The 134,262-nt window shown below is 41.4% G+C and overlaps 2 protein-coding genes across 2 annotated transcripts in view; both read right to left on the bottom strand.

Moving 5' to 3' along the window:
* The window catches only part of FAM174A (family with sequence similarity 174 member A), a 9,202-nt gene extending 5,395 nt beyond the window's left edge, over window positions 1–3,807 (bottom strand). Inside the window, exon 1 of the mRNA XM_054004353.1 lies at window positions 3,324–3,807. Within this exon, the coding sequence (XP_053860328.1) occupies window positions 3,324–3,631 (308 nt within the window). The 5' untranslated portion in view covers window positions 3,632–3,807. The remainder of the gene's footprint in view (window positions 1–3,323) is intronic.
* Window positions 3,808–35,464: 31,657 nt separating this feature from the next.
* ST8SIA4 (ST8 alpha-N-acetyl-neuraminide alpha-2,8-sialyltransferase 4) lies at window positions 35,465–86,402 on the bottom strand. Its single transcript, XM_054003687.1, has 5 exons — window positions 85,969–86,402; window positions 82,196–82,327; window positions 71,703–71,960; window positions 59,519–59,812; window positions 35,465–37,072 (listed from the first exon to the last, which is right to left on the bottom strand). Exons 1-5 carry the CDS (start codon window positions 86,079–86,081, stop codon window positions 36,790–36,792), a joined length of 1,080 nt encoding a protein of 359 aa, XP_053859662.1. The 5' UTR covers window positions 86,082–86,402; the 3' UTR covers window positions 35,465–36,789.
* Window positions 86,403–134,262: the final 47,860 nt, after the last annotated feature.

Below are 134,262 nucleotides of genomic sequence, written 5' to 3' on the forward strand. Positions count from 1 at the left end.
ATGGGAAAGAGATGAAATACATACCATTATTCAAAGTTCTCCAATTTCTAATGTTATAATAATCAACATGGCCATTTCTTCCACTCTCAATTATGATGTGAAAATGCAGCAACTGTTATCCCAGACACATAAGTGCTTTACACCAGAACAAATACCCAGCTTTCTCATTAAAGCTAAGGCTAGTATCAAAACCAAAAATTTCACCTTTCAGTTCAAGACAAAGTCCCTTCCATGTTCTTAATTTATTTCATCTGTTCTTTATTCATCAACATGGAAAGAAATTGTACACTTCAAAGCACCATCAATAAAATTCTAAAACTTTTTTAAGATTACAGTAGGATGAAAAATGTGGTTGTTTCTTACATGTTATGCCTTTCGTTTTCACTAAAGAAGCTAAGCAATTGGGACTAGGACAAGCATTATGGATATCCTAGGAGATAAGAAACTTTTTTAAACACACACACACACAAAAAAGAAATTAAGAAGACCCAGTACATGCTACTCACACCATCAATATTTCTATCAATCTCACTTTACATTTTATCTTTTTCCCTTAATGGGTTAAAATGGAAAGTGAGTAGCTACTGTGATTTGAGAGTAACCTAAGACAGTCATAGCAAATGTCTAGATTGCAGAAAATGCAAATAAAACTTATCACAAACCTGGCACAGATTTTAGATTCAAGCAAATCCTGCTGAAAAAAGATACACTAATCACTTGTGACTCAAACCCTTCCCTATCTAAGAAGTAGTTAAAAAACTACAGCTACAGGAATACTGGAGATGCTTACGCAACATGCATGTATGATCACAGATATGACTCTAAAGCAGTGTCCTGAGTCTTAACAAAAATAACTTAAGATCTTTTACTCTGTGACTGACAACTGCTCAGTTGGAAGGGACCTACAACTACTATCAAGTCAACTGCCTGATCAATCCAAAATTTAAAGCATGGTACCATGGGTATTGTCCAAATGCTTCTTAACACTGATCCCCTTTCTAAGAAGCCTGTTCCAGTCATTGACCACCCTAGCAGTAAAAAAAATGCTTCCTAATGTCCAAGTTATACCTCTCTTGGTGCAACTCTGAATCATTCCCATGCATCCTATAGCTGGATCTCAGCAAGAAGGGATAAGCATCTCCTTCGTCAGGGACCAATGGGACCTCAGGGAGCAATGATATCACCCCTCAGGCCTCATCTTCTCCAAAGTAGACAAACTCAGTCCTCAGCTGCTCCTCAGAGGACAGGCCCTCCAGCTCTTTCTCCAGCTTGGTTCCTCAGTCTGGTTGTATTCATGTGCCTCAGTACGCTTCTTACTGTACACAGTTACTCACAAGAAGGCCATGACAATGCTGAATACAGCTGGACAATCTCCTCTCTTGACTGTTTGGCTGTGCTGTCTGAGATGCACCCAAGTGTGAAGTTGCCCTCTTGGCTGCCAGGGCACATGTTGGCTCACACTGAGCTTGCTGTCAACCAGCACCCTGAGATCTCTCTCTGCATGGCTGCTCTGCAGTCACTTCTCTCCCAAGTAAAACTAGTGTCCTGTTCAGCTGCAAAGCCCAGCATTTGTTCTTATTGCATGTCCTGCCACTGGTGATTGCCCAATGCGCCAATCTATCTAGATCCCTTGCAAGGCCTCTTGCACCTTGAGACAGCCAACTGCACCTCCCAGTTTGGTGTCATCAGCAAACCTGCTAATGGCCCATTCAACTCCTGTCTCCAGGTAAGAGTATTGAGCAAAGCTAGCCCTAGAACTGAGAGCCCTGAGGAGCAACACTGGTGACTGGGCACCAGCCTGATGCAACCCTCCTTACTACAACCCTATGAGCCCTGTCATTTAGTGGTCCCTTCTACCAGTGCACCACAAATTTGCTCACCCTACAGCTGCAGAGCTTGTCCAGAAGGGTACTGTGAAGAAAAGCACCAAAAGCCTTACTAAAATCCAGAGACACTACACTCACTTTCTTCCTTTCATACACCAGGCAGGCAACTTGTCAGAAAGTTTGAAAAAAGTTTTTATGTCTTACAATAAGATATGTCTTCATGCCAAGGAAACGTATCCAAAAACCAGGTCATTTGCACTTAATCCTTACATTTTGTATATAATTGCCAAGAACATTTCAGCTACAAGTTCGAATTCAAAAACATACACTTTACCTATTCCAAAATTCAGAAGCAAGATGCCACGGAATTACAAAATAATGTGAGGTGTAAAGCTTCCAGTTTACAGTAGCACCTAGAAGACAGCACTCCAGTTGCAAATGCAGAACAGCATCCTACTGCCAAAAGCAGAATATCAAGTAATTACCACTCATCCAGAAAATAATGGCAATAGATGATTATTTTTCTCTCCAGCTCCTGCAATGACAGACTTTTATTTACTTATTTATTTATTTGGCCTTTCCACAGTACTACTCACATCTCCAAATCCAACAGGCTCGTGTTACAAGACATACTAACACTGAGAAGTGCCCTCAAGGCTTCTCAAGAGTGATTTGTAAGATGTATGGAACAATCAAAATATCCTAGTTTACTTGGACTGTATTTCTTAGTACATGACATACACAAAACAGTCCTTCAACTGCCTTTCTAAACTAAATGATGCAGATATTAGACACAATGGGTATATCTAAATGTAATGAAAAGTAGATGGAGAACTTGCTCCATAATTGAGGTGCTTTATGCATAATCATACATTTGGGCCTTGCTCTGAAGAATTCAAGTTATTAAAGCATGAGAAAGAGAAGTAAAACTACCAGGACAAAAAAATACAGTGACAAACACTGTACTTGACTGCAAAAGCACATTGAGGTACATGGAGAATAGTTTCCATGAGAAACAGAAAGGCAGCTAAGTGGTAGCAAGCTTTTTAAGGGCCCTTTTCTTAAAAAGACACAAAATAGGTTAATTTTACCGTAAAAGAAAGCATAGAAGAAAGGTGTTTATTGACAAAGTCGGGGAGGACAACTTTGGTAGTTTAGCGACACAGAAGTTTGCCAACTGGCCAGAATTCACTGTAAGAACATACAAAATAAATTTACGTGGGCTGAGGGACGCCAGCAGTGACAAGCCCACCCAGAGGGCACAGGAGGGAGTTGGGAAAAACCCAACACTGATGTGAGATTCTCGGTGACGTGCCGTGACGTGAGCGGAGCAGACCGAGCTGCTCCCCGCCCACACCGGGGAGGAGGCACCGGGAGCTTCCCAGAGCAGTCGGGCGCTACTCGCCGACCCCTCAGGAGGCGCGGGGCCGACACGCTCCACAGCCCCTACCGCGCAGCTGCGGCCCCCGCGCCCACACGCCCGCTCCCCGCCCTCACCGCACGGTCCGGATCACGAAGTAGACGATGAGGGCGGCGCTGGACAGCACCAGCACGGACAGGGCGCGCTGGGTCATAGGCTGGCCCTGCTCGGGCGGCGCCGACACCTCGGCCAGGCGGCTGCTGCTGCTACTGTTGCTGCTGCTTCGTGTGGCGGCCCCGCCGGGCGCCTCCGTTGGGCGCGGGGAAGCGGTGGTGGCGTCCCGCGGGCGCGGGGCCGCAGCCTCCTTGCAGCGGGCGGCTTCCAGCAGCACCAGCAACATCAGCAGCGGCCCCACCAGCAGCCGCGGCAGCGCCGGCGACCGCATCTTCCCCTGCCTCCCGCCCAGCACGGCCGCGCAGTGCGGCCGTGCTCTGCCGCCGTCACTCGGCCGCCGGAAGCGGAAGCCCCTGCATTCCCATCTCCGTGTCGCTGCATCTCTTTCGAGGGCACCGCCCTTTTTCTGTGGGTGGTCAAGAGCGCTTGGGCGCGAGTGAGGGGCTACTTCGAATGTAACAAATTTAAAGCGGGGTAGGGTTTTGTTTTTTTTTTTGTTTTGTTTTTTTTTTTTTTTTTAACCAGTCCTCTGTTTTAGCCTGATTCTATGTACAAAAGAACGGGAATTTTATAACTGACTTTAGTGACAGCAGAAATGTTAAGGAAACTTCCCAGTGTGACCATTTATGAGACTCCCTGGCAGCCGCTTCCCCATGGCAGAGCTGCTACTGCTGACACCGAAGCCGCCTTCGCAGCGGCGGCTCTAGTGACCCGATGTGTTCCCGCTTATTTCCCCACACACCCCACTCACACAATCAGATCGGGTTTCCCACAGCAGTCTGTGATGTCCTGTTTGTTTGTTAACGGTGCAGGACCTGGTCCTCCGATGCTACCGAGCTACCTGCAGCAGACGTATTCCTCAACAATAAAACAAATAAAACAATAAAAACAATTCCTCAACAATAAAACAAAAGGATGGTTTGGAAAGTGGTAGGTCCTGAAAACTCTAATTTTTGCTTTAGCTGTGGTCCAGTGGTTGAAAGACCAGAAAAGGGCTGTGTCTAGACGGACCACAGCCGAAGGTGATGCAGCAGTCAGTGTATTACAAAGCCAGTGAACATGAATGACAAGACCCTGACTTAGGGTGATGCTATGGAGTAACTCTCCATAAATTTTATTGCTTTTGTGTCTCATTGTTCCTCAACTAAACACTGTCATGATAATTCTTTAGGATATCCTAAAGGATAATCCTTTAGTTGTTAGAATCCATTATAAGATTCTTTTTATTGGCTTGTTTGTTTACTTGGTTTGCTACAGTATACTTCAGCAAAGATTTCACGGATATAGTGTGCCTATAGAATGAGAAATCCATATTGGTGTGAGCTCTTTGACATTTGTCACTATGTTGAAGGGAATGAATAAAATACCAGAGTAGGAAAAAAGCCTTGTACAGGTATATATCTGCAGTAACAGGGGCAACAACCAGATTTTGTTCAGAAGCAGACTCATTATCCCAGAGGCCTTAAATTTAGCAGTGTATTAATCATATTGGATCATATAAAATCATATACAGATACTGTAAAAACAGTGATTAGTTAACTTACTAACAAGTTCACAAGTTTAGTGGTTTATTAACTGAGAAAATATATTCAAGGTCTTGTGTCACACAATTAGTCTGAATTTGGAAAGTGTAAAACTGATTTAAGTAGCATGTAAGACATTAAACTATCATGTGTCTCCCCCTTGAAAAATTGTGGGTCTTTAATGGGAATAATGTTTCAGATTATACAACAGATTTTGCTGAAGGTTCTGTAGGGATGTAGCATGTGAATAAGCTTCCATGATAGCTTTTTACAAGGTTTATGACTTCAACAGAGCTTGCCAGATTCAGGTCCTCCCACTGCCAGTATGTATCAACCTGCTTCTATCCTATGAATTACCATGAGATATATTTTCTCTTGACAAGTCCAAGCAACTTATGTGCAATACAGGGACATATGACAGAGGAAAGTGTTATATTCAAAAGTCAAGGAAGAATTTTCTTAGAAAGACAGTCACTGATGTTAAATTGTCCTATAGAAATATCCTTGATGCACAGACTGTGTAAAGTCTAACAGTGCTGGGTTGCTCACTTAGGATACTACAATGACATACAGTGTGGTAAACTGTATGTCAGATGCAAAGCATTAGGGGAAAAGAAAAGAGGATTGCCTTGGCCAGTAAAAACTACGGCAACACAATATTAGTATTCTAAAACACCCTCTTGGCAAAACTACCATCCTTAAAACCAAGGGTTCTAGTGCTGTGTGGGGAAAGTTGTTTTTTGAAGGTTTTTTCCCAAATCAGAAGCTAGTGCTCTTAATAATCAGCAGATTAATATAGTCTTTGAGTTTTCAGATAGAAACCGAAAAAGTAGAGCAATTTATGTTTATTTTGAAACAAAAAGAATTATTGAAGTCCTTAAATATTTGTTTGTTTCTTTGGTATGGGGGAGGGGTGGGGGTTGTTTAATCATTGAAATGCATAGATTTGTTCAATATTCAAGTCAGGTATAAATACAAAAAAATTGTATCAAAAAAAATTGAATACAAAAATTTGCTTCAAGAGAGCTATAGGACAATTTTTTAATGAAGTGTGATGTAACTTCAAACCTGTGTGTGGAAACTGGCAGTCATTTTTAGATTTTTTTTAAAGAATTCCTGACTGTTAATAATTGATGTCTAATTTATTGGTTAGAGACAAAGTCAGGAAACAGAATTTTTAAAAATTGTGATGTCCTGTGATCATTATGGTATACAGCAGCTTTTGAAAGATGTGTCTTAGAGTTCTATTTCCCCATTCTGAGTTAAAGTGTAGAACCTTTTTTACTTAAAGGAATATGGAACTTTCTTGTCTTATACCTAAAAGATAAGAATTTGAGTGCCAGTGAAAGACCCTGAGACAGGTACATTGCCCATTAAAAATAATGGAGCTTACTTGAGTTTTACCTTTGAGAAAAACAAAAATAGTCAGTTTTTTTTACTTCCATAAAACAGACCTTGCAGATTAATTGGAAGAGCACAGAAATTACTTTACACAATTATTTGGGTGTCAAGGATGTCTGAGGTCTTCTCATCAGAAAATGAAACTAATTTGGAGAAAGGCACTTAGGAGCTCTGTATATTCTCTATTTTTCTTGTTTAGCTAGTCAAACTAAAATGTCATTATCTGGTTCCTGATACTTGTAGCACCAAAGGGCAACACATCTATTTCCTTTTCCCTCACCACTATCAGTCTGTCTATATCATAGAATATTCTGTGTTGGAAAGGGCCTACAAGGATCATTAGGTCCAATTCTTAAGTGAAAGGTCCATACAAGCATCAAACCCACAACCTTGGTATTTGCTAACCTCACTCTCAATCTCAAGTTGTTTGTTTTCATCCTTTATGAAGTCCTTGTGGAATGACTTTCTGGTGATTTTGAGAAATGAAGACCTAAGAGGTGACCACACATTTCTGCTCTGATAGGTTATCAAGGAGAATGCTGCCTGCTGGCCCTATAAACTATATTAAGCTCTTAATCCCTGAAACTATCCAGTTCTTTAGGTCTCTAAATCATGTTCTAGTCTCTATTACTTATGCTATCTGAGGACTTCTTTGTCCAAATGTATCTATACTTCCCCTTGCATAGATCAGAAATCTTTTTGAGTAATCAATTAAAAAACCTCAGTTAAATCTCTTTTCTTTTAATGAATCTTCCCCGATGATATGCAAACTAACTACAGACTGTTGCAAATCATTGCACAATATGCTCTGCAAAGAATTTACAACTATATTTGTAAACTTTTCTAAGAAAAAGTGATTCATTTTATATTTATACATAATTGATACTTGAATGCTTTTTAGAATGCAGCTGAGTGCCTTTTTAGATAGGTGCCTTTAAAATCTAGCTATTTAGGTCTACATAATTGTTATTTGAAATGTCCATTAGCTGTCTATTTGAAATGTCCAATTTTGTCCATTAGCTCTGGACAAAACTAATTGAGCTATTTTATTTAAAGAAAACTTTGTAAAAAAGATGGTATAATTTCTTGAACATAAAAGTGGTATCTACAATGTGCAGGTAAGAATTTTGAAAGCTGAAAAATACTGCCTAAAACCAGGTTTTGAATGGAATTCTGATGCTGCACATAGATGTGCTCCAGAGGAGACATGGAATGGCACTTCCTATACCTGTGCAGTTACAGAGCCAGTGACTATCTGCTATTCTATTCTATTCTATTCTATTCTATTCTATTCTATTCTATTCTATTCTATTCTATTCTATTCTATTCTATTCTATTCCATTCCATTCCATTCCATTCCATTCCATTCCATTCCATTTCATGTAGCGCTCACTGCAGCCACGGAGTGTTAAGGCGCCGACTAGCAGTCTCCCTGTGTGGCCAGAGGGCACCACGAGAGGGGCCGCCCCGGGGTCTCTGCCGAGACTTTCAGGTGGCGGTGTATGCAGCAACGTGGATAGCTCTTGCACAAGAGCAGTACTAGGATCTGAGGCAAAGGAATGAAGGAGAGGACACTTATACGGGGTCCAAGGAAGTCTTATTCCAGGGACGGGTCAGGGACAAGTGCCAAAGAAATGGGGTCTGGCTAGGGTATATAAAGGGAGTGGGTGTGAGGGGTGGAAACATTACACAACCAATGGGAAGACACGGAGGGAGGAGTACAGAACTCAGTACATTCAGTGGGGATAACATGGGGGAGGGAAGAAGCCTCACAGACAAATCCTCTATCGAAGAAGGGGTGATTGTCATAGAACATTCTCAAAGAAAATGGGTGGAACTGGGTTGAGGGATAGGAGAAGGGAGCTGCGGCTGGCTCTCAGTGGCCACGGGATGGAGGTTCGCCGGCTCGCTGTCCCGCTTGTGGCCAGAGGGCAGACACTCGAGTGGCCGCCCCCAAGTCTTTGCTGAGACTGTTGAGGGTGGCGGTGATTGCTGTGGCGTGGGTAGCACAGCAGAGGCACAGAGCACGAGGAAACTGAGGCAGAGGAATAAGGGAAGGACACTTGTCTGTATCTCCAAGGATTTAATCTCGAAGTAGGGCAGAGCAAGTGACAAATCTGAACCTGAAGGGGCTACTTTTAAAGGATAGGGGGAACACGGGGAGGACACAACCTTTGACCGATAGGAAGACATTAGGGGAGGGGTGCAGGGTAAGGGCTCCCCAATAGAAGCCAACACAGGGAGGGAACAAATCTTACAATCCAATTCTGCTTCAAGGAAGGGGTGAAAGACAGGGAACACTCCAGAACCAAAGGAGTGTGCTATCTTTGACAGACGGGTAAGACAAGGGAACAAGAGAGGTATACAGGTGGATTGACAAGTAGATTGACATACATTTTGGTGGGGAAAACTGTGGTAAACAACTCAGGACTGAACCATTAGGGAAACCAAATGGGGTACAGAGAATGGGGATGGAACAGGGAGATTGACAACTTGAGGGACAGCCAAGTGATGGGAAAACTAAGGAGTAAACAACTTGGGACAAACCATTGTGAGGGGAAGGAATGGGGGGTTCGTTGGGCAAAACCACTGGAACTAACTAACATCAAATAACTAACTTTCATAATAAAACAACTGTAAAGCTATAAAAAACACACCACCACTATTCTATTCTATTCTATTCTATTCTATTCTATTCTATTCTATTCTATTCTATTCTATTCTATTCTATTCTTGTCCTTGTCATGGTATTCCTACACTAAATGCTTATCATAATTAAAATAATTGATTATATTTCTGTGTAAGTTTTTGCCAAAATGCCTTGAAGGAACTAAGAAATCCCATAATGTTTAGAATTATTTTTTCATGTTGCTTATTACCTCTTGGTCTTGTGGTACCAAAGGGCTCTGATAGTGCCAGGACTAATTACTTGTGCTCAAGAACATGAAGTAATTAAGAGGACAAAAAAAAAATGCTACTGAAAAAAAACCCTTATGCTTTTTATTTTAAATCATGAACATATACTAGGGTGATGTTATGATACTTGTATCCCCAGTCATCTGTTCTGTTTATGCTGGATATTATATTCTGTGCCTTCAAGACTGATTCTGAGAGCGAAGGAGGGGAGAAGACGAAGCACAGAGTTTGTTATCAGATCACACTCCTCCACATTCTGCTGGACTTGGGCACGGACGGAGCAGAACAGAGCGCTCCTTTGCTTTTTAGTTAGTTTAGCTAGCTGAGGCAGAGAAGTTTTTCCTTGGACTGTTTTCTTTTCTTTCTCTTTTCTTGGAAACATTCGAACCTGCTTCAGACCAGGACCTGGGGAGCACCAAGAGCTTGCACTTTGTGGCCTACTCTGGGCAGCTGCCTTTCCCAGTGCTGGAGGGACTGATAACAGAGCAAGCAGCCACAGGACAGACTTTCTGAATTTGTCATCTCTTCAGAGCAGCAAATGAGTTTTGTCATCTGGTATTGTTCATTTTTTTTGTGCGGGGCAATGCTTTGCCTGTTAAATAAACAGTTTTTTTCCACTTCTTTCTGAGGAAATTTTTCCCAAACCGGTTGCGGGGATGGAGCTGTGGGGGTTTTCTTTCTTGGGGGGGGGCCCTTTTGGAGGTTTTCTCCCAAATTTGCCCTAAACGTGTGGCGAGAGAGAGTGGGAAAAAACCCTGTTGTGATTGTATTTTGGTTGCAATTACTATGTATTGGGATAAAGCAGTTAGTAGCCATGTTGTTTGAATTCATGATGTCTCTTGGGGTGGAGGCTTGCATGTGTTTCTGGTCCCTGGGTTTTTTTGAGGTCTTAATACCTCTATGCTCTCTAGGTTTATTTTCTTATCTAGAAATAGCTTTGGTATTGTAGGAATGTGTCCTCTGTTGATGGAGTGACCAAATTATCTCCTTAAAAAGACAAAAAGCCTAGAAGTTTCTCTCCTCAATTTGGTAAAAAGACACCTCATAGGATCTCTGGGACTTCACCTCAAACATAGGGTTACCCAACTGGACAGAGGCCAAAAGATCCCGTGAAGGTAGTTCGCTAGAAAAAGAAGAGAACAAAGGAAATAATTGCTTTTGTGGGGTGGTTTAGCAGGAGCAAAAACCAAACCTGGCTTTGTTTTTCTCTGTAAGAGCTTTGTAGTTTTGCCTTTTATTAAAACTTTTCTGCTTCCAACACTACCTCAGAAGCCATCCTGCTAATTTTATGCCATTCAAGGTAGCTGAGCTGTCTTGGTTGTGATAGGTTCTCTGAGAGCTCATAAGACCTGACTTGAGGAGAAACCCATCACGGTATTGTCCCTAGTACATATTTTTTGCAGTAGTGGGGCATGGACTACAATAGCTCTTGGGCTGGGCTTGGTGGTAATGACTTGTAGGAAGTTTATAAAGGTGCTGGGGTCTGTTCCAGGTATGTATGGTTCATGGTTATGGTTATGCATCCAGTTTGTCAGAGGAGGAGCAGGGGATGAGGCTTTTCAGACTTTGCCTTCCTTCTTCTCCTCTGAATCTGTTAAATCACTATTGGAGAATGCTCAGTTTCCCTTGAATGTTAAAGAGACCATCTTTCTGATATTTAATCTGGCAAGCTTCCTCTATACAATCTGCAGCTTCTCTAGAATGAGGGTGGAGTTTTCTAGAGGGGCTGATGAGACCCCTGACCCAGGAGCAGACCCAGGTGTGAGAAATCCTGAGTGCTGTGGGAAATGGGAGGATATGGGCCAAATCCTGAAGGAATTTTCTGACCCTATAGTCTAGGACTTTCCATGTGAACAAATTCAGAACCCAGCCAAGGTGGAGGAATACCTGAGAGAAGTGCCATGATACCCCTAAGGAGAAAAAGATCATTGCAGTGAGCTGGGCCCTGGCATATGCTTATCACACACTGCTAGGTACTGTCAGGCAGCAGACAGAGCAAGGGGGGCAGGGAGATAAATCAGCAGCTATCCCAGTCACTCAGGCTGCAGCCAACAGCCCGGGCTCGAGGCCAGGAGCTAAACCAGACAGTGAGCCTCAACCAATGGCTGTTGCTACTAGCACGAGAAGCGGAAAGTGCACAGACAAGACCAGTTGATCAGTGGATGATGATGATGATGATGATGATGATGATGATGATGATGATGGTGCAGGAGAAGGACCCTCAATGCTTCCTGACATAAAATCAGGAGTCAAAGCAACAGGCACAAGATCAGAGGCCAATATTGAGTCCTTTTCCCTGAAGGACCTTCGTGGCTTAAGAAGGGATTACACTCGATGACCTGATGAGTCTATAATTAGTTGGTTAGTTCATCTTTGGGATGCTGCAGGTGAGGCTACAATCCCAGATGGCACTGAAGCCAGGTATTTGGGATCCCTGTCACATGATCCTGTCGTCAACCAAGGAATGATGAGGGGGGCTAACCCTCACAGCCTCTGGGCACGGGTCCTGGAAAGTGTAGCACAAAGATACCTGTGTGCAGACGATCTTTATATGCAGCAAACCCAGTGGAAGCAGTGGAAGACCACAGAACAAGGGATCCAATGCCTGAGAGAAATGGCAGTGGCAGAGATTATCTTCTCAAATGAAATAACAACTAGGAATCCAGACTTGGTACCATGTACATCTGTGATGTGGAGAAAACTTGTATGGCTTGGGCTGCATAAATGCGCTTCTGCTTTAGCAATAATGAAGCGGGATGACAGGGATGAGACCGTGCATGATATGGCAAAGAAGCTCTGAGCTCTGAAGTGTGCAAGGACAAGCCACCGCTTGTCAGAACCTGCTCGAAGCAGTGTTGTGTGAAAGCACAGCAAGCACAGCTGCAAACAGTCACTTGGCAAGCATCCACCTCGGCCAGGCCAGAACTCCTGTCGAGGGTCTTCAGGGTCCTACCGACGGTCGTGAGGCAAATGAAAGAAACTTTGGACCATCTCTTACAGGTATCCACGGCAGACATTCCCCAGACGGGGAGAGAAGGCACACCCCACGAGCTGAGCTGTGGTTCTTCCTGCGTGATTGCAGAGAAAACATGAGGAGATGGGATGGAAAATCTACTGCTGCTCTGGCACAACGGGTGCGTGAATTGAAGGAAGGCAAGACTCAGAGAGGAAGTTCCAGCAAAAGGGAAGCAGCTCCACTTGCCCGTAGCTGAACTTCCAGGTATGATGATGATGATGATGACATGACTGAAGGAACCTCTAAGACATATGCCCAAGGAAAGAAGGATAAACAGGATTAGAGGGGGCCTGCCTCTAGCCAGGTAGAGGCGAGGGAAAAACACATTTTCTGGACTGTGTGGATTCATTGGCCTGGCACATCAGAACCACAGAAATATAAGGCTTTGGTTGACACTGGTGCGCAATGCACATTGCTTCCATCAAGACATGTGGGGGCAGAATCTGTCTCCATCGCTGGCGTGACAGGGGGATCACAGGACTTTACCTTGGCAGAAGCTGATGTGAGCCTGATTGGGAATAAGTGGAAAAAACACCCTATTGTGACTGGCCCAGAGGCCCCATACATTTTGGGCATAGATTACCTCCAAAGGGAGTATTTGAAAGACCCAAAAGGACTTAGGTGGGCATTTGGGATAGCAGCTGCAGTGACAGAGGGCATCCAGCAACTGAACACCTTGCCTGGACTGTCTGAGAATCCAACTACAGTAGGACTTCTGAAGGGAGAAGGGCAAAAGGTACCAATTGCCACTTCAACAGTGCATCGCTGACAGTACAGAACAACTCAAGATGCTGTGGTTCCCATCCATAAGATGATCCGAGAGCTGGAGAGCCAAGGGGTGGTCAGCAAAACCCACTCATCCTTCAACAGCCCTATTTGGCCTGTGCGTAAATCTGAAGGAGAATGGAGATTGACAGTGGACTACCGTGCATTGAATGAAGTGACTCCACCATTGAGCGCTGCTGTCGGACATGCTGGAGCTCCAGTACGAGTTGGAGTCCAAGGCAGCAAAGTGGTACGCCACTATCGATATTGCCAATGCATTTTTCTCCATTCCTCTGGCAGCAGAATGCAGGCCTCAGTTTGCCTTTACGTGGAGAGGAGTGCAGTATACCAGGAACCAACTGCCCCAGGGGTGGAAGCACAACTCCTCCTGGGACTCCGACTACCAGTGCTGGGGTGGATGTTCAAAGGAAAGGTTCCCTTCACCCACCATGCCACCCGTGCTACATGGAGCAAGTGGATTGCTCTCATCATGCAGTGCATCCATATTGATAAACTGAATCACCCTGGGATTTTGGAAATACTTACAAATTGGCCCAAAGGTGAAAGTTTTGGTGTCACAGATGAAGAACAAGAACCAGTGACACAGTCTGAAGAAGCTCCATCAGCAGAGGAAACACGCTACGCTTTTTTCACTGATGGTTCCTTTTGCATCGTAGGGATGAATCGGAAGTGGAAAGCAGCTTTATGGAGCCCCACACAACGGGTCACAGAGGCCACTGAAGGAGAAGGTGGATCAAATCAGCTTGCTGAACTCAAAGCCGTTCAACTGGCCCTGGACATTGCAGAAAGGGAGAAGTAGCCAAAGCTCTACCTCTACACTGATTCATGGATGGTAGCCAATGCTCTGTGGGGATGGCTGGAGAGATGGAAAGAGGCTAACTGGCAGCATAGAGGAAAACCAATTTGGGCTGCTGAAGAGTGGAAAGACATTGCTACCCGGGTAGAGAAATTACCTGTGAAGGTTCGCCATGTAGATGGCCATATCCCCAAGAGTAGAGCTAATGAAGAGCAGCAAAACAATCAGCAGGTAGATCAGGCTGCAAAGGTAGGGGTGTCAAAGATAGATTTAGATTGGGAGCACAAGGGAGAGTTAATCCTAGCTCGATGGATCCATGATGCCTCAGGCCATCAGGGTAGAGATGCCACCTCTAAGTGGGCACTAGACCGAGGGGTGGATCTAACCATGGACAGTATTTCTCAGGTTATCCATGACTGTGAGACGTGTGCTGCCATCAAAGAGGCCAAGCGAGTGAAGCCCCTGTGCTATGGTGGGCGGTGGTCCAAGTACAGGTATGGGGAGGCCTGGCAGATTGACTACATCACACTGCCCCAGACACGCCAAGGCAAGCGCTACGTGCTCACAGTGGTAGAAGCCACGAGATGGTTGGAAACCTACCCTGTGTCTCATGCTACAGCCCGTAACACCATTCTGGGCCTTGAAAAGCAGGTCCTTTGGAGGCATGGTACCCCTGAGAGGACTGAGTCAGACAATGGAACTAATTTCAAGAACAGCCTTATCAACTCCTGGGCTAGGGAACATGGCATTGAGTGGGTGTACCATATCCCCTACCATGCACCAGCTGCAGGTAAAGTGGAGAGGTACAATGGACTTTTAAAAACCACCTTGAAAGCATTGGGTGGGGATCTTTCAAAAACTGGGAGCAGCATTTAGCAAAGGCCACCTGGTTAGTTAACACCTGAGGTTCCACCAATTGAGCAGGTCCTGCCCAGTCTGAGTCCTTGAATATAGTTGATGGGGATAAAGTCCCAGTGGCTTTATCAGAGGTTTGTTAGGGAAGACAGTGTGGATCAATTCTGCCTCGAGTACAGACAAACCCATTCGTGGGATTGTCTTTGCTCAGGGACCAGGTTGTACATGGTGGATAATGCAGAGAGATGGAACAACACAATGTGTACCTCAGGGAGATCTGATTGCAGGGTGAGACTCATACCATTGTCTGTACTTTAAACCACACAGACCTGAGACAGAAGGAAATGTGTAAGTGTTGAAGGTTTGAGCAAGTGAGATGGAAGGAAATGTGTCTGAGTAAGTGAAAGATGGAAGTTTTTACGTGAATAAAATGCATGATGCTTGGTAGTATGTTGACAATATGGAGATAATGGGTGGAATGTCCTAGGGTGACATTATGGTGCTTGTATCCCCAATCGTGTGTTCTGCTTATGCTTGATATTATGTTCTGTGCCTTCAGGACTGGCTCCGAAAAGTGAAAGTTTATTTTGTCTTGTTATCAGCCGGCTCACCTCCCTCCATGGTCTGTGTCTAGGAGAGGCTAGGGCTTTCTTGCTTGTTTTTGCTTTGCTCTCACTACTGCTTTTTTGCTTTTTACCTTTGCTTTTGCTTTTGCTTATTAGTTAGTTTAGCTAGGCAGTCTAGTTTTTTCCCCTGGACTGTTTTTCTTTCCCTTTCCTGAATACCATTCGAACCTGCTCCAGACTGGGACCTGGGAAACACCAAGAAACACCGAGAGCCTGCATTTTGTGATCTGCAGCAGCCATCCCCAGCACTGGAGACCAATAACTGGGTGACCATTCCAAGGAGAGACTTTCTGAATTTGTCATCTCTTCAGAACGGTGAAAGAGTTTTGTCATTGTTATTGGTATAGTTCATTTTTTGTGCTGGGGAGTGCTTTTCCTGTTAAATAAACAGGTTTTTTCCTCTCTGAGGAAATTCTTCCCGAACCAGGTTGGGGAGAGGCTGTGGGGGTTTGCTTTCTGGGGCCTCCTTCGGAGGTTTTCTCACGAATTTGCCCAAACCCAGGACAGCTCTGAGGCTCACAGGGATGAGGGTCTTGAAGGAATGGGAATCTGCCTGGAGAGGGGTCAAAGCGGTGGAGCACTAACCTGAACACCATCGCACTCAGCAGAAAGGTGAAAGAAGGAAGAAGTGAGGAGGCTTCCCTGCAGAGGTGCCTCACTGCATCCCCTGAAATTTGTCCTACATTTTCCCCAAGTCACTGTGTCCTACAGATTCCTTCTTCATACATCCCAAGTGGTCTCATGTCTTTATGGTCTTTTTGCCTTCACTCTGCAGTCCAAGTAGCCTCAATGTGGTGTCCTTGTGATGTCGTGTGGTCCCCACATGGTCTGTAACAGTCCACGGAGCTGAAATTTGTCTTATGTGATCTCTCTACAGTGCAAGAGATCTCCATATGGTCCCATGATCCATTAGATACAGCCCTTTGGCCCAGGACAGTTCAGGTGTTTCTGCAGGCCAGCCTGAGGCAGGAGACCAGACCCTGATGGCCCTGGGCCCACAACAGTGTCCCCACATATTCACATACTACATCCCTGTAGCCATATCCCCACAGATTCCCATACCACATCCCTGTAGGTATATCCCTACATATTTCCATATCCCTGTAGCCCTATACCCACATGTGGGAAATAGATTTGTAGAGAGTACTCAGGGACTGACAGAAGGCTCACATAGTGTGCATCCATATGCAAACTTTGAGATAAGAAATGCTGACCTAGAAATGCCATGGAATAGGACAGATATTGTTGAGAGAGAAATGGAGCTAGAAAAAGTTTCAAAAGATGGCCTTGTAAATAAGACTAGATACTTTAGAGAAATAGAACTATGAAAGATGCATTGTAGTGGGACCCACGAGGGGTCGTTTTAGATTATTTGCTTTACAGCATCTATAGCATGGTGGGACTACAGCTAATAGGCCAAGAAACACTTATAGTGCATTGTAATTAGGAAATAGTTGGCTTCTGATTGTGATGGTGTGAATTATAACATATGTATTGTCTCACCCTTCTCATGAGACTGAAAATGGGATAGAAGTTTTTAAAACATGTCTCAGTTACCCCATCTCTAAATCTAAAAAAATAATATCCAACACTTATGTATTCCCATACCCCATTCACGTATCCACATTCCCATATCCCTGCCCCATAGGCAAGTTCTGCCCCGGTCCTCCTCGCCGCCTTTCATGTCTCCTCATTCCCCGCCGCTATTTTTGAAAAAAAAAAAGGAAATAAGCACATTTCCCTGAATGAGTGTGTGCAACGGGGAATCGAAACTCTTGGTCCGGGAGGTGGCACCAGGAAGGCGGAGCAGGGGGCAGAGAGGAGCTCCGAGTGCCAGCAGCGCACAGCGGCACCACGCAGCAGCAGCAGCTCCAGCTCCAGCTACAGCTCCAGGAGTGGGCAGGGCTTCCCCACAGTGCCCACCATAGCCCTCAAGCAGTTGAAGGCGTGAGTGGGTCTGGGGGCGTCACTGGGGGTTTGTGGGGGGAGACAGGGCATGGCTGGAGTGTTCTGGGGGCTGTTGGTGGGGCAGGGGCTCAAGGGGTGCTGGGGAGAACTGATGGAGGGAGGTGGGGACTGCAGCAGCCAGGGCTCACAAGGGAGGGTTTTTCAGGGGCTGCTGGATGTCTTGGTTTTAACTGGGAGAGAGATAATTTTCTCCCCAGAAGCTGCTCCAGTGCTGTGTTTAGGATTCGAAGTGAGAACAACATTTGTAACATGCTGAGTTGGAGGCCCGTCGAGCTCACTCCAAGTCAAGGACTTTTCAGTGTCCCATGCTCTGTCAGCAAGGGGGAGCATGGCCAGGAGGCCCAACCCAAACTGGCCAGAGGGATATTCCGGACCACAGAATCTCTTGCCCAGTACAGAAATTTGGAGGGGGTTGGCCAGGAGCTGTTGGGGTCAGCTGGCAAGACCCCAACAGTGTGAAAGTCTGGCAGCCTGGCAGCCAAAAAAGAGGTCTGGAATGCATGAGGTTGAGTCTTCAAGGTTGTTTCTTTTTTCTTATCTACAATATTTTCTCTCTGACGTGCTGAGGTCCACCTCGTACAGAAGCCATGGCAGTCTGCCTCGTGTCTCGGACAGCTCCCACATTATATACTCAAAATTACGTGTTATATGTTAACAGATTTGTGTCAATGCCCAACACCTTTGTTAAATAGTGAATCTCTACTTTGAAACAATAGAAAAGTGTCACCATCACACCAAGACATGGAGGACAAGAAGAAGGGAAAGAAGGCTAAGACACGCCCAGATTCCTCCGTCTTGTACCCCTGAATTACATTCTAAAAAACCCCAAAATTCTACATATCCACCCTGTGTCAATTCACCCATTACACTACTCAAAACCTTTTGGCTTGTAATTCCTCATATAGAGTTGGCAGCCTCTCCCATGGGCTAAAATTGAAGCCAGAGGTGTTTTTGACTTCTTGCCAAGGTCCCTGAGCCCCCTGCCAGGGTTTCAAAACATCCAGGGCAGCCAGAGGGATGTCCTGGACTCCAACAAGGGGCCACCAATTGCTACTGGGGAACAGGCCGGGTATTGGTCAGTAGGTGATGAGCAACTACTGGGCACTGCTGGTTTCTCTCAGGTTTTATTCTGTTCTCTCTCCTTCCCATTACTATTCTTAATAGTAGTAGCAGCAGTAATGTCAATATATTTAGTCTTGTTTCAGTTATTTAACTATTCTTATCTCTACTCGTGGGTTTTACCTTTTCTGTATTCTCTCCCCCATCTCACCAGAGCAGCAAGCAGCTGCATGGGACTGAGTTCCTGGCTGGGGTTAAACCACGACAGTCCTTGGTGCTCAACTGGGGCACAAAGAGTTGAGATAACAACAGATCTGAGCAGAGTCTGTTAAAACAAAGTTGTTGTGAGCATCCCTCATATTTATTTAACATCTGTGGATCACAGTTTGCTCTCGGAGTTCCTGCCCGTGCACTCACAGGTGCATTTTATAAAACTCTTCCTGGTGTGTGTGATCCCGTGGGAATGTTCATCCTCCCTGGCTCTGGGCTAAGGTTGTCATTCTGCTGTGGTTGGTAACACGGGGCTGTGGTACAAGAGAACGGCTGGAGCTGAATTGAAGCTGCCGGCTGTGGTCAGCATTGCCGTCCCTGCTGGGCTTCAGGAGCCATCCAGTGGAAACTGTCAATAATTACACCTTAGGCTTTTCTCCTGCGAGAGCAAAGCCATGAGACAAATCTTCCAGCGTAGCCTTTCCTTTCGTCTTCCCCTTCCCTTTCCCCTTCCCCTTCCCCTTCCCCTTCCCTTTCCCCTCCCCTTCCCCTCCCTCCCCTTCCCTGTACTCTGTGGGTACCCAAACCCTCAGGACAGTTTAACCCCTGCCCACAGCTCATACCATAAAGCCACTTGCTGTTCCCAGTGGGGCAGAATCAAAAAGAAAAGGTAAAACCTCTGAACTGACACAAGAACAGTTTAATAATTGAAACAAAACTAAATATATTGATGTTACTGCTGCTACTAATAATAATGAAAAGGAGAGAGAATGGAATAAAACCCAAGAGAAACCAATAATGCCCAATAGTTGTTCATACCCCACTGACCAATGCCCCACCCATCCCACAGCAGTGATCGGTGGCTCCTGGCCAACCCCCTCCTAGTTTCTGTACTGGGCAGGAGGTTCTGTGGTCTGGAATATCCCTCTGGCCAGTTTGGGTCAGGTCTCCTGGCCATGCTCCCCCTTGCTGGCAGAGCATGGGACACTGAAAAATCCTTGACTGGGCTCCAACTCAAACATCAGTGTGCAACCAACACTGTTCTCATGCTAAATCCTGAATGTAGCCCTGGACACACTTGTAGGAAGAAAATTAACTCTATCCCAGCCAAAACCAGTGCACTGGAGCATCCCAGGAAGAGATAGGGGTCTGGGGAAGTGTAGTTGTTATCCTTGGAGGTGGTTGTTTCAGTGGGTCCTGGAAGGAGAAGGGGTCCTTGACCCCAAGGAGAGGCACATCCTGCGGGATCCAAGGAGAACATGGGCATCTTGGTTACAGAGTGTCCTCTGGGAGTACAGCGAGGAGGGCAACCTCTTCATAGAGATGGTCCAGAACGCAGAGGATGCCAGTGCTACTGTGTGCCGCTTCCTCCTGGACCTGCGGTGCCGCAGAAGGGCCACCTCTGGGCTGCTAGACCCAGGCATGGCTGCCTGCCATGGCCCAGCCCTCTGGGCCTACAACAATGCCCTCTTCACAGAGGTTGACCTCCAGAACATCACACGGATTGGGGCTGCCACAAAGGAGGGCCAGGCAGGCCAGATTGGGTGCTTTGGTCTGGGCTTCAGCTCTGTCTACCGTGTCACAGATGTGCCAGCAGTGCTGAGTGGGGAGACACTGCTCATCTTTGATCCCAGTGGCACCCATCTGGGCAAGCACATCCCCAGGGCCGGCTCCCCTGGCATCCACCTGGACTTCTCCAGCTGGCCACGCATCCTCCGTGTCTTTGCTGAGCAGTTCCAGACCTACCACGGTATCTTTGGGTGCTGCCTGCCTGAGCCAGGACCCTTTCCAGGGAGCCTTTTCCGCTTGCCTTTTTGCACTGAAGAGGAAGCTGTGACATCGCAGATTTGCTCTGAAGCCTTTGGTACAGAGCGCATCCAGTCCCTTGGGATTGCTCTCCTTGGCTCTAACAGGCTCCTGCTGCTCTTCCTGAAGAATGTGAGGGAGCTGTCCCTGGAGATGCTGCCAGACATGGCCACTTGTGCAGAGGATACCATGCCTCTACCACGCTGCAGCGAAAGGAGATCTGAGACTTGGGGGCCCCTGGAGATCCCCCAAGCTGGGCAGCCATTGAGCAGCTCTCAGCCTGTGAGGAGGAATCCAGGACAATGTGGCACTACCTGGTTTTGGTGTGTCAGGGTGATGGGGAATAGATGGAACTGTTTCACCAGAACACACAGGCAGGACTCCATCCTCCACTTCCCACGGCTGATGTGGCCCTTCCTCTTGCCCCTACCAAAGATAGCAAGTGGGTGCCACATCTGGATGCTGAGAAGGGGCAAGTTTTCTGCCACCTTCCCATGCCAGTCATCTCAGGGCTGCCAATCCACCTACATGGGGCCTTCAGCATCCTCTCAAATCACAAGGGGTTGTGGGACACGGCAGAGCAGGGCAAGTGGAACCGGGTGCTGCTCCACAATGCCGTGCCGATGGCCTGGCTCTGGGCACTGGACCATCTCTGTGCCATGCACGAGGCAGGCGAGTTGAAGAACTATGAGTATCATCTCTTCTGGCCAGACATTAGCACTGCCTGTTAACCCTTTACAGAGGCCATGACTGTTTTCTACCAGGCTGTGGCAGCCAGGAGTGGCCCAAGGCTCTTTTCTGATGGCCTCATCTGTCATGGTTTGACACTGGCGCAATGATAGCGCCCCCATGAAAATACACCTTTTAAAAAATTTCAAAGGTTTATAAAAAACCTGAACAAGATACAACCAAGTCTGAATATGGAAAAAGGACAGTGTGCGCTGGGAGTTGGTGACCCAGCAGCCACGAGCTTGTTTACAAAATGCCTGCTCCGCCTTTTATACACCTGGGGGTGGGGCTACATTAGGCAACCCTGGCCCCTCCCAAAGTCTGTCAGTCAACTCTTCTGTGCTGTTTATTGGTGGAGGCTACTTTCTTACAACCTGATCAGAGGTCAGGTGTTCTCATGCCGCACTTCCTAGTAACAAGCCTTCCCTCCTCCCAAATGCCCCATGCAAGGGGCACAGGTACATGCCCTCCTTCTACATGCCTTGACTACCAAGGCTGTCTCTTGGCAACCTTATGGGGGAGTGCGGCGGGGTGGAAGGGGACTATGGGGAGAACAGAGGATGTCCAAACAATAAATCACAATAACACAGCAGTACATCAATAAAACTTCTCTTAATACACATAATATTCATCCCTTGTGAGAGCAAATCATCACATTACTCATCTATAACATGTTTAGTTCTGTTAGCATGTCAATACTAAGTTAATGGATTCTCCAAAGAGGCAGAAGATACTGGTGTAGCAATGGATTTAAGCTGCAATAAAAGATGCAGTAAAATATGTATAGGCTCAAATTTGGCTTGGATTCTGGATACACAGAAAGTGGGCTGCAATTATGTCATTCCTCAAGTGTCCTATATTTCCAGCCTGTGTATTAGGGCAGTTCATTCTCATTGTGAACCTTTTCCATATTACAAATTTAATCCCTTTGGTACTAAAAGCTTTTAAGCACTGTAGAAAATCTCGTAAAATGTCAGTGCAGGGTACATTGTAGAAGTGAGACCTACCCATCATCATTATTTCATGGTATACAGGATCTGCTTAGAAAGTACCTAGGGGAGTAAGACTGATTTTCTATTTATTTATTTCCTATTACACTGCCACAGAAATACAAATTTTCCTCAAAAACAACAGCTTCTTTTCAGCTCAAAGCTCCTGTCTGTATTCTGGTAATATAAATAGCTTCAGAACATCATCTCCTGTTCTTCAAGTCAGTGTACAAAGATCCCACACAGATCCTGCCTGTGCTGGCAAGGGTGGGAGCAGTGCTGAAGGCGTACCCAGCTCTTTTGCAAACAATAATCTCCCAAAGTTAATTCTATCTTCATAATGCCTTATTCTCTAGACTCAGCTATCTAAGGCATCCCTTATATGCTCACACTTTCATACAGCACTCCAAGCAGAAACTTTTTACCTCTTTAAACTAAGGAAGTAGTGGACTAATTTCTGTAAATCAAAAAGTATAAAAAAGTTAAGGCAAAGGCTTTTGGGCTTTTACACTCTGCTTTCTTTTTTTCTTTCTACTATATTCAGGGGGGTACTTCCTCCAGAAAGGTTTTGTTTTCCCACCTACCACAATTATTAATTTCTAGTGTTTGTCAGACTACTTAAGTAGCCTTACAGCTAACATTGTATCACTCCTTTCCTGTTGACATTTGTCAGTCTTCAGTTCTGGACACTGGTTTCTTTCAAAAACTTTTTTGGCACCTTTAACTCCTGGCACTTTTCCCATGCATGTATGTATATGAGATGTTACCATATCTTGATTATTTCTGCATCCTGCTGGCTTTTCTTATTGGTAGAAAGCACCGTGGTGTTTTGCTGTTTAACCTACACAGCATCAGAACCCAACCTAACTATCAGCTGTCTCTAAATCCTAATTTTTGGCTTGCTTGCTGCTCTCTTGCCAGAAGAGAGTCTGACTGGCAATTAGCAGTGACCCAGAGGTGTCTGCTCAAGTACTCACTTAGTTTTAATTCCAGAGGTTGATTAAGCCTAAATGGTATATTATACTTTTAAAAAAAAAAAAAAAAAAAGTCTGACAACATGTGGAAATGTGTGAAATATATTAAATGAAGGCTTCAGAAGTGGGGAATCTCATTCCAACAGTTTAAGATTCAAACAGCCTGAGTGGCTCCAATGATGCTAATGGCTTTATTGTGCTGCTACACTGAAACAAACTCACCCAGATGGTATTTCCCTAGAACCGCTTAAAAAAGCCACTCCTCTTTCACTTTCCTCTGCCCCTCAAATCTAGTCAGACCAAAATTTACCACGAGCAGTTACAAAAGTGCCCCTTGTCTTATTGATGAAAGGAGATGTAAGCAATAACAATAGCACCTGTCCCAGATGATGGAAGGGGACATGGGCACAACTGGGTGCACTTTACTTATATGGCAAGAGCAGCAGGATCACACCACTAACATCAGCCCTCTATGAAACATAAACTTTAAGGGATTTAGAGATTTTAGAGGAGCTAAGATTTTAGTTAGAGATAAGCCTTACTAGAGTTAATTAAAATAAGTGAGTAGGCCTTGATGAAGTTAAGAGTTAGTAGTTAACTAATAATTGATTGCTTGTCAACACAATGTTTAGTTAGCTGGGTTTGTAATGAAGAATATAGAAACTGACAAATAGCTTTTAGGAACATAAAACAATTGTGGGCCTCCTCTGTTCTGAAACCAATTGAAGACAGGGAATGGGAGTTCTACCAAGGTTCATTTGTCATATTTGCATTGAAAAGGTAGAAAGGTCAGAATGAGGAAGACTTCATTTACTTCCTCATTTCGGGACCCCTCCCCATGAAAGGGACCACCGACCCATTTCAAGGAACAAACTACGCATGCTTAATAGCTTTTGAAATGATTAGCATATGAAGTGAGGAATGGGATGTACTAAATTATGAATATGTATTTGTATTTTGGGTATTCAATATTTGTGATTAAAAGGAGTCTGTAATCATTTGAAAGGCATGGTGTGTATTTGGGAGCTATCCCACACGCTGCCTGGCATTGCAATAAACATACACTTTCTAACTTTAAACTGTTAGAGAGTTTTTGTCTGTCACAGTTGGATATCGGTACTAGATCAATATCCATATTTCTTTAATAAATCATCTAAACTTTATCTTTCCCCTTTTGCTGTGTTTATGGTCCTTGTAATTTGTCCATCACCACATTACTACTCATCACTCTTCTGGACTAAGTTTCTCTTCATGTATTTCTTTCTACCAGTGGTTTTAGTCATTATTCCAGAATTCTTTTTCTAAGGAAACAAAGGCTTTATTCTTCTATTAAAAGTTTTGTAAAAATATATCACTACTCATGTCCCATGTCAAACATCACTGCTTGGTCACCATTCTGAGAAAGTAAGCTGGGCTCATGCACAGACAAAAACACACTTACCCAATGAGGTCTTTTCTCTGTTGTCTGTATAATACTCACCTATTTTCTATCTGGACTCCTTTTCACTTTAAAGTGTGTCTCCATCATAAGAGAATGAAAAGAAAAAGCATTCAGTAGAGTTTGTTGTCAGCTGCATCATCAGCCACAGCAGTGACATCAACCATAGGCAAGGGAAAAATCCTTTGTTCTGATATATACCCACTTAATTAATGAGCTTGGTCTGAAGTCATATGTATTATGGATCATTCCTGATTTGTAAATTATTCAACATTCAAAAATAAAGCTTTTGCCTTTGTCAAATTAGAAGCTTGCTTTAAAATCGTAATGATCAACTTTATTGCATGAAGTGTTTTAAGCTACTTTGGGTAGTCAGAAATATTATTATACTTACTAAATTAAGTAAATACCTATCTGTATGCTTTATTTGCTCTGTTTTGTAAAACATTTACTACTTTTTCAAGGCAGCTCAAGAAGAATTGGCTTAAATTAGAACCTTTATTCTTCTCTTCAAACTAAGGGTGTTTCTGCTTAATTTCAACTCCCCCCTCATCTTGTAGTTCAATCGTTTTGGTCCCTCGAAGTCTGGGTCTTCACGATAAGGAGGCAATAATTCTTCTCTTGAAATTTTGGTGTCTTGTTGCTGTTATCACTATACAAAGAATTTCTTGATTATCTTATCCATTCCTTGAGCTAGTTACAAAAAGTATCTTACATCACATAGTTTCTATTTTAATATTATGCTATAGCTAAAAACTGTATTTACCACACTACTTCAGAAAGATTAATACAGCACTACTTAAAAGATATTAATACAACACTACTTAAAAGAGATTAATACAGCATAACTTTTCAACATAATATATGTAGTATTATTTTAACATTTGTGAAGAGCCAATCATATAATATGCATCTATAACAATCCCCCCTCTTATTCTATATATTTGGCTTGAGCAGTATTTCTTCTCCACTTGCATTCTTTGGACTATGTTGGTAGTCAAATAAAATGGGGGATGGAAGAAGGAAGAAATATCAGAACAGTTGTAACACATAAAAGGAAGAATCCTAATTTCTTCCACCATCCTATCCCAAATACATTACCCCACCAACTACTTTTTTAACATTGTTTTCCAATTTTGTACCAGTACCTGGGTTATTTTTCTGATATATTTTGCTTTTTCCAGGATGACATCTCCGTTGTCATCTATTTTCAACAATCTGATATATTAAACTTCCCACAAACACCTGCTTCTTTAGCCAATAGTCTAAAGCCAACCTGTTCCGATAAATTACAGATTTTGTTTGGCTTTGGTGACTTGATATTGATTCCAATGCCTGAGCAGCTTTGTTTGTTATTATCTCTATAACTGCTTGAAGTCTTATAATATTATTCAGTATATAATTTGGGGCTGATATAGAGTTAGACTGCTGTGCTGGTTTTACCTTTTTGTTTACTAATTGTTCTTTTACCAGATCTTGGACTACATCCATAAGATCAAATATAAAACAAATCCATCTCTCTCCTTTTGGGCATTCAACTCCCCATCTATTACCCCTTTTTCCTAAGTTCTTGTAATCTAGTATTTTTCCCCATTTTGCCTGAAGGTATTTAATTTGGATGGGTCATAACAGTGGCTTTTGACATGGGTGTGTGTAATAGAAGAGGAACTTTGGTTTCTTTCCATGTAATGATTTCTGTAGCATTTGTGACACGATCTTGCCAATATCCTGAAAGGGAAAACACAACAAATGAGTGACAGAAACAGGAATAGCAGAGGTCTGGTATGGCTTATACCCCCAACCTTCCCTGTGTATGGGGTTGCAACCCATAGCAGGTGTAAATGATCTTCTCAGTGGCGAGTACAGTGGTCAACCCAGGCTTGCCCTCTTTTTCCCTTGTTACTTCCTTTTTACTAATTTCTAGGCAAATCGTTTTTGACACTCCTTAACTGTGGTTTTCCACTGTTCCTCAGATATCTCTCATTCAACAGGCACTAATCATTCGTATCCAGAAAACAAAGTTATTATTTCAGTTGTTTTGAGTTCTGTCTGGATTAGGGGATAGATTTAATACTTGACATTTCCTGCAATGAGAGCATAGATTTTGTGAACTACAATACCAATTATTCCTACAATTTAAACATTTACTTATAACCCAGCTAGCGTGTCCAGTATTGGGATGAATCAAACAGAGTATACAGTATGGCACTGATGGAAATTGTAATTTCCCTTCTTCTTTGTAGAAGTCACAGGCTAAGGCCAGAATATGAGAACTCTTTGACCACAACAGTCCTGATCCTCCTGTTTGAAGTGGCAGTATTCCTCCCTAAGGAGGTGTCGGAGGCGTCTCAGGGCTTATTCAGGCAGTGCTTAAAACCAGTGATGTAAGCTTTTTCTTATTTCCCAGTTAGGTGTGATTCTTTGTACATTCCTTGGATAATTTGGGTCTTCCCAAACCATTACCACCCAGTCCCCATTTGAAAGTCAATTTGGTATCACCCAGTTTAGATGTGATAGTCCATTCCTCAGGTTCCTTCACAAGTCCTTTGATTCTGCTGGCATGAATCCACCCTCTTTCCCTGGGTCGGATTGCTGCTTCAGTAGTAGCTGAAAAGGACTTCTTAATAGCACAGGGACAGTGACAAAAGAAAGACAATACTACATCAGCTTTTTCCAAAACTTCCTGGGTTTAGCAAAATGCTTTTTTCCACAGCCACCTCTTCTTCTTATATCCAGCTGTGCTAACAGCTGCAGAGGCAATTTTTTTTTTTTTTTCTGAGCCACAATTAGCTAAACAAGAAAGGCCAAGCCAATTTTAACATGAGATGAATCACATCTATTGATTTTTACCCTTTGGGCAACATTACAGACTCATTCCTCGGAACAAAAGCCCCCCTCTAACAGGAGAAAAAAAAAAAATCTTGCTTTAAAAATAAACAACTTTGTGAGGTTTAGAGAGCCAGAGAGAGATTAAGGCTACCTCTGCCTTGATCTTATCTCTAGTGCTGCACCGCAGTGGCCCCAGCCAGAGTGGACCCTGCCCGAGCGGGAGCAGGAGGGGAAACTCACAGACAGCCACCGGCGGAGGGACCCTGGGGGCATGCCTTGGCTCCCGTTTCGCTCCCTCTTTCTCTTTCTCTTTCTCTTTCTCTTTCTCTTTCTCTTTCTCTTTCTCTTTCTCTTTCTCTTTCTCTTTCTCTTTCTCTTTCTCTTTCTCTTTCTCTTTCTCTTTCTCTTTCTCTTTCTCTTTCTCTTTCTCCTTCTCCTTCTCCTTCTCTTTCTCTCCCTCTCTCTCTCCCCCTTGCCAGGGCCGAGGCTACCATCCTGGGCTTGGGACCCCGGCAGGCTGCGAGCCGCCCCTGGCAGCTCCGCCACAGAGCCAGTCCTCTCCTCAGCGGCAAACCCGCACAACCCACGCCCAGCACTGCTGCTGGGCTGCCACGTGCATCCAACCCGACACCTTCCGGGACCCTGGCACAACAAGCCAGCCCCCAACCCCAGCGGCGCCCCACGCAAACCACGCCCTGTGCTGCTTCCACTGGGTAGGAGAACACTGGGAGTTGCTGATTGCTTACTAATTTGAGGCAAGACCTACTACAAAAATCCTACATTTCTTAAAAGTATTTTTGGAGATACCTATCACATAAGGATGGTGACTATTTGGAAGGGTTTATTTAACATACAGAACATATTATCAGGCAGCCTTGGCTGACTGTCCATGCTCATTCTAACACTGGAACTAATAGCTTTTCTTGTTTTACGTAGGTCTGGGTCTTCATTCCTTGATAGCATCCTTGTGAGTCAACAAGGGGTTTTTTTTTGGCAAGGGCATTACAGGAATGTCTTTTATTGTCCCTTAGATGGAGACTGTGCTTAAAGGCAGGAGTTGAATTTTTACTTCAGAATACTCATGATTGTTCACTGTATGTTACTCACACATGAACATAATTGTCACAGTATGTTGTCAATGAGTGGTTTAGGTTGCTTAAGAATCACCTTCAAACTTATTAGCAAAAGCAGATTTGATGCAAATAGGCAGAAAAAGGAGTTGGATGGCAAGGCTCACTCTTGCTTACTACATGGATGAGACATACAGAAGAAAATCAAGTCAGAAGCACCGAAAGAAGAACCACTGCCTGCAATATCTGTGTTGGCTTCTGTTCTAGCAGCTGTTTGATCTAAAACAATAAAAGAGCACTGAGACTCAAGCAATCTCTCCTTTGTAGAGTGGATCCTTCTTGTTCATTTTTGTCATTTTATGTTTCTCATCGCACTTCCCTTGGAATACATTTTAGTTTCCAGGAAATAAGTATTCTTTTTCTTTGGGACCACAGCCTCTGCAAGGGGCAACAGAACAAACTGAAACACAAAAGTTCCATCTCAGTATGAGGAAAAGCTTTAACTTTGAGATTGATAGAGCATTGGAATGGGCTGCACAGAGAGGTTGCAGAGGATCCATCTCTGGAGATATTCTGAAGTGACCTGGTCACTGGGTGAACCTGTTCTGGCAATGGAATTGGACTAAAGGATCTTTAGAGGTCTCTTCCAACCAGTTGTTCAGTGCTACTCTGCTGACCAGCTACTTGACTAGCTTTGTTATCACCTGAGTGCCATAAAGGGACAACTTAACCAGAAGTGGAAAATACCTGCTTTTTGCATTACTCCTTTTGGGAGCACTCCTTTGAAAAGCAGTTTTTCATCTTGTCAATCAAGTTTCTTAAGGCAGCACTTGAATATCATCAAAAATCTTCAAAGTTTGGCAGTTAGAAAAGGGTGAAAACATCTTATTGATTTGTGCATTTATTTGGGGATATAAGGAATAAGCAGGAGATAAGGCATAAACTGAATACAGAAAGGAGAGGTTCATTAAGTCACCTGCAAAATTGGCAGGAGAAAGTACAGTGCCAGTGTGAGTAGGTCTTCATTACAGTGCAGTGATTTTTCATGAATGCAATTACTATCAATTATATGTGGGAGCCGGAGAACTGGCAAAGGGGAAGCCTCCTGTGTGTCCCTGGAGGGCCAACACCTGAGTTACAACCCTTTGGTTAGGGAGTGCAAGAAAATTGCCCCCAGAGCTCTTTGCAACTGTATGTTGATTTCTTCTACCCCATTGGCCCTTCCCCCTCACTCCATCCCTGTGCCCTCATCCCATTGGCCTGCCCCTCGAGATCCCTATATAAACTCCTACTTTCCCTGCCTGAGTGGCTCTTTTGTCACTGGACCCTTTGAGGAAGAAGCTCAATAAAGGCTCTCCTTGGGACCCCACACGAAGACCCCGTCTCTCCTTCTGCGTTGCCCAGATCACAGAAGAGCTGAAGTCACTTGGTGTGAGCACAGACGTGCCTGTGCCCCCAAGGTGTCTTTTCCAAGATCATTCTTTGGGAAGGTCGCAGCACTCTGGACAACCACCCGCAGCAACAGTTATATCCTTGTATTTTTGCTGTATTAAGCAGTCAAAAGACACCACTTTTCAATAAAAGTGGATATCAATTTAGAATTAGAATATTAGAATTTAGCAATTAGAGTATTAGAATAATCTAATTAATATTGCAGAGCCATAAGCAGAATTCAGCAAAATTTGCTGAATTTCCTTTTATACCTGTGTAATGAAAAAGAACACAGTCATAGGATTTTCAAAGACACATAAGCTCCAACAGTGTGTGAAGATTGAAACTGCAATTACAGCACAGAAATATCCAACTAATTATAGAAAAGGTTGGGGATATTTTCTAGTATCTATAATCAGAATGGAGGTGTGTATTTCCTTTTGCAACATGACTGGTAAAGGCTTAGAAATCTATTATTGTTTTAATCTATTATTGATAGTGATGGATTTAAAAGGCTTTAAATACACTGTATGGTACTTGCAGTATTATATATGATTTCTACATTCCTTCATACAATCACTGAGCACAATTTTTTTCCATTTTATGTAAAAATCTAAAGTGCATACAGAGTTTACATCTAGATCTCACTGAGTCGGTTTTGCTTCCTGTGAATTGCTTCCATCGTTTTATAATAGATTCTATTAATGGAGCCTTTGGGTCAGGACCTCTCCTGCCTGGCTGACATCCAGTGCTGGGGGCCCGGAGACTGTGCTCAGACTAAGGGCAGTGTTCTTTCATTTTCAAGCACACACAGAAGTGAAACTGAGCACATATGCTCATGACACACAGAGGACACTGACATAGCTGGTCACTGGCACTGGCATTGCACAGTAGTACCCCAAGGCTCCCTGCTCTTCCTCCTGGGCTGATAGGCAGAAGATCCCTGGTGCAACAGTCTGGGAACACTCCCCAGGTTCACGAGCATATGCATGTTCATGGAGCCCCCTCTACCTGCCTGCCGTCCCTGCCCCAATCCCAGACCCCCTCATCACACCCACGTGTCCTCTACCAGCTGATTGGTCCAGATCGAAGTTTGCTGGTGATGGCCACATGCACCCCATCTACACCAGGTTTAGGGAGAACACAGACACTTCATCTCAGCAGTTGGCACCACACAGATAGACTGTGACCTGTGGTTCTACTGCAGCAACCAGCACTGATCCCCTCATTTGCCTTACTCATGCAGAGACTGCCCAGCAGCTGGTTTTGTTAACACCCAGCTTCCCCCAACATTCCCTTCCCCCAACAGAGGTTAGTCAACACTATTTGCTACAGTGATGACACTGAATCACAGAATCATTAAGGTTGGAAAAGACCTCTTAAATCATTGAGTACAACTGTTAACCCAGCACTGCCAAATCCACCACTAGGGCAAGTCCCTCAGCTCTGACTCCATCATTTCCCTGGGCAGGCTGTTTAAATGCCTAACTACCCTTTCAGTGAAGAAATTTTCTCTAATATCCAATGCAAACCCCTCTGGCATAAAGCCCTTCATTCCAGTAGTTGTAAAGAGTGACTGAGACCCACACCACTCACTCCAGCAGCTAACACCACAGGCCAGGGGCATCCACATCCCTCATCAGCACTCCAGCAGCTGGCACCCAGTCCTCTCACAACAGTCCCCCACTAACTTGCACTGAGTCCTTCCAGCATGCACATGCATGGGACAGACAGTGAGATTGCACAGGTAAGGAGGTAAGAGAAGATTTAATGGACTTAAGATAGACTGGAGCAATCAGCCTCAGGAATCTGCCTGACAAGCACACTGACCCACCATGGTTTACAAGCCACCGGCCCCTTTTCTGTCTATTCCTCTTTTCTTCCTCCCCTTAACACTGCCCCATTTGCAAAGACCCTCTAATTCCCCTCCAACATCCTGGACCCCCAGGATTGCATTCTTATCAATTGCAAAGTACCATTTGCCCACAGTTTATTGATAGCTGTTCAGTGTGACTGATGAGGTTGGTTTCTTCTCCTTGTCTCCACTATGATTTGCCTGTCAGGTTTGGGTCTCCACATACTTTGCTTCCCCCTTCTCCTTAGTATCCCATTTGATAAAGTCCTTGATCACAAAATCATACTGGAATAAAAAATCCTGCACTTGACGTTTACCATTTTGTGTGACTCATCAGTTTTGGTTCTCATGTCTGCTTCCCTTGTTATTGGTCAGAAAGGTTTGTGTCTCTCTGTTCCTGTTTATGGCTTCCTCCTTTTCTTAATATCCCCCTTTGTGTTGAGAAAGTCCCTGATTAAACACCTTAAAGGAGCAGACATTCTTCTTCCACAGATTCTTACAAGTAGCACGATTAGCAAGATTGATTAAATTACCGTAACTGTGTTACAAAGAAATATGGAACAGAATGTAGCAGAAAACATGAAAGGAAATGTTTATTTTTCAGTTATACAAATAAAAAACTATCCCCATAGCTGTACTTGAAATAAGACTAACAGTGTCAAATGTGATAATTCTGAGAGAGTATGTATCAATACTTTAAACAACAGAAATTGTATGATATACACTCAGTAGCAACAGTACTTTCCTTTATCTACATTTACAACAATTGTGCTTTTCCTTACACAAAGTAACAGTGCTCTTAAAAATAAATAATGTGCAATTTCAGAGTTCCATCCTGAAATATGCTAATCTAGATCCCCATCTAAATCCTGGACATGTCTCTCCCAGGAAAGTCACTGCAAAGAGTGCTTAGCACTTTGCTAGATCAATCACTAAAAAAAGTACTGAACCTGCACCTGTTTATCTTCAAATTGCAATTAGAGAAAATGTATTGGCCTCAAACATGTTGCTTATATTGCCTAACAAAAGAATGATACAGTCGTTACTACACATCAGACTCAGATTTTAAAGGTTCAATAGATCTTATATCTGGAGAGTGGCTCAGAACTGTGGAAGAGAACTGTCCCAAAGCTGGAATGTTAACAATCAAACATTTATCTATTACTTGTATGAAATATGAAGGACTGTCACAGAAACATTAACATGTATCTTAATAAGCAATTTACAATCAATTTATCTGAATGAAGTCAAGTTGTTTAATGCAAAGCTGCCATAACCTTTGGAAAAATAGACACATTCTGCTGTCTTGATTTAGTTTCCAGTTCTTATTTTTAATGTACATTTAGGAACTACAGCAGGCAATTGATATAGCTGATGAGAGGATAAATTTGAGGAACACTCTGAACACAACTGATTGGCATTTCAGTTGCTCCTCACCAGGGCAGATAACATTATAACATTAGGGATCTTTCTTTTTATCCTACTACTTTGTATTAGTTGCTGATAGTGTTGGATTATAAAAGTGGTAATTATAATATAAACCGATTATCTGCTCTGTGCTGTTGGCAGCAGAGGTGTAAAGATAAACAACATAAATCATAAGGCAGTTATGAAGTCTTAAGCTGTTGACTGATAACCAGTAAAGGACCACAAAATGAAATCTGTTCCACCTCAAAGTCTCTAAACAGCAGTTAAAACTTTGCTGCAATGTCCTGGGTCACCTTTAGGGAAAAAGTCACACAGCGGAAGTAATCTGTTTTTCCATTTGGTTCTGGGGTGGCTTAACAGAAATGCTCCAAGAGCCCCAGGAAGTATAAGGGAAAGATAAGAAGGGTGTCTGCAATGAATCCATTGCTACAGCTTCCCAGCTGTAGAATGCAAACATCAAGGAAAGTCCTCGGCATGTGTCACCTCAGGTCACCTTAGACCAAGCAGTAACTGGTGGTCACAAACCATCTTAAAACAATTTGTAGCACAACAAACCCCACACCAAAGAGCCTCCCAGAATCTTTGGGCTCCACATGGACACAGGTCTTATACAAGAACAATAGCATAAAATTACCCTTAGTCCTTGTGAAAACCTACACAAAGACTACAACTGTCACTTGTCTCAGAGAATAGTTTGAGACCCATCCCCCACTACAACACACCTCAGCTCAGGATAAAGTGAGGCAGGTGAAAGAAGAGGTGTATTGGTGTGGAGTCCCATGGTTTTGGTAAGGAGGCACACACAGGTGCTGGTTTAAGGGGAGAGTGCTGTGAGAAGGATGAGTGTGGATGACAGTGGAGTGCCCTGAGCCTATGGCTCAGTGTCCAAGAGCGCAGTACTGAAGGTAGAAAGCCTGCAGAAGATGAGGTTAAGGCCCAGTTTTGAGGAGGTATGGGAAAACTCTGTTGTCTTTGAAGCAGGTGCTATTGTCACGTCTTGTGCCAAACCAAGTCAGAGAAATTTAGTGATAAGGTAAAAATCTGGACTCTACGGCTTTTGTACTGAAGTTAACTTCACTTGTAGAAAATCAAAAGTGAAGCACGCAAAACCAAGGCTTAGGCCAAGGTTTAATTTGTCTGCTGACTTTTAAAGGCAAATTCTCTCAGCTACCTATTTATATTATATTCTTTTCATGTATTTGTTTGCAAAAATATTTTTTTTACTGCTAAGGAATATGAGAATCCCCATTGACTTTTCTGTCAGATACATAATCAATTGGCATACTCAAACTTTCCACAGGTGAACAAAACCACCTGTCAGTTAATATTTTAGACTACTTGAGCATGAGGTTTATTGATGCCCTGACACTAGAGAGAAGAAAAGACACTCCCAGAAGATAAAGTTGAGCAGCTGTTTCTCTGAGCCTCTGAGAGACTGGCAATCTGTGAATTCTTTATTTAAACAGCAATTTTGTCAACGTATATGAAATATGCTTTAGAAGATCAACAGTAGCAAAACCCTAACAGCAAGAACAAGAATATGCTCACCCTTCACTGAAAAAAAAACCTTGTATTAAAATGAAGGTGTACATAGTAAACAAATAGCGTCCTCTGGTTTATCAACATCAAATTAAACGCATTCCGGTCTGCATGGCTGTTTAGTTCCTCATGATGCCTTGGTTTCAGCGAGTTTCATGTTAGGATCGCTTACTGCACATTAGCATGTGGTCAAAGTAAACTGTCCTAAGTACAAGGGTCTGGTGAATAAGGAAAGCTGTTACTGTGTCTTACATATAACAGAACTGACTCTCTACTTCCTGTAATATTTGACTGCAAGGCACTGATTTAGCTACCAAACTTGCATAATCCCAGATGTCCAATCATGCATGATGAAATACATGAACTTAAGAGAAGAAAATGGGTAATAATGAGCATTTTCCACTAGTAAATGTTTGTGAGAGTGGTAAAACATATGAAATTGCTCAAACTAATTAAAAATTCAGTAGATACACTGAATATCATATTTGGAGACCAGGACCTAATGTAGCTCTGAAAACATAACAAGAAAATATCCACACATTATACCTGCATGCCTACTCCTTAGCCAAGCATAACAGGAAAGATATGAAACCATGATGTTACCTATTCATGTGCTCCTTTAGCACTAAAATACATCACAGGATGACAAGTTTTGTTTCTTAATGTGCCCTGTATTGACACTCCACCCTCTCCTATGCTTGTGTAATTTCTTGTTTTCTTTTTTTGGAAAGAAGGAAGTGAAAGAACTCTTAGGGGGTTTTTTGGTTTTTTTTTTTTTTTTTGTTTTTTTTTTGTTTTTTTTTTTGTTTTTTGTTTTTTTTTTTTTTTTTTGTTTTTTTGTTTTTTTGTTTTTGTTTTGTTTTTTTTTTATGAACAAGACTGATGATCAAAAAACCAGCCGTGAGATAATGTGTTATTTCAGTCAGTTACATATCAGAACATCTAGATAATACAAGAGGTATATTAAATAAAGAGATAATTTAACAGCATTAGAAGTTTAAAAGAACTGTATGAGCTACATTTTTTTCCATTAATTGGCTAGGTATTTTCTTTCCCTTTAGTTCCACTGTCACCTGAGTTTCTTTAGACTTTTTCTTTCCACCAAGAATAAGACTTGTATATATATATATGTATATACTTGAATGCATGAAGTAATTTCTTTACTTGTGCAGATTTTTCTGAAGAATACTATATGTGAAGTCTGTAAAGAGGCTTTGATTTGAGATGCTTCAAAAATATAAATAACAAAGAATATGTTCCTTTAAGCAGCAAAGAAACATAAATCCACACCATTTTTCTCCAAGATAAGATAAAAATGTGTATAAAAGTAATCTTTGGCACTGAAAACAAGGGCACCCTCTTGCATTTCTTCAAATCTATATAGAAGAGAAAAACTTTTAAGTCAGATCAAAATGGTATCTGTGTGGTTTCATGTAATGGATACTGACAACAGTAGCTAGAAAAACAATTGGTATGTTAAGGACTGTGTGACAGCAGGATGCAAGACTATAACACTTGATAAAATATTTTGTTCCACTCCACTCTCCCATGCTTACAAATCTTTTTTTTCCTTAAGACAATTCCATAAGATAAAAAATTTAATTACTCATAATATCCTTGATATCTTGTCAGGGCTCCAAAACTTAAAAGCAACAAAACCCAACCAATGGCAATAAGAAAAACAGCAACAAAAGCTGAGGTTATAATACAATATCAGAAGCAGTTCTCTGACTGAAGGCATTTACTGATTTTTTTGATTTTACAGACTTCACTTTCTCTACTCAAGTCCATCGTGATATTTTCTGCCAAAGCCTGATTTATTTACTCATGTAAATATTCCATCTACTGAGTATTCTTATGTAGGCTGTCTGACCACAGCTGCGAATTGGCAGGCTCTTTTTCTTCTTCAATTCGTGATGAATGTGTCATTGCATCCTGTAGACACTACTGAGCATACATTCAAGCTCTGTTCTTAGTGAAAGTGGCACTTGAACCCTTGCAGTCAAGATAGCTTAGTTATATAGCACTTCACAGGTATAATAGCTGGTTATGTACTTCTGATGTAAAACGTTCCTCCAATGACTTAGTGGGTATTGAAACAAAGCCCCACTGTGGTCCCATTGCCATTTCACAACAACTTTATGATGAGGTCTGTATTCTGTGTTTATTGTACAATACTTGTGCTTTATTGCTGTATGCATTTCCCTGTTGTTAATTTAAGTGCTCCTCTATTATGTAATACATACAATGTTTTAAACTCTAATGGCATCCTATGAGGACTGGCATTAGAAAAGTACCGATACTTCAGATCATCATAATAGTGATACTTGACTGGTTTTCCATGTAAATCCTTTGGGAATGGCCAAAATCCGTACAGGTAAATTTCATCACAAAATCTGGTGGCAAGTGTATACATGAGAAGACCAGTGCTGGGTCGTTTAATGTGGACCTTGTTTGTCAGCCAATAGCTGCAAAGAAAGAAAAAGTGCATTAAGAAACTCATATAACTTCATGTGAATAAATCCTGTGAACTTATTTTACCTACTGTGCATTCATGTTACACTATAAAAAGGTGAAAGTCTAATTTTCTCTAAACTGAGATCATAATGACACTGTTCTAGTGCACCTTTATTCCTCCTAGAAGAGGTTAAGGAAGACCTTAGCACAGCGCTGGAAAAAAACTGGCCAACTGAGAGACTTAGTTCAGGCTTCAGTTCCAGCACAACATCATGTCTGCAGCAGCTAGAAGACTGCAGCTAACCTCCTCAGCCAGATCAGGGAAAATCTGACCTGTTGTGGTATCCAATTCATGTGATCAAGTGAATCCTATGCTGAATATTTGATTGGTCTGGTGGTTACTTCACAGATTGCTTGTCTAAATAGAAAGCAAATGGAAATGATAAATGTAAGTTAAGAATGTAACTTTCAGAAGTCAGTAGAAGAGAAGCTCGATTTACTTCCTTGTGATTAAACACATAAAACTGCCTGTTGTTAAAGGTAGTCTCCAGATAAGCAAAATCTTACACTACTGATTTTTAAAAGGTTTTGTTTTGTACTCAAACATTCACTGACTGAGGCTACAGGACAGTTTTCCTGAGCCAGTACCAAGAAGTCTGGTTATGGCTTTAAAAGCACTACAGTTTTCAACAACACAAATGGAAACTTAACTGGACTCCAGCATGTAGCTCATGTTGGTACCCTCAAAGTCTGTCACCAACATTGTTCTACATCTCTAATCTTTAAAATCAGAACGTCATTAAAACAGTGCTAGCTATTGCTGGTAAAACACTTCTCCCAAGTCTGATTCAATAGAAAGTACACTAGTACTTGATGAAAATAAAAAAGGTCACTTAGATTCTTAAACCTGGTCATTCTCTTGACTCAGACAAACAACAGCCATGCACACAGCTGTACTGATCGGACTGTGGAAATGTGTGACTGCAAGTAAGGGAAGTAAGTATGACTTAGCATTACCACACAAATATAAAACCATTGCAGTGTGCCACTGTACTCTTAGCTGTAGGCTGTGAATTGCTTCTACCGCAGTCTAGGAAGAAGGTCAAGTGAGGTAAGCTTCACCAGACCAGAGTTAGCCTTGCTTTAAATGGGTTTTCAATAAGGCTGAAACTTAAAATTATACATCCAGAGTTCTATAAAGGCATTAATGATGTAGCAGGAGGAATGTCCCACCCCCCAGTATGAGACAGGACAGCAAAACTATGCCTTTAATCAAAGCTTAAAGTATGTTAAAAGCATGAGATAATATGCAACAGTTAAATAACCATCCCACTGAAACTGGCCTTTTCAAGCTCATTCTTTGCCAAAACCATAGCTTTGAATTATAGACAGGTAAGCATGTAAAAGCTAGTTTGGTATTGTTGGTAGGTTCTTTGGCTTTCTTTGTTCGGCTAGTTTTTTTTGTTTTGTTTTTTTTTTTTTTGTTTTGTTTTTTTGTTTTTTTGTTTGTTTTTTTTATTTTTGTTTTTTTTGTTTGTTTGTTTTGTTTGTTTTTGTTTGTTTGTTTGTGGTTTTTGTATTTTTTTTAATTTTGTTTGTTTGCATTATACGTAAGTTTATTTTTTGAAAGCTGAAGGACCCTGCAAGCAGAAAACAGTTCTGAGCTGAGTAACTGCTTCTCCAAAGCCAGCATAGGGTATGACTCAGAATTTCACTTGGCTATAAAAACAGGATGTTAAAAAGCGTATTTAAGGAGTGAATGCAATTGTGAATGGGTACATCTACAAATGACACATGCATATATAATTTTTATTGTCTTCATAAACACAATTTTTTAGATATAACATGCTAAGCAGTTTTCACTCTGATAAACTGCAACTCTAAGATACAATATACCAAAGGAGGGACTCCATTCTAGAAAATATATGTTTATTTATGGAAAAGTTGCTGAAGAAAGAAATCTGAACACTTTTAGCATTTCATATCACAGATACAGCAGAACAGATTAAAAGCTAATTACTTAATTCTTGTAGAAACTGGTAGCTGTCTCATGAGAAGTTGGTGCTTTAATCTCATGGAGTCATCCATCTAACATGAGTGTTTCTAGCCATACAGCAGTCAAAACTGATGCATCTGGTACTACAGGGTGCAACTACTATCATTCCAGCTGAATTTCAACCTTCCAGGAATAGGATGCTTATGGCAGAAAATTAAATTAGTAAACAGCTAAATATTTGAAAAGGACACTACAGCTTACTAATGCATTTCTGACCAGAAATAAGTATGTAATGAAGAAATAAGATGCAATGAAGACCCTCTTACAATTTAAGAGTATAAAAGGATATATTATCTTCTGTCATATTCAGGTATTATACAAACCAGAAGTTTAACTATTTGTTATTTCTTAAAATCAAAAAGATACCCAAACTCTCTCTCTATATATAATGCAAATGTAGTACTTGAGGTAATTACTATAAAAAATTTGTAACTTGGGATCAATTATACTTCAGATTTAAAAAAAATAAAATAAAAACAACACATAAAACAGTTGGAGGCACTTGGTGATCTAGGCTGATGTTTCCTAAAGATAATTTATCTCTGCAAATTCCTGGCTCCCAATGTTTGCTTGAATTAATAGAATTGTCAAGTGGTGACACAAATCTCAAGCAGTCTTTGTGATTTTTGTTCAGAAAGATATGTGTAAACTTTTCAGTTGCTCAGGTACCTGTTCTAATCTCAAGCTTAGTTAAGGCTGATTAGGGGTGATTGATGTTCTAGATGCTTTAAGCAATATGCATCTTTATACCTGTTTTTAGTTTCTGGAGTTTTATTACAGCTTTAATTTAAAGCATAAAGATACTTTCCCAATATACTTTTCTGGGATGCACTCATTTTCTGTTTAACTAAGATTACATCATGAAAGAAGCAACTAACTATAGAACCAAATGAGAATCTCTCTTGTTTCTCATAACTAATCTCTAGATTTACACCCATGACCAAATCCTGATTTTCTAGCTGGATACAGCATCAGTCCTTAACTGACAGGACTTGGTGGATCTCACCATGTTAGAAAATAGTCATCACTATGAAGTCTGAAACTGGCCGTGCAGTGCACCACCACTTGTTTTCTTGATGTCTCAGTCCATTATCTTTCTCCAAGATGGGCTCCTCAGCCATTGCTGGCTGGCCCTGTGCTCCAGCCCAACCACCTTTGCAGCTCACTGTTTAGCTTGCTTCAGTTGGCAAACACTTTTTGTGCTTTAGGGGGCTCAGAAGTGCTTGAGTGGGAAACTCTGTCTACATAAACAAAAAAAACCAAAAAACCAAAAAAAAAAAAAAAAAAAAAAAAAAAAACCCCAAAAAAAACCAAAAAAAAAACCATGAAAAAAGTGAAAGTCTGTCTTGGTGAATATGAGATAAATAAATTGCCTTTAAAAATACTGAACCTGTTTCTACCAGATTAAAATATCACCTATTTTGACTATACAGTCAAATCCACCAGAATTTCACCTATATCTAGCAAGATATCCTCATATTTATAAAAATGGAATGTTCTACTATCAGCATGACTGCCGGAGGAATGTCAATTCAATAGCATGTTGCTACCTGATAATGACTTCTTGAGCTATTGACAAAAAATAAATTAAAATAAACACATAAAACCATAGACATCTGCTTTAAAAATAGTTAGTTAAAATGATCTTCTAAGGAAACTCTATTACAATGACTAATACATTCAACAATTTATGCCAATCATGATTACATTATATGGATGGAAATATATAGAATTCAAATTATAATTGTTTATCCTGCTACTGAGGAATAGATGACTTTTGACTAAATTAAAACATGAGATATGCTTTCTCATGGCTGTACTCAAAGAATGAAGTGTTGTCTCAGACAAAATCAGATATGATGGGTTACATTCAAATACCAGGTAATATAGTGTACTTAGCATCTTTATTTTCCTTATCTACAAATTCCCTAAGATGTCATAGCATGAAGAGATTCAGAATCTGGTTGCATATACTTCAATGGATTTTGAATTCCTTGTTCTGGACAGGGCTGAATCTGAGGAAACATATATGTTTGAACTCTGAATAGCTTAAAAGATTATATACCGAGTTCTGTTTCTTGAGATATTCAAGCTGCTCTCCAAGCAAACCTACTTCACATACCTGGCTGTCACTGAAATTCTGTTCCTTTTACAGACAGAGAATATTTTTAAAAAGAGCTTTCTGAAAAATCATATATGGTATTTGAGAAGTTAAAATATTAACATTAATAGGAAGGTAGGGAAAAAGGATTTTGAAAGATGATAAAACATCTCAGTGTTACTCAAGAGTGTCTGTGTGAGAAGCTAGAGGATGTATATTGTCTTGATTACACTTCCTCAAAAAATACTTCAGAACAGGACAACACAGAGTAAAGCAACATATGCTATTAGAAGAATAAAGTAACTTCTGTATGAGGAGAGAATAGCTTGAAAAAGAGACAACTAGATGGGAAGACATCAAAACAGTCCAAAATTATGAAATGGTAAAGGTGGCAAATAGGAATTTAATTACTACTTTAACAAAAGCATTGTAACATAATAAGTAACGGACTCAGTAAAGTAATTTATTAGTAGGTCTGAAATAAACAGATGTAAGTCCTTTTTACACACTATAACACTCAACTGGGAATTCAAGGCAATAGGATTTTTTGGATGCCATTGGCCAACTGACTAAAAAACCCACAACTTGTCAATGTTCATAAACCCAGTGGTGCTGATGAAACTCCTTCTCAAAGGTTTGCTAAGCTACTGGCGATGTATATATCACAGGGTAATCTTTCCTCTGTTTCCAACTTTTCTTCTACGTTTCTGTGTTGGCATGACACCTGGCACTGGTAAGACTACAGACTAGAAAGGGATCTCTTGAATAGCCACTTTTATGTCCTTGGACCCAACATCTGTTTTCTAAAGAAAGTGTTAGGGCACATATCTTCCTCAAATTCAAAAAAATAATCCTTTCCTTGTGCTTTCTTGTCTTCAGTGGGATTAATCACACCCGTGACAGGAACAACTCTTCAATTTACCCTCTCAATTTATGTGAATGTTTTAATTAAAATTGCACTATTTTTCCTTTTCTCACTGAGATATGCTTTTTGCAGAATGCTGCACAAGGAATCTAAAGCGTGAAATAATTAAGGTGTTAACAACAACAGAAAATGTGACAGCCAGCTCAAAAGCACTGCTGAGTGCACAAGATCTACATTAAAGTTTTCAGTGTACAATATTTTCAAAAAGCATACATTAAAAACCTCTTTCATTAAAAGGAATAATGCACTTTATGAAGAGCTGAAACTCCATCAGAGCTCTACCCAAAAAGTCAAGATTCTGTCCTGATCTGATCTGCCTCTTTAGTAGTTAGAAATGCTCTCTGTTTTGAGCTGAATACATCACACTACAGGACAACAAGGGAAAGTAAAGGCTATGTGCTTATATTTCTAAGAAACTTGCAAAGAATATCCATCAATGTATTTTAAAAATTATTTAAGCCCTCAGGAATCCATTTACATCAAAAAGAGACCTGAACCTTTGCCAGTAAATATGGTTAGTCTTCTACTGCATAGAGACTGAAATGTCTACCTTTGCTTCAGTCATGAAAGTCATCAATGACACTCTAGCATAGTACATGCCTCTGCTAAAAGGTGTTGCTCACTCAACTCACACACAAAACCATTTTCAAGAGTGAAACATAGCTTAATTTTAGAAGAAGTAATCTATAAATAATTTGGGATTACAGTTGCACTAGATGTGCACACAGACACATAGCAAAGGTGCAGAAAAACAGACCCAGAGTACATTCTACAGGCTTAGAAAGTAAAGAGAGAAACTTCTGGAGAAAAGGTTTTCCTTTCTGACAGATCAGCTCCTTACTGGAATATGATGGAAAGAGATAAGATCTTCCAGTGAGGTGTTCCATGGCTATCTTATTTCTGTGACATACTTGGAGAATAACATATGCCTACTGTGCAGATAATGGAGCAAAATATAGAATTCTATGAATTAGAGAATCACAGAATTGATTCAGTTGGGAGGAACCTTTAAAGGCCAGTTAATCGTCTCCCCTGGTTCTGGGCATGGACATACTTCACTAGACCAGGTTGCTCAAAGCTCCATCCAATCTGACCTTGAGCAATTCAAGTGATGGACCATCCACAGCCTCCCTGAACAACTTGTTTCAGTGTCTTAACACCCTCATGATAAAACTTTTCTGCATTCTGTCTAATCCAAACCTACTTTATTTCAGCTCAAAACCACTGTCCATTGTCCTGCCTTGGAGAGATCGATAAAAAGTCTCTCCCTCTCCAGTTTTCTTGTAGGCTCCCTTCAAGTACTGGAGGGCCACAATAAGGTGTCCCTGGAGTGTTCTATTCTCCAGGGTCAGCAAGCCCATCTCTCTCTGCCCTTCCTCAAAGGAGGGAATGCTCCAGTCCTCTGATAATTTCTGTGTCCCTGATCTGTACCCGCTGCAGCAGGTCCCTGTCTTTTTTCTGCTGAAGACTCCAGAGCCAGATGCAAGACTCCAGGTGGGGTCTCAGCAGAGCAAAATTGGGCAGAATGAACTCCCTCGACTTGCTGGCCAGGGTCCTTTTGATGCAGCCCAGGATACAACTGGCTTTCTGGGCTGTGAGCGTATATTTACAGCTCATATACATATGAAGACATGTTAATGTTTCCTTCAGGTTAAGAAATCCTAATCATTCAAAAAACATTTTCTAAAATCAATTTGTAAACTAGAATCCACGAGTGATAAACAGAAAGATTGCAACATTTTTTCTTTTACTCCACCCACAGACATTATAAATTAATGAACTGCATTCACAATTATAAAATGAAAATTAATGTGCCTTTGTGTGTAATTTCGAATCCATCTGGTTTTGATGAATACAAACTGAACCTGCATCAAGTAAACTATTTTTTGTTACACATTTGTTGAAAACTGCTAGCATTTCCATGCTTTTTAAAATTCCCTTCACAGTTCTAACAGCTATTATATTGTATATTTTTATTTTTATTTTTTACATGGAACCATTTAAAAATATAGAAATATTAAGGACTCAGATAAAATCTTAAAAATGTTAGAGAACATTTGAACAGTGTGACTGGTAGATGTTAAAATGGTGATAAAGAAGCACACATGACTTTACGAGGATTTGAAATGTCAGATAGGAGATGTTTTTCGATGGTACATAAACAGTCAAATCTAAGTGAAATACAATATCTGTAGCAACATATAGTAGCAATGATAAAACACAAAAAAGAAAGTATCTGATAAACTAGTAAGAAATAGAACCATCAGGTTGAATATCAACTCTAAGCAGCTATTTGCCATAATTTTATAGTCCTCCTTTCTCCTTTATTTCATTCTTTCCGTATAAAACCTCAGAATATAAACTATTTACCTATGTCTGTAATTATAAAGCACAGCTACAAAAGAAAAAACCTTGTCTGGAAAGTTGTGCGGGATTGCCATTCTAGAAAGCACACTGGACCCAATTCTAAGAAAACACTAATAAAATTTGGTAAAAAGAATGCAACTATATTTTAAATAAATAAGGCTACAAATGGTTTCAGAGGGAATCAGTGGCTTTTTTTCCTCTTGTATAGGTTGCAAATATTACTTCTTTTCTTCTCTAGAAAGGGTACTGGTATTAATTTGGATTAAACAGAAGCAATGAAGCAAAGGGATGATTCGTAATCAGATTGAAGATGGCACAACAGTATTCTTTTCGTTTTAAAAATCTAATTTTCAATTTTTTACTCAGTAAAATAAGATCACCTACCATTATTCCACACATGGAACTTATGGAAAGGTGGGAGAAATAAGCTTGAAAGTAGGAAAAAGTGTCAGACAAAATCCCCGTCCTAGATTGCAAGGCAAGATGTATTCTATTTGCCATCTGTTGGAGGTGTGGCAGTTATCTTCTGTTAATTGGGCAGTTTTCTTTATCTCTTCCACAGACCAATCCTCCCCCCGGGGAGACATCTGCTGTTAATGGCCTATTGAATGTCACTGCATGATTGATAAAAGTTACAGCATCCCATTGTGAGATGCTCTGGCACACCAGACTCAGCCTTTTCACTGGATTCCCGGAGGAACAGCTGGGTTTTTTTCCACTGGACCTTCAGAGGAAGACTACACCCTTCTGCAAGATCACTGCTCCAACAGAACCACATCTGGCACTCCAGGAGGACTGCAGCCCTTCCAATTTAGACTGCTACCAACACCCTAACCAAAAAGGTGTCAAGTTTTATTCTGACTCTGTGGGTGGCTTTTCTTTTGTATTATTACATGTGTTTTGTTTTGTTTTTTTTTCTCCTTTTCCTAATAAACTGTATTTCTGACTCTGAGTTTCTCACTGGTTTTGCTTTCAAACCAGAACACCCCCAAATATGTAGTGTACAGAAAAGCTTCGGCATTTCCTAACAGCAACATGAAAAGGCAGTTACAGGAAAGACATATTTTCAGGTTTTAGGACATTTATAGCCTAAGCTTATATTTTGGCTCATGTTCGTGCTGGGTCTGTTCTAAAAGTAGACACCTCCATTGAAGAAAAAGTTTGGCTGTGAGTGGTAACAACTGCTAGAAAGAATTCCTTTGCTCTCCACTCATTTTCTAGGGCTCCTTTTTCACCTATGGGTGGCACATGGCTGCTGTTCCCTACTACTGGAAAATTTTATGGACCTAGAGGTTGATCCAGACCAGCTATGACAGCTGGTGGATTTCCTTGAGAGGGATTTTGTCTATGGCATCAGGAAGGTTGTTATCAGTAGCCATCCTCAAGCTGAACGACAGCAACACAAGCCCACTCTGTGACCTCTTGTGTTTCTGGAGCTGAACTGAGAAATCTGAACCCAAGAGTATAACCCACCTGACCCACAGGGGCAACTCTAATAAGCAGAGATCAGGCAGGATGATAAATAAACAGCCTATTTTCTATCAGCCATATTCCCTTCCTGAAAGTGCCCTTATACTTCTCAGAGTAGCTATTCAAGCCTCAAAAAGACTATTGAAGAAGTCCCTTGACAGGAAACCTTGATAATGGCCTGAGTCAGCAAAGGTACCACAGCCAAGAAATTAATTTGACCCACGTTGTGCACAGTAAGTTGGTTCTACAGAACCAATGCCACTGGGTATGTAAAACCAATTGTTCATACTAATCTAGAACTTCCGTGTTTTTGTCAAAATGTGTCCTGGCATTCTGACTTTTTCTGGGAATTGGTAAGGGCATAACAAAAATTACATTATATTCCACTAAAAATTACCACAAAGAAAAAAAAAATCTGTCTCCCATGCCAAAGACAGACAAATTGAATGAAAGAGGAATTTCGTTTGTAAAAAGAGAGCAACTGATGGGATAAAATTCTTCAACTGGATTAGTGAAAGCTTGTCTGGGAAAGCCATGTCAAATTAAGAACATGGAAAAATCTTCAGTTGGAGCAAAAATATAACAAATTCAGTTTAAGGATAGTAGACTAAAAAAGAACTATGTAACATTAGTGCACAGTTGTAAAAGTTATGTGCACCAGAGTGACTGGGGATATTGCTAAGTGCTTTGAAACACACAAGTAACTTCAGATTAAATTAATAAAATACAGATTTCAGAAACTTACATTTATTTTTAATATTTTATGACACAAAATTCATAATAAAAAGTATTAATTCTTCATATTTTATGAAGGCATTACAACAGCTTATAATCAATTAGCATTTTTTCTATGAAAATTTGAACAGAATATTACAGGAGGGCTGTAATTAAAATTAGCAACTTTCCCTAATTCTAGCTTTCACTATTAGACCTAGTCTTTCCTACTGAGTGAATATCTGTTCTTAAGCTAATGGCCAATGAATATATTTCTGTAACAGAAAAAAATCCTATCTAACTAATTTTCTCTCTTTTCAAAATAATTCAAATACAGTCATGTTCCAAAGAAAAATCTAATATATGAAGAATAAGAATAAAATGCAGGGTCCCCTATGCATAGTAGGGAATCAGGAAAATTATAATGGAAGGGCCCACTCAAATTGTTAAATTCTGCCTTTGATCCCTTCAGAATAATTCATCTGTTGCCTAGAACATCACAGGTCTATATTCTTGAAAGACCATTTTCTGAAAAAAAAAAAAAAATCATCATTTATATCACATGTTAAATCTACCCTTAAAAAAGAAAAAGCTTGGTAGGAAAAGTTGTGTTGAATTTCCATTCTGGGTCCAATCCTAACAAAACAGTTATAAATGTAGGCAAAAGAAAACAACTCCATTTTAAGTAGGGCTACAAAAGAAAGATGATCCCAGGATGAGTACTCTGCCCTCATCTGAAAACATTTCATTAATGGCACTGATACTGAAAGTAATATTGATAAGTGCAGCCTACAAATTAAGAATATGTTCAGGATGCTCTTTACTCACTGGACTACAAACAGTTTTAAACTGCTTTCAGCTTGTATCCAACTGCCCTTTACAACTGAAGTTAATAATGCCTATCACCAGGTCTGGATACAGTAAAACATGTTCATTGCTATGCTACTTGTTAGACATTTTGAAGTTCTTGAAGTTCTATATATATATAAACATATATGAACTATATTGAAGCTCTATGTAACTTCATTTATATAGAAGAAAATCTGGTCTGCTTTGAAATAATAATAATAATAATAATAATAATAATAATAATAATAATAATTTAACTGAAGTCTCCTATTTAGATATTAGTACAGAAAATATGCATTACAGGACCTTAAATTTGATCAGTGAAATAAACCAGAGCAGATTATTCACTTATAAAAGCTATTGATTTTACTTTCTGTCTTGGAATGATTGATGATGATAGTCTATTCCATGACCCTCTGCTTTATGCCCAAAAATGCTTGCTGTATCTTTAAGGCCTGGGATTGGGTATGTGCAGGGCTGGGGAGGGGGAGCTTATGGGGGTTTTGATGGGCAATTTTGAGGACTCATTGCACAGATGTTCCATGGCTCTGTAAGGTTTGGTTCTCTCTCTGTGAGCTTGGCTACCTTGGTTTGTTGGTGCAGGCAAAAAGCTTTTCCCTTCCCTGGCTCGAAGAAGTTGCAGTAGAAATCTTTCATCTGCCTTGAAGTGAACTCAACAGCTGCAGGTCTGAGAATGGAGTAGGACTGGCAGGAGCAGGGCTGCCCTGTTCCAGCCCCAAGCCTTAGGGAGCCAAGGGAGAGAAAACACACCAAGAGGCTCCAGAACAGTTTTTTTGCCTGCCATGACTGCTGTGGAGAGGAGGTCAACAGCAGAGAGCTACCAGGTTTTTGCCTCCTGCTGGAACTCCTCCGTGGAAGCTCCACTTCCCTCAGAGTGAAAGCTGGTGCTACCTTGAACCATGTGTTGGAAAGAGGTATTCCTCCAATATTTCCTCCATTGTTCAGACATTTTTGGGTTTTCATTCCTCTGTGAGTGTGGGGCGGAACACGAGTTCTGATGGCTCAGTGTTGTTTTCCTTCCTTGCACTGTAGGCATTTTGTTGTTAATAAAGTGTTGTGTTTTTTTTTTTTTTTCTCCTCTATTAGTATTAATTTTATATTGGTGCAGGGGCATTGTTGAAACTCTTTAGAGGAGACAACTCTTTACAGTGTGTCCTCTCTTAAATTTGTCTCAGAAGTGAGACATCATCATAAACCCCATGGTTCTCATTGAATTAGCCAACTGATAGAGGCAGGCTTCGTACAAATAGAAGTATACTATTTCAGTAAATGGAGGAGGAAGAAGTTAGTCCTCTACCTCCAAAGGTTACACAAAACCTTTGACCAGTCAAAAACATTCACTGAAGCATGCACAAGCATGTGCTGAAGAATGTGTTTGAACCAAAACAATTTGCTGCATCACAACTTCCTGTGGAACTCAAAGTGGCAGATTGCCTTACAAAAACCATTAAATATGAAAAGCACACTTAAACAATACAGAGGAGTCCACACACTAAAAGACCAGTGTCTTTAAAGAAAGAATGAATGCTCATTGCTCACATCCTATTCCATTGTAGCTCATTGCAAACAATACCAACCAAAATGCCCGTTAAATGCAATGGGATGTGACTGGAGTTCTACCAAACCTATCAACTGGTTTCACAAGGACATGCAATACACGAAGGAAAAAATTGGTTTTAGTCACTTCTACAATCCATCAAAAACAAATATATGACACCTATGTGTAAGGCTTCAGACCCCATTACTGATTTTACAAGCAATAACTTCCCAAGAGAAATTTCAAAAGCAAGAAGATTAATGGATGTTTTTACTCCACAAAGATTTTCTGTCTTTAGCTTGCTTTCTGATGTGACAGCCTTCTGTATCATCTTCTCTTACAACTATATACAAGAGAAGTATAAAGGAAAATTACAAAAGACTTTGCCATTATGGGCTAGTATTAAAAAAAATTAAAACATGTCCTCTGCATTGGACAACTTGCTTAATTTTCTTTCTGTGGGTTTCACACACTTTAAATCTGCACTGCATCAATACAGGAATATAGTAGGTAGGTATCTACTATCTTTCACTTTATTACTGCTGTTATATATCAAATAAAGAGAAAAAGGAATCCTGAACCAAACCATATACCCACTGAAAGATTAAAACAATGCAAATTTAGAAAAGGAAAAAAGAAAGGTTGTGTAAATGCATTTAAAAGTATTTTAAAAGGAAAAAGTTATCACTTTATGAGTCAAAACCTTTAAACAAATTCTGAGCTGTCTTATGGCTACTTACAATATTATCTTTGTATATTGTCAGTGGCTTTACTAAGTTACCATCAACCATGCAACCAGCAGTCATTTGAAATGAGATCTTCAGTCTGAATTCAAGCTACTCAACTTTAAGTCATCAGTGCTATAGAAATAGAGTGTGTTTACATATTGGCACATTTCCCAGATATTTTGTGTCCAGAACTTGCTTTGCATATTATGAACAAGTGTCTTGGTTTGGAAAGACAGGTGTCTACTAAGGAAGGCAGAAGCCTCCCCTGAGATAGAAAAATGTAGACCCCTTCCCTCCGAATTGTTATAAATTTGAAATTAAGGGGGGGGCTCTCAGGCAAAAATATGGGAGCAGGAATAACAGTTCTTTATTAGGGAAGAAAATAAAAAGACAAAATAAACAATGCAATGAACCAAAAACAACACTGACAGTGTCAAAATACAACCTAACACCCTGCTGGACAAGGTGCTGGTAGCAGTCCAATTGGAATTGTGGCTGCAGTCCTCCTGGAATGTCAGGTGTGGTTCTGTTGGAGCAGTGATCCTGTAGAAAAAGGGTGTTGTCTTCCTCTGAAGAGGCAATGGAAGAGGCAGCTGTTCCTCTGGGAAAACCCAGCACAGAAAAAGCTTTGCTGGTGGACCAGAATCTCAAGACTATATGCAGGTAGGAATGCTTGGTTTCTCCCTCTGGGCAGAGCATCTCCCAGGGGGATGTTATAGCTCTTATCAGATATGCAGGACATTCAATGGCCCATTATCAGCAGGTATCTCTCCAGAGGGAGGACTGATTGTGGAAGAGATAAGGACTTAACACAAGACAACACAAGACAACTGCCATACAGATGGCAAATGTATTCTATTTGCTTTTTTCAATCTGGGACAACAAGTTTATAGAATTTGAAAACAAAACCAGAAAGACAGATTTCCTCTTCTCTTTCACCTCTACTTCAGAGAATGATCATCATACCAAAATAGCAGTAATGGCTTAGCAATTTCATGAGTTAACAAAAAGAGATCTGAGGCATAATTTTGTGCTCTTCACCAGTCTTTATGTATTATCCTTGCTTGTGAGAAGCCTAATGTTCTTTTAAGAGATTCATTTGGAAAAGATGTTTGCTACTAACATCTTCAGAGAGCTGACATTAACATATGCATGAACCAAATCTTCCTCTATCCATATCCTCTCAAACCTATTCTCTCTCTCCTGAATTCATGCAGTTCATTTTCTAATAGACTCCAGAGCCAGCAAGCATCATGCCTCTGGATCTGGAAATAAACAGAGCACAGGCAAATCCCACAGGATGTCCACACAACTGTTCCATACCCAGAAGATGGGAAGAAATCTAATGTGAAGTAAATTCAGTGATACTGCCACTGAGTGGCTAATAGTTCAAAATATCCAGTTTCCTACTGCCTCCAGTTGGAAGAGCAGCCAAGAAAACATTCTTACACATCAAGATGAGCGTGAGAACTTTGTTTTGTGGATTTAGGAGAGCAAATACAAGAAAAATCTTCACAGAAAACTAGAGTATTTTGAATCTGTATTATTTGTCAGGGCAAGGGGGTGGTGGTGTTCAGCCTCCTCAACAGACGTCTTCAAATATTCACCAGAAGAAGCACAGAAAAAAAAAAAACAACCAAGCTGTGCAAGGCTCTGGGAGTTAACTGACCTCTGCTTAATGCACCAACTACATGTTTAGGCCCAGGAATCCTCTCTAATCCCTCCACAGATCCATGAGGTGGGATCCATAGCAGATCATCCTGCTGATCCTACTTTTGAGTTTGGTTGTCTGCCACCAGTAGAAGTATGATCTGGACTCTAACCCCAGCAGGCTCAGTTCCTGTTTGCCCACTGTTTAATCCATATTCAGTGACAGCTCTGCTACTGAGACAAGCCTCTAGACAGACACTTTCCACACCTCAGAGAGTATCATTTCATTTGGAAAGTATTACTACAAATAATCCTAATTAAATAGTTCAGCATTAAATCTGTGAAACATCCCCAGGGGAAACCCACAAACTACGGCAAATAAACTCCTCTTTGGAAAGTCATGACAAGCCCCTTGTAAGCAGCAGAAATCCCAACTGCCCCCAGTGATCTACAGGTCAAGCCTGCATTTTGTTTCCAGTGCCAGCATGCAGGATTTCTCTTTAGTGATTTTTAAATGACTGCTAGCTCTGCAAAGAAAGATAACATTGAGATTATTTTCTGAAACCTTCTTGTCATTGAGAGCTATGTAAACCACCTTTTTCCTACGGTGTTTCAATGCTCTGTCCATTATAGACTAAAAGGTGAAAAAGGCAAGGCCTCACCTGTAGAGTTCATGCCACACATGAATCTTTCTATGGCCTTGTTAGCCCATCTGTATGTTATATTTCATCTGAGGCTAAATAATTTGATACAAGCATAAACTGTGTTGGTTTCAGTATGACTGTGACAACCCATTTACTTCCCCCTCTGCCAATTCTGCTAGTGGGTGTGCCCACACTTACACTAAAATGAAAAAAAAAAAAAAGGGAACAAAACCCCCCAACTTGTGAGCCTCCAAAATGTTCTGAAACCAGGGGCTGTACTTGTTTTCAGTATGGCCCTCTCTCAGATTCTTTTACCGGTCTTCCTTTCTTGCAAAAGAAAATGGTTACTCATTTGCTTTGGAAAGTCCCCTGTATCCCAGACGTAGACAATAAAGTACAAAAAAATGTGAAATGAAAAAGCAAGTTCTAACAAAAACTTTGCTAAGTCCATTTTCTTTGACTACTTCACTAAAGATATGATACAAAAATGCAAATTATGACACTTGCTTCCACTAAGTACAGACTAGAAAACATCAATAAGCTGTTTCTGCAGTGCTCATGAATTATAGGAACTATAATATTTCTATACAGAAATATTGCTTTAAAAAGTTAGAAATGAAAGTAATTCTCTTTTACACATTATAGAAGTAACTATTATTTTCCTAATTTTTCCTATGGCCTATTAATTCACTTGTTGAAGACAGAAGGACAGAGCTCAGAAAAGGACTTCAATACAGCAGTGTTATAGTACTGAATTCCTAATGTGAATCCAAACAGCACTAACCTCCCACACATGTATAAATAGGTCCTCATGGCTACATATGAGGATAAGGATAAAGATAAGCTTAACACCTAAGAACAGGATTCACAGAAGCAACTTCTGTTGAAAGAGACACAATGGAGACAGACAGAAGACTTCTGTCTAGAATAGGAAGGAAACGAGTACTGGTGAGAGACTTCAAATCTCATTCCATCCAAAACACAAGTACTACTAGCATCTACCTCAACTGTGGTGTGCCTTCCAACAGCAAAGGAGCACAGTCCAGATTTATCACCTAATGAATCAGTTGTTTTCTTTGAAAACATGTTCTGTTCTTAAAACATCACACCAGGCATGTCAGCACTGACCTAACCCTCACAAGGGTCTGAAACAGAGCAATGCTCACACTTTTTCTCATGTTCCAATTCTTTGATGTAAACTGAAACAGGCTAACAGGCTTCCCTTAGCCTCTGAAAAGCCGATACACAACTTGTGTATCAAATAAACAAATTCCTTCCCTCACATGGGGGCCTGACACAGACCAGATGCTCTCATTTTCCTCCCCACTCCTCAGTGGGGTGGGAAGAGAACAGGAAGAGCAAAACCGAGTAAAGCCCGGAGTCAAAATAAAGACAGCTTACTAGGTGGATGAAAGGACTGCCTCCCAACTTCTTCTTCTGCTACAACAGTTGCATTGCTTGCTGAGCATGATGCTGGATTGCATGGCATTTTCCTTTGGTAACAGGGAAGTTTTGAGGCTGTGTAAGTGCCATTCAGACGCATTCAAAACCCTGGTGTGTTATTGACAATGTTTTACCCACGAATAGAACACATAGCACCTACATTTTGGTACAAATGTTTGGGAAGAAAGTAGTAGCCATTAGCCTTAGTACTTGGTAACTCCAGACAAAACATCCCCACATATTTCTCAGTGCTTCTTATCTGAAACACTTAAAACTCTCCTTGTATACCATTAAGAATTCAGAGATTGAAACAAATCCATTTCAACATTCTTGAAGGAACTCATATGCATTAAAAAGCAAGGCTACAGAAGACACTAAACCAAACTGCTCCTTCCTATTCTGACACCACTGTTTACGTTGGTTCCAGCGTACTATTTCACTGAAGCACTATTCATCATGTTAACAGCCCAATGACTTGAACTGACAAAAGCAAAAGGCCAAATCATATAGTGCATATAGCTATAGCTTTGTTTGCTTACTTCCACATCACTGCAGTAGTTAACTAAGCATTTGAAGAAACCTGTTACTGGCTGGATGCTTAATACAACCTCTCATCATAGAAGATCAGTAAGATTAAAACTAAATGCACACATCTTTAAAAACTCTTGGAAGGCGTTAGAATCAAAATAAAAATAAGCAGAATTTTTATTATTGTCTTATCTTGGAAACACCACTTTTAAAAAAAGAAGGAAACCTAACAATTTTCTCATGCATACATATTCTAGCCAGAATCAACAGATAATTCATCTCATGTGTCAAAAAAAATCCCAAGAGAAGCTATTCTCAATTCTATTAATACTATATGGCCAACATCACTCTCTGTGGATTCCTGTCCTGTTACTGGTTCATCAAAAATAGACTACAAAAAATGTTTCTAGTTTGCTTCTCCATTGCACAGCTATAGTTTTTTTTTACAGGAGTATGAAATTATCAAATTGGAGTTACATTTTTTTATGGTTTTCAGAAACACAGGTTTATGTAAGGGAAAATAAATTTTAAAAACCAACCAAAAATCTAAAAATAATAAGTACCAAAATAGTTTTCAAACAAATATAAATTTGCAGATACACTGTATGAATAAACAATGTGTTACTCCCTGCTTAATTCCTAGGAGTCACTAGCATTAATTAGAGTGCTATTGCTCATGATAGATAAGCTGAACAACAAAACTTGGAAACGGAAAATTTCATTCCTGTTCTTTCTTATGACTAATTCTGTTGCTCTCCACTAGTTGAAACCTGAAATTCAATCTGGGAAGAGTAGGATTTATTGGTGTTAGATATACAAACATTGCTGATAAGGAACAAAGCAGTTGCCGCAGTAAGATATGAAACAATTCTCCCAAAACAAAAATTTACAGAACTGTATTGTCAAAAGGTAAATAAGAATAAAAAAAAATTGATAGAAATATCCCTATTATCATGATAAACTTATCTTGGTTTACCTGCCAAAATGGACCAGGGAGTGAAAAATATAAAAAAGCAGTTTAGTGCACTGTCAATTTTGCTTCATGTCCTCTACTTCAACTGTGCTTGCCTCCAATGAAAACTCTCAAAAAGTAAGATATCTCTTGACAGACCTTGCTAAATCTTTCAGAAATGTGATAAAATAGGAGAACTTGTGCAAAGGAAATGAAAGCTCATTCTGTGAAACTTTAAACCAGATCAGGGCATATCCAAAAGAGACACAGGGGTTATATTGCTACTCTGGAAAGCAGCTGCTAGACTGAAAAGTCAACCCTGGAATGTCACCACTTCAAGAACAGGAACATCGCTTCCCACATAGGACAGGATATTGGGATTAGACTAACAACTTTACACAATAGATTAGGTTCTTAAAATCCAAACTATGTGGTTTCCCATATATATATATGGGAATAATTTATATATATGGGTATAACTTAAACAAAGCAAGTTCCAAGGATACCTTAAGCTAGGGCACAAGGGTACTTTAATGTAAAACTCTTATTTTTAACATCCACATATATAAAAACCAGAATTGTACTCCACTGAAAAGTAGCTAGTGTGATTTTTTTTCCCAGTATTTTGAATATTTATATACATGATGCAAAAGACACAGTCATTTATTTTTAGAATTCTGGTTTTGGTGTAATGGTAACTTTTTTTTTTTCCAGGCGATTTATTCATCCATGTATTCCAAAACATCTTTTCTTAATAAATACATTTTAGCAGTTAACTGAAAAGGGAAGTCTGTTAGCAGGAAGAAAATAAACAGAAGTGTTGGCAATATAGATTACTCACAGTAGCTGTTTCGTGGTACAGAGTTGCTAGAAAACTACTTAATTTCAGCATGTTTCAGTTTCTGGAAGTATTTTCTCTGTAATTCCCAGAGTAAAGAACTCTGAAGATGTGGTAAAGTTACACAAAAGGTCACTACATCCAGAGAGTAGCTACTTGCTTTGACTAATAAAGAAAAAGAGACCCTGCACTGAGAAGTGACAATAAATAGGTACAGCATACTTCTTACGTAGACAAAATGCAGAGGTTTCAGTGGGAGTTCTGCCATGTTTAATGCAGGATAATAGTGCTCTTTCACAGGCAGGATCACAGAGGAAATAAACAGAGCACAGGCAAATCCCACAGGATGTCCACACAACTGTTCCATACCCAGAAGATGGGAAGGAATCTAATGTGAAGTAAATTCAGTGATACTGCCACTGAGTGACTAATAGTTCAAAATATCCAGTTTCCTACTGCCTCCAGTTGGAAGAGCAGCCAAGAAAACATTCATCAAGATGAGCGTGAGAACTTTGTTTTGTGGATTTAGGAGAGCAAATACAAGAAAAAACTTCACAGAAAACTAGAGTATTTTGAATCTGTATTGTTTGTCAGGGCAAGGGGGTGGTGGTGTTCAGCCTCCTCAACAGACGTCTTCAAATATTCACCAGAAGAAGCACAGAAAAAAAAAAAAAAAAACCCAAGCTGTGCAAGGCTCTGGGAGTTAACTGACCTCTGCTTAATGCACCAACTACATGTTTAGGCCCAGGAATCCTCTCTAATCCCTCCACAGATCCATGAGGTGGGATCCATAGCAGATCATCCTGCTGATCCTACTTTTGAGTTTGGTTGTCTGCCACCAGTAGAAGTATGATCTGGACTCTAACCCCAGCAGGCTCAGTTCCTGTTTGCCCACTGTTTAATCCATATTCAGTGACAGCTCTGCTACTGAGACAAGCCTCTAGACAGACACTTTCCACACCTCAGAGAGTATCATTTCATTTGGAAAGTATTACTACAAATAATCCTAATCAAATAGTTCAGCATTAAATCTCAACCTTCTTAATAAAGTTTCTGAAATCAGTAATTTAAGTCAATGAAAAGAAATTATGTGGTTTGTTCATTATAATTACTTTATAATTAAACTTCTTGGCAATGACATTAAAGAGCAAGTAGATGTTTTGAATCAGTTAAGATGTTAACTTAAAGATCTTAGCTCCATCTTGAACTCTGTCATGTATTGATTGCCTAATGTATTTTGTCAATATGTGCACAGTGACATTAAAAGTTCCATATATTAGCTTTTAGAGACACTTTGAGAAAAAAATCATGCAATGGCTCCCAAATCGCTCTCAAAATTTAATATTCAAAATTTACTGATCAAGAAGTGAAAAAGCAAAATAGAGAAAAATGATCACACGTAACCACTTGAACTAAATCTACTGAAGAAAAAAAAATCTGAATACAATGGCCATTTATGATACTACTCATTTAAAAAGTAGTTATCATGCTGGACTTTGTATGTATATAATCTGGTTTTAAAACCTAAAATCCTTCTGAGATTCTAGAGGAGCATCTATCACTCACAGCAGCTTGATAAATCATGATATCAGCAAAACAGCAGTTTCTTTTTCCAAGAACACATTACCTTCTTTTTAACCCAAAAAATGCATAATGGACAGAAGAAAAAGTTTTATAAATTATCTCAGAATGCAGTCAACTGATCAATAGAGACTACCTGATCAATAGCAGCTCTGGAACACTATGAAGCTCATAAAGTTTCTTTCATTAAAAGAGAAAGAAGAACAGGAGTGAGAATTTCAGTACAGTGCTGTGATTGTAGCCAAACTGATCTGTTACTAGATAAAAGTCTGATATAATTTTATACTGCATTAGAAATAAAGAATTTAGCCTCATTAGACCAGAAGTCTAAGAAAATTTATGTTCTGTCCTTAGAAAGTACCTAACACTATATGCTTTAAAGGTTAATGAAGGAAAAATTTGACAGTTTGATGCATATTAAAAGGCATACGGACAATACTTTTCAAACCTTGAGCCTGCACCCTTCAGCATAAGATGTTCTCTATTTGTATTTAATATGTGAGGTTGGAATCATGAACCTTATTCATTATTAGATATGAAATTACTTTGCCCAAAATTCACCATATCTCCATATTTTAATGAAATTTTAGGTTCATTAAATCAAAGAGCTCTCGACATCAATTTAAATTTACTGTGGAGTTTAAACTGCAGATTGAACAATTGTACAAATCTATGCAGTCATATTAGATGACACTGCTAGGTATAATCTAAAATACACTTAATCCAAATTTTCAACAATTCAGATGGCAGAGCTTTTGTTGCCTCATTCAGAGAGATAATGTAGGTACTAATACATTTTTAAGACAAATCCCCCTAAAGGACCATCAAATTGGCCAGTTAAAGACTGCACATTCTGAATTACCACTCACATTTGATAATTTTACCCAGATTTAGCAGATGGAAATTAAAACTGTTGTTTGTGAAGTGGAGGCAATCTCAGGTTTATATACACATACAAACGACTGTAACTACGTATGACAGACATTTTGAGTACTTGAAAATTCAACACACTCACGGCTCATAAATAACTAAAGTCTAAATGTCTAACAAAACACAGTAACTTAAGTAATAAAGGTTTTAAAAGTTAATCTATGACACATAGCAAAATATCCTGAAGAATAATTTATGCCTAAGATTTATTCTCATACTACTTTGGGATAACGGCTCAAACATCCCTTCTAAACTGATCTCTGCTGCTGTAACAATAAGAACAGCCACATAATCAGTAACTGTTGTTCAAGCCAATAGCAATAGTTTAAGGCATCTTCCTAAACCCCACAAACAGCATATTTCAAGGAACTCAAGCTGAATATTACCATACTATCATAATTTGATGTACAAACACATTGCATTACCACCGTCTTTTGAATGATTTTCAGGCACAGACCTATATAGTTTCAGGCATAGACCTATATATAGTAGTTACAAAGACATTGGAGACTTCATCTGACATTTTTGTTAAATTATGGGGTTAAAAAAAAAATACCTGCTTAAAGCATGGATGCAACTTTTTTCTAATAAGTGGTTTCATTAACATTTTCAGTGATTCTGATCAATGTTTTTGAATTGCCCAAGCATCTGGCCAAATTCAAAAGGAGAAAGATTGCTCCAAATCCTAGACATTTTATGAAGGAGCTCAGTACTTTTAGATCTGCTGGGCCTCATAATTTACAGCATTGCTTCCTTACCCCTGATGTATTTAATTGTATTTTTTATCTTCACAATTGTTTCCCAAAGAAGACATGCAGCACTTTCACTGTACACTGAATTCAGACTATTTTTAAGATTAGCTTATCACAAAATGCTGATACATTTTTTTACGTAAAAGTGCAATTGGAAAAGTTATTGTGCAAATGCATTTCAGTTGTTTGCAGCAGAGCTGGCTAAATGAGTTGCCACTTATTACCAAACAAACCTGTCATAAATGCAAGCCATTAAATCAATAGGAGAAATAAAATGCTCCTTTTGACACTCATCTTTTTATCTGCCTGCTAGGAATTCTAGTTATGATTTCATTGTGCTGAGGACAGATCAGTCTTTTCCATACACTTACCCTCTGACAGCATGAATAAGTCTCAGTGATGGATAGGCAGTTCGCACTTTCAATTTATTCTTAAGGATTAATGCATTAACCCACTCCACATGCTTCTCTCCACCTTTGACCATGAAAGCTGGGATCCAAAGGACACTGTCATTCAGCATGGATAGTCTATGCACAAATTTTTCTCTGTCACTCTCATTCCGAAAGCCTCCAAATGCTCTTTGTACAACTGATGGGTTCATGGTAATAAAATCAGATTTAGTTCCCACATCGGCAGCATACTCCACCACAGGAGCTAGATTGCACCTGAAGAGGAAGAAATTAATGGAAAAATGAAAATAAATATCAAACATTAACTCAGAAAAATGTGTGCAAGAAGGGAAAGCTAAAAGAAAAGCTAAAAGCTTTTTTTTTTTTTAGAAAGCGAAAAAGGAACATGCAAGCCCAATTCAAATTAATGTGAGAAAAAGTATCAGTATAAAAGGTGTGATAATACATAGTATTTTACTCAAGTTGGACAAGGATCAGACAAAATTTTAAAAACATTAAGTGTACAGCATGCTGTGACAAAAAAATACCCCTCTTTGGAATCATTTAGAAACCATATCATTATGCTCTAGACTGCATCAACATCTAAAGCAGCACTTGTGAATAATATGCTTTCTTAAACCTATTACCTTTCATTATTTGTTTATCATCATGTTGCCAACAGCTCTCACACAAAGAAAGCCATGCTAACAAAACATGGCATATTTTATACAGTTTAGTCCACGCATTTCTATTTTCCTTTACTTATAACACAGTATTTAAATATTATTTACAAACTAGCTTTACCCCATCTTTAAATAAGTTTTTAGCATGTTTGTTTTTGGTATTAGCACTGCAGTTGGTAAGATGTTTAGAAATTTAGTATTTTTATTTGACTTAGAACTGCAATTTTTAGAAAAAAGTATTAAACTTTCAGGTTTTTGTTCATATCCCATTTTCAACCTTCTTTAATTCTGCGGTAGCTTTGTGCCTTTTTCCTAGAGTTGAAAAGTTCTCATTATGCCATTGTTCAGCAGATTTTTACCTCAATTACATAAATACACACATACGTAATCCCACATATGCGTTGAATGCAGGTGACAAAATTCAGAAATTTGACTTCAGCAACCAGTATAATGTGACAGAAACAAATAATTTCCACAACATCCTCAATGAATTAGCCTGTAGCTGGTATACCCCAAAAACATACCCTGACACAGCAATATTTTCATAACTTAACAGACTGCTCTGTTTGAGGTAAAGGATGGTAAGAAGCAATGTTGGAACAAGCCCCTCCAAAACATTTGCACATTATCACACTCCTCATATAAACAAAGTATCCCATTAATTCTGCAATTTTTTATCCACTAGTTTCTTCTAATGCCAGATGTCCAATGTCATAAAAATAAGTCAGCATTACTTAACATCAACTGATGACTGAGTCCAGTCTGATAATACTAATTACCCAGAAAATAATTTTCATTATGTAATAATCAGGTTAAGAAGTGGTCCTACCTTCTTCAGAAAGACGTTCTGAAGACTATAAAGCAAATATATTCCTAGGAGATAACGAAGTCCAAGTTTCTGATAACATGTGGGCAGATGTAGGCTAAGGAAATGGATTTACATTCTTCATTATCTTTTTGCATCTATTCCACAAACTATCTGCATGTATTTTAGGCTGCTAAGAGTGGTATCTTCTAGAAAATGGTAGTAAAGGCATGAGAAAAACTCCCACTGAATTTAATATTAGCTTTGTGAATTTCTTCTGAAAACCTTAATGCATGAACTTACAACCTGCCTTTATTAAAATTTTTTAAAATCTAAAAATAAATGTGATAAAATAATCAAACCAAGTACTTAAAACCAAACAATCAAACTGACTGAATTACTCCTGCTTTTGAAAATAACTCTTTTAAGGGCAGTCTGTACAACATAATAAGGGATTTGTATAGTGGGTTTGTTTTAGTAGTCACATATACACGTGTGATGAAATCTATTAATGAAAAATGTAAGACAGATTTTGCCATTGCAAATCCTGCTCTTTCTGAACCCAGCTTTGAGAAACAGACTATAATGTACCAGCATCACCATGTTTAAAAAGCTGTATGCCATATGCATACATCGTCTGTCATTACTGCTACATCAGTAACTCAAATATGTATTTTAAAAAGGTATACAGTATAAGCAATATAAATTTGTAACTTATCTCATATTCAGATTTTTCAAGCATAACTTCAGAAAATAATGAGAAATCCAAACACATTCAGTAACAACAGGATTACAATTCTTTACCACCCTTATTGTAACATTTCTTGCTTATAACTACTCTGAATCTACCTTCCTTCACTTTAAAATTATTGCACCTTGTCCTGGTGCAACAGGCTGGGCTAAAAAGTTTATCCTTATATTTCTTATATGTTTCACGGCTAATGAAACTGGCTATTGTGTATTTGTATATAGACCTGAGTGTGTGTATATAGCTTTTACCTGTTCTGGAACTTTTACCTTAACCTCTAACACATCTTTATGCTATGCCACAGTTTCATACTGCTGTTGTAATTTTTAAGTTTATTTTGTTAGAAGATGTCAATGACCTACCACCAATTCTCATGATTCTTTCAAGAAAACTTTACATTCAGAGGCAAACATACATATACTAATTTTCTTTTAAGTGAAATGAAGAAGCCTATTAACTGAACAACATTTAAATAATTAAAGCAATATCCTTCCCTTGTATTTTTTAATTCTAGATAATTTGCCGTAAAGCACAGAATGCCAAATATAATCACAACAGAGATGAGTGAGCGTGTTTCTGCACCAAAAGCATTACATGCCTAGGGATTTATTCACCATAAATAAAACCATAATTTTCTTGAACTTTTTTAAGGAACAATATATAGAAGATTGTAATTTACTGAATTTCCTCTTTCTCACATGCCACATTATTAGTACCTTGTAACATACGGACAAACTTCTTGCAACATACCATCATTTTCCATTCCTTCTAAAAACAACCTTAGTGTTGTCTTCATGTTAGCATGCAAGTAAGCAGACTACACATGAAAGCTGAGCCAGACAAACTTGCTATGCTACTGTTACTGAGAATAAAAGAATAGTAATGAAGAGATACATTGAGCACTGAAGACTGACTTAATTAAGCAAATAGCTAAGAATTTCAGTATCGGTAATATATCACATTATAAAAAGGTTTGTAAATGTCCTAGATCTCCTTCCCCTGAGCAAGCTATTGACTGTTTCCATACAAAAAGATGGAATGAGCATTCTCCCAGCAAAAATGATTGTCTAAAATAATGGTTTTCATGGGTTCCTTTGATAGCTTTTCCCATAAAAATTCAGTTTCAGTATATTGTTTGAAACAAAGAATCTCATGGGTATTTTTATCAGTATAAAAGCATTTAATCAGAAGTTCTAACTTCTACTTCTTTCCTTTGCACAAAACTAGCAAATAATTAGTTTTTATTTCTTCCCTTACATCTTCTAAGCACTATCTATGGCAGAAGTATTTAGAAAATGGTCTAATGAGACAAAGATTTATATATTTTAGAGAGGGGAGTTAGAAAAAGACCTAAGTGTATGGAAAGCATTCATAATTCATGTGATTGCTAGTATCATAAGCAATAATATCCATGGTACCTCCAATTAATGCTGCAGTACCTGTTCTTCCCATGGCATCAGACCAGACCACAGACAAAACCTCAGCACAGCTATTTCAACAAGGTGGTTACTCTAAACTTAGTATTAAGCATCAATTATATTATTTAGGAAATTTCTAAGCTTACAGAGGCACCTAACTAAACACTATGCATAATACTAAAAGGCAAATATACCTATAACATATTCCCAGTAAAAATACAGGGGTTCCCACACATGAGCTTTCAGTGTGACAACAGAAGATTTTGAACTGAAAAATGCACTGCAATGCTATCACTAAAAAGAGCTCTGGGATAAAAGGGAAAAATTAGATCATGTCTGAAATATCATGTAGTATTTGAGCACGCATAAAACAACTGAGATACTAAGACACACAGACCAAAAAGTCTCACTGATTGAAAACCTATCCAACCAGGATATGGCAAGAACAAAATCTGGGGAAAAAAACTGTTAATGGCTGCTGGAGTTGTATGCCATGAGAAAAAAAATGAGGAATGGAGTAGGTGCCCCTATACCACATTTTCACCAAACAGGGTGATCATCCCTGGGTTTGCTGTGTCATCTTTATGGCCCAAATGACTGTAACATAAATAGTCTTTTAGAAAGCAGAGCTTAACAAAGAAAATAATGCAATCAAAATCATAAAAAATAGGCTCAAATGAGAAGTCAGTTATTCTTCAGAGATTCAGTTCAACTTGCTTTGTCATTAATAAGTATACAGATCATGTATATGAATACGAAGGTCCAGCACACAGTATTCATAGATCATATTTCAAGTTAATTTTAAATAAAAGCCATTAAAATTTCCTTGAGTAAAATGGCTATTATTTCAATTTTATCTGACATTGAGAACCAAAAGAATACTTTACCTACAGTAGAATAATGCAAGAAATGGACATGAATCTGTACACGTCTTAATCCTCTAACAATTGGTGGACTTGAGGATTACAAATTGAAATAAGTACTTTAAAACACTATAAAGCCATGGGAAAGAAATGCTTTATACTGATGGTCTGTTTCATTAATATCTTCTCTATGCATACCAAAGCAAAAAATATCAGTTACACAGTAATAAACACATACATTCTGAGAAGACAAAAACCAAAAATCAGATTGTTGCTGGCAGATATATTAAACCTTTCTGAAACATAAGGCATTTCACTAGATTAGTGTCAATAACACACACTCATTACTGAGTAGCCTGCAAGGTTTCGTATCTAGATTCATATCCAAATTCTTGAAAGAATCAAAATAGTAATCTTGAGTTCAGTGGTTCATGTCATTTTTAAGAAATAATTGGATATGAAAGAAAAATTAAAGGCTTGAGGAAGGCTTAAAGACTTAAAAAGCAGGAGAGGAAAAAAGGAGTTCAAGACTGAAGAAAATCTCATGGCTGCACTACACTCAATCTACATGCAAGAGGCACACTGCCCTAATACCCGTGTGCATATAGCATATCTTCTCACCCGGCTCTCCAAATTAAGGTGTGCAGCAGTGCTGTAGTAATTTTCACAAAAGCCCAAAAAAGAGAAATTTACAAAAAAAAATCTATGCACAAACTTCCTATTTCCCCCAACAAATGCAATTATTAGTAAAGTGTATGGATTCTCACATATTCTGCATACTTCTTTGGCTACTGAAAAGAATTAAAGTTGCTTTAAATTAACCATGGGAATCTGAAGTAACAGTGAATCCCCTAACATACCCACTTCATCTCAGTTCTTATCCATGGTATGACAGAAGATGTTTCATGAGAACTGCAAGGTTAGAGGCTTAGTTACAGCATTGCAGATTCTATTAATATACAACAATCATGAGGGTTTTTTAGTATGTGCCATGTAGAATATTGACTTGATACATCCTTTCACAACACAAGTTCACAAAAATACTGAATCTATTACTTCAGTATGAAGATGGTTTTTGTAACATCACCTGCTAAAAAACTTCATTGATTCCTGTTGTCCAGATTAGAACTTGTATTTCTAATCAACAAATTCTTTCTTCCCAGTATCTCCCTGAACAGCAGTGACTGAAATCCAAGTTATCAACTGACACAGCATAGTGGAGTATGAGAAAAAGTCTAAATGGCATTTTAGAAAGAGCTGCAAAACACATTATTTATATCTTTATTGTGTGTCCTGCTGCAAAATTACATATGGATTAGTTTTGCTGTTCTTCCCAGTACTACTCCTTTGACAAGAAAATAAAGCAATGAATTTCTATCACTGAAAGTTTTTTGCATATATAAAAAAAATATTTTAAAAATCCCACAAAAACTACAGCAGTGAAATATTAAAAATTATATTTTACTGCATGAAAAACTAAGAAATGGAAATTAGCAGTATCCTGACCACCTCTGCCTTAGCCATTTTATGTGAAAATACCATTACACATTACTATCTATAAAGAGCATATTCTGTAGGGTAATTATGATGACCCACATAATTATTATAATTCTGATACAGAAAATTTCAAAAAAAATTGCAACATTATCAGGACAGAAAGGGTTAAAAAAATATTACCCTTGCAATAAATTCAGAAAAAAATGATTTTCATTGTTTTGGATAAGCACTTTGGGGCTGTTAGAATGGAATATAGAAAACACCAGTAGTTTGAACTTTCCAAAATAGATAACAGCTAAAAAGCTAGTTATTTAGATTAAGACTCTTTTGAACCTTTTCACATCTTAAAACAGTCAATGGAAAAAAAAAAAAAAGCATAGTGTTCCTGAGGTTCCAACCATTTAGAAAACTAATAAATTAAAGACTCTGTATTACCAACCACAGGGTTCAGAGTAACTTAAAAATAGTATCCTTTTTTTCTCAGGATAGTGATAAGAAGATTCAAAGAAGATTCAGACTAATCTGAATCTGCTGTATCTGCAAATGTATCTGCTCTGCATTTGGATGCTTATAGGATATGTATTTACTCAAGCAGCCTCGTTAGAACCCATGATCATTTGTATATAGGTGCAGAGAAGTCACTTTCTGCTGGTATTTCTTGAGTGTTCTAGACTTCTGTCCTTAAGTATCCTCCTAAATCCTAAATCCTACTTAAGGACTAACTTCTCTGGAAAAAAAACAAAAACAAAAACAAAAACAAAAAAACAAAAACAAAAAAAAAAAAAACCAAAAAAACCCACAAAAACAAAAACAAAAAAAAACAAAACAAAACAAAAAAAACAAACCACACCAAAAAAAACAAAAACAAAAACAACACCACACAAACAACCCTAAAATGTGGCTACATGAGTCAAACCTTCCAAACCTTCTCCAAGGCTCTCCTGAGGTGGAGACCACTCATACCTGGCTGACTGGAACAACTTCACCAAATCTCCCCTCTTCTCAGACACTCAAATCCCTGAGCAAGAACATTGGAAGATGATGGCTTTCCTCTGCTTTCATTTAATGTTCCAACATAGTATGACAAGTTTAAGGAAGAAACAGAAAGCAAAAATAGAGCTGCCACATTTGAGTTCAGAAAAGGGTCTAATGAGCCAATCATGATGTATTCAGATGTTATTTTTAGAGGAAGACTCATGCTTTAAAATATGTGTGTTAAATTGGCAACTTTGCTTTCAGTAGATATGCTGGCTCCAAGGATTTAGCTCTACTTGCCATGATGGCCATGGTCCAAGCAAGGTGTACTAAAAAAAAATTTGAAGATAAAAGCTGATATGAATTACAAAAACCAAGTTCCAGAACATAGGTAAATTAATATTCTAAATACCTTTATTCTGACAAATTTATAATGCTTTTTTTTCCTAGCACCTGAAAGAGCAACACACAATTTAAATTGCTCTCCTGAAATAAGATATCACACCTCCACAGTATAATTAGGTCTGTCCTTTTCTTCTGCCTGACCATATCTGCTGTCTTCTGCTCATACCACATATGATGCTTGCTTTTGCATATCACAGAAGTATTCACATATTGCCCATAAAAATCTATATGCTAGGGAGGAAGTCAAATCAGATTATCCTCACCTATGCACAGGGCAAACCAAGACATCTGTGAAAGAACGTATTCCTTCCTTTCAAAAAACAAACAAACAAAAAAACAAAAACAAAACAACAACAAAAAAAAAACAACAAAAAAAACAACAAAAAAAACAACAAAAAAAAAACAAAAAAAAACAAAAACAAAAACAAAAACAAAAAAAAAACCAACAAAAAAAAAACCAACAAAAAACGACAAGGTTTTTCATGTCAACTTCACTAACCACATGGGTGGTCAAGCTAAAAAACAAAAGTCAAAGTACAAAGTATGCTGGAAAAATAGAATTGCATTTGCCCAGCAAAATTTTATCACCACTCATGGCAAAAACATCCATTTGGTTCCTAAATGCTGGCAGAGTCACCAGGAAAAACTCCAGTGGGAAAAGAATAGTTGTAACATATAAACTATAAACTAGGCACTTCAATACAAAGAAAGAAGCAACTAATATCTTCTCATGGCTGTTTCTTGTCAGAGGAGCCCTAACCTACTGAAAAAGCTTTACTCAACAGGCCCCTTCTCCATACTATCCTACTGAAATGAAAGGAATTTTTCCAGAAGTGGGGTCACCACAAGAAAAAGACACAATATATTTACTAAGATTTGTTTGACTGGTTGGTTTTAACCAAATTACTCCAAAACTGAACATGGCCTCTGCTTTTGCATAGGTCTCATCACAAATGTCAAATAAAATTATTTGAAAAAAAATATATAACTATTTACTCTGATTTTTTATATTATTCAAATTCTGAACCCAAAGCTGAACTGTATGGTACATACTGGCTTCCAGAAGTAATTCCAAGTTATTACTTGGCAATGCTTAATATTATTATTTTAACACTTGCCCAAAATACAGCTGCATTTCTCGGAAACTCCTACATAACCACTGCATTTTAAAATATACTACTTATTATAACAAGTTCATCTGCTCTGTAAGATGCAACAGCTAACTCAGCCCTGGCTTGGTAATTTCAGCATGAGAAAGTGCAGACAACGTGAGAACAAAATGTACTTATTCATCTAATCAGATATTTTGGAATGCTTCAGACTCTCTCTGGGTATTTATCAAAATGAGCACACTGAGGCTCGGCACAAGAAGAGAGTAGTAGGGGCACACAGATCAATAGTTCCTAATGGGGTATAAAAGCATGAAAGGTAAAAAGGAAAGGTATATGGGAATCAGAAAATAGTTCATAGTCATCACAGTTTGGGATTTTTTTTTTTTAAAAACAAAGTGTCTCCTTGCTTCCCATTTTAATTAGGTGGACCACATTTTCTACTGCCAAAATAGGCATGACTTCACTAATCTTGTGAAACTTCTGTGTGTTTGTCCATTATTATTAACATCTTCACTACCTTTGGAGGATCTTGAGTTAATCAATACTGCAAATATTGTTGGATATCAGTTGTGACCTCTTCATTGTCACAGACATTCACTGTCAGTTTGATAATTAAATTAATGGTATTGTTGGTGTTAACCCTGACCTAAGAACTGCTCCTCTAAGAAACAACTCTCAGAGACAAAATTTTCCTTCAGATTTCACCCCCTTCCCCTCTCCCCCCAGCCCCACCCCTCCATAAAATACAATCAAAAATCAAGGTAATATATTTAACCAGAATAGTATGACATACTTGTCACAGCACATAGGCATAATGCACTTGGCATCAGAAGATTCTACAAAACTGTCCTTCACCAGCCTATATACTTGGATATATTCAGAAACTCCTTTCAAGAATACCATCAGGTGGCACATAAGTGAGGACATTTTACTTCCAGAGAGATCAGATAAAACTAAAAAGATTAACAGAGTGTCATGGTACATTTTAATACCAGAATCCTAACAGCAAAACAGGTAAGGGTTTATGAAGCACTCCAGAACTTCATAATTACACCATGTGATTACATGTCAAGTGATGTACACTTTTTCTAAATGGAAGATGAGGAATGTAGGAAATTAACTCTGATGAATGATTTGTTTTTTCTTTAAGTTCAGTTACAAACAAATTCCTTGCTATTTAAACAGATGCTATATAACTATACATGCATCAAGACTTAAATAAATAAATATCGTATAGTTTAAATTATAATATGTAAATTCTAAAACAACTTTCATTTGTAAATTAAAAAAAAAAAAAAGACTGCATTGAAACTCCCTATAGGCAGGAGGGCCAAGCATGTTATTCCCAAAACATTAGAGATTATTAATCAGGATATTGTCAGACTCACTAGTTGTTACACAGATCACTTTAACTGTCACACACCATATGAGAAATGTTTCATGGAATCATAGGATGGTTTAAGTTGAAAGAGGGCCTTAAAGATTATCTAGTTCTAAATCCCCCACCATGGTCAGGGAGACCTTTCATTAGACCAAGTTGCTCAGAGCCCCACAAAACCTGGCCCTGAACACTTCCATGGATGGGATACGCACAGCTTCTCTGGGCAACCTGTTCCATTTCCTCACCATCTTCACAGAACACCTACATCTCTCTCCAGTCTAAAGACCAGATTAGCAACAGTAACTGCCAACTGATCCTATTATGCTCCACCAAGTCTTTAGAATATTATTTTTCCTCCGTGTACTTGAATTAGTTAAAACTGCCTATCAGATAAAATCACCTGGTTTCATGGCTAGTTAAAATGTGTGAAAGAGCATGGGGATGACTGCAAAGAAATTCAGCAATGATTTATAATAATGTACTTTGCCTTCTCTATGCAAATTTTAATCTAGAAAATCTAGCATCTAATTTTTTCTGTAGTCCTGCGTCCTGGAGTGATGTTATTATATCCCCTGTCGCCTGCTTTGTGCCCAAAAATGGGTCCTATAGCTTTAAGCTAAACCCAGAGAGAGAGGAAGAGGAAAGAGAAGCAAAAACATTTTTTTGCCGCCTGTGTTTAAAAACACAGAGATAAGACTCTTGGTTTCACCCAACTCATGGCTTTTTCTCTCCAGAGAAAAGCAGATGAAGTAGTTTCTTTGCTTTTTAAGCTAGCTTTTCATTTGTTAATTGAAGCAGAAGTTTTGCCTGGAACTGTAGCTTCGTCTTCTAGAACTATGAAACTTTTCTCCAAGCCAAAACACCAAAACATTGCCCAGGCTCCTCCCCACCCCCAGCCCCCCCCACATCGCGCTTGGCCCAGAGGTCAGCTCCAGGCTCGGAAAAAGACTGAACCACACCTACAGAAAAAATTCTGAAACTCTTCAAAGCAGCAGAAAGTTTTATTATTTAACATTATTCATTCTTTTCATACCTGTAAACAACTTGCTTGTTAAATAAACAATTTTTTCACTCGCTCCAATAAAAATCCTTTCAAACCTATAGGAACCCGTAAAAAAAAAAGATGCTAAAATGTACTCTTCATTAAAGGAAACACCTTTTCAGAACATTTCCTCCTAAATTTGTCCAAAACCAAGACATCTGTTAAATGAATCCCATTTCATCTCAGAGAGAATACAAAAGCATGCCAAAGGCTAAATGCAGTTTAAAACTGTGGTAATTACTTTTAGATTTCCTCTGCAGTAAGTAAGGATGCTAATTTCAATAACTAGTGGTACAAGTAAGACTAATAAGGAAAATGAAAGAGAAGTGTGTTACTGCTTCAGTTGCAACTTGTTAAAATAACTTTCAAATGAAATACAAAACTCATGTATATTCTTCTTTTATTTATGTACTGCGAAACCATTATTTTTCTTTTCCATGTCCTTTTACTATTTATTGTCCCCATCATTCTTTAAGGTCAAAAAAGAAAAAGCAAATAACTCACAATGACTAATATTTCTGTATTGCTTTCTGTCACAACCCTCCTGTGTTCTTTCATCCTTCTCAAACCAAACCAATTGAAGCTTCTGCTTCAAAAGCAGAAGTACCCATCACTAACTCAGCATTGTCTACATAATGCCAAGATGTCAAATGAGGTCAGCTTTGACATGATACATGAAATCCATAGGCACTCTATTGTGTGTGTTTGAAGAAGGAATAAAAAGTGTAACATATAATTTTCCCCCAAACTGCAAGAATAGATTCTTAAACCAATGGGAAGGAATATATTAGGGTGACTTCCAACTACCTCAGTGGCATCCTGGTTTAACATCAATACAGCACACTGAAATTTTACTACATGCTACACAGAAGGAATGTAGTAATTTACAAAAGGCCATCTGTGCTGACCAAAAGCTAAAAAAGAGTATTCTTAAGAGAGAAACCATTTTGCATTTCTTCTACCAAGACGTCTATAAGAATAATTTTGTCTGGAATAAGCACAGCAAAAAAGCAAAATTAATTAATGCAAACCTCCCTCCCTTGTTTTATTTTCACAATAATCTTCTTATCAATAATATAGGCATGAATTTAAATTTAGGGAATCACATGTTGGTGGATACTGTTTCAGATTAATTTCAGATAATGCCTGTAATATGTATCTCAGATTAAAACATTTCTCCCAGCTTTTCTGCAAGAAACATAGTAGCCTGCATCTTCAACAACAGATAAAAACTTACCTTATTACAAAGTCATGGCTGTCAATCTCTTTTCCGCAACCACTCTTTAGAAGGACGCCAGAATTCCCAACTACCGCACAGGTTTTAAATCGGCGATTTTTCATTGGAGAAACTTCAGGGAGAAGGCTGTGCAAATCCTGAGAAATGTTTAGAGTGCGACGTCTGTCCAGTACATAATGAATTACATCTCCAGGCTTGAAGCTACTTTTGACCACTGAGACATCTCTTTCAGCATCCAAGAACTGAAGAATGTTCTTCCTGCATTGACAGAAAAATGCAGAGACAAAACCCAACACTCCCTGCTGCTGAAATGGAGTTTTATCTAGCAGCAATATAGACTGCACAAGCCATACAACATAAAGCAGAATGCAGACAGTGCCAGTCCTGCCAGGGTAATTTCCCATGCTCTAGGATGGAGATAGAGCAAAGATTTTAGAATGGAGTTAACACTGGTTACAATGTAACACATAAATACTACAGAACTACAGCATAATGACTTGTACACACAAAGACACAGAGGGACAAAGGAAAGATAACTGAAAATTTGAAGGCATACTGTGCTTGACTATCTTCACAAAATTTTGGAATTAAGACATTTTTAAAAAGAACTGTGGTGGTTTGTTTTCATAAAAACAAACTTGAATCCATGAAGCATTTGTGATCAGGAAATGTTGTGCCTTACAAATCAGCTTGGCTCAGGAATGACCATGTTTTCTTGTAGATTCTTATTTCACCATAAAAGTAATATATTCAGTTTAGCATAAACTTCCTCCTAATTAACCAAAGTTTAACTAAAGCTACCCTAATTAACTCGATTTGAGAACACACCCAGTCTTTTGTACTAATTTGAACAAAATCAGCTTAAAACATAATGCAAATTAAACTACTGCAGCTCAGGGTCCAGTCAAGCTGTTAGCTGAACTCAGAATCTCTTACAAACTCATCAACACTTTGCAACATTGATCATCTTGTCAGCAAATAACTGTTTAAACTATTACAGAGGTTGACACACATGACCAAATATGAGGGTTTAATAAACTACCATGTATCAAGTGAACTATGGCAGACAAACATTTGTATATTCCCAGCCCCCAGCAAATAACTGATGAAGAATGTTTGCTTTTATGTCAGCTGAAAAGTGAAGTCATGATATCTGCTCATGGGGGCATCAGGATGCTCTGCCTAAGTGGAGGTAAAGCATCTCAAACTTGCCTCTATTTGCAAAAGTAATCAATGCTGATGGAGAAGAGGGCATCATCCTGCTTTTGGTGTTGAAGAATGCTGAAACCAGCCTGACTCATCAATCCCAAAGTTAAACACTCTATTCTGTGAAGAACAGTCTTTCCCAACAGAAACTGGCACTGGTGAGGATACAGCAGACAGAGCTCCTTATAATGGAATCAACAAGTGACAGTACTGATAACTTAAGTAAAGCTGCTGAGCTGATACATCTGACTGTCAATCACTTTATAGTACAAAAGGCGAGGTCCCCTTTTTAATGGCAGAGAATTCTGACACACTCCTTCTTGGATGGAGTGTGTGTCTAGCTTCCTTCCTTGAATGGGAATCCCCTCCCAGGTTACTCCTTAAGTCTGAGTAAAAGAGACTTGCCCATGGTCATTAATTTCTACTCAATTATTTTACTAGCTTTAATATTGTTACTTCAATATAGCTTCAGTAAACAGTGCACTATACTGGAAGTTGTAACTGTACCATGTATTAAATAAAAATGATATTTTAGTCTAATTATTACCATTAAGATCATCAATAACTAATTTACTTTAATAACTTAAGTATATTTGGTTTGCCATCCTTAATCTTGTGGGACAAAATTGCATAAAGGTTCAATTGCACTTGCACAATCCTTTTAACATAAACCGTTGACCAAGTCTGGGGCTAAGATTAGATCAAATCATACCTTACCTCCTCTCTGAGAAGGGGTTTAACATGCAAGAGGTTTAGAAAACAAGTTCTGTACCTCATAATTCAGTGGGAGGGATTCTCTAATAAACTCTGTTCAAAGCTTCCATTCTGCTCAAAACAGGTAGAGACTAGGGTCCAAAAATTAGCACATGTTCAATATGTAGATTCAAAAGAGATACTTAATCACTGCAATGTAAGGACTAATGTATGCAATGACTAATACCTCCACTAGCAGTGCAGAGCAGTTTTCAGTACACCCTTGATATAAAAAGCTGAAAAAATCCCTAGGCCAGAGCTGGAAGAGACACTGATAGCTCAGGATTGCAAGTGAGCTGTCATAGGTTCCAAATGCAAGAGGTGGCTGGAGGTGTGTTTTCTGTTAAAAAAACACTGCCATCTCTTAAAACCAGGTGGGACAGTTTTCTTTATCTCTTCTACAACCAATCCTCCCTCTGGGAAGGTATCGTCTGTTAATGGGCCATTGAGTCTCATGGCATGACCGACAAAATTACATCATTGCATTGTGAGATGCTCCACACAGGGGGAGGAGCCCAGCATTACTACCTGGATATAATCTGAAATTTAGAATACCACAGGCAGCTTTTTCCCACTAGATTCCCAGAAGATCAGCCTTTTCTCACTAGATTCCCAGAAAAAGACCGGGCCCATCTGCAACACCACTGACCTTCAGAGAAAACCTACACCCTTTCTACAGAGTCATTGTTTCAACAGAAATACATCTGTCACTTCTGGAGAACTGCGGCCACCATTTAATCAGACTGCTACAAACACCCTGACCAACAGATGTCAGGTCATATTCTGACTCTGTCACTGTTGTTTTATATTACTGCATTTTTATTTTTCCTAAGCACTGTTATTCCTACTTCCATATCTTTACCTAAGGGCCCCTTAATCTCAATATTATAATAATTCAGAGGGAGGGGGTTTACATTTTCTATTTCAAGAGAAGCTCCTGCCTTCCTTAACAGACACCTGTCTTTTCAAACCAAGACATGAGTGAAGCTTTATAAGCTTGTGTCCATCTGTGAAGCACGTATGTTTCTGAAAAAAGATCAGATCTGAACCAAGTACAACACTCTTGTGGAACAGACATGGAGTGCTGAGCCAGGGCAGGATGTTTAGTTCATAATAAATCTACTAGAAACTTTTGCCTGTGGAAGTCTACCAAGAAGAAAAACAAAAATTTTTCACTGTTGTCAGTAGGTAAGGCAGAATTTAAAACAAAATGGATATTCTGTTTGCATATTAACCTTCTAAAGAAGAACTTCCATATAGCACAACCAAACAGGAACAAAAACTAGAAATGTTATTCTAGCAGTTGCAACACTCAGTCACAGCCATAAAGGTGAAACAATCCCCCACAAATTAAAAGGGATGAGCTATAGAAACACCCATGCTCACTAGCCAGCTCTTGTGCTGCTGCCTCAAGAGAGTATGTCTCAATCTTGCAACCAACAACACAAAACACGCACCATGGAACTGATCTTAAAAGCCATAGGAGAAGTGAAACATAATAAATGCGGTTCTTAAGTAATTCTTCTCATTTCCTAAACTTGGCCAAAAAAAAAAAAAAAAAAAAAAAAGAACTAATATCTGGAATGTGTTGGGCTATCTGTTACAGCTGTCACATATGAAGCAAGCAGCCTCAGAGCAAAGGCAACTTATGCTGAGGCACATGAAGGACTCAGAATAATAAAGCAGGATAGACAAACTTAAAATCCTTAGTTTAGCTTTTGGTAAGGCCAGGCAAGGTATTTCTGTAAAAGGAAGATGAAGACTCAAATTTGCCCTTTAAATTGAATGGACTTTAAATCTCCTTGGGTTTGATAGCTTAACTTTGTGGGCACTCTGCAACAATAGACAGATCAATTGATACAAAACAAAAAAGAGCAAGAGAGAATTGTCCAATCTAGAAGTACTAAAAATTACTGTAATTATTCATCACATAGGAAGAGAGCTACTACAGCTGGGGCTGTAAAGGATAATTTGAATCCATCAAAAGGTACAAACATCATCATCCAAGCTATCAAGCAACTCATTTCACATGAACTTTGACTTGAGAAGGGATGACCACCGATGAGTCTCAAAACCTCAAAAAATTATGTGCAATGCACAGAAACTAGATTTCCAACTACAAAAAGTCACATGATTACCAGAAGATTTGCTTTAGTCCCTGTTATTTAGAAAAAACTGGCCTAAAACTGTCCATATTAGCAATTTGTGCATGAACACCGTATCTTCTATATTATTTTTCAAAGAGGAAGGCAGGGAAGTTATACAAACAGTGTCAAAAAAAGTAAACACACATTGGTTTCCATTATTCATTTGGTTGCTTACATTCAAAACTCATTTATCTATATGCTTATAAAAGTCCTCCAAATAATTTCATGTGGATCTGAATTAGAATCAGATAATCAACAATTCACTTAACACAGCTGAAATTTCCAAAAGGTCTATGGAATTTATTTTTCAATAAAATGCTGAGATGGTCAGAAATCTCTAACCTTAGTATCATCTCACAAATTTAAAAACGTTTTCTTATCTGAAACTGTCATTAGCATATATATTTAAATGAGCACACAGGTATTGCAGTATGCAGTAGAAACCTTATATAAGAGATATGCAATAATGTTAACATTGAAATATTTTTTATTGATTCATCTGACTGTATCCGGATATCTTCTAATACTGAAAGTAATATGATAAATAATGCAGAGTCCATGCTGTTGTTTTAAGTTCCTTCGTGCTACTGACTCACTGATACCATGGGGATAACAGTACTTCCGATTTTCACATAAGTGATAAGGAGGGAAAAAAAATACTGAGGGACATAACAAATACTGAGTGTACATACATGAGTGTCTCAGTCAGTCTTGATGCTGATTAGTAATAACAACTTGTTTAAACCTCTGCTCTGTCACACAAAGAGTACCAAAAACAGCACAAGGTTATTCTGATTAAACAGACATGACAAAATAATGACAAGTAAGTGTTAATCCACTTCAAGCTGCATATTAAATTCAAAAGCAAACTCAATTCCACTCAATTCCACAGAGAAAAAAGAGCATTATTTTTAGCAAACCTTGAAGCAGCCTTAAGCTAAACTATGCAAACAGTTTCATTTGAGGTGGTTTTCAAGTTTTTTTATGACAAATAAAACTGTGTCAGGGTGTGACCTGAGCCGTTTTGTGGTCAGGTGAGACTGATGTGACTCGCTTAATTGTAGCCAAGCTGCTGCTTGGAACATGTTTACACGACTCAAAAAAACACAGAGTCATAATCTGTGACTGACTTATGGTTTTTCTTTGATAAAAAGAAACAGATCTCCATAACATTTAAGTACCAACTGAAACTCTGGGTTATCTGATGAGTTCATGCAACAGTAATGTCTCTGAACAGCTTTCCAAAAGTTTAGACTATGTACTGCTCTGGGGCAAAATGGTGAGATTTTTCTCATGACGCATTTTTCTAGTTTTATTTTGTACTGTGGTCTTTGCACCACAAAACTATTATACAATCTCAAACTGTTCTTCATCTACCTCAGAAATGTGTGAATGAACAAAAGAAAATAGACCACTAGATGATTTGAATGTTAAGATTACAAAACCATGTATATTTTTAGACATTCTTAAGAAAACTGAAATATGACTGTCAATGCTTTTTCTGGGAAAAGTCATTTCTGTAGAGGAAGGCAGTGCTATAAATCACTGCTGCTAGACTTGAGTAGGCCCCCCCAGGTGTGAGGAGAAGCCTCTGGAGTGCATCCTAAGTGCCCAGGAGGGTTCACCAGCAATCACATTATGGAATAGAGATGGACTTGATCCTCTCTGTGCCCACTGAAGATGTGCCTTTATCTACATGTCCCCCAGCCCATGTTTATCTAAAATGTTCCTAATAATTCCATGTAGTGGGGACTTGACAACCTCCCCATGCACCTCTGTCAGTGCTTCCCTGGCCTTACTGGAAGCATAGTATTCCTCAGATCTTTTCCACAACAGCTGAGGCTGCTCTGGTTTCTTATGCCTTGCTTAGGACTACACCTTATTCTTAGCAATATCCTTCATTTACCAGAGGATAAGAAACCACTCAACATTTTTTTAAAACTTTTATGCTATAGATTTCTAATCCCTCCTCTTGATCTCCTGCAGACTCTCTCTGACAGGCCTTCATAACAACTCAACTTTCCAGCCCTAGCAAGTCCTGACTCTGCTTTGCAGTCCACAGCTGGAAAGTAGAAGGTGGCTCTCAGCCTCTAGAATCACCAGGGACTACAGCCTAGATAAAACATGATTTTTTTGCCAGCTAAATTATTTTAATTAAAAACAAAATGGAAGAACAAACTCTGTGGTAACAGAAGGCCACAGCTTGCTCTTGTACATGACTAGAGTTCCAGCTCCTGCTGGTTTCTTGAGGAGGCTGTGGGGACCACAGCTATTTGCACCTGTGCTAGGTTTTGCTTTAGTGTAAAAGTCAGTTTCAAGAAAAGCTCTTCCAGGAAAGTAGCCTTTAGAATCACAGGATAGTTTGTGTTGGAAGAGGACTTGAAAGATCATCTAGTTCAACCACTAATTTGGATTTGTTAAAATCATACCTGACTGCAAATAACCCTAGAAGGGCTTCTAGAAGCTCCCAGCTGATGGAGGCCACACAGACAGAAATGCTGTAATACAAGGCAGTGGGCATGCAAAAGGAAGAGGGATTTTAAACAGACCATGACTCAACTACTGCTTACCACAGGAAGGTCATCCAGCTTTTGAAGAAGATAAGCAAGGCAGAGTAAGGTAGATTGGCAAGCAAAAATCCCCTGAGGTTTATTATGACTAAACCAGACCAGAGAAAACAAACAGAAAGAAATAGCACACAAGGCTTCAGAACATTGCTCCAAAAGCTTCAGAGCAATTGTAGTGCTCTTTTGCTGGTTCCATATTTACTGCTTGAACTTCAGGGACTTGTCACAGCTGTTTCACACTAACTTGTAAGACAAAAATTGATAATAATCTGAACCTTTTGAAGGAGGAAGATGCTTTTTTTTTTTTTTTAAGATGCTGCTGACATCTTACAAATTCTCACACTTTTCTGACAGGAAATATTCTCTGTTACACTGCAGAGATAAACACATTCCCAATGTACTTATTTACAAATTTGCCTTCCTGCAATTCATAACCTTCTTCTTCTCCTTTCAGCATAAATTCACATATTTATTTAAAAGTAAGTAGAAAAAAGTCACAGACATCAAACTGTGGTTCATTTCACACAGGTCACAGATGTGGTGTCATCAGCCCTGTGTAGAAGGCTTTTCCAAACAGGTTTGTACCATCTCAACCACATCCCTACTTTCTGAAACAATAGCCTTCATTACAAATAAAGCCTCCATATTTCCGTAAGCATAAGGAAAAACTTCACATTTCTACAGACAGTAGAAAGGACATAAGACATAAAACCTTAGCAGATGGTAAACTCCTCTTCATGACTGAAATAACTCAGATAGAAAAGGGAGCCAAAAAAGCAGTCTTCTTCCCTTTCTTACAGGAATTATCAATTCTTCTTCAAAGAAGTTGCCAGCAGTGAGAAGGTAACATCAGTTGCAAAAATCAGTCTCCTACTAAACCAGTCATTGTAAAGGCGGCACATTTCACACAGTCCCAAGTAATTAGTAACACCCATAATTCCTACCTCAACCACAGAAAGTCTAGCTCTTTCTTCTTAAGCCTGCTCACTATCTCCAAAAGGCTGCTGTCTTCCCAAGAGGGCTGCTACACTCCACAGACTGCCTTCTCTGCCTTCACTGGAATCTTTTCATCCTTCCTTGGGGTCTTGATAAAGAAGATTTACCACTCATTGACTCCTACCTGGAGCCTGGCCTTGCCAAGAATTCCTAAGGCCTTTGAGGCTGATACACACATCATCACTAACTTGAGCAAAAATAAAACGGCCAGAGATGATGCCCACAAAGTCAACAAAGCAATAGCAAAGTATAATATTCTAGATGCCAATCAACAAGATTTGACACATCACTGACCAACAGTCCTTGCACAAAGCAAAAAAAACATACTTTCTACATTTGAAAATTGCTAATGTGGGTGGCAAGCTGATGTAAGACACAAAACATCTGTCATTTATGGGTGACTATAAGTTTTATGAAATATCTTTATGATGCACACTAATGGCTTCACAAATTATTTTTCCACCACTTAGAACTGATAACATTTTATACATTTCTCAACAGGCTCTAGCTTGTTTTTTGTTTCTCTCTTACTGTTACTTCCTATGGTCACACCACAAGACCACCAACCACTCTTCATGTTAACAGCTGTAATTATAGACAATTAATCACTTTCATAGTCTGTACAGTGGATGTAACATATTACGGAGGGCTAAGCAGTTAGTTAAACCACAAGAATACTGTATGCTTTTGCTATCAGACACTTTTAAAGGTAGTCCTGATAGGTGGGTAAGTGTAAAACTACAGCTAAAATGCTTCTTACTGCTGTAGCATGGAAGAAAGGTGTATAGCAAACCACCTGAAAAAGTGAGAGAATGTACATAATTTAGCCAACATCAGACTGAAAGACATCATCAGGGGTTGCACGCAGCTTCCTCAGTGAAAAGCATGCCTGATATCCCTCCCTCACCACTGAGAATCATAACTGAATGTGCTATGAGCCTCAACAAAGAGGATTTCTGGAAAGATTATGCCTGGCAGGTAGCACTGACTCCTTTTGTAGAGTTCATGTCAACTTCTGGCCCTAAGTCACATTAATCTAAAATTATTTTCTGCTTCACATCTACTCTCTGCCCCAGCGTTTATTAAGGTAGCCTCTGAAAATAAAACTGGCAATGTGGACTTCTAAATAATCTCAGCTTTATGCCCTCTCTGGTACTGAAAATCTTACAGTGGAAGAATTATGGTGGAACCTCTACTTCTTGAGCCAATGTACAAGATACACTGTTTTCTTCACTATACTAATGAGACAAAAAAGACCCCCTTCCCTGCACAATATTTTTAAAAACCCCACATATAAAAGTGGTTCTTAAGTACACAATAGTGTTTTATTAAATAAGAGAAATTTCCCCCTCTGGAAACAACAAAGAAAAAAGTTATTTTGAATCTCATTAATCTAATAGATTGAAATTATGCACATGTATTAACAGGATGAAAAAATGCTAAAGCGTTTTCCACTGTTTTACCTCTTTGTCTGAATAATATATTTTGCATTTGGAACAGGTGGAAAATTGGCAAAACCCAAACTTTATTTTCTTTCTTGATTTTAACCAAAAGGTTATTGTAGTATTTTTCTTGTTTGTTGTTTGGCTTGAGCAGCAAGGCGTATCCGTTTTAAATGGTTCTGAAATATGATACTCAAATTTTCAGTAAAATGACTGAGAATAATTGTCTCTACTTATAGTCACTCAACCATTTCCAAATCAGCTTACTTCACAAGTAGAAAAAGCGATTTTCTCCCAACTTTTGGACCCATAACTTATGATACCTACATTTCTGAGCTACCTTTATCTTCTGCATGCTTTAGAATTAGGGACATAAAATAGCAGTCATTAAAAAAATCCCTAAATTTCTCCTTCAGAGAAGCCATGCTTTTATACCTGGAAACAATGCCTGATTTGTAAACTGTCCTTTAATTTAAAAAGAAAAAATTAAAAGTAGAAAGGGAAATCACAGGGAAACCACAATTTAATTAGAAAACATTACATTATTCAAAAATCTTAATATTCAGAAATAGTTACTTTCCCTCATTTTTCATAGAATGTAACACTCCTAGATCTCCACACTGCCAATCCATGCTCCACATGCTTCTCTCATGGGCCATCTTCCTGATGGAGATGGGGAAGATATGACACAACACACTCAGAGGCATCTGTGCCCCAAGGTGCAGAGATCCACTGTAAAGACACATCAGAACTATCACACAGTTCAACTCTGCTTCTGGGTTGCCCCCTCAGCATAAGCCTAAAGCTCTTTTTGGCCGGACATTAAGAAAGGAAACTGCTTAAGACACAGCTATTGTCAGCATCTGACCCTGAAACGTGGACCAGCCACAGCCACAAGTGGATTCACTACACTTGATGTCCCAGCTATTGACTCCTGCATCCCAGCTGTCTGCCTAAGCTCCCTCTGCAGTCAAGGGAGGAAAACTAGTATGGTTAGAATACTTTCACCTGTTCTATATCAAACCTTAAGGATGAGAGAAAATCATATCCTAAAAGCACCAGTTTCTCACCACTGACTGTGGAAGAGTTCTAGACAACCAGCTTAAATATGGGGATGAATAGTAGAGGTTGATTGCACAGGTCTTACAGTTACAGTCAGATGAAAACATTTTATTAATTCTTATGAAGGATGACTTGACTTTGAAGCCTAATGTCATGCAGTTGCATTTAACACTGAAACCTAAATAGATACAGTTTCAAAACACTCATCTGCAAATGTAAATAAAATTTCTGTTTGTAGACCAAAGGAATTATAAAGCAATATGAATGAAAATAATTATAGGCAAGGTGAAATGAATTGCTTTTTTATTTAAGAAACTCACCTTATTTCCATTACCAAAGAAGAATTGATTTTCCAGCCTTCTGCAGCATGTTGGAAGATTGAGGAGCCACCCTTTCTAATTATCTTACCGGAGCTATTGATCATTGCTCTACTCAAACTCAGTTCACCATCTCTGCAATGCAATATAGAAAACATGCAATTATGTCAAGGTTAACTCTAGATTAAGCAATTTACATCCCAAGCACCAGCAATATATCCTTTTACTCTCAACAAAAATAAGCAATTATCTCTTAGCTTTCTAAAGAAAATTAACTGTAACAGAAAAAAATCTATGACACAGCTATCTGTAATAGTTGAATATGCAAATTAAGAGCTTAAATTTGTTTATATTTGTAATAGAATAGACATAACAAGAACTACAATAAACTCCAAATTGTGAATCTGGACAAAACTTCGTAATGATTGTGCGGCAGATTCTGCACTTCTAGGTTCCAAATTTTAGTACTAAACTAAGAATCAAGTGTTACATTTCAAGGCTTTTCCCAGTTCATAATCTGCAATACTGGTTTTAACAGATATCTTTGGCCTCCCACTTAAAAATGCTGAAGATTTTAAAGCATGGAATTGTGGAATTTAATTGTATACAAAATACAAAATTTTCCCAACACTTCATGGAACTTTTGCATGCACATATCCAAAACATTCCAATTGTCTTATTCTGTCCGTCAGTCTTGTGATTGTAACTTTTTGGCAAGGTAACCTTAAAAAATAAATACAGTAAGCTTTGGGTGATGACCACTGAACACCTAGTAAGCTAGCACAAGTTGCAGTGGTATTAGCCAACAGGATAACATAAATGGGACAAAGAAGTCCAAACATTACAAGCACAACTTAAGGTGTTACAACTAAAACTCATATTTATCTCCATATCCTTCCATTATCATCCATAGTGTATCATCCATAGTCTATTACATGCCAGAGCCATGTTCAGCTGACTTCAAACACGGCTGTTTATCACAAATATATCAAAGTTGTTAGATGTAAAAGTTCACCACAAAAGAATGTCTTGTAAGTCAGGTGTGCACAGGACAATAATATACAGAAATCTGCTTGTCTGTTAAATAAGCATGCCCTGAAATACTGCCAATAACAATAACTTTACTTGGAAACAGAATATCTGACCACAGTTCTTCAACAAACAAAATGGTAAAGATGTGAGACTGAAAGCTTTCCGGAATTGCTGAGTTTTGTTTTTCTGTGGCTGTAAGCTTCTATAACAATGGTATCAGTGCCCTTAGTAAGAAACACAGCAACATTACTGCTGTATATAAAGCAATAATACTTAGTAAATTATACAACAGACTAAACACAAGCTATCCTGCAACAGGACATTAATTTAACTAAATTAACAAAACTGGTAATATGTAGCAATTTTTAAAATGTACTGTCATTGCAAAAGCCCCTATAACTAACAAACCATTACTCTTCACCAAAACCATCCTTCATTACTTGCAGCTTCCCCTTCCCTGTCACCCTCATGCCAACATCCTGCAGCCCAGACTTCACACTGATGCAGAGGTAAGGTTGCCATCTACTGAAAACCTACAACTTTAAGTTCATGACCTGTATGCAAATTACCCAAATCCTGCTAACTTGAAGACATGGGAGGATGCTGCAGAAGTCCCTAAATCCAATAGACAGAATCCAACTAATACCTTTTGCTATATTAAATTTTTTTATTCTCTAAAACTTTTCCAAAATCATTGTAATAATATTAATTACAAATATACTCCTGCATGTATTTTCTACACGCATTGAGTGCATGCATCTAAAGGAAAATGATCAAACTACATCCAGGTAAAGCTCTCAGTCTAAGGATACTTCAGAGATGTCTCTATATAGCCAGTCCATTTTGGATTATCTGGTGCCACTAATAACCATAAAATGGGCCACCTTGCACACCCATAACTTTTCTGAAAGTTATGCTTGCCTACACGACCAGTCAAAAATAACCCAATGTCCCAAACCCCAAACTCAGGAGAAAGGCAAGTGTAACATCAATAGGGGCAGCAGTTATGAACAATACATTTTTAAGCTATTTTTCTGCTTCATACAGTAATGAATAGGATAACAGGCTATGAAGAGAAAATATATTTCAACAGTGAAAGTGAGTAGTACCATAAAGCACAAGAAGTCTCCCTGATAAAGAAATAGAGATATCACAAATAACTAGTTAGAAGTATATTATAGTTGTATTTTGAAAAGTTTGTTAGGAACATATGTATTTATAAATAAACACACTCGTTTCCTTCCATTTAATATTAAAACAACAGTTCATTTTAGTAAGGTTTTAAGTTGTGCCAAACAATGTGCAGTAAGCTGAAGGCAGCTTTTTCTTTGCAAACTTGTATAAAGTAATTTCTGAATAATTTCATCAGTTCCTTCTAGTCTGAGAGGAAGGAGCACATACTAAGAAACAAGGGTATCAATGACAATTCTACCTCACATGTTCATTTTCACCTCTGTTTTCACACAGCTGTAACCCCAAATTTTAAACTTCTGTACCTCTCCTAAGAATACAGATAGCTTTGTGGTAGAAACAAGGTTACACCTAGGCTGAACAAGAGGAAGAGATACCAGCAGGTTGTGAAAATCTTGAAAAACAAAGGAAGCAAATATTACACGCACAGGTGAGGACAGCCCCTGCCCTCAGCATGTGCCAGAGCCACAGCTGCCCAGCCGCGCTCAGCTGCCTGTGTCCCCTTCCCTCACTAGATGCCCTGAGAAAGAGGGATGTGCTTTCTGTCTTTAACTCCGGGGCCAAGTAGGCTGTAATCGTCTCAGCTTCCTCCAGGCCTGTACGGGTACTTAGAATTCCCTTATCCCTCCTCCTTAAATTAAGGCAAGGGCTCACACAAGAGGACAAAAATCTGCTGTGAAAGAATTCTACCCACAGCTGGCATGCACAAGCAAACAGAAAGTGTGAGTTCCTACTTAGATTTTATTGATTACATTGAACGACCAATAAATTTATGCATTGCTCCAGGGAAACGAAAATCTTATACACCTCCACGGAAAAACCAGCTTGGCTGAAAACCCAGTACCTCCAGAGAATTGCTGCAAGTTGGGAGAAAAATGAGGAATGCAGGCATTCATGTACATAAAGAGAAAGCTAAGGTGCAAAGATAAAAATGGCAAGGAACTCTCTGCCTTTCGTTTTGAGTCAACCACAGGCAGCAAAGGGAGAGTCGGTCTCAGCGAGGGACCAGACTTTCCAGTGGAGGAAGCTCGAGAGCTAAGGGGGATGACCCACACTTATCTCAGAGCAAGAATCCTTAAGAAAAAGCCAAGTTAAGCAAAGCTTCCGGGCAAACTTGAAAGACGGAAGCAGGCGTTCACCTGCATCCCAAGCACGCTTGCCTGCGAGGCAAGGAACCGAGGCACAACGCGCTCCAGCGACCGCCGCCGCCACTTCGGGCCGTCCCGGCCTCCGGGGCAGCTGCGGACAGGTGAAACTCCCCAGGAGCGCCCCGTTACGGCGGCTAAGAGGCAACTTCAGAAGCAGGGCAGCTCCCGTCCTTTCCCGTCCCCTCGCACCCAGCCTACGGCCACCGAGCCCCGGCAGCAAGCCCCGCTCGCCGCTCGTCCCGCAGCGGCATCCGGGCCCTCCGGCAGCGCCCGCCGGCGAGAACGCCGAGTCGCGCTGGCATCGCAGGCTGCGGGTCACAGCCCGAGAAGCGCCAGAGCACCTGACAACCACACGGCCGAGCCGCCCCCTCGGACCGCCCTCCCGTCGCCGCGCCCCACAGTTACCCGGCGAGAGCTGCCTCCTGTCGCTCCTCGGTCCGTGTTATTTCCTTCGTCTTATAGAAGATGAGGAGGAGACTTATCGTGCACACAGTCCACCTCTTCCTGATGGAACGCATGTCTTCTGCAGAACGCGGGCCCCTTTCCTCTTTTCCTTTGTTTATCAAGGATGTGCTGGAAACAACTGCACACGCGGCACGAATTCCTAAAAACACGGCGATGTATTTTTTGGCTATTTTTTTTTTCCCGAAATAATTACAGAAGATAAAATAAAACCAGGCAGGAGCAGAGGCTGGGGGTTCTTTGGCGTTTAAGAGTGTCTCTCTTTCGCCCTGCCAGGCAGCTGGGCTTGCAAGCTGGGCAGCCTCGGCCGGGGAGACGGGTCCGCGACGTCGCTGCGCCTTCGGAGAGCAGGGCCGAGCCGCGGAGCGCCCCGCGGCTCTCCGCTCCGTCCTGATCCGCTGCCAGTGCCGCCCCCGCCGGGGCGGGGGTGGGGGCGGGCGAAGCGTGGCCAATGCGGGCAGAGCGGGTGGGGCCTTGGCGTGGGAAGGAGGGCGGTGGACGCGGGCGGCGCCGGCGAGGAGAGGGGAGGTGGGAGAGTTCCGCCGGCAGCTCCGCTGGGTTTGAGGGGAGCGTGCGCTCCTCGCCTGGGTCACATCCGTTGTGCCCGTGTCGCCAATTGGGCGTCTGAAAGTGAGAGCGAAGGACTGCCAACCCTGTGCCGCAGAAAAGGAACGCACTTCAGAGAAGGATGAAAGGTTTTGGTCGTTGGTTATTTTTTTTTCCCCCCTCGCTCCCGCTGTGGTTGATTGTGGCTTGAACAAGGCACTGGACGGTTTTCCCCCGTCTTGCTGTCCCAAAGCCGCAGTAGAAGGCGGGAATGCAGAAGGGAAGCGACGTGGCCCCGGCACAGATCTGCCTGGAGTCCTGGAGTCCAGCCAAGTCCACCGCCCATGCCCTACTCCCCAGGGTCTTGTTTCATCCGCACCGTCTCAACACGGCCGTTATTTTCCTAATTTCTGCTGGGACAGTTTCTCTGAAATGCACAAAATAGAAGGACAAACCACGAAACCCCAAAACAAAATGAAAAAACCCAAACCTTTGAGATGTATAATGCAACACGAAAATTAAATTATTGGCTATATCCGCTTTTCTCAGTATTGTTTTGCCTTTGTCAAAGTGAGTAAGCTGCCCTGGAACTACGCTGATTCTGTGTGACAGGGATTTGCCCGCAGCCCTGAAGTTTGCTCTTATGGAACAAACAAGACCAATATGACACTTCTCCCACGGGGGCCCAGGAAGTTTTGTGGTAAATCTAGTGTGACTTCTCTTTCCTAGCTTAGATTACAAACAAGAGCTCATGGGATGACAGAACCTTCCCTGGGTCTATTTGGTGTGATATCTTGTGTCCAGAATTGATCATAACAGACAATTCACAGGAGGATGCAAGGAAATTCGGAAGTAAGTACAGATTTTTCCTTTCCAGGAGAGTACTCGCTCGCAGGCATTAGGAGTGAAGAAAGGTTAGAGAAGTTGTTGAAAATCTTAAGGCTGCTAATAGTTGTTGCGTTGGAAAAAACCAGTTGTGTATAGTAAAAAGGTTTTAATTCAGTCTCAGTGGAATGGAATGGAAATAGCAGTTTCCTTTCATACAAGCCAGATCAAGCTGCATTTTCTGTGCTCTTCTCTGCTGTGGCTCTGATAACTTAAGTCTCAGAAAGTGATCTCTCTAAGGCATCAGCAGCAAAAGGAGAAAAGCCCATTCTATCTGTGAGAGTGAATTTCAAATTTCCCTTCGTATAGTAACTGACATTATTTAAAAAAAAAAACAACAAAAACAAAACAAAACAAAAAAAAAAAAAAAAAAAACAAACAAACAAAAAAAAAACAACCAAAGTTGATTCAGTGCAAAACCCCCCTTAATACCTTTGTAAAAACTACATCACATGTTCAACATAAAAGTCAGGATTCTGTCAATTCTGTTGAATATCTGTGATAATTTTTTTTTACCTTATATAACTTTTGTATATTAGATTATTTTTGTATTTAGATGGACTCATTGAAAATAGGTGTTGAAAATGTATATAGAGGATCCTGAATTCACCCATCTTCAGAGGTGCTTTTACTTGATTCCATCCTCAGCTGCCAAAGGCAGCTCCTTAGTTTCATGCCAGGCCACATGTAGGTTCAGAAGAAAAAAATGTTGCCTCCACCCTCTTCTCCTCTATCTACTGCTGCGCTTCTTCCTCCCTGAAGGTTAATCAAAATGTCTATCATATGCATAGGGCCTGTATATGTGAAATTTGATAATGATGAGCTGCAGTTTTTCACATATTGTATTTGAGTAAGGCTTGAGACAGCCTGTTATTTTGTAATTGGGATGAAGAGAAAAATTAGCGAGCAGAGATAAGGGTTAGAGAACACTGGGAAACTAACAAAAGAGAAAGATAGAAGCAGATATAGAAGAAAGGTGAGGATGAAAGAATTAAGGGGTTAGCAACTGGGAGAGGGCAACAGCTATATCTGATCCAATAAAAGAAATCAGAGGAAAAGTTCAGAGTCCAGAAAGGCACCTACTTAAATGGTGTCTTAGGTTGCAGTGTAAGATGTAACCAAAAGTGTGTATTCTATTACCGTCTTCATAAGATGTTAAAACAGGTGGGGCAGTGTTCTTTATCTCCACCATGAGACAGCCCTGATAACTCCCTCCAGAGGGCTCCACTAATCCATCTCCACTAATGGGCCATCAAGGTCTCACAGAATGGCTCATAAAATTACACCATCCCATTGTGAGATGTTCCACCCAGGGGGAGGAACCAAACAGTCCTACCTGTATATAATCTGAGGCTTAAAACACCAGAGCAGCACCACTGGACTCCCACAGGTAAAGAGCATTGTTATCACCACTGGATCTCCAGAGAAGGACCAGACTTTACTACAGGATCATTGCTTCAACAGAACTACATCCATCACTCCAACAGGACTACAGCCTGTTTTTACAGCCCATTTAATCGGACTGCTCCCACCAACTTGACCAGCAGGGTGCCAGATTGTATTCTGACTCTGTCAGGTTAAGCTAGTGTTTCTGTACTGTTGCCTTTATTTAAATTTTCCTATGAAATTGTAGTTCTGACTTAGAATCTCCAACTGGTTTGCTTTCAAACTAGTGCAAATGGAGAAGTGTGACTAATTCAGGCCTACTGAATAAACAAGGTAAGAAATGCATTTAGCTGTGTCTGTTTTTTGTCTTGATCTGTCCTTCTTGCAAGAACACGCCCCTTGTCTCCCTTACTTAAATGTGCCTGCGCATGTGGTCAAGCCCTAAATTCATTGATCAGGTACAATTCTGGTTTGAAGTCTGAATGAAGAATTTCTCTTTCTAGAAGATAAAATATGACTTAGCCAGGAAACTGCTTTTTACTTAGGTATTTCTTTTAGGTCAAATGAAAGAAAGTGAAGTAAATTTCTGGCCATATTTCCATGCTTGCAATTTAACCTGTAAATTGCAAACACATCTAAAATGTAACTGGATAAACATTTACAACTCCAGAAAGCAATTGACTTTCTGATTACGTCAAACCTCCAACTCCTCTTTTCATCAGGGCAACAGGGCAGCTTTTTCTTTAAACTTTGAAACTAGCAAAAATTATTTAAAGTATTTCCAGGTAATACTTAAGCAATTAATCAAGATAACCTGCACTACTTGCCAGCCCTGCTTGAGACGTTCCTTATGAGTTATGGGCTATTCCTGAGAGTTTCAAAGGACTCTGTACACCTCCTTATGCTATTAGTTGAACTGGACATATTGCTGAGGGAGAGAAGAAGAAAGATCACAGCTATATATATTATCATTGGGTTAATCCTGATGTGTTTGTGCTTGGTCATGCCTGCAGTGAAATCTTGTCCCAAGTGTTTCCTCTTAGGTGTTAAGGTTAGGGTTTAGGTTTGGAGTGAGAGGTCAGGGTTGGGTTTGGGGTTAGAGTTAAGGTGCCTAGAATTAGGGTTATGGTCATTGCAGTTTAGGGTTATGGTTAGGGTGGTAGGGTTAGCTGTTAGGCCTAGGGGTTACAGGTTAAGGTTGGGGATTAAGGGTTATGTTTTGGATGAGTGTCCAAGATTGAGAAGGAGGATATTTTCTGTTGCCATCTGTGTAGCAGTTGTCTTCTGGGCAGTTTTCCTTAGCTCCTGTTAATGGGCCCATCAGTGTCTTGCCACATGACTCAGAGATAACTCCCTCCAGGGGCCATTTCTGTTTAACAGGTGATCAAGGACCCACTGCATGACTCAGAATGGCATCAGCCCATTGTGAAATGCTCTGCCCAGGGTGGAAGAGCTAAGCATTCCCACCTAGATGTATTCTGGGATTTTGGACAGAAAGGCAGCCTTCCCACAGGTTTCCAAGAGGACACAGCTGGGGTTTCCACTGGATGACTACACCTCTTCTACAGGACCACTGCTCCAACAGAAACCACATCTGCCACTCCAAGAGGACTGCAGCCACTCAAATTTGGACTGCTACCAACACGCTGGCCAAAGTAGTGTCAGGTTGTACTCTGACTTTGTCAGTGGTTTTCCTTTTGTATTATTGCATGTATTTTGTTTCTTTTCCCTTTTCCCAATAAATTGTATTTCTGACTTAGAGTCTCTCACTGGTTTTGCTTTCAAACCAGAACAATGAGGTTTAACTCAGCTGCATTGAGTCTATTCTGGTTTTAGGCAGTCTCAGATCAGTGAATCCTGCAGAGTCCCATACTCCATGGGACAATCAGGAAGATCTGAAACTGCTTGCCCTATATACTAGTTTTGTACAGTTTTTTTCATAGTATCTGATAAGCCAATGTGTTTTGCATTTGTGCTGAATACAGGGTTGATGTATAAAGGTGTTTTTGTTATTGCATACTAAAGGTCTTTCTTCTTTTCCATACTTACCCTCTGACAAGGAAGTTGGAGATACGTGGTAAGATGTGAGGGGACGTGGCCAGGATGGGTGACCATAACTTACCAAAGGGATATTCCATACTATGTGACATCATGCTCAGTATACAAAGTGGTTGAAGAAGGGGGAATGGGTGATGTGAGGGGATGTTTGGAGTGATGGTGTTTGATGTTTATCTTCCCAAGTTACCCTTACGCATTATGAGACCCTGCTCTCCTGGATATGGCTGAACATCTACCTGTCCATGGGAATTAATTCCTTGTTTTCTTTGCTTGTGTGTGTGGCTTTTGCTTTCCTTATTAAACTATCTTCATCTCAGCCCTGAGTTCTCTGGTTTTTACTCTTCCAATTATCTTCCCCTGTTCTTCTGAGTGAGGGGCTGGGCTGCTGGTTGGGATTTAAGCACAACACCCTGTGTTGGTCCTATGGTGTTTCCAATGGCCCTCCTGTGCTAAGTGAGATTAGATGTAGGCAGGTCATCTCTGCTTTTGCAAACTCTTTTTACACAGCACAAAATGTCCAGGCTGATTTTTTTCTTCTAATATTTAGGTAAGCTTCTAGGGCTGAAAGGCCTGGAGTCACAGCAAGGTGAACTTGGTTTTCCGCATAATCCCAAACCCCTGCACAGCAGTGTGATTAGTTGTAGTTAAGACATGTTGTCACCACACCTGCTAGCAGTCTTCTCTTCAGCTGTTACTGCAAAAATGAAGTTTAAGGAATTATCTCATAAAGTCATAAAATAATACTTGCTTTACATCTGTTAATGCAGAGTTTGCATGTTGAGTTCTTTTTCAGAGTGAGTAACCATGGTTGTAAAAGCAAAGCTGACTTCTTCCTTCATTTGAAAGGCTATGCTTTAGTTTCATGTATTTATATCTCTATGTAACACAATAGTGCATGAAGAGAAAATATATTTCCTAAGAACATTTTTGTGAAATTATGAGAGATTACTTTATGACTTCTTCATGACTGAGCATGGGAAAGAGATTCTCTGAGAAGCTAAAGAGTGGATTTGTTAGGTTCTATTATATATATTTTAATAACAGTGAATGGCCTCCCAATGAGAACCATCATTTTAATAGAACTTTACAGCCAGATAACCACCTAGGCTGTATAAATTTGAAGATGGGGAAAGAACTTTTTTTTTCTGAATTCCAGCCACAGCAACAGCTGTGTCAGAGTTTGAATTTGACAGAAATATTCAATCTTTGGGAACTAATTCCCATTTTTATTACTACTATTTTAATTTTTGCTTCATTTAATGCTGGTTAAATTATATAGCTAGACAGTGCAAAATTGCTTGGCTTTTATTACTTTGTGCTGGATGAAATCATACAAAAGAGTCTCCCATACCTTCAACTATATTTTCTTACATATTTCTTTGACAGTTACACTTAAAGGCATTTGTTGAGTTTGGCATTTTGTTGAGACTTTTTTTCCTTTCTTTTTCCTAAATGGAAAAGCATAGTTCAACAACACTGTTACGGCATCCTTATAAGTTTCAACAAAAAGAAATCTTCTCCTTATCCAAAACTGATTTTCTGGTCTTTGAGGCAGGTCAGACCTAACATTAATTTAGCCTGTTCTGCACTGACCTGGCATACAAAGGATTTAGACTCAAATTCCTGCCAAAAAAAGGGATTTTTCTCTGTCTTCATCAGCAGTTTATAGACCTTACAGACCTTTATGGGCAGGTGAATAAGCAAGACCTTTTGATTGGCAGCTAAAATACCTGAACATGATCTTGTATTTGCTGCAGACAAAAGCATGTGTGTGAATTTTTACTGCATAATTAACAGATGCTGTAAGTTTACAGTACACCCTCTGCTGATGGGTTTTCTCCTTGAGCTAGGTCTTATGACCTCTCAGAGGACTTATCGCAGCCGAGATAACTCAGCTACCTCAACTGGCATAAAATTAGCAGGATGGCTTCTGAGGTAAGTGTTGGAAACAGAAAAGTTTTAATAAAAGGCAAAATAACAAAGCTCTTGCAGAGAAAAACCAAGCCAGGGGAAGAGGTTCTTGCTCCTGCTAAAACACCCCACAAAAGCGATTATTTCTTTTGTTATTTTCTTTTTCTAGTGGATAACTTAGGCAGGACCTTTTGGCTTCTGTCCAATTGGCAGCCTTAGGTTTGAGGTGAAGTCCCAAAGGTCCTATGAGGTGTCTTTTTACCAAACTGAGGAGAGAAACTTCTGGGGTTTTTGCCTTTTTAAGGAGACAAAGGATATATTGGTCACTCCATCAGCAGGGGGCACATTCCTACACTCTGCTGTGGTAAATTGTGAAGCCAATTCTCAGCCTCCATTGTTATGATCAAGTTCGTCTTTAATGACTGGTTTCAATGATAGCTTTACAGTATAAGTGAGACAAACTGGTTTACAACATGACCTGACACTTAAAACAAGAACTCCCACTTCATCTACTTCTTTCCAAGAGTAAGTAAGTAGTATCCTCTTCACGTCAAGTCATTCTCTTAAATGCAAGGATGTCCATTTTTCCTCCCTCTATGTTTTATTTCTTTGCAAACTAGCATTCAGTGTTCCACTCACAGATGACCAGGGTCCTAGGTATTTAAATGCCCATGGGAAAGCCTGCATCAGAAATTTTCAGTCTGCAGGGAAGACACCAGCACCAACCTGGGCAAGAAAAATCCATAAGGAAATTGCATTTCCCATATGCCACCCAGGTCAATTGGAAGACATATGAAAGAGAGGTAAGATTGTTTTGCTGATCTGCTGATGTTGGTGTTAAATTTTGATTGACTTCAGCAGTGTTAGGTTATCCCTTCAGCTCACCTAACTTCTAGTCATATAGTCAAGATAGGCAGCCAGTGAATTTTAAAATGACATATCAAGAAAGATATTTCTTAGTGTTCTCTAGTGTCTATCATTAAATCTCTTGGACTAAAAAGTTTTAAAAATTACAAATAATGCAATTTTATCACATAAAAATTGAAGTAATAATCTAATCCTATTACTTGTAGTCTCCTCAAAGACAGAATTGAGGGCAGTTATTTTTTCTGTGACAGCAAGTTCGATGACTCAGGAAAAGCATACAAATACTTAACCAGATACAGTTATAGAAGTCCTTTAGAAGTTTTTCAATGCTCAGACTTTTTCTTCTGAGGAAGTATAAGCATTGTATCAATTTCAGACCTACTCTTTTGATTTCTATAAATATGATTTGCATTAAATAAAAGCTAGAAGACTTTTTAGTTTGGCTTAGACAACTTTATTTTTTAGTGCTCTTTAATGAAAATTATGTAACAAACCCCCAAAATAGCTATTTTTGATAGAAACAAAGAACATTATTTTTATAGTTCAGAGGAATACTATGGAAAGTAAATTTGATTTACCAAGTTTACCACAGACTGTGAACTTTAACATTAGAGCAAAAGAAATATTTGGTTTTGAAATAATTTAGCCCTAAATGAAAGAAAGTAATATGTGAAAGGAAGAAAAAGTATATATATAAACAAACACTTGTAAAGTGCTATAAATCACAAGGTGTAAATATTCTTTAATTACAGAATTACAGAGGAAGAGACAAATCTGAGTTTGAAGTGCTTGAACAAGAAATCACCACTTAGCTTGGCAGAATTTTGGGAACTTATTTTCACATACCTGTTTTTTCTGATTGGAAAGTGGGAAAATATGTATTGGTCTTAGGCTAAAGAAAGATATAATGAATCTAGGTTTGTGTTCAGAAACAGGTACTTAGAAATTATTTTTCTCAGCTGCTGCAAAGTGCTGTTGTCTTGTTGTTTGCTCTCAGTGGAGCATTTCCACAATGTAAAACACAGATGCACCACATCTAGGTCTGTTTTCATTTCCATGTCCTTTCCTCAAAATCAAAAAAATGCTAAGCAGAGGGAAGAACAGGCAGAAGAGAAGTGTAGTGTACAATGACATTCCTCTCTGGCAGTGACTGGAAATTGCTTTGTAGTGAGGTAAGTCCTACCAGCTCAAGCTCTGCCACAGAGCACAAAAACATTCTGTGCTCTCAGAATAAGCACTTAGGAAGTCCTTTTTTTCACAGCCATATAATATTTATGATGAGTTCCAGGTGACATTTGCTTTCAATGGCTTTCAGATTTTAAAGTATATTATAGGAGTATCACTTAGTAAAGGTGCATTGACATTCAGCTTTCAAAAACACCTGTGATACCTTAGCCTGCTTGAACCACACCACTGCAAATGGGATTTAGCAGCATCTTTCCCTGAATCTTGAGCTGGGCAAATTAATCCTGGACATGTCTCACATGCAGGATTCCTAGCATTTCTGTCAGCATCTCAGATTATCAAGATTTGAGCTGTGCATCCTGCAAAGCAGCATTGTTAGGGCAATGGTTTTAGAATTCAGGCTGATGTTTTTTGCAAGAAAATCTTGCTTATTTGTAGGGAACTTAGTATATTTTCAGTCTGGGGAAGCAAGCAAGTTGCTAATGAATGAGATCAGACTTGCTACCAAAAAAAATCCTTGCTCTTTGCTAGGTTAACTCTTATCACATACCATTCTGTGCTCTTCCCCTGTGAAATTCTTTCTACAGGGCAACCCAGAAAGCAATTTGATGACATGGACTCTCTTCTTCAGATGAAACATTGTTATGTATTTACAGATGTCCTTCTCCACTGACAGATCCTACACCATACACATGCTCCTTGCTTTTTATCCTCAACAGATACACCTGTTCTGGCAGGCTACCAGTTCTTTGGGTTTGTGAACACAATGGGTTTTTCCTTTGTCTTGACTCCCCATATCTAGTCAATTACCCATGGCATTGCATGTTGTTTTTGCTCTGCCTCCTCTACAGCACAGGATATTTTTTTAACTAATTAAATTGTGTGTCATTTGCTCAGTTTCATCTTTAGATTTGGCTTAGTGATTGCTTCTTAAAGGCTGGAAGATATACCCAAACTCTGGCAAAACCAATTTGATCCTTTACCCAATCAAGTGAAAGTAGCATTTTCGTAAGGCGAAACTTTATAACCATGCTGAATAATACTTCTTAACAGTAGAGTTCTGTATTTAAGCATAGGTCATTCTTATATTCCACCACAGAGATGAAAGTAGAACTGAAAACACTGCATTTCAGCATGCTCTGCAGGCCCTTTTCTCAACCCACCCTGTGCATGCTCAGTAGTACTGACCAACCCACACAAACTCTGACACATGGCTTGCACCTTTGTTTCCATGCATCATGTAATACCCTGGTTTCCTGGCTGTCACAGCCTGTATCTCGTCATCTCCTTGATATTGATATTTACATTTCAAGACCAGAATTTTTATTTTTTGAGCCAATTTGAACTCAGTTCTTGTATCAAAGTACTGTTAATTCTTATCTCCAAGTTTCTTCTTGGCCTAGTGAGTTTTAGCAAGTTTTAACTCTCTGTTTTAGTTGGCAGCTCTGTATTCCAACTACTATCATTGCTCTTGAGAAGAACTTATTTAAATCTATTAAGACTACAAGACTTACTCCTTTGTTATTTTAGTAATTTTTACTTTTCAGTTGAAAACCAATATGTTCCCTTTCCATATTAAGTAAAGCAGATCTTCAGTTTCTGTTGCAGGTCTCAAGTAAATATTAACTGAAGCTACCATTTCAGTCAGCCCCTCAGAACTACCACATTTTAATTCTGCTGCAGCACTTGCCTGTCCTTTCCTTCCAGCCACCACATTTTTATATGTCCTGTGGGAAGGCTCTTCTGTGGGTAGTCAGTCCATAGCTGCTCTGCTGTTTTTCAGGCAAAACTGAAAGAATTCTGCCAGTCTCCCTGTAATTTGTCTCTGTGTTAATATTATTCTTTCTCAGAATTTGTCTATCTAAGAAGTGAAAAACTTTAAAACCAGACATCCTGATTGAAACAGTACCTACTTTTGCAGTTGGTCTCAGCGGTTCAAATGAGGTTGAAACAGAAGGGAAGGTCTCTCAGCAGAAGCTAAAGTAAATACATGGACTTTTCCTTCATTCCGCTAGAAAGAAATGAAAGGTGGGAAAGAAAATTTAGCTCCCTTGATCTTTTGAACTGGTTTTAATTCTTGGTGATCTTCTTCAGTGCCAAAACAATGCAATCTTTTGGATGCTTTTCTCACCAAGTTTCTGGACCATGTGACTAAGGAGGTCTGCAGGAGTAGATGTTTAATTCAGCAGTTTCCAGCAACAGAGACTCCTTATGCTGTGAAACATTTGACCAGGCCCAGAAAATTAATTTTTTTCCTCTCGCTATCACTTCTCTATGCCATATTTCCATTACATGGTTTGAAAAATAAAACAAACACTTAGCAAAAGTGAAATAAAACCTCCACATTCTCTCCTATATCTGTCAGTTGGACCTTGTGTAAAGTTTGGGGTTTTTTTTTCTTATTTAAAGCAAATTGCAATGTAAAGAAATTGCATGTGAAATCTTACATGTCTAAAAATTCAGTAACCTATGAAGTATTCACCAGGAATGGGAAAAAATTGCTAGATTAAGTTACTCAAAGTTTAAATAATTCTTTGATCTGTGTGTAAGAGGTTGTTTTGAGGGAGAAATGCAAGGTGGCCTGTGGAACTGCAGACACATCTTTCTAAAAATCTGCAATATAACTGTCATACATACTTGAATATCCCAGGCAGAATTTATTCAGTGATCATATTTAGCATGACATGAAAGGCAACATACAAAGTTAGTATGAGGAAAGATGCTTGCTCTGCAAATCTTGACAAATACCTCCAAGGCTAGTGAAAACTGTGCTTCACAATTGCTCTTGTTAGGAAGCAAAAGAAGAAAGAAACTCTAGATAATGCAATGTAGGTATTATAATCAGAATCACAGAAGGGTAAATCACTAACTAAAACAAGGTGTCTTTGCAATAAATAGGTCAGTTCTCAAAGAAAAATGCTGAGCAATGCAGGACAAAAGGGAATACATTACACAATCCATAACAGCAGCAATAACAACATGTGCTATCTAAAAAAAAAAAAATACTGCTGATGAAAAAAGCAAAGAATTTGAAGTCGGTAGTGATGCAGAAGTAATTGTTGGTTAGGATTCATTGTAGATATACAAGGAGGTACCTTGCAATTAACTCGTTTAGTACAGGAGCACAATATAAGTATGAACTAAAGTTATTACAGAGCATCCATAGTTGGCTATGGAGATGGTGAAGGGCCTTGAGGGGAAGATATATGAGGATTGGCTGAGGTCACTTGGCCTGTCCAGCCTGGAGAAGAGGAGATTGAGGGGAGTCTACAATTGTAGACTTGTGAGAGAAGAGGAGGGGGAGACACTGATCTCTTCTCTGTGGTGTCGAGTGACAGGACTCGAATAAATGGCATGAAGTTAAGTCAGGAGAGGTTTAGCTTGGATATTAGGAAAAAGTTTTTGACCAACAGGGTGGTTTGACACTGGAACAGACTCCCCAGGGAAGTGCTCACAGCACCAAACCTGATAGAGTTCAAGAAGTGTTTGGACAATGCTCTCAGGCCCATAGTGTGATTCTTGGGAATGGTCCTTTGCAGGCCCAGGAGTTGGACTTCATGATTGTGATGGGTCCTTTCCAACTTAGAATATTTTGTGATTCTGTATAGACTTAAAGTTCTCTTTCTCCTGGATGCATTTTGCTTTTCATGAGATGAGCTATTTTATCACTTTTCAAAATGTTTTCAAATTTTAAGCAAAACAATAGTTTGTTAGAAGAGAGTCCATTCCAATAATTTTTACTCTTGGTAGACCTAAATCAGCTTGCCACAAAAAAGATTAAGGACAGTGCACCATCTATAGGAGAGGGTCTACACTAAGTTATCTTTAATGTATAGAGGTTAACTTAGGCTCATTTAAGAAAAATAAATTCTCCCATTCTGTTCTCCCATTTAGTAAGTTTTTAATATATATTTAAGCATTATGTTGTATGTAACATTTTTATTTGAGCAGTAATTGAATCTCGGAAAGCTGATGCGGTTGAAATATTACCCTGATCACCTCTGTTTTCTTCATGTGCATTTTAGGACTTTCAGTTCAGCCTAAAATCAATTACATTCACTTAAATAAACAATATGGGAAAATACATAACACTGTTCCTCTGCATACATGCAGTGGCTATTAAAGAGTTTTTTTAGAAGTAATTTCCTGATGATGGGCTTTGTGGACACTCTTCTGTATCTCTAAGCATTACATTAACAGCTTATTTATGGACATGTGCATATGTATCAAACACTGCAGCTGGATTTTATATACTGGCCAGTGCCTGTAAGTGTGTTATGTGAAATGATTTGTGAGTCAATATCAAGAGTGTTATTTAATGCTGTTTATAGCTGGTCTATGAACAACAGCTGCTGTGTTCTCTTAGAACTCAAAAGTGGTGTGACAGGTACTTCAGAAAAGATTCTACCACACTGTACAGGCAGCAGAGAAAATCAGACAGATTTAATCTTCAGTGTTCTTAGTACTTTTTAGTCCTAACAGATAATATTTTCTTTATATTAATTCTCAGGGTTTTTTGGGTTTTCGTTTTTGGTGATTTTTTTTTTTAATGAGTTAATTTAAGAACAGAGAGAGATACTTTTAAAATGGCATAGTTCTAGTTACAATCTGAAGTTACTAACAGGGTGCATATGTGGCCCAATATTTATAGAAATAAATACAGATTAAGGAGATATGCCAAATGTAGGAGGAGATTTGTGCATTAAAATCCATATTCAATTTCTATGCTTCAAGGAAACCTCATCTAATGCATACACCGGAACAAGCTGGAGACTACAGCTATCACATTTTTAACAACTGCACTTTGGAAGGACTCACATAGTGCAGCTATTTAATCAACATTTAGCATTATTAATATGAAGAAATTTAACAAGCTGTTGAATTAATCAATCAAGAACTTGAATCTCCAAAGCAGAGCAGCACCCAGCCAACATTACAGAAGCTAGCTCAGTCTACACCTGTTCCTACCACATAAGCTTAAAATGGCAGAATCAAGTCATATCTCACTTGGATTTTACCTTTGTGCCATCCTAAGCATCTACTCATCAGTCCTGGTCAATTGACTGTGGACATGCTTTCCACTCTGGGCCTGGATTAAAGACTGAAGGATGGATAATAGTTTAAAGCTAAAGTACTTACTTCTTAATTAAATCTTGCTAAAGAGGAAATACTTGTGCTAATCTCACCATGTAAGTATACATTAGAAATGCAAAAATACAAAAGTAGACAGGGATATTCATAGTACTACAACAGGATTATTTTTAAATGTAATACTTTATTTTACTTGAACAGTTTCCAAAAAAGCATACTTTTGAGACTATCTCTTATGTCAAATCTGAAAAATCAAGATGGGAATGAACTACAACCCTAGCAGTTAAATATACATAAGGTCTGAATAATAACTCAAAAAATATATATATTTTTAAATAGAGTCTAAACATATTGTTTTAACATTAAAGGGTTTGAACTCTTCTGCCCAGCCCCAAACTCCTCAGCTAAGTCATCTGATATATCTGCCTCATATTTTTTTTTCAAACGATTGATAATGCATTTTAGCTTCTTGTTAAATTTTATATTGTGTTTTATTTTTAATGTTTAAGAATTAAAAATTGCACAACTGTTTTGCTTTTTTCCTGTGTAGATCTAATTCAGAGAATCATTCACATAATAATAATTTTCTGAACAGGAATGCTTTTTTGCTTTTTTCCAGTCAAGACCAAAAAAAGAGAAAAAACAAACAAAAAAAAAAAAAAAAAAAAAAAAAACAAAACAAAACAAAAAAAAACCAAAAAAAAACAAACAAACAAACAAAAAAAACCCAACACAAAAAAAAAAAACAAAAAAACGCAAAAAAAAACCAACAAAAAACATGTAAAAAATGTAAATGTAAAAAAAAATTTATTCCTTGAACTGCTGAATCTCTTTCTGTTTTCAAAATATCTTCCATATGTATATTATTAATTCTTACACTCATGGCGAGTAATTGCCATGTGAGTAAATTGTAAATTGCAACTTTATATTAATACACAAAAAGATTATGTATGTCTGCAGATGATCTTGCTCTTTGAAGTAGCATAACATGAAATGGATTTCCCCATTAGATGAAAGGTCTCCCCATTTGTCAGCTTCTAATAACTGCAACAAAGAAATTCCATCCTGTTTTTCAAACACAGACTCAGTGGACTGTTTAGACTTCTGGTGGGTCATATTATCCAGACAGTATTTAATTTTTGATGTTCAAGTAGAAAACAGATGAAAAAAACACCCAATAAATGTATATCTTCAAGTTCACTAATAAACTTCTGTGTAAATTCCAAATTATGGGCAATTTTTTCCTAAATTATCTGTAATGCCATATGACCTGTACAGCTCTCTACCTTTTCTCTGCTATAAGTGCTGTAAAATTGCCTTTTCTCTTCAGTTAAATTTGAAACCACCTCTGTATCTACAACACTGACAAATGAAATGGGAGGTTTTTTAAACCATAACTGAGTGTCAGAAATTAAGTCAGCACTTCAAAAAGTCTGTTTTCCATGAAAAAAACAGAGTGAGTTTTTTCTTTTAGTAAAGGTAAAAGACTATCATTTTGTCAGGAACATGAGTAAAACAGGCAGATGATTTTCAAATTTGGGCTTCAATTAGTCCTAACTGTTACAGTAATAAATTCTCAAGGGGCTGACCTGCTAAAGATGAAATAAGATTTCTGAGCTGTATTTTGCCTTTCACTTATGTGAAAATAATTCTGACTTTTCTGTATTTATTTATATAAACGTGACAATTTTAAACATGCACTCTCAAGATCAGAAGAAAACCTACGCTGTAAATTGGACAATCTTGCAGTTAGATAGACTCAGCCTCCAGAGCCTACTTTTTTTGTACATTACCATTTTTACTACTATAAAAATTTTCTCTAAGTGGCCTACTCTGACTATAAAGTGACAACAGATCTTTAGATACCCAGTCCAGGCAGTCAGAATAAATCTAATTTATGCAAATTAACCTCTAGTATTTCCTTATTACAATTGCAGCAGGGATGTCACTCCTTTGCCTGCAGTGCTTCTTAGGCTAGCAAAAAGCACCCATAAAATGGAAACTCAGTTACCACACAAAAACCTCTAGCACTGGAGTGTATGAAAAATGAAAACCAAATCCAACTCCCCTTAGGTATTTTACTGCATGTAACTAGCTCCTTTTGAAATAAAGCAGATAGTTACCATACTCTGAGGGTTTTTTCCAATCTACTGAGAAATCTGTGTTTGGGTGAGAATGATGTGATCAATGAACACACTGAAAAAATTCATCATTATTACTTACCAAGATAACTATTCATAAAGTGGTATTTTAAACATCACCATAAAATTTTTTATTTATCTTATTCAACTCCCATTTTAAAAGCTGCATTTACTTCCATGTCAAGGAAGTATAAGGGGAGTAAGTGCAGTAAAGCATCTGTTTGAGAGTTGCAATTTGAGAGAATACATTCATGACACAATTTAAGTGTTTTACTTTCAAATAAAAAGCATGCTATAAAGTTAATGTGTTTCAGTTGATGTTCTCGTTACATTTCTATTAAAAGTTACTACTATAGGAGCACAGCATGAATATTGAACATTAAAAATATTAATGTCTGGAGCTGAGAGCCAGATAAGTACTAAGTGCTGGAGCTAATGAATATATATTTTAGAGCAAAGTTGTGTTCTATGCAATTTCCACCATTTTTTTTTTTATTTTGTGGAGAAGAAACAATATTTTCAGTCATCTTTAGAAAATATTTGCAAAGTTGCTGTATTTTCTGATGGGAATCTTTATTTGTCACTGATGACTGTATTGTTGTCCCACTTAGTCAAAATTTGCTGACTTAGACAGTGCCTTATATGTAATACCATGCTCTATCTTCCTTAATTAATGTGTAATGAGGTTTATCCCCAGCCATCATCTAAGTACCAAGAAGTCACTCACTCAGTCACTCACTCAGTCACTCATTCATTCACAAAAACAAAAAACAAACAAACAAACAAACAAAAAAAACCCACAAAAACCAAAACCAAAACCAAAACCAAAAAAAAAACCAAACAAAACCAAAATCAAACCAAACCAAATCAAAAGAAAACAAAAAACCCTTCATGGGTTGACATCAAAACAGTTTGATAACTTGTAGATATCTTTGGGATTTATTAAGAATAAGGAATGAGTGTTTGGAGTGAAGCTATGTGAATGGATAGCACTGAAAAACTTATTCAGTAATATTTACAGAGATAAAACCTATGAAATCAACAAAGAAGTCCAAAGTAAATAGGTTGAGATTAACTCTATTTTTGTCATAAATGATAAAATAAATGTGCAGAAAAGACTGTAATTTCTTTTAGTTATTTATTTACTGTATACTGAAAAATAAGCTGAAACTTGGTGTTGCAGTCAATACTGTACCTACAAAACCATCCAAATTGGAATGTTCCATGTCAGATCCTTTGTAGAGAAGCAAACAGAAGATTTGAAATATTTTTCAGGTATGGTTGGGGGTCCTCAGCAGTGTGGAGAGAGATAAGATAGTGTTGAGCTGCAGGCTGTGGAAAGTACCTGCAGAACTCCATGCCAGCACAGAAAAGCTTGTCACCTCCTGACCTTGGGGAGAGAAGATGTGATATGGCAGATGCCCTGAGCAGAGAGGAGCCTGCTGTAAGCTGCCAGACACCTGAGCAGCACGTGATCACCCCGCATAAGGACATTAAGAAAGCGTGTTCCTGACGTGGCAATGTGTGATAGGTGGCTTAGTGACAAATACCATATAAGGAAATACTTTGTCTTGAAGAAGTATATAAAACCATTTTTTTTGTTTGTCTGAGAAAATGTCTCAGTGTCCCTGCTGCTCTGAGTCCCTGCCTCAGTCATTACACAGCACAGTTTTAATAACTGTGTTATTTCAAAAGAAAATGTGCTGATTTATAGTTGTACGACTGTCCAATACTCTCTGGCTGGGTCATTTTAGATATTGCACAGAGGGAAGGCTATGTTTAATGTAAAATGTACTTATTTGAAGATGGTGTTACACAGATTTTCTGTTTTACTGGATAAATCAAATGAAACAAAGTGATGAAACAATGAAATAAAACGTACTGAAAACACAATACAAATGTAAGTTAATCAGTCATTCCACACATTATTCCATGCTGCACTGTGGTACATTTGTAGGTACACTGCCTTTGCCCATCTCCTGTGAGCCTTCGTCCACATTAGGGTTTTATTTGTCAGCAACAAGTAACTGTACAGCTGGTACTGCAATTTTATTTTCCTACTGCCCTCTCTCACATTTTCTGGGAGGAAAAAAGGCATAAGAATATAATGCACGACTCAGGCCTGCAACTGATCAAAAGGAGAAAAAGAGAGAAAAGAAGGTAAAATGGAAAGACTATTTTCTTGAGTAAATATGTATTTCAATGGAATTAGGCTAAGTAAGGCTGTTCCCCACATTTTGTGTTCATGAATTGTTGTGTTGGTTTGGACCATTGGCCAAAAATTTGCCTTCAGTAATGTCCTGCAAAGCCTGCTTTCTAAGGCTTGCTACAAGGTAATGGATCTGCTGGTGTTCCTTCCCAGGAATCAGTAGTTTTATGACATCCCAAGCCAAGTGATCACATTCATTAGTCCCTATGGACTTTTGTTCCACTAATTTGCCTAATCATTTTCTCAGATTCATTTGCACTTTTGGTGTTAATGACCTCCTGTGGAAATTAATTTCACAGTTTGATGTTAAGCACACTGTGAAAAAGCATTTCCCCTTCAAAAAAAGCCCAGGAAAATGTTGCCTGCTCATTTCAGTGCAAGCCTGCCAGGATGTTTTTGTGCTAAAAAGAATAATGAATAGTCTATACTTATGTTTTCTGTAGCATACCTGATTTTGCAGGGATGTATCATCTATTGCTCTTATCCTTCCTTCATTTTGCAGGTTTTACAGTTCCTTTTCCTCTAAAAATCATGGTATAACTTCAGCCATAATTGTTACTCTTCTCTGCATTTTTGTGCTTCAGTATTTTGAAAAAGGCTTACAATGCACATAGTGTTCAAGACGTGACAGTACAATAGTGATATATTCTGGTCTATTCGTCTCTAACATTTCCTAGATTTTTCGACTGAGCTGTCTACCATTCCTGGCAAAATCATGCTATAACGAGTAGTTCTCAACTGACAAACCAGAGTCCCAGATACTTTTCCTTTTGTTCATCATTGTGCGTTTTTCATTTCTGCATGTCCTCTATCCTGCTATCTCCTCACCAGCTAGTCTCTAGAACCATTTGCAGGGATCTTAGTTTTGTCTTTGGAAAATTTTGAAGCAGCAGCCACCTTAATCCCTGTACTGTGTGCAGGTGCCCAGGTGTTGATGGCGAGTAGCTTCAGAGGCACCTCTGAAAGGGGAGAGACTGCTCTGTGCAGTTTCAGTTGGCACTAATGGACCCTGTTTTAGGGCATGTCTAAATCCTTCAGCCAGAGTGGTCATGCCTTTGTGGAAAAAATATTTAAGGAAGCAAAAACAACAGTGGGGAAAGAGAGGAGGAGGAAAGAAAGCAGGAGTGAGAAACAATGGTGGGAGCACTGTGGTAAGAGAAAAAGGAAGTGCTTCCCCAAAGAGACTGCAGCTTTCAGAGGACCCACAACAGCATGGAAAAAAAACCTATAAAAATAAGGAGCAGCAGTGAAGAAAATCCTGACCTCAAACACACTATGCCACTCAACAGCCTTATTGAAAGAAAAATGTGTGGCCTGTGATGCTATCAAGAGTCAGGAGTCTGGAGTGAAAGTAAGCATGGGAGTGTGGGGGAGCTGTTTTTCTCCGAAAGTGTTTTTGGTTTTGTTTTTGTTTCCCTAAATGATCTTACTCACTTTAGAGAGAGGATTTTGAAATACCAGACACAGGTGGGACAGCAGCTAGGAAACACCCTATTTGCAGTGTGCTCTCTTTCTCCCGGGTCCGGGGCAGCTCCAACGCCCTCCGGCGCCGCTTCCCCCCAGACTTCCGGGTCCGCCGCTTCTCTCCCGCGTGCCGCTGGCACCGGCACACGCATCATGGTCTGCTGGGTTCAGTTGCCCGCGCAGGGATCCAAAGTAAAGAGGGAAGGAATGTCCAGATCACCCATGAGGAAGGCAGGAAGGCTTTATTGTCACTGAGAGGTGCAGTGAGGGGGGTAGCAACCTGCGCTCCACGTGGGGGAAATGGCGCCGGGACCCAGGAGGGAGCGGGATGATATAGGGGATGTGATAGGGAGGGCAGGCGCCGCCCCCCAATCTGTGTGGGTGACACGATGATGATGTAGGACAGCGACCAACCAGAGAACCCCACAGGGGTGGGCACCGAGCCTCGGGCTGAGCGGGATCGTTGGGATGGGGCGGCAGGCATGGGGTTCCCGGGGCCAGACGGGAGAGTGGCTACAGGAGCGGCAGAGAGGAAAGCCCAATGGCAGGCAGCATGGGGCCAGAAACTGCGGGGGGGGGGGGGGGGAAGACAGGGGGGAAGCACGGGGGTACACAGGACTCGGGCTAGCTAACACAAATAAGAACCCCTAAAACCCAAACCCAGGATGCAACAATTCCCTCTTTTTCAAAATATAAAAAAGAACAGCTGCTTGATCTTCTTCGCTGCTCGTCTGACTGCTTCTTCGCTCAGCTTCTGCTCTTGGTGTTTCAGCTGCTGCAACGGCTGCCCTTTGCAGATGGAGAGGGCCTGCTGCGATGATGCTGGGGTGGTTCTTCCCTGGATCCTTGGGGATAGTGGAACTGGGACAATTTTATTACAAACATGGGGATTTGGGACACACACAGACTGGGGTGGCTGGAAAGTTTTTCTGGGGCTTTGGGGAAAAAACATTTTTTAAGGAGATTGTAGGGTCCTTTTTGTTTTTGCATTGCCTGCGGTTTGATGCAACCCCCCGATTGGTGGGGTCATCAGCCACACTCACAGGCACCTGATGTTTTGAACTACCACCTGCACAATTACTTGATAAATCACAGCTCCCCTTGAGGTGCTGTGGCCTGCCTTGTTTTTATCTTCACGCGAGGCAGATGCACGTTGTTTTTTCAGTTTTTTGGGGGAATGGGGTCTCCCTCCCCCCCCCCACCCCTCCCACTGTCCCTGGGGGTGCCCTGCCCAAAAATGGACATTGAACTACAAAATGTCGCCTCCGATCGCAGTGGAAGCACTGGCATCTCGATGGAGGCTGCTTCGGACCAGCGCTCTTTGGAGGCACAGCATCCAAGGCAACCACGTGGCTTCTGGGCCTTTTAGGGATCTCAAGCTGTGTGTCAGTGTTCATGGATGCCGCTTCCAGGACAGACTTGTCCTGAACCTTCGATCCCTCCACATGCCTCTCAGCTGCCACCTCAACCCGTTCCATGGAATCTGGAAAATGCTCAGAGACCCACATCGGCTTCCTCCTCCCCCTGCTTCCCTCCCTCTCGGGTCTCCAGGAACCATGGGAATGCAGAGTTGGGGGCTCTTGCTCCCCCCCACCCCTCTTCCTTTCCTCCCGGCTCTCCAGGAACCATGGGAATATGGAGGCAGGGGCTCTGATTCCCCCCCCCCGCTTTTCCCTCCCACCCGGATGTCTAGGGCCCATGGGAACTTGGAGGTAGGGGTTCCCATCCCCCCCTCTTCCCTCCCGCCCGGCTCTCTGGGGCCCATGGGAAGATGGGGACAGGGTGCGGGGAACAGGATGGGGGCTGCCTCCCTCAGACAGCGGGGCGGAGACAGCAGAGCTCTCCCCAGTGGGGGAGGGCAGGGTCAATGACTCAGCAGGGAGGACATGCAAAGGACTTGAGGGAACACCCACACAAGGGGGAACAATGGGTGGGGGAGTAACCTGACCTCCCGAGGGGGCGGCGCCCATGCCCACAGGGAGGCAGGTGGGGGTTGGGTCAAAGGCCGGGATACAGGGAACAAAGGACAGATTATGGGAAGGAGAAGACCTTTCCATGTGGCCGTCCTCCATCTTGTGCCTATAAAGGCACCACCACGTGGCCTGTAGCCTCCCCTGGAGAACAAAGAAAGGAATTCAATGGAACAGAGCCGTGTGGGGCAGCTCTAGAACTGCGATTTTCAGCAGAGAAAAAAGGATGGATTGGAAAGAGGGTTTAGGGTCATTTCTTCAGCGAATCGGCCGATTTCACGAAGGCAGGGGTGCCGGGGGAGCTTGGGGGAGCCAGGAGCACGGCCCACGCTTGTGGGGCTGCCCTGTGCCTTAAAACAGCAGAGTACCCCCCCTGCCCACCCCCTTAGGTGAAGAAGGGGTAGGAAAGGAAGGTGGGGAGATGAGTTCAGGGGAAACAACAGTTAACAGAACTTTTGAGGAAAATGTACGATGGGTGCTCGGCTTTCTGTTTCAAAAAAGGGAGTCTATTACCAAGTATTAAGTGTCCTTTTTAGGAAGGGGATTCCATTTCATAAAAGAGAAGTTAAAGAGTTTGTTCAGTGGTTGTACCTGCATTTTTCTAATGTCTTGGCCGACCAAATTCATAGTTTGGAGTTTTGGAACCTAGTATACAGTGAGTTGTTGCGGCTAGGGGATTCCTCCCTTTCTAGGTTCGCTTTCTTAGCCATGAAAATTAAAAATACTTTCAGAGCCTCTTCTGAAATGCAGGAACAGCCACACAGGAGCAAACTTGACCCCACTTCTCCCCATCCTAACCCTTTTACCTCCCCCATCTGCCCCAACCCAGGAATTCTAAAGGGAACAGCCCGGCAAGAGCTGCAGGGCTGCCTTCACCTCCCTGGTTTGTCACAGAATCCCCAAGACCCCCGCCTGAGCAGTCCTGGCCAGACTGCTCGGGATCTTTCCTGTCCCCCTACTTCTCCACATTGTACAGCCCTGTCCCAAAAGTCCACTGTTCGTTTTAGTACCTCAGACCCTACTTTCCCTCAAGAAGTTTCACCTGAAGCACAAGATGGTGTACACTGTGATAAGTTAGAGAAGACTCTTTGTTCATCAAGAGAGAAAGGAGAAGCCTTGTGTAGATAACAGAAAATCAAAGGAGAAGCCTTGTGTAAGATAACAGAGAGCCAAAGGAGAAACCTTGTGTAGATAACAGAAAACTGCCAGACAGAAACTAGCTAGTATGTTGATTACTTAAGCTGGTTGTGTAATTAGAACTTAGGTGCATATAACGTATAATCTTATATGGAAAAGACCATTACAGGGCCGTGGACTTTCACCAAGGAAGAAGAGAGAAGCCTTCGTCAAACGACCACCAGAGAGTAGAAGACAACCCCCTAGCAACAGAGGGCGCAAGCACAGAGTACACCCAGAGATACAGCAGACACGGAAGAAAGAGAGTATAAAAAGACTGCGGGAAGGGGGAAACGGGGTGAGCCGTAGGCGGAGCGGGGACTCCCCAGCTGCACCCAGCGCTATTTGCTTGCCACCGCTTGCTGTAATCAATAAATTTCTGATTGACTCTTGAAAGGCTGAACAAATTATTCGCCTCTATTTATAACAATCTGGTGCCGTGACTCGGATAAGGGCTATCCGTTGGAAGCTCCTCACAGGGAGGCGCCCTCGCTGCCTTGGCAGCGAGCCCCGCTCAGGAGTCTTCCCTCTGGGACCCTTACCGATGAACCCAAATTCGGTGGCAAGCAAAGAATAGCCGGCAACCCCTTAATCTTTGTGCACGAAGTCCCGGGCGAAGACACAGGACTGTGTAAGTACCTTTCAGTGGTCCTTCAGGGCTACTGAGGTTGCTCCGTTCAAAGGGGACGGGGCCCACTCGGTCGGGGTTGGGATCCCGGAGTGTGATGAGTGAGACGTCTCTGTGAGACGACGTGAGTGTGGACCTCATAGTAGTGCGTTTCCCACACCCGGCGACGGGCTGGGCCACGAACTGAGAGAAGCGTAGAGGTGTGTGTAAGAAGGCACTCCGGAAGATGGGACAGAGGAAAAGCAAGCCCTCTGGTCCCATGGGTAGGGGAAACCCTATAAAGCTTCCCCAAATTCCTCCAGATAGTCCATAAGGACTAATGATTAAAAATTAGGATGCCTTCCCCTCCAGGAAAGGACGAGGTAGGATACAGACCTACCCGATTCCACCCCTCCACCCTACATACCTCCTTCCCCTCCATGTCTACCTCCACATTCACCACAACATCCCTCTGCCCCGGTTTGGAGGGGGATGAGGTGAGAATGAGGTGAATGTTGGGTTCCAGGGGAATAACCAGCGGGTAACTAGAAGCCAGACTAGGAAAAGGCGGGAGGACCTCCCCAGCTGATAGTGCGGCTCAGGGAGGGAGAAATCGCGATTTCAGTGTGTTGTGTGTTGTGTCCCAATTGCAGTGTGGTGTGCCCCAGTTTTGGTGTGGTGTGTCTGTTACATCCAGATGTGCGTGCTTGTTTGTGTGTGTGTGTGTGAAGCGCGGTGCGGCTTTACTAAGATACAGAGACGCGGCGCGGCGGTGCCAAAGAGCGCATGCGCGGGGCAGTTCAGCTACACTACCTGATGGAGCAGGTGGTGCGCATGCGTAGTACAGGCTGTCCCTGGCGAGCGGGGGCAGCGTGGCGTGGGGCTTAAGTCGGGGCTTGCAAAGTGCTTTAGGCGCAGCCTAGCTGATAGCGCAGCGGGCATGTGGGCACAAGCCGCGGTTTGAGGAGCTGCTTTGAACGCCGCTAGCTGATAGTGCAGCTAGTGGGAGCGTGGTACAAGCTGGGAGTTACAAGCACCGCTTACAAGCATCGCTAGTTGGGAAAGAGCTTGCAGAAGTAGCCAGGGAACCCGGCTGGGCTAAGAGTTAAGTGTTTGTTATACAATAGCACTGCCCTTTAGTGTTAAAAGCTGTCACTGGGAGATCCTTTGCATTACAGGGCAAATAAAGGGGGGATGAATGTGTGTGAATGAGAGGCGGGCTGGTTACCCCAGACCTGCTAAGCAAGAGCGGTAGTCTCCCATGCTGCGTTTCCATCTTTTTCGCAAGAAAAGCGGCCAGTAAAGAGACAAAGCAAGTGATAAAAAGAGTGAGAGAACCCCCCCCCGGGTCTGAGTCTCAGAGAAAGAGTGGGACCCCTTAGTGGGGGGGGGGGGGGGGCGAATAAAAGGTAATTAATTAGAAAAAAAAAATTAATTAAAAGGTAAAAAGAGGGTTTTCTTGGCATAATCTATTGGGGAAAAATAAAAGGTAAAATGTGTAGGAGAGGCCCCTAAAAATTCTGCTGGATTGAGGGATTAACGTTCCAAGAGCATCCAGGGTTGATTCAAACCTGCTGGATTGAGGGATTAATATTCCAAGAGCATCCAGGGTTGATTCAAACCTGCTGGGTTGAGGGATTAATATTCCAAGAGCATCCAGGGTTGATTCAAACCTGCTGGATTGAGGGATTAATGTTCCAAGAGCATCCAGGGTTGATTCAAACCTGCTGGGTTGAGAGATTAATATTCCAAGAGCATCCAGGGTTAATTCAAACCTGCTGGGTTGAGGGATTAACATTCCGAGAGCACCCAGAATTAAGTTTGCTGGGTTGAGATATTAATATTCGAGAGCACCCAGAATTAAGTTTTGCTGAGTTGAGATATTAATATTCGAGAGCACCCAGAATTAAATAAAAATTTTGCCAGTTTGAAGATAAATCTGAGAGGATCTGGAGTTAGGAACAACACAGCTGGATTGAGGGGTATCCAAGAACACTGGGACTAGCCAGGGAAACCTAAAAGTGTAATAAGTGTGTTGAAAAATAAAAGGTACCTTGTTGTTGTAATTGTTTTGTTGTGCGTGAGAGTAAATGAAAAATAAAGTTAAGTGAATGTGGACGAATGAAAGTATATGTATGTGTCCTGCCCTGTTAGGCAGCCTCACTGTACTCCCCTAGTGTGACCGACAGACGCCGGTTATGATCCAATAGACAAAAGGACTACAGCTGACCATTAGAGAGTAACAAGCCAACCCAGAAACCTGAAGGTCACCTTGAAGAAAAACTGTCGGACTCAGTGTGGGTAATCCAGATAGACCAAGAAGGGGAACAGAAAAGATACACTTACCTCTTGGCTGATGATTTATAGAGTAGTGTGTAAAGAAATACATTGTGATTGTTATCCTTTTGTGTGCTTTGTTTGTAAAACTTGCCAAGAACAGTGGTGGGTCCATTGCCGCAAAGGAAAGCCACCTACTGGGATTTGCTCCAGCTGCTACAAGCTAGAGCGAGGATTAACAAGAATCATATTAGAGTTAGAGGAATTAGAGAGTAAGTGGGTAAGGTTCAAATCAGAAGAGTAGTGGGAGGTTTACAGAAAAGGGGTTAACCCTGAGAATTTTTGTTTCCACCTGAATGAACCTGCCCCCTTTGTTGCCCATATTGTAAACCGGTGTTGTCAGAAAGAGCTGAAAGAAATCCCGTGTGACTCATCCCTGGTCAAAGATAAGAACTGGGAGCAGTATAAGGCTAGAAGGGGAAAAGGGAATGGATGCGCTGGAGAGTACCGCTGCTGACGAGAAGATGGTAATCCCCGCGGCTCGAAGCACCCGAGTCGGCGGGCAAGGCAGAGGGGAAAGAACCAGGCTCTTCCCAATCCCAAGTGGAATAATGCAAAGATACTCCAAATATTACCGACTGGGTATTGATAATCTCCCCAAAGGTACCGACTCAACCACCCCGAGTAGACAAAAAGGGCAACAAGCTAAAAGGGAAATGGTAGGAAATTATAAGTTAAGTGCAAAACCAAGACTCCATCCTCCTTGGCAAGTTATCGTTATTGTAATTCTGATTATGTTATTACCAAGAAGATATTCTCAATTTTCACATCAACCCTTTAAAAATATATTAACCCGAGTAGATAGGAAGGAAATTCAAACTCAGATATTGTCCAGATCTCCTAGTTTTACATTGTCATTATGTACATTGGCCCCCATCGATGTGTCCAGCATCAAATCCAGGAAAGGGATATTGCAATTACCCCAGGGAATACTTCTGTGGGCATTGGGGCTGTAAAACAATAGCATCAGATTGGTCAGTAGAAAGAGATCAATGGCTTACTGTTTCTTAAAGACCCCACGGCTGTAAAGCTCCGCAGAAGGACTGGTCGGGCAGCATAGTCAATCAGGGAAATTGTCAATTTGTGTATCTGAATGTAACTAAACCATCAGATCCAAGATGGACAGTAGGAAGAAGGAGCCTATCCCACCAGATACCCGGCCAGTAGGCCCTAACCCAGTAATAGCCAAAAATAGAGAGCCAGGTTATGTTGAAATAATCAGTAATCAAAGTAACTCAGGAATAGAAAATTCAACTAGTGATAACCAGACAATAATACCCACTAGCGAAGATTCTCGATTTAACACCCTTTAGAAGCTAGTAGAGAGAGCGTACCTAACCCCCAGATTACAGAACATTGTTAGCTTTGTTTTGATGTTAAACCCCCATTTCATAACACTGTTAAAATAACTAAAAAAAAAAAAGTTTGATGGACAAAATAAAGAAAAAGAAAAGGGGGGATTGTGAAAAGTTAGAGAAGACTCTTTGTTCATCAAGACAGAAAGGAGAAGCCTTGTGTAGATAACAGAAAATCAAAGGAGAAGCCTTGTGTAAGATAACAGAGAGCCAAAGGAGAAGCCTTGTGTAGATAACAGAAAACTGCCAGACAGAAACTAGCTAGTATGTTGATTACTTAAGCTGGTTGTGTAATTAGAACTTAGGTGCATATAACGTATAACCTTATATGGAAAAGACCATTACAGGGCCGTGGACTTTCACCAAGGAAGAAGAGAGAAGCCTTCGTCAAACGACCACCAGAGAGTAGAAGACAACCCCCTAGCAACAGAGGGCGCAAGCGCAGAGTACACCCAGAGATACAGCAGACACGGAAGAAAGAGAGTATAAAAAGACTGCGAGAAGGGGGAAACGGGGTGAGCCGTAGGTGGAGCGGGGACTCCCCGGCTGCACCCAGCGCTATTTGCTTGCCATCGCTTGCTGTAATCAATAAATTTCTGATTGACTCTTGAAAGGCTGAACAAATTATTCACCTCTATTTATAACATACACCACGTGGCGGTTCCCACCACGTGCTCTTCTTCTCCCCATGAGGCACAAAATGGTGGACACCACATGGCAGGCCCTGCCACATGGCCTTCTTCTTCCCATAATCCTTTTCTCTCCTTTGTTACCTTTGTCCCCGCCTTTGACCCATCCCCCTCCTGCCTCCCTGTGGGCGTGGGCGCCATCCCCTTGGGAGATCAGGTCACTCCCTCACCTATTGTTCCCCCTCGTGTGGGCGTTCCCTCCAGTCCTTTACATGTTCTCACAGTTGCGTCATCGACCCTGCCCTCTCCCTCCAAGGAGAGCTCTGCCGTCTCCACCCCACTGCCTCAGGGAGGGGGCAGCCCCCATCCTGTTCCCCGGACCCTGTCCCCATCTTCCCATGGGCCCCGAAGATCTGGGGTGGGGGAAATGAAGGGGGGGGGGGGGGCAGGAACCCCTACCTCCAAGTTCCCATGGGCCCCAGAGATCCGGGGGGGAGGGAAAAGGAGGGAGGGAGCAGCAAGAGCCCCCGCTTCTGCATTCCCATGGTTCCCAGAGACCGTGGAGGGAGAGAAGCACGGGGAGGGGGGAGCAGGAGCAGGTTTCTGAGAATTTTGCAGATTCCATGGATCGGGTCAAGGGGACAATTGAGAGGCATGTAGAGGGATCAGAGGTCCAGGACAAGTTTGTCTCAGAAACAACACCCATGAACGCTGACACACAGCTCGAGATCCCTGAAAAGCCCAGAAACCACATGGTTGCCTTGGATGCTGTGACTTCAAGGAACGTTGTTCCGAGGCCACCTCCATCAAAACGCCAAGGCTTCCACTGTGATCGGAAGGGACATTTTGTAATCCAATGTCCATTTTTGGGCAGGGCATCCCCAGGGACAGTGGGAGGGGGGAGGGAGACCCCACTTTCCCAAAAAACTGAAACCGGAACGCGCACCTGCCTCACGTGAGGATAGAAATAAGGCAGGCCACAGCACCTCAAGGGGAGCTGTGATTTATCAAGTTGTGCAGGTGGTGAGTCACAACATCAGACTGCCTGTGGGTGCAGCAGATGACCCCACCAATCGGGGGTTGGCATCAAACTGCAGGCAATGCAAGGAAAAAAAAAGCTACATCTCTTTAAAAAATGTTTTTTCCCAAAACCTCAGAAAAACCCCTCCAGCTACACCAGTCCATGTGTGTCCCCAGTCCACGTGTTTGCAATAAAGTTGTCCCAGTTCCCCTATCCCCAAACACCCAGGGAAGAACCACCCCCAGCATCATCGCAGCAAGCCCTCTCCATCTGCAAAGGGCAGCCATTGCAGTAGCAGAGGAAAAACACATATCATACCATCGCCTGGACTCAGATTTTGCTGATCTGGACCCAGCCAACATGAACATCAAGTTGAGCCCCATTCTGCAGCTGCTGCTCCCGCTCAACTCATTCCATCTCAGGAAGACTGCAGATTCAGACTGACTGACTGGACTCTTTAAAGGATGGGACTCTCAGGCTGGGTCAGGTCAATTTTAAAAACTGAACCTCTAGTTTCATTTGTTAAATTTTTCCTCCTTCCTTTTTAAAGCAAAAGGGAGGAGTTGTTGTATTGTGTTTTTATCTCTTTGTAACAGTCCTGTAATGGTTTGCCCCTTCACCCCCTCATTGTCTCCCAATGGTTACACCCTGAGCTTTCCCGCCTTCCCCAATGCCAATCTCCCTGAAAATGCTCAGTCACTCCCCTGTCCCCTCCCTGGTACCTTGTCCATCACTCAGCTCCTAATCTCACTCTCCCAGAATCTTCCACCTTGGGCATCGAGTGAGTGGACGAGGGCCAGGGGTTCCTCCCTTAAACTTTCCCCATTGGTTTGTATGTCTGTCTGTCCCTTTGCCTTCCAGTCCCCCGAATTCCGCCACTGGGTGGTGGGTGTCCCTTCCCCCTTGTCACCGCCTCGGTACTTAAGATGATTGTGAGAGCCTCAAGGCCACTTTTGGCTGCCAGGACAATGACGTTCAGTGCTCTCTAGAGCTTGCATTAAACCTGAGACTTTTTCCCTGGCCTTGAGTCGATTCCCTCATTACCTCCTCGGATGCTGCCTCTCCTCCTTACAAGGCAAACAGCAAAGCACTTTGTCTTAGCCACTCCCCGAATCTCCTCGAGAAACAGGGGAGTGTCCCCCGCTGCTGACCGTACCTTGGCTGGGCAGGCGAAGCCAGGGAGCTTCAGGGTAGGCACGGCGGCAAAACTGTACATCAGGGGGCCAGTTTTGTGCTGTTTTCCTACATGCAAGGTCTGGTGCAGACGCATGCTGAAATTTTGATAAGATAACAATAAACAAGAAGCTGAAGACTGAAAAAGTCCAATGCATCTCTCGTTCCTGACACAGAACTGCTTCAGGAGGGCTTCTCCTATCAGGGGAGCCTGCAGGAAGAAGCCCAACATGGGCCCAGTGAAGCCATAACTGGTGCCCCATGTCAGTGCAATCCAGCTCTGAAGAAATCCTGCCATAAGTCCTGTGGAGCAGAGACAGAAGTCAGCAAATTCCTCCAGAGGTGAAGAAACTAGGCTATCGGACATCCCATGCCTGCTGGTCAGACCGAGATGACAAGGACTTCTTTTCATAAGCTCCCAAAGGGACCAAAGTGGGCAGGACATTTCTTGAAAGAAGAGGCAGACGCATTCCAGAAACTAGAACTCTTACTGAAACAGCACCCAGTTAAGGTCCCTAAGAAAGACTTTGAATTCCTGCTGCTGTGGACACGGAAAACTTACCCAGCTTTCACAGAAAAAGATGTACTTGAACCCCAGTTAAGGGAAGATGCTAGCATAAGGTTATATGAGTACGTCACTTCCGAGGACCCAACTGCAGGGGTGTTGTTGGCAGCTTGTAGAGCCCTTTACCAAGTTACATATGACGTGAAATACCCAGACTCTGCTGCACATCTATCCTTGCAAAATCCCCAAACAGCTGAAAGTTTTTCCCCAGGGGCAGAAGGGCAGGAGCTCACTGCCCCAGCACCATGATTCCCAGAAAAATCCCCTCAAACTCATGACCCTTCACACAGCCCCCTCCAGGTCTGGGAGATAGCTACTCCCTTTGAGGAGGAAGGGGATTTATCTGAGGAGGAGGGTGATGCAGGAGAGGAATCGGGGAGTGTGGGAGACCATGGGTCAGACATTGGGGCGGGAATGCCCTGGGCAGAAACTCCATTCTGGTTCAGGGTGAGAAACTGAAGCTCTTTCCCAGGGTTCCCCATTCTCTTATGTAAATCCAGCTCTGTCACTTAAACAGTGCTCACTCCCCTGTTCTGGAAAAGTCTGTATCCTCTGTCTACCCATTGGCTTCTGTCTAGAACCACTCCCCTCTCCACTCCCCATTGGTTGTGGCTGTGTCACCCCATCCCAGCTCCTCCCTTCTTCCCTAACCCCATTGGTTTGTTCCTACCTCAACCCCTCCTACCCTTCCTCAGTTGTTCCCTCAGTTGAGCTTGTCCCCTCCCGTGCTGGAGTGTGCCTGGCTCTTGGTGCCTTTTGCTTGAGTGCCTTGTGATTCTGTGAGAGAGATCAGCACCCTCTCTCTGGCTCCTTAATACCGAGACCCTTCAGCTGCAGTTGTGGACCTTCCTGCCTGTCCTGCCTTCCACCTCACCTGTATCCTGCCTTCCCCGGACCCTCTGCCGTTCCTACAATAAAAGCCAATTGGATTTCCTCAATTCAAAATCCCTCCTTCTTTCACTGGTCGAGCGTGACTTTACTACACCCAGGCCTGAGTGTAAGGTGGGCTGGGGGAGCTGGTCATCCGGGCAGGGAGGGGATTGCTCTCAGGAAGGTGGTCACCCCAACAGCACCTGCCCAGGGATTCCTGCAGGGGAGGGAGGAAGATAATAGGCAGACTGCAACTCGGGAGGACCCCAAAAGACAACAGCTTCCAAGCTTTAAGTTACTGCTCAGTGAAGAGGAGGTAGACAATATGCCTTTTTTTCAAATTCCTTACATCTGCACATGTTCCTGAGGGGGGGGTTGGAAGAGCTGCCCTGCTCCTCGTCAGTTTCCCCACCTCTTTCCCTGCTCTGGGAGGCGTCACAGGTGCTCGAGGCTTCGGTAGCGACGCCTTCTGGTTTCGGCGGGCTACCTACAGCCTCTGTCGCCACCCAGCCTCTGAAAAAGACATCACAAGGGTCCGCCCTGCCCTGTTGTTCATTTAGAGCGGCCCAGGGGCCAGCCGACATCATCCAGGTCCCACCTACCCCTGCCCCTGAAGCCCAAACCGCGGCATGGAGGGCGGGACCACAGCAAGTGGGTCTGACGTCGCCACCCGCCCCTCTGGCGGTCCGCGCAGGCTCAGTCCGTGCCAGGGGCGGCGCATGCTCTCTGCGCACACCCAAGCCGACCCGCTGCCCCACTGCTTTCTCTCAAGCACCGACAGACCGCATGGCAACAGCCGCCCCCCCGCCGCTCTGGGAATCCAGGCCACCGCTGCCCCGTGTGGTCTGCAGGGAGCCGAAACGACGGCTGTATCCCTTAATTCAGCACTACCCACGGTCACAGAGTCAGCATTGCCTGCTACAGTCTGAGCGCAAGGCTCAGCAGCACCACCACCGGTGGTGGAGCCTGGACCTGGATCGGGTTCCATGCAACCACACCATCCAGCAACACCACCACTTCAGCCAGTTCAATTGTATTATAAAGTATTTTTTCCAGTTTCCTTTTTAACTGAACAGAATACAGTAATTACATTCCCAGGTAAATGGGAAGTCCCTGAACAAGACACAGCACTTCCAAAACCGGAAACCACAGCTCAAGCCACTGATGATCTAGAAAAACAACTCCCTGCAACCCCTGATGCCAGCGATGAAAATGTTATCTCAGTCACAGAAGAAAAGGCATTCCTATGCCATCACAGATCCTACCCTGATTTTGGCCAACCACAAGCAAGACTCCAGCACCTCACCTGCCTGCCCAAGAGTTTGGTTTCCAGGACAACAGTCCAGCTCCACGATTCATCCACATGTTTTCCCATTTTCAAAAAACCTTTTACAACAGCTCTTCCTCCAACTCAAGGAATGTGCTCAAGAATTCCTATCACGACATAGTGGACACTTTCCTCAAACCTCCTTTCTAGGGCAAGATGGCAGCACCCTTTCTGCATACTCTGTAAATATTCCCTGTATGTCTACCTTGATGCCATCTGCAATGCCACCAGTGTCGGGTTCAGCCATTGCACCCTCATTTCCCCTGCGTGCACAACCACAGATGTTCCTCCCCATGCCTCAAACAAGAGCGGGAGGGCAGACTGGGATGCATGCACCCTTTGGGCCAGAAAAAGGTGCATCCAGGCAAATTAAAAGCCCACCAGATACAGGTGTGGATTTGATTCCCATTCCCAGAAATATCTCAAGAGATGCCTCGTTGACGAATTGGGCAAACGTCAGAAGGACAGCACTGCAAGACAGATTCCTGCAGAGTGCAAACGTATTATCAGTGCCATGCCTGGAACACAACCCACCATGAGTGAAATGATAAAGGCATGCAATAAGGTGGGCACACCTCAGCACATCGCAGCAATTCAAGCAGATGTTTGGGGAGAACATGTTAGGAAATTCCTTCAAGCGCAGGATGAAAAACTTTCAAGAACTCTCACAGCACTTTATCCAATTTCTCACCAGGGCAACTCCACAGAAAATGCATCAGCACTGAGTCATTGTCCAAGATGCAAAAAAGAGGAAACATTATGCAAATCAGTGTTATTCCAAGTACGATATCGATGGAAATCTTTTACATGAAAAATGCTTCCCAGGGAGGAAAACCACCATGTAAAGATAAAAGTATTAGTAATGATTTAACTACTGAAAATTGTAGAAATATAAAAAGGCAAAAGACTTTAGAAAGTGCAAAAAGGCCCCAGAAAGTAGACATAAAGCTAAGAAAAAAACCTTCTCATGGGAAGCTAGGAAGTTAAGAACCAAGTGAATACATTTATATTTATCATAAGGAACAAGAAAGAACAAGAACTTACTGGTAGTTCAAGATGTGAAAAGTTCTAGATACATGCTTTGCAAAGATAGAAAAAGTTTCAATCTTAAATAATGAATTATTGTGTATTGTTTGAGGTTCACAGAAGTCCTTTTGTTAATGTTAAACCCACGTGGGTCCTTTTCTTATTGGTTAGAGTATAATGACTTTACACCTTTTCTTTTACGCTATCGGTTCAAAGAATATGTAGAAAAAGGCTTTGCATAAGCTGCCATCTTGTCTCTGATCTGGATTTGCATGGATGTTGTGATCTCCCTGTGTCTCTTACTTTTTGCTTGCATGATACAGACAGATAATAAATCCTAAGTCTGCAACCAGTCAGCGTCCCATTCCATTTGTGAGACACGGACTGATCCGGCAGACAAAATGTCTCTGAAAACAGAGCATTTGGGAAACATCAATCAGATCCTATCTGCAGGGTCATCAGCTAATTTGCCAATGGTTCAGAGTTCTAGGGATTGTTGGTATTGAGTTTGTAACCTTTGTTATTTTTGGTTTTTATAAGTAATACTGATTGTAGGTAATGTTATATGAATGCTTAAAAAAGGTTGTCTTAACCCATTTCAAACATTTCCTGTTGGTAAGTTGACTATATAATGTGAATTCTCTGATTTATGTGGTAAGAATTATTATTAAGATATTATTGTAGTATTTACAGCCAGCTTTCATGTGTTTTACTATCTTTTTCTGTGATCACCTACAAGACATGTGTCTCTTCAGGGTTCTGCCTTTTTGTTTTTTAACTACTCATACGTTTTCTTTATCCAGACTGCTAGTCTCGTGGCTTTCTACTTATTACAGAAGTACTCCAGCAGAGAGTTCAGCTGTAACATTAACTTATCTTTTGGGTTTTAGTTTCGTACTAGGTAATCAGTCTCTCATGCAGCTGCACTTCCTCCACCTTCACACTCTCAGTGTCCAGATCCTCGATCACAATCCTGACTGTGACCACTTTCAGATCTTTCAAGAAGAGGTTTGCTGTGTTTGAAGAATCTCTATCCTGAAGGAAATTTTGGAGGGATTCAATTACTTGATGGTTTGATTGGTTTTCAACCCCAAGGTTTTTTACTAATAACTGTTATTTTTAAGAGTCTTGTTTTAAAATGTGTTAAGTGATACCCACCAATTAGAGTTTGGGCTCTGGCCAAGCTCTAGCTCTACTTGGATGGGGTGATTGACAATCAAGCCAGATGTTTTCTGCATCAAAAACCATTCAAGTAATTTTGGCTTGGCAATTTGACCATATATGACAGCTGAGCCTATTTTCAAAGAGACTTTGGAGAAACATGAATCCAGATATGATTTCTCCAATTCTTTGTTGTTTTAAGGTTTATCAGCTACTGCAGACTCTGAAATGACAGTTCAGAGTTGCAGTGTTTGGTAATCGTGTGATTTCATATGTGATTATGTGTATTATCTGATTGATTCCTAATTGCTGTTAGTTTCATCTTTACTACATGCATTGTTTTGCTCTTGATATTTTCTCATGTTCATAACCAAAGAATGTTAGTAATAACAACTAATGTTGTTATCTTATATGTCTTTATGCAATTTTGCAAAGCAGAACCTATCAATGCCTTATTTGCACATCAGGGCCCATTCTTCACTTCCAGCATCTTGAGAAAATCCTCCAGTCCCTGTGGGGATGTTGGGTTTGTTTGTGTTTTAGCAGGTGCAAGGTCCAGGTGGATTTCAGAGAAGAATGTTAAATTCTACCAAATGCAAGAAAGCACTGACCTCTCCACAAGCAGTGAAGAAGACACACAGATGTGAACTGCACAGAGAATCCAACCCTTGTGTTTCACCCACAGATGATTGTGGACTTTGGGTTTCTTCATGGGTGTGGGAATCCGTGATGTTGTAGAATTTTTGTTAGATGATAGCTTAAGCGAAAACATGGGGTTCAGTCAAATGTGTGTCTGACAAATGATTGGCAAGGTTGTCTATGAAGTGTTCATGCTTTTAACAAGCGGTGGAGATGTTGGAATCCTGGATGCTGAGAATTTTAAACTTTCTGTACTGAAAGGCACAGACTCGCAAGAGAGCACTGCATTTGACCTGAGGCTGTGGAGACACCTTCCAAAATTGATTAATAGCATTGGGATTACAGGCATGTAGCTGGTTAGAAGTGTGTAATATCACAGGGTGGAAAATTTAGAGTTTAGGTTTTTAGAATATAGTAATGGATATGTGTGGATATTCTCAGTTCAGTCAGAGAGAAAAGAGAGAGAATTCTTCCAGGCCTAGCCTGGGAAAGTTAGGAGAAGGAATGAAAACAACTATTGTCTGTCTTTCTGTTCATGTTGTTTATGGATATGTTCCACCACAGTGTGCTATTCATAGCGCACCAATGGTGTGACAGGTTTTCACTGTGAAGCCAATTGTATTTCACCTTAGTGATCCTGGTGTGGTAGATAGGGACAGGCGAACGGAAGATCTCGGGATGTGACGGAAAGCTAGACCCTTCCCCCCTTCTTCCTGCTATAGTTAATCAATTACCCCTAAAGCATGCAGCCCCTCCTAAACCCAGTAGTTTTCCACCCCTTACTAACCCCAACCAGACCCACCATCCCCTTCTGACGTAGTGAAGCCCCCTTGACTATTTAACCCCATGAGATAAGATAATAAACGCCATTTGACCATCCACCACATTGGTGTCTGTGCATGTCTGTGGCCCGAGTGACCTGGGGGAGGCCGGGTTGCCGTGCTGTGTCTTGAACCAGGTCGCCCGCCTTCTCATCAGAAGGCGACATATGGTGCCGAAACCCTAAGGTAGCGGGAATCTCCTGGACGAGAGACAGCGGCCAGAACGGCCAAGCCGATTCTAGGCGGGGGAGACGTCCCCGGACCAGCGAACCACATGGAGGCCATCGCGAAGGTCGTAAGTTCGATTTATAAGCAGTGGGGAATTAAGTGTAAGCTCAAGGATTTTTACCTCGCTATTGCGAGACTCCTTGAACTCGGGACGATTGAACGTCCCGTGGATATACTACACCCGGAGGTGTGGGGGAGATGTACAGCCGCGTTAGCCGAGGAAACAAAAACCTCAGGCAGCGGAAAAAGCCTCAAGGCTTGGGGAAAAGTCGAGCGGGCTCTGCGCGAAGCGTTAGAGGAGCAGGAAACATGGAGCGCGGCGAGTGCATGTTTATTAGCTACACCCAAACTGGGGGTAGGAGCGGCAACGCAAACCGCCCCCGACAGCGAGGTACCCGGGAGCGGGGACCCGGGGGGATCGGGCGCGTTCCCCTCCTCCCCGAGCCCGAGCCCAACCCCCCCCGCGGGACTTCCCGAAAAACCCGCGGACCCCCCGTACGTCCCTTCACCGCGGATCGGCGACTCGGCGCCGGGGGCACAGCAGCGCACGCAGTCCGTTTGGGAGAAACTGGCTAGGGAAGCCAGAGACACGGAGAGACGAGCGGCGGCGCCGCCGCCGCCGCCCTATCCCGCCAAACATGGCGCCGATGACCGAGAAGATGGGCGGGGCGCGCATGCTCCCTGCGGGAAGACCCCGAATACCCAGATTCTCGCTAGTGCGCAGCCGCGAGGAAAGGAGAAGGAGGGGGGCGGCAGAGAGCGCATGCCCAATCAGGAGCCGTGCTCAGCGCTGCTACCATCTAAGGGAGAGACCTCCCCCTGCGGGCGGCAGGGCAAGCCCAGGGGGCGGGAACGGCACCACCCCCGAAGGGAGGGGGAGGGACGGGGCCGGAGCTGCACGAAAAGGCACCGGGACCCGGAAACGCGCTGGCACTCGACTTCCGGCTCTGAGCCGAGCTCCATCAGCACCGACAGCTTGGGAGAGCTGACGGATGCTGATGGGGACTCAAAAACGGAAAAAGCGGAGCTGACGCGGTTTGAAACAAAACCGAATAAAGCCTTAAGCCACATCGAAAGGCAATCACAATGCGAACCAGCCCAGTTTACCGACTGGGCTAGAATAAAGATAGCTTGTGCAAAATGGACTCCCTCAAGGGCAGTAAAAGCCCTCCCAGTGAGGATCACCGGACCAGAGGGAAACCAACAACGGGTATATAATCCGGTAAACCCCAAAGGGCAGCCATGCCCAGTGCTGGACATCAAGGACTGCTTCTCTTCAATACAGCCACAACCCGGGGGACTAACGAGAATTGCGAGTTTCTGTTTACAGGACATGCTCGTGGGTCGTCCCCGTAATGCGTACATCCCGGTTCCAGAGAAAAGCGACGAACCGCCAAAACGCCAGACAGCACCCAAGAATCCTACACCGGTGAGACCCAGACAGCAACTGTGGCACTGTGTGATCTTGCTATTAGGGCTCATCGCCGGGGGGCGAGCCAACCCAGACTATCACCCCCATCAGCCATTCAGGTGGGTCATGCAGCATCTTTCAAGTGACAAGGTGTTCAAAGAAATCACCACGGCAGGCACCCCATCCTTCGTGTTCCATATCACCGACCTGTTTCCAGGACGACCAAAACTACGACCCCATCACCCGCACATCATGTACATGTACCTGTCCTACTGGTGTCCAGCCTCCAACCCTGGGAAGAAGTACTGTAACTACCCGGGGTGGGGATATTGCGGACACTGGGGCTGTGAAACCATTGTCACAGATGCCAGACCATCGGGAGAAGGGTGGGAACCACAGGAGCCCGATAGATTCTTGCAGTTCACCTGGGCACCTACCGGCTGTAAAAAGCCCGCCTTCAAGGGAGGGGTCTATGACAACTATCATACACAACCCAAATATCGGAAGTGCACAGACTATAACATGACAGTTCTGCAGCCAGAACACCCTAGTTGGGCCACAGGCAAAACATGGACGGTAGTCCTCAAGGCGCCAAAAGAGTGGGTGAACGTGTGAATTATCAGGCTCTAACCACCGGCACCCCGACCGGTAGGACCCAATATGGTCATTAAGGACGTGCTGAAAGGGGGAAACGTTACCCATCCCAAACCACTACCCACAAAGGCCACTGATATCCCGACCGGCCATGCAGATGCCTTCCAAATAGGCCGCTTAGCCGAGTCGGACTCAGACCCAATCTTCCGCATGCTAGAGGCTACCTTTCTATCCTTGAATGAATCCAACCCAAACCTAACCAATTCTTGCTGGCTTTGTTACGATGTTAAATCTCCTTTCTACGAAGGAGTCGCTCTAGACACCCCCTTCAGTTACTCCACAGCCGAAGCCCCTCACCAGTGCAGATGGGACACTCCCCGTAGGGGAATCACCCTGAGTCAAGTCACAGGCCAGGGCAAATGCTTTGGCAATGCAGCCTTGGCGAAGCAGAAAGGCAACCTCTGCACCGAAGTCGTCAAGCCCAACAGAAAGAACAACAAGTGGGCGGTCCCATCCGCATCTGGGATGTGGGTTTGTCAGAAATCTGGGGTGAGTCCTTGCGTGTTCCTTGCCAAATTCAATGACGCTACCGATTTCTGTGTCCAAGTTCTAATTGTTCCTAGAGTCCTGTACCACTCAGATGAGGAGGTGTACCACATCTTCGAGGAGCCCGGCCGACTCCACAAAAGAGAAATAATAACGGGAGTGACTATCGCAATGCTGCTCGGCCTGGGAGCAGCTGGCACAGCCACAGGTGTCTCGGCCCTCGCGACCCGACACCAAGGGCTTGCTCAGCTGCAAATGACCATCGATGAGGACCTGCAGAGGATCGAGAAATCCATCTCCTTTCTAGAGAAATCAGTTTCCTCACTTTCGGAAGTGGTCTTACAGAACAGGCGGGGACTGGACCTCTTGTTCATGCAGCAAGGAGGTCTGTGTGCCGCCTTGAAAGAGGAATGCTACTTCTATGCAGACCACACAGGAGTCGTTAAAGACTCCATGGCAGAACTCCGAGATAGACTGGCTCAAAGAAAGAGAGACAGGGAAACCCAACAGAGCTGGTTCGAGTCCTGGTTCAATCAATCGCCATGGCTCACCACTCTAATTTCCACCCTAGTAGGTCCGCTAGCGATACTGCTTTTAACCTTCACATTCGGACCTTGCCTGCTAAACAGGCTGGTCTCATTTGTTCAAGCTCGCCTAGAACGGACCAACATCCTGTTCATAGGCCGACAACAAATGCTGTGAACCAAAAACCGAGGACACTGCCAGTCGCAGAGGTTCTCTAAACTTCCCCTGCGAAGATTACTCAGGTTTACCAAAAAACCCCTTTTCCCTTATCACATTACAACTTTATACCTCACCTTAGTGCCTACGTTTATAACTACCTCATTCATTAGTAAAAAAGGGGGGGGGAGATGTGGTAGATAGGGGCAGGCGAACGGAAGATCTCGGGATGTGACGGAAAGCTAGACCCTTCCCCCCTTCTTCCTGCTATAGTTAATCAATTACCCCTAAAGCATGCAGCCCCTCCTAAACCCAGTAGTTTTCCACTCCTTACTAACCCCAACCAGACCCACCATCCCCTTCTGACGTAGTGAAGCCCCCTTGACTATTTAACCCCATGAGATAAGATAATAAACGCCATTTGACCATCCACCACATTGGTGTCTGTGCATGTCTGTGGCCCGAGTGACCTGGGGGAGGCCGGGTTGCCGTGCTGTGTCTTGAACCAGGTTGCCAGCCTTCTCATCAGAAGGCGACATCCTGGTTATAAAAGAGGAACGCTACTTGTTAATGAAGTTCATTCTTTGCCTTCTGGAGTCTCTTCATTTCCATCCCTGCCTCAACAGCGACATCTGTTGGACCCGGACGTGATTACAGCCTAGGCCGAAGATCCAAGACCCTGATGGATCGGGGAGGAGGTCGCGGCCGAAGCTGAGCACCAGGAGTCCGGAGACTCTGTCTGGACACCTTTGCCCTCTTGAGTGAGGTAACGCTGATGTCATAAATAAATTTATAAATTTGTTTTAGTAGTCTGAGTGTTGGAACCCAAGGTGTCCCTCAGACACTCTTGGATGTTCCGGGTCCAGGTCAGAAGCATCTGGTACCCTGGCAGGCAGCCGGAAACCCCTGTGGTTTTGAATTTGACCCATAGAACAATTTACCAACCTTGCAGGAAGAACAAGAAATCACAAAAGTTTAGATATTATAATAGAAGTAGTCACAAAATGAAAGGAAGAATCTTTTAGAGTGCTGTACAGGGGGATTTTAGGCCTTGTACAGAGGGGTCTGAGTTTTGTACATGGGGGTCAGAAGTTCTAAGATGGAGGGATTTGGGCATGCCCTGTCCTCCTTCTTTCTCCTTCCTATCCTCCATGTTCTTGGTGATGTTGGCACTCACAGATTGGTTTAGAGTAGAAAGTCACTGTTCAATATAGGTAATAGGCATTGGGGAAAAACTATAAACATTTAATACGTAATGTGTGATATAAAAGATGGCACCAGCCCCTTGGGCGGGAGAGACAGAGACAAAGGGAGACGGAGAGAGACCCAGAGGGAGAAGGAGTCAGAGAGAATGTCAGGGAGTCTGTGTGCCTTGAGATAACATGCAATAAACTGCCTTGAGACCGGACAACTGAAGACTACTGAGTCTTTCTTTGAAGGCCCGGGTTGGAAGAGAGACTTTACCACCACCCGGGGTCACCCCAATCTGGGGGTGAGCCCAGTCATCTGAGTTAATAATAGTTAATCGTTTTAATGAGTTTTAATGAATTGCTAATTAATATAATGAACTGTTTTAATTAATGTAGTAAATTACAAAGTTAAATGTATTGTCAGTCAAGTGTGCGTGCATAGCTGTCAATCAAGGAAAAGGTGGGGTCGAAAAAGGTGTAAAGGCAAGAATCTTCTAGACAGGTTACATCATGGAGTGATGTCAGCAACTCAACCTATGACTGGTGGACTAACCAGCCAATAGTGCCTCAGAATTACAAGATGATTTGCCGAGAATGCACTGTCTTATGGACCAACCAGCTACCAGGAAGAGGACCAATCAACAAGTGGATCAAAAGTGCACCAATCCTGCACCTTTAAGAGACTTTAAAAACCCCCGGGTGGCGAGCACCCTGGACTTTCTGCGGAACTCATACTCAAAGAAACATCCTATGCAGCACAGAGTTACTTGTATCTCCGACTTGCCGTTGAGACCCTGGGCTTACCCTGGGGCCTCGTCTTCAGTTGTCTTTGTTTTTAATAAACAGGCCCAAGCCTTTTAAAATTGGCCTGTTTTTAACAGCTGACTTACCCTGTGTCTTGCGGAGAAAACTTGGTCCTGTATGGACCCCGGGGGTTGGCCCAAGAGGCCAAACAGAGTGGGGATGATTTTTGAAGTAGCAGACAGACTGTGTCTTGAAGTGGATGCCTGCTGGGGAAGGGTTTCCTTAGCAATGGGGAACCAACCCTCTACTGCCAAACAACTGGTTCTGAATATGTGGAGGGCTTTTATCCCTCAATTAGGGGTCGATATCTTGGATGAGTGGCTATGCAACATTCTGGGTTGGGCCAGAGATCATGGCTTTCCTGTGGATCTCAGCACTTCCATAAATCCGAGAACTTGGGAGGACTTGGGTGATTGCCTCCTGGATGAGGTGTGCAGAGGGGATGCGTGCGCGTTCACACTGGTCATCACTGGAGACGTGTTCTCTGGGCCCCACGGGGCACAACCCTGAGGGGCAGCAACTCCGAACGGGAGGTTTCGGGGAGCTGAGATGCCGTCTCAGTGTTCAGCGGCGTTTCGGGGCTCATCAGGTGGGAGGCGGGCAGGGCAGTGCCCACCCCCGCCCCGGCGCAGCGCAGGGCCGTGGGAGGCACAGGAAAACCTATGTTATGCCCAAGTATCCCCATCCCCGAGATTATGTCCAGCCGAAATATCCTTCGCCACTCGATCGGATACAGACCGCGCCGCAGCCCGCGCTGCGATCAGTCGGGCTGAGCTGTCCCGCCCCGAGAGTGGCACCAGCGACTTCCTCCGCCTTTCAGGTGGTGGCAGGGGTGCCCTTGTCACAAATATTGTTCCGGCACTCCCAACATTGCAGGGGCCGCACGGGGCAACTCCCAGCCTGCAGGAGCCGCCACCGCTCGTGGCTCTGCAACCTGGGTGGTTTTCGTCTCCAGCACAGCGGCCCGAAGCCTGCCCATTTTCTAAGCAGGCAGTTTCACTGTCCCAGTCGCTGTTGCCCTCCCCTCTCCGGAATGCAGTTGGGGGGGGGGGGGGGGGGCGGCGCCGCCCGCAGTCTGTGATACAGTGGGGGCTGCGGTGCAGTCAGTGTCATCGACAGCCTGCGGAGATGTACAGGCCCTGCCCCCATGTACTGCCGGCACCGGCCGTACACCAGCACCGCTTGGGCGAAGCCCCCGCGTCGTTCTCCGCCCTGCCATCTGGTGGACTGCCTCCCGCGCCAGTGACAGGGTCTGCCGTCCCCGCCCTGCCGTCCGCGGTGCCGCCTCCGCTGGCAGCTAGGCTCAGCGTGCCACCCACCGTTCCGGCAGCGACGGCTCTGCCTCTCGCTCCACCCACCGCTCTGGACGGAGCAGCCAGTTTTTCCGTGTTTCAGCCGGCACCGAGCCGGCCGCCACCGTCGCCCACCCCGGGACCGACGGAGTTGCCGCGGCCGCTCCCAAGAGAGGCCACCGCAGCTGCGCCGCCGCCCGCTTCGCTCGGACTGGCGGCACGCCGCGCCGCCGGGGGGCAGCGGCCACAAGGCGCGGCAGGGAGACCGTGCCCCCCGCTCCGCTCGCACGCTGCTGCCCGCCACCACACCGGAGCTGGCCGCCCCTCCCGCGCCTTCGGCTCATCAGCAGCAGCTCCGCTCTGCGATCTGCCACCGGCAGCGGCCGACAGCCCCGCGCTGGACAAAACATCCAGCCCGCTTGTTTCAGAGCCTGCGCCTAGCCCATCACCCCCTCTGCTTCCCCCAGACTGCCCTCAGCTGTGTCCCTCGGAGGCAGAGGCAGGGGCAGCGAGAGGGAGCACCGGCTTGGTCCGGAGCAGCATCGCTGCTGCTGGTACCGTGGATCAGGGAGCTGGGCAAAAATCGATTGTATCGCGGGGAGGGCAGACACACTGGGGGCGAGGAGCAGCCCCTTGTGTTGGGCAGGCGTGGGCGGTGCCACGAGCCCCAAATCCAGGGTGGGATTTTATATTTCTGAGAGAACTTCCCCTGCCCGCACCCCACGCATCCCGCTCCTGTTAGCAGAGCGTGAGGAGCACGGTCCCGAGAAGCTGTGGCTTGATCCATGGCTGGGTGGAGCGGGGGGAGGGCAAAAAGCCAGAGGATTTGCCGGGATTCTCGCACGCCTGGTGGAGGCGTGCACCGAAAAATAAGGTTGGAATGGGTCGCCCATCTGCGGGCTGCCGTGGGGTGTCCCAGGGACCCCTGATCCAGGGGCCCCAAGTGATACCAATGAGAAGGAAGGACTGACCATGGACAATGGGGGGGAAGGACTGACCTGAGTGGATCTTGGCTCAGCAGAGGGGCTGGGCTTCCCGTCCCCCCGGCTGGGTTCGGGTGCTTGGCCCGGCCCCCTGGGCCGGGTCCTCCACCTCGTCCAGCAGACCCTCGTCCTGGGTTTTAAAGCCCACCAGTGTTGGCAGTTTTGGGAAAAAAAACCAAAAAAACAAAAAAAAAAAAACAAAAAAAAAAACACAAGACAAAACAAAACAAAACAAAAACCGGTGGAAAGAGCTAAAGAGCTGCAACTTTACTGATAGCTCAAAGCACTGGAAAGCCGTAGTCAGCCTTGGCCCAAGTGATTGAATTAAGGGCTGTGGCCATGGCATTCCAGAGATTTCTCAAGTGTTTCTGAATTTGGTCAATTCTATTCAATTGTTTTGAGTAGAGGATGCAATTTGGACCTGAGATGCAATTTGGACCTGAGTTCAATTTCATCACTCAAATTGTTCATTCAGGACATGACTGCATGGGCCAAAAGCCTAGCATGATTCTTCTATCAAGTGCACACACCCTGCAAAAAGCAATTTCGATGAATGCCAACCAAGGCTTCACCTACTGCACCTTACTGGCTGGGATAAATCCCAGAGGCCTAAGAGCTTTGCAGCTGTGGAAAACAGATGTTACTTATCTTGCCAAATTCTAAATTTGTCTGATTTGGGTATGTGAACGTGTTCGTTATTACCTTCTTTTCTGTCATGTAGGCATCTGCTCACACTGGAAAATGGTTTTGACAAGTTGGACTGCCAGTCCTTTGGCAGACTGACTATGAGTTGTTACTGTCCTAGAGTTGGTAACTGATTTCTTGGAATTTATAATATAAGTTTGGAATCTCATTGACCGTTCTGAGCCAATATCCGATTCAGGTTTTGACTGACAGTTGATAAACCTCTTGAGCTGTGTTTGTTCTCCTTCCTGCAGGAGGGCAACAAACACTGTCTCCTTCTTTAAACAAAAAGGGGAAATTGTGTGGATATTCTCAGTTCAGTCAGAGAGAAAAGAGAGAGAATTCTTCCAGGCCTAGCCTGGGAAAGTTAGGAGAAGGAATGCCAACAATTATTATCTCTTTTTCTCTTCATGTTGTTTATAGAGATGTTCTACTACTGTGTGCTATTCATAGTGCACCAATGGTGTGAAAGGCTTTGAGACCAATCATATTTCACCTTAGCAGTCCTGGTTATAAAAGAGGAATGATACTTGTTAATAAAGTTCATTCTTTGCCTTCTGACGAAGAAGGCTCTTCATTTCCATCCCTGCCTCAACAGCAACAGATATAAAACAAGATGGAGGGTATAGGGTGTTGTCTCAAATTCCTTTTTCTTCCTTCTTCTTCCTTCTTCTTCATGGGTTTGGGTGGTATCTTGCAATTGGACAGAAAAGTCCACATTGCAGGTTTTGAGGGATCAGTTATTGGGTTAAAAGGGAAGATAATCTAGGTGTCATTTCTTAATTGGGTAGTTTAGTTTTAGTTCAGCCTTAAAAGATCTTGAAACTGTACATCTGGGGCCATTTTTGTGCTGTTTTTTCCTGCACACAGAGTCTGGTGCAGACAGCATGCTGAAGTTTTGATAAGATAACTATAAACAGAAGCTGAAGACCAAAAAAGTCCAATGCAGCTCTCATTCCTGACACAGAACTGCTCCAGGAGGGCTTCCCCCATCAGGGGAGTCCCCAGGGAGAAGCCCAACATGGGGCCAGTGAAGCCTTACTGTAACATTGTCTTGTAATGTGGAAACACAGTGTTGTCTACTGTAAAATGTAGATACTATAAACTTGTCTGTGGTAAAAGTCTGAAATTATGCCTCAATGGATGATTTAAATCAGCCAGGAATTAAGGTGGTCATTAGTGAAGGTTGGGGGAAAAAAAAGACAACCAAGACCATATCCTAATTGTTCTTTAACCTCAGTGTGCAATCATGTTGTTTCACAGGAAAATGCAGGACCAAGATAAGCAAAAATACTTCCAATAGTACCCAGAGGTTGTTCCAACTTTTCCAAAAAAAGTAATGAGAGGGAAGAACTAAGTGAGGGGGGGAAAAAGAACAACCTAAATGATGAAATGGCTCATCTCACTATTTTGAGCATGGCAAGAACTGCTGCAGATTTGAGTTTTCTTGTCAACTTCAGACCTGTTATTGAGACTTCAACAATAATTTTAATGCAGAACACCAAGCCTTTTGAATCCCTGCCAAGCATGCAGCATCAGTATATGATGCTTTCAACAGCCATTTGGACCCACTACAAACACAGCACCTGACAGAGGCTCAGCTTCCTGCTGGGAATGTGGACACAACTATTGTGTGGTACTATACACCTGTCAAGAGTTCTGGTACTAGAATGTTTTGATTTGCCAAGGAAAAAAGGGTACGCTGACCTGCCATGTTTCAGATTTTTCTCCTCTTTAGCCTGTGAATACAGTAAATCTGATTTGTAAGAAGCTTTATATGGGGAAAATCTGAGGGTAATACTGTAGAAAGAAAAGTGAATTTTGTTCAAGGACATAATTTTTTAGTAACAGGCAACAGGGTTGAACTGGAAGTGTTAAAGCAAGTAATCTTCATCATTGCTTTCCCTCTGCAGAGAGAACAAGAAGATATAATGGTTACCGGTATATTGCTCTGCATCAGATGCTGACAGTTACAATTTTACTTCCATTTTAATTTTCTGCTATGAATATGCTGATCTCAGCAGATGAAATTTACTGTTTGAAGAAATAAATTCCCATTAGGATCATAATTTAAGAGAGCAGCAACTGCAGATTCTTGTATTGTTAAATCATGTAGTCACTACAGTCTAGTTAATTTCATAGTTCAGAAGTATATGCAGAGGGAGGGGAAGAAGGGGATCTCAGTGCCCCAGTTTGTCCATCTCAATTACTCTTACTCTCTGAAGTAAGAGAAGAATATCCTTTCTGAAGAGAATTTACTTACTTCAAGTAGACCTGGCTCCCTGTTATAATAACAAATAAACACTTTGAATGCCAGATAGTGGAATCACAGAAAACTTTGCATTTTAATGAAAGTTAAAGCTCAGGATTGCCTGAGATCTGCACTGAAAACTTCACCTCAAGTTATCTGAACAAGTTGTTGGATAAATGCAGTTGCTCGTACCTTGAGTATTTAAAATGGAGCTCAGGTACTTGCATGTTGTACTCCAGCTGGACACACACATAGGTAGTCCCTTCAGATATCTCATTAAGTGAACCTGTTTTTCAGATTGCTGAGGACCTAAGTCTTTCAGTAGAGCTTCACCCAAACTTTGAAGAATCTCCACAGTAAAACACATGGCTCATGTTAAAACAAGCAATATGCCATTTTCCTAATAATGTTTTTTTACCATCTACAAGTGATGTTAAGCACTATTCTAAAAGGACAATATTGTTCAGACAAATAATAATGGACCTAATGAGCACATTTTTCTAATGGTTTTTCTTCCCCACCCCAAAAAGTGAATTCTCCCTATTTCTAATTCCATATAACACACTACAAACACCACTTTCTAAACCAAATAATACAATATAGAAATGCAAGGAAAATATTTTGTCTGACATACATAATGCAAAAAGGTTACGAGATAAAACTAAAAGCTAGCACTTTGCTAGTTTCAATATGAAAGTGAAGGACAATAGAATACATAATGGGTGCAGAAGGCAATCCATGCAAACCACTGTGGAGTCCAGGATGAATGAAATGTCTTCAAAGTCTAAATATTCAAACAACACAGTCTTATAAACAAGACACTACCTACCATTCACTGCGTATAAGATTTCACACTTTCTCCACAGAGCAGAGAATAACAGCATTCAGCCCTATTGAACCCAGGTCAGTTCTGCTGACCACAGTACTGGCAGACACTAACTACATATAAACAAAGTACACAAACCAACAAATGGAAGAATTAACTACATTGGTGTTCTCAGTCTGGTTTAGCTTGATAATTTTTCAAAATGAAGCAAACCTAGTCACTGTGACCATACTAACTTTAATACTGCCCTCTATGTACACAAGGGATATAATCTTGAATTGAGATTTCTTTAAGTATCAAATGCCACCACAAAACAATATGCAAAAC

This window comes from Vidua macroura, chromosome Z (assembly GCF_024509145.1).
Source record: "Vidua macroura isolate BioBank_ID:100142 chromosome Z, ASM2450914v1, whole genome shotgun sequence".
In the NCBI taxonomy this organism is placed as follows: Eukaryota; Metazoa; Chordata; class Aves; order Passeriformes; family Viduidae; genus Vidua; species Vidua macroura.

Bases quoted from the DNA above. Each gene is read 5' to 3' on its own strand.
- ST8SIA4 (XM_054003687.1), bottom strand. From the start codon at position 86,081: ATGCGTTCCATCAGGAAGAGGTGGACTGTGTGCACGATAAGTCTCCTC. The intron at 82,328-85,968 runs GTAACTGTGGGG...ATTGCATTGCAG, and splicing joins CAGGAGGCAGCTCTCGCCGG to AGATGGTGAACTGAGTTTGA. The intron at 71,961-82,195 runs GTGAGTTTCTTA...CTGTCAATGCAG, and splicing joins TCTTTGGTAATGGAAATAAG to GAAGAACATTCTTCAGTTCT.